The following is a 144,179-nucleotide window of genomic DNA, read 5'->3' on the forward strand; positions in this document are numbered from 1 at the left end:
AGGGTGTTATAGAAGGGGCAGAGTGTTCATTATAATTAGGTCTGTGGGCCTATTATTGGTATATGCGCTGTAAGTGGGTAATATTTCCACAATTCACAATAAGGCACAGTGTGTGGACTGGCAAATCCCTCTGTCTCTCTCTGATGGGTCTGTCCCCAATAGCTCCCCTGTGTGATAGGGATATGTGTGTGTGTGTGTGTGTGTGTGTGTGTGTGTACACACAAGTGTGTAACATGTCAGACATTGGGGAGGGTTCTTCCCAGGAAGAATCCATTTTAGATGCACAAGAGAGTAATGTGGTGGCCCTTCCTCCTCAGAAGGAGCCGGAGTGGGTGAGAATGTTGCAAAAGAATATGTCAAAGCTTGCAAAGAAATTCTCTGAGTCTGAACAACAGACTAAATACTGGAGGCAGTCTGTGGAGGATGTACGGTTTACTGACCCCTCCATATCATCCACTCGAGTCCCATCCAGTTCCCAGAAAAGGTCTCTGGCCCAGATAATGCACAGATTCAGACTCTGACGTCGACACTGGGGATTTGAGAGGGGTAGACCCCAAATTAGCCAAAAGCATACAATGTATGATAGTTGCTATAAAGCACAGGTTCTCAAACTCGGTCCTCAGGACCCCACACAGTGCATGTTTTGCAGGTCTCCTCACAAAATCACAAGTGAAATAATTAGCTCCACCTGTGGACCTTTTAAAAAGTGTCAGTGAGTAATTAATACACCTGTGCACCTACTGGGTTACCTGCAAAACATGCACTGTGTGGGGTCCTGAGGATCGAGTTTGAGAACCCCCTGCTATAAAGCATAGGTTCTCAAACTCAGTCCTCAGGACCCCACACAGTGCATGTTTTGCAGGTAACCCAGCAGGTGCACAGGTGTATTCATTGCTCACTGACGCATTTTAAAAGGTCCACAGGTGGAGCTAATTATTTCACTTGTGATTTTGTGAGGAGACCTGCAAAACATGCACTGTGTGGGGTCCTGAGGACCGAGTTTGAGAACCTGTGCTATAAAGGAAAAGTTGGCGTTTCCTGAAACAGTGGTCCCAGAGGAAAAGGATTATTTTAAATTAAATAAAAAATAATAAGAATTTACTTACCGATAATTCTATTTCTCGGAGTCCGTAGTGGATGCTGGGGTTCCTGAAAGGACCATGGGGAATAGCGGCTCCGCAGGAGACAGGGCACAAAAAGTAAAGCTTTTCCAGATCAGGTGGTGTGCACTGGCTCCTCCCCCTATGACCCTCCTCCAGACTCCAGTTAGGTACTGTGCCCGGACGAGCGTACACAATAAGGGAGGATTTTGAATCCCGGGTAAGACTCATACCAGCCACACCAATCACACCGTACAACTTGTGATCTAAAACCCAGTTAACAGTATGATAACTCGAATTAGTTAACAATAACTATGTACAAGTATTGCAGATAATCCGCACTTGGGATGGGCGCCCAGCATCCACTACGGACTCCGAGAAATAGAATTATCGGTAAGTAAATTCTTATTTTCTCTATCGTCCTAGTGGATGCTGGGGTTCCTGAAAGGACCATGGGGATTATACCAAAGCTCCCAAACGGGCGGGAGAGTGCGGATGACTCTGCAGCACCGAATGAGAGAACTCCAGGTCCTCTTTTGCCAGGGTATCAAATTTGTAGAATTTTACAAACGTGTTCTCCCCTGACCACGTAGCTGCTCGGCAGAGTTGTAATGCCGAGACCCCTCGGGCAGCCGCCCAAGATGAGCCCACCTTCCTTGTGGAATGGGCCTTAACAGATTTAGGCTGTGGCAGGCCTGCCACAGAATGTGCAAGTTGAATTGTGTTACAAATCCAACGAGCAATCGACTGCTTAGAAGCAGGCGCACCCAACTTGTTGGGTGCATACAGTATAAACAGCGAGTCAGATTTTCTGACTCCAGCCGTCCTTGAAATGTATATTTCTCTAACGTCCTAGTGGATGCTGGGGACTCCGTCAGGACCATGGGGAATAGCGGGCTCCGCAGGAGACAGGGCACATCTAAAAAAGCTTTTAGGTCACATGGTGTGTACTGGCTCCTCCCCCTATGACCCTCCTCCAAGCCTCAGTTAGGTTTTTGTGCCCGTCCGAGAAGGGTGCAATCTAGGTGGCTCTCTTAAAGAGCTGTTTAGAAAAGTTTTTTTTTTTAGGTTTCATTCAGTGATTCCTGCTGGCAACAGGATCACTGCAACGAGGGACTTAGGGGAGAGATCTCCAACTCACCTGCGTGCAGGATGGATTGGGATCTTAGGCTACTGGACACTGAGCTCCAGAGGGAGTCGGAACACAGGTCAGCCTGGGGTTCGTCCCGGAGCCGCGCCGCCGATCCCCCTTACAGACGCTGAAGAAGACGGCAGAACGGAGGTCCGGAAACAGGCGGCAGAAGACTTCACAGTCTTCATGAAGGTAGCGCACAGCACTGCAGCTGTGCGCCATTGTTGTCACACGGCTCACTGACCTAGTCACGGAGGGTGCAGGGCGCTGCTGGGGGCGCCCTGGGCAGCAATATAAGTACCTTATTGGCAAAATAAATACATCACATATAGCCATTAAGGCTATATGTATGTATTTTAACCCAGGCCAGTTCTTAAAAACCGGGAGAAAAAAACCGCCGAAAAGGGGGCGGAGCTTATTCTCCTCGGCACACAGCGCCATTTTCCCTCACAGAAAGGCTGAGGGGAAGGCTCCCATGCTCTCCCCTGCACTGCACTACAGAAACAGGGTTAAAACAGAGAGGGGGGGCACTGATTTGGCGATATAAATATATATTAAATGCTATAAGGGAGGAACACTTTTATAAAGGTTGTCCCTGTATAATTATAGCATTTTGGTGTGTGCTGGCAAACTCTCCCTCTGTCTCCCCAAAGGGCTAGTGGGTCCTGTCCTCTATCAGAGCATTCCCTGTGTGGGTGCTGTATGTCGGTACGTGTGTGTCGACATGTATGAGAAAAATGTTGGTGAGGAGGCGGAGCAAATTGCCTGTAATGGTGATGTCACTCTCTAGGGAGTCGACACCGGAATGGATGGCTTACTTGTGGAAGTACGTGATCATGTCAACACGCTGCGAGCCGGTTGACGACATGAGACGACCGGCAAACAAATTAGTACCTGTCCAGGCGTCTCAGACACCGTCAGGGGCTTGTAAAAACGCCCATTTACCTCACGGACACGGACTCCAGTGTCGACGGTGAAGAAACAAACGTATTTTCCTTTAGGGCCACACGTTACATGTTAAGGGCATGAAGGAGGTGTTACATATTTCTGATACTACAAGTACCACAAATAAGGGTATTTTGTAGGGTGTGAATAAACTACTTGTAGTTTTGCCTGAATCAGATAAATTAAATGAAGTGTGTGATGATACGTGGGGTTCCTCCGATAGAAAGTTATGGGCGGTATACCCTTTCACGCCAGAAGTAAGGGCGAGTTGGGAAACACACCTTAGGGTGGATAAGGCGCTCACACGCTTATAAAACAAGTGGCGTTACCGTCTCCAGATACGGCCGCCCTCAAGGAGCCAGCTGATAGGAAGCTGAAAAATAGCCTAAGAAGTATATACACACATACTGGTGTTATACTACGACCAGCAATCGCCTCAGACTGGATGTGCAGCGCTGAGGGGGCTTGGTCGGATTTCCTGACTGAAAATTTTGATACCCTTGACAGGGACAAGATTTTATTGTCTATAGAGCATTTTAAGGATGCATTTCTATATATGCGTGATGCGCAGAGGGATATTTGCATTCTGGCATCAAGAGTAAATGTGATGTCCATATCTGCCAGACGAAGACACGACAGTGGTCAGGTGAGGCAGATTCCAGACGGCACATGGAAGTATTGCCGTATAAAGGGGCGGTCCATCGGACCTGGTGGCCATGGCAACAGCTGAAAAATCCACCTTTTGTTCCCCGAGTCACATCTCAGCAGAAAAGGACACAGTCTTTTCAGTCTCAGTCCTTTCGTCCCCATACGGGCAGGCGGGCAAAGGCCAGTCATATCTGCCCAGGGGTAGAGGAACGGGAAGAAGACTGCAGCAAGCAGCCCATTCCCAGGAACAGAAGCCCTTCACAGCTTCTGCCAAGTCCGCAGCATGACGCTGGGGCAGTACAAGCGGACTCAGGTGCGGTAGGGGGTCATCTCAAGAGTTTCAGCACACAGTGGGCTCACTCGCAAGGGGACTCCTGGATCCTACATGTAGTATCCCAGGTGTACATTGGAAATTCGAGACGTCTCCTCCTCACAAGTTCCGGAAGTCTGTTTTACCAACGTCTACCTCCGACAGGGAGGCAGTATTGGAAACAATTCACAGGCTTTATTCCCAGCAGGTGATAATCAAAGTACCCATCCTACAACAAGGGAGGGGGTATTATTCCACACTATATTGTGGTACTGAAGCCAAACGGCTCGGTGAGATCTGAAATATTTGAACACTTACATACAAGCGTTCAAATCAAGATGGAGTCACTCAGAGCAGTGATAGCGAACCAGGAAGAAGGGGACGAGATGGTGTCACTGGATATCAGGGACATTTACCTACATGTCCAAATTTGCCCTTCTCACCAAGGGTACTTCAGGTTCGTGGTACAGAACTGTCACTATCAGTTCAGACGCTGCCGTTTGGATTGTCCACGGCGCCCCGGGTCTTTACCAAGGTAATGGCCGAAATGATGATTCTTCTTAAAAGGAACTTGGACGCTTTCCTGATAAGGGCAAGGTCCAGAGAACAGTTGGAGGTCGGAGTAGCACTATCTTTAATAGTTCTACGACAGCACGAGTGGATTCTAAATATTCCAAAATCGTAGCTTTTCCGAGGACACGTCTACTGTTCCTAGGGATGATTCTGGACACAGTCCAGAAAAAGGTTTTCTCCCAGAGGAGAAAGCCAGGGAGTTATCCGAGCTAATCGGGATCCTCCTAAAACCAGGAAAAGTGTCAGTGCATCATTGCACAAGAGTCCTGGTAAAAATGGTGGCTTATTACGAAGCAATTCCATTCGGCAGATTTCACGCAAGAACTCTTCAGTGGGATCTGCTGGACAAATGGTCCGGATCGCATCTTCAGATGCATCAGCGGATAACCCTATATCCAAGGACAAGGGTGTCTCTCCTGTGGTGATTACAGAGTGCTCATCTTCTAGAGGGCCACAGATTCAGCATTCAGGAGTGGATGCTGGTGACCACGGAGGCAAGCCTGAGAGGCTGGGGAGCAGTCACACAGGGAAAAAATTTCCAGGAAAGTGTGATCAAGTCTGGAGAATTCTCTCCACATAGATGGAGCTAAGAGCAAAATTATAAGGCTCTAAACTTAGCAAGACCTCTGCTTCAAGGTCAGCCGGTATTGATCCAGTGGGATAACATCACGGCAGTCGCCCACGTAAACAGAAAGGGCGACACAAGAAGCTGGAGGGCAGTGAAAAAACTGCAAGGATTTTTCGCTAGGCGGAAAATCATGTGATAGCACTGTCAGCAGTGTTCTCTCCGGGAGTGGACGACTGGGAAGCAGACTTCCTCAGCAGGCATGACCTCCACCTGGGAGAGTGGGAACTTCATAGGGAAGTTTTTCCGCATGATTGTGAGCCATTGGCAAAGACCAAAGGTGGAAATGATGGCGTCCCGCCCGAACAAAAAACGGGACAGGTATTGCGCCAGGTCATGAGACCTTCAGGCGATAGCTGTGGATGTCCTAGTAACACCGTGGGTGTAACAGTCGGTGTATGTGTTCCCTCCTCTGCTTCTCATAACCAAGGTATTGAGAATTATAAGACATAGAGGAGTATGAACTATACTCGTGACTCCGGATTGGCCAAGAGGGACTTGGTACCCGGAACTTCAAGAGATGCTCACAGAGGACTAAGGGCCTGGGGAGCTAAGAAGGGACTTGCTTCAGCAGGTACCATGTCTATTCCAAGACTTACCGCGGCTGCGTTTGACGGCATGGCGGTTGAATGCCGGATCCTGAAGGAAAAAGGCATTCCATAAGAGGTCATACCTACCCTGGTCAAAGCCAGGAAGGAGGTGACCGCACAACGTCATCACCACATGTGGTGAAAATATGTTGCGTGGGTGAGGCCAGGAAGGCCCCACGAAGAAAATTCAACTAGGTCGAATTCTACACTTCCTGAAAACAGGAGTGTTTTGAGCCTAAAATTGGGGTTCTTTAAGGTTTTAAGTTTCGGCCCTGTAGAATTTCTTCCGAAAAGAATTGACTTCAGTTCCTGAAGTCCAGATTGTCAAGGGAGTATTGCATATACACCCCTTTTTGTGCCTCTAGTGGCACCGTGGGATCTCAACATAGTGTTGGGATTCCTTAAAATCATATTGGTTTGAACCGCTCAAATCTGTGGATTTGAAATATATCACATGGAAAGTGAACAAGCTGTTGACCAATATCTCACATGGACAGTGACCATGCTGTTGGTCCTGGCCTCGGCCAGGCGATTGTCAGAATGGGCGGCTTTGTCTTACAAAAGCCCTTATTTAAATTTCCATTCGGACAGGGCAGAACTGGGACTCGTCTCCAGTTTTCTTCCTAAGGGGGTGTCAGGTTTTTCACCTAAAACAACCTATTATGGTGCCTGCGGCTTCTAGGGACTTGGAGGACTCCAGGTTAATAGACGTTGTCAGGACCCTAAAAATATATATATATATATATATATATATATATATATATATATATATATAGTTTAGGACGGCTGGAGTCAGAAAGTCTGACTTGCTGTTTATATTGTATGCACCCAACAAGATGGGTGCTCCTGCGTCTAAACAGACGATTGCACGTTGGATCTGTAGCACAATCCAACTTGCACATTCTGTGGCAGGCGTGCCACAGCCTAAATCTGTAAAGGCCCACTCCACTAGGAAAGTGGGCGCATCTTGGGCGGCTGCCCGAGGGGTCTCGGCATTACAACTTTGCCGAGCAGCTACGTGGTCAGGGGAGAACACGTTTGTAAAATTTTACAAATTTGATACTCTGGCTAAGGAGGACCTGGAGTTCTCTCATTCGGTGCTGCAGAGTCATCCGCACTCTCCCGCCCGTTTGGGAGCTTTGGTATAATCCCCATGGTCCTGACGGAGTCCCCAGCATCCACTAGGACGTTAGAGAAAATAAGAATTTACTTACCGATAATTCTATTTCTCGTAGTCCGTAGTGGATGCTGGGCGCCCATCCCAAGTGCGGATTGTCTGCAATGCTTGTACATAGTTATTGTTACAAAAATCGGGTTATTCTTGTTGTGAGCCATCTTTTCAGAGGCTACTTCGTTTTGTTATCATACTGTTAACTGGGTTCAGATCACAAGTGGTACGGTGTGATTGGTGTGGCTGGTATGAGTCTTACCCGGGATTCAAGATCCTTCCTTATTGTGTACGCTCGTCCGGGCACAGTACCTAACTGAGGCTTGGAGGAGGGTCATAGGGGGAGGAGCCAGTACACACCATGTGACCTAAAAGCTTTTTTAGATGTGCCCTGTCTCCTGCGGAGCCCGCTATTCCCCATGGTCCTGACGGAGTCCCCAGCATCCACTACGGACTACGAGAAATAGAATTATCGGTAAGTAAATTCTTATTTTTTAAAGCTCTGACAACGTCCAACAACTTGGAGTCCTCCAAGTCGCTTGTAGCCGCAGGCACTACAATAGGCTGGTTCAGGTGAAACGCTGATACCACCTTAGGGAGAAAATGCGGACGCGTCCGCAGCTCTGCCCTATCCGAATGGAAAATTAAATAAGGGCTTTTATAAGATAAAGCAGCCATTTCAGATACTCTCCTGGCGGAAGCCAGGGCCAGTAACATAGTCACTTTCCATGTGAGATATTTCAAATCCACATTTTTTAGTGGTTCAAACCAATGGGATTTGAGGAAATCTAAAACTACATTTAGATCCCACGGTGCCACCGGAGGCACCACAGGAGGCTGTATATGCAGTACTCCTTTGACAAAAGTCTGGACCTCAGGGACTGAGGCCAATTCTTTTTGGAAGAATATTGACAGGGCCGAAATTTGAACCTTAATAGATCCCAATTTGAGACCCATAGACAATCCTGATTGCAGGAAATGTAGGAAACGACCCAGTTGAAATTCCTCCGTCGGAGCACTCCGATCCTCGCACCACGCAACATATTTCCGCCAAATGCGGTGATAATGCTTCGCGGTGACTTCCTTTCTTGCCTTAATCAAGGTAGGAATGACTTCTTCTGGAATGCCTTTTCCTTTTAGGATCTGGCGTTCAACCGCCATGCCGTCAAACGCAGCCGCGGTAAGTCTTGAAAGAGGCAGGGACCCTGTTGAAGCAGGTCCCTTCTCAGAGGTAGAGGCCACGGATCGTCCGTGACCATCTCTTGAAGTTCCGGGTACCAAGACCTTCTTGGCCAATCCGGAGCCACTAGTATCGTTCTTACTCCGCTTTGCCGTATGATTCTCAATACCTTTGGTATGAGAGGCAGAGGAGGAAACACATACACCGACTGGTACACCCAAGGTGTTACCAGCGCGTCCACAGCTATTGCCTGCGGATCTCTTGACCTGGCGCAATGTCTGCTGAGGAAGTCTGCTTCCCAGTTGTCCACGCCCGGGATGAACACTGCTGACAGTGCTATCACGTGATTCTCCGCCCAGCGAAGGATCCTGGCAGCTTCTGCCATTGCACTCCTGCTTCTTGTGCCGCCCTGTCTGTTTACATGGGCGACTGCCGTGATGTTGTCCGACTGGATCAACACCGGTCTTCCTTGAAGCAGAGGTTCCGCCTGGCTTAGAGCATTGTAGATTGCTCTTAGTTCCAGAATGTTTATGTGAAGAGACTTTTCCAGGCTCGACCACACTCCCTGGAAGTTTCTTCCTTGTGTGACTGCTCCCCAGCCTCTCAGGCTGGCGTCCGTGGTCACCAGGATCCAATCCTGTATGCCGAATCTGCGGCCCTCCAATAGATGAGCCCTCTGCAACCACCACAGAAGAGATACCCTTGTCCTTGGAGACAGGGTTATCCGCAGGTGCATCTGAAGATGCGACCCTGACCATTTGTCCAACAGATCCCTTTGGAAAATTCTTGCATGGAATCTGCCGAATGGAATTGCTTCGTAAGAAGCCACCATATTTCCCAGGACTCTTGTGCATTGATGTACAGACACCTTTCCTGGTTTTAGGAGGTTCCTGACCAGGTCGGATAACTCCTTGGCTTTTTCCTCGGGAAGAAAAACCTTTTTCTGAACCGTGTCCAGAATCATCCCTAGGAACAGCAGACGAGTTGTCGGCATTAATTGGGATTTTGGAATATTCAGAATCCATCCGTGCTGCTTTAGCACCTCTTGAGATAGTGCTAATCCCATCTCTAGCTGTTCTCTGGACCTTGCCCTTATTAGGAGATCGTCCAAGTATGGGATAATTAATACGCCTTTTCTTCGAAGAAGAATCATCATCTCGGCCATTACCTTTGTAAAGACCCGAGGTGCCGTGGACAAACCAAACGGCAGCGTCTGAAACTGATAGTGACAGTTTTGTACAAGGAACCTGAGGTACCCCTGGTGTGAGGGGTAAATTGGAACGTGGAGATACGCATCCTTGATGTCCAAGGATACCATAAAGTCCCCTTCTTCCAGGTTCGCTATCACTGCTCTGAGTGACTCCATCTTGAACTTGAACTTCTTTATGTACAGGTTCAAGGACTTCAGATTTAGAATAGGCCTTACCGAGCCATCCGGCTTCGGTACCACAAATAGAGTGGAATAATACCCCTTCCCTTGTTGTAGAAGAGGTACCTTGACTATCACCTGCTGAGAGTACAGCTTGTGAATGGCTTCCAAAACCGTCTCCCTTTCGGAGGGGGACGTTGGTAAAGCAGACTTCAGGAAACGGCGAGGTGGATCGGTCTCTAATTCCAACCTGTACCCCTGAGATATTATCTGCAGGATCCAGGGATCTACCTGCGAGTGAGCCCACTGCGCGCTGTAATTTTTGAGACGACCGCCCACCGTCCCCGAGTCCGCTTGAGAAGCCCCAGCGTCATGCTGAGGCTTTTGTAGAAGCCGGGGAGGGCTTCTGTTCCTGGGAAGGAGCTGCCTGTTGCTGTCTCTTCCCTCGACCTCTGCCTCGTGGCAGATATGAATAGCCCTTTGCTCTCTTATTTTTAAAGGAACGAAAGGGCTGCGGTTGAAAAGTCGGTGCCTTTTTCTGTTGGGGAGTGACTTGAGTAAGAAAGGTGGATTTCCCGGCTGTAGCCGTGGCCACCAAATCTGATAGACCGACTCCAAATAACTCCTCCCCTTTATACGGCAAAACTTCCATATGCCGTTTTGAATCCGCATCGCCTGTCCACTGTCGCGTCCATAAAGCTCTTCTGGCCGAAATGGACATAGCACTTACCCGTGATGCCAGTGTGCAGATATCCCTCTGTGCATCACGCATATAAAGAAATGCATCCTTTATTTGTTCTAACGACAGTAAAATATTGTCCCTGTCCAGGGTATCAATATTTTCAATCAGGGACTCTGACCAAACTACCCCAGCACTGCACATCCAGGCAGTCGCTATAGCTGGTCGTAGTATAACACCTGCATGTGTGTATATACTTTTTGGGATATTTTCCATCCTCCTATCTGATGGATCTTTAAGTGCGGCCGTCTCAGGAGAGGGTAACGCCACTTGTTTAGATAAGCGTGTCAGCGCCTTGTCCACCCTAGGAGGTGTTTCCCAGCGCTCCCTAACCTCTGGCGGGAAAGGGTATAATGCCAATAATTTCTTTGAAATTATCAGCTTTTTATCAGGGGCAACCCACGCTTCATCACACACGTCATTTAATTCTTCTGATTCAGGAAAAACTATAGGTAGTTTTTTCACACCCCACATAATACCCTGTTTAGTGGTACCTGTAGTATCAGCTAAATGTAACGCCTCCTTCATTGCCAAAATCATATAACGTGTGGCCCTACTGGAAAATACGGTTGATTCGTCACCGTCACCACTGGAATCAGTGCCTGTGTCTGGGTCTGTGTCGACCGACTGAGGCAAAGGGCGTTTCACAGCCCCTGACGGTGTTTGAGGCGCCTGGACAGGCACTAATTGATTGTCCGGCCGCCTCATGTCGTCAAACGACTGCTTAAGCGAGTTGACGCTATCCCGTAATTCCACAAATAAAGGCATCCATTCTGGTGTCGACCCCCTAGGAGGTGACATCCCCATATTTGGCAATTGCTCCGCCTCCACACCAATATCGTCCTCATACATGTCGACACACACGTACCGACACACAGCAGACACACAGGGAATGCTCTACACGAAGACAGGACCCACTAGCCCTTTGGGGAGACAGAGGGAGAGTCTGCCAGCACACACCAAAAAAGCGCTATATATGACAGGGATAGCCTTATAATAAGTGCTCCCTTATAGCTGCTTTATATATATCAAAATATTGCCATTAAATTTGCCCCCCCTCTCTGTTTTACCCTGTTTCTGTAGTGCAGTGCAGGGGAGAGACCTGGGAGCCGTCCTGACCAGCGGAGCTGTGAGAGGAAATGGCGCCGTGTGCTGAGGAGATAGGCCCCGCCCCTTTTCCGGCGGGCTCGTCTCCCGCTATTTTGTGAATCCAGGCAGGGGTTAAATATCTCCATATAGCCTCTGGGGGCTATATGTGAGGTATTTTTAGCCTTTTAATAGGTTTTCATTTGCCTCCCAGGGCGCCCCCCCCCAGCGCCCTGCACCCTCAGTGACTGCGTGTGAAGTGTGCTGAGAGGAAAATGGCGCACAGCTGCAGTGCTGTGCGCTACCTTTAGAAGACTGCAGGAGTCTTCAGCCGCCGATTCTGGACCTCTTCTTACTTCAGCATCTGCAAGGGGGCCGGCGGCGCGGCTCCGGTGACCATCCAGGCTGTACCTGTGATCGTCCCTCTGGAGCTGATGTCCAGTAGCCAAGAAGCCAATCCATCCTGCACGCAGGTGAGTTCACTTCTTCTCCCCTCTGTCCCTCGTTGCAGTGATCCTGTTGCCAGCAGGAATCACTGTAAAATAAAAAACCTAAGCTAAACTTTCTCTAAGCAGCTCTTTATGAGAGCCACCTAGAATTGCACCCTTCTCGGCCGGGCACAAAAATCTAACTTGAGTCTGGAGGAGGGTCATAGGGGGAGGAGCCAGTGCACACCACCTGATCTGGAAAAGCTTTACTTTTTGTGCCCTGTCTCCTGCGGAGCCGCTATTCCCCATGGTCCTTTCAGGAACCCCAGCATCCACTAGGACGATAGAGAAAAGAATTTACTCACCGGTAATTCTATTTCTCGTAGTCCGTAGTGGATGCTGGGAACTCCGTAAGGACCATGGGGAATAGCGGGCTCCGAAGGAGACTGGGCACTCTAAGAAAGAATTAGGACTACCTGGTGTGCACTGGCTCCTCCCTCTATGCCCCTCATCCAGACCTCAGTTAGGGAAACTGTGCCCGGAAGAGCTGACACAATAAGGAAGGGATTTGGAATCCCGGGTAAGACTCATACCAGCCACACCAATCACACCGTACAACTCGTGATACTATATCCAGTTAACAGTATGAACAACAACTGAGCCTCACGAACAGATGGCTCATAACAATAACCCTTTAGTTAGGCAATAACTATATACAAGCATTGCAGACAATCCGCACTTGGGATGGGCGCCCAGCATCCACTACGGACTACGAGAAATAGAATTACCGGTGAGTAAATTCTTATTTTCTCTGACGTCTTAGTGGATGCTGGGAACTCCGTAAGGACCATGGGGATTATACCAAAGCTCCCAAACGGGCGGGAGAGTGCGGATGACTCTGCAGCACCGAATGAGCAAACTCAAGGTCCTCCTCAGCCAGGGTATCAAACTTGTAGAATTTTGCAAATGTGTTTGAACCCGACCAAGTAGCAGCTCGGCAAAGTTGTAAAGCCGAGACCCCTCGGGCAGCCGCCCAAGAAGAGCCCACTTTCCTCGTGGAATGGGCTTTTATAGATTTAGGATGCGGCAGTCCAGCCGCAGAATGTGCAAGTTGAATCGTGCTACAGATCCAGCGAGCAATAGTCTGCTTAGAAGCAGGAGCACCCAGCTTGTTGGGTGCATACAGGATAAATAGCGAGTCAGTTTTCCTGACTCCAGCCGTCCTGGAAACATATTTTCAGGGCCCTGACTACGTCCAGTAACTTGGAATCCTCCAAGTCCCGAGTAGCCGCAGGCACCACAATAGGTTGGTTCACATGAAAAGCTGAAACCACCTTAGGAAGGAATTGGGAACGAGTCCTCAATTCCGCCCTATCCATATGAAAAATCAGATAAGGGCTTTTACAAGACAAAGCCACCAATTCTGATACACGTCTGGCCGACGCCAAAGCCAACAGCATGACCACTTTCCACGTGAGGTATTTTAGCTCCACGGTTTTAAGTGGCTCAAACCAATGTGACTTTAGGAAATCCAACACCACGTTGAGATCCCACGGTGCCACTGGAGGCACAAAAGGGGGCTGAATATGCAGCACTCCTTTAACAAAAGTCTGAACTTCAGGCAGTGAAGCCAGTTCTTTTTGGAAGAAAATCGACAGAGCCGAGATCTGGACCTTAATGGAACCCAATTTTAGGCCCATAGTCACCACTGACTGTAGGAAGTGCAGAAATCGACCGAGCTGAAATTCCTCCGTTGGGGCCTTTCTGGCCTCACACCAAGCAACATATTTTCGCCATATGCGGTGATAATGTCTTACGGTCACATCTTTCCTAGCTTTAATCAGCGTAGGAATGACTTCCTCCGGAATGCCCTTTTCTTTTAGGATCCGGCGTTCAACCGCCATGCCGTCAAACGCAGCCGCGGTAAGTCTTGGAACAGACAGGGCCCCTGCTGCAGCAGGTCCTGTCTGAGCGGCAGAGGCCATGGGTCCTCTGAGATCATTTCTTGAAGTTCTGGGTACCAAGCTCTTCTTGGCCAATCCGGAACCACAAGTATAGTTCTTACTCCTCTCCTTCTTATTATTCTCAGTACCTTGGGTACGAGAGGCAGAGGAGGGAACACATAAACCGACTGGTACACCCACGGTGTCACCAGAGCGTCCACAGCTACCGCCTGAGGGTCCCTTGACCTGGCGCAATATCTTTTTAGCTTTTTGTTGAGGCGGGACGCCATCATGTCCACCTGTGGCCTTTCCCAACGGTGTACAATCATTTGGAAGACTTCTGGATGAAGTCCCCACTCTCCCGGGTGGAGGTCGTGACTGCTGAGGAAGTCTGCTTCCCAGTTGTCCACTCCCGGAATGAACACTGCTGACAGTGCTAACACATGATTTTCCGCCCATCGGAGAATCCTTGTGGCTTCTGCCATCGCCATCCTGCTTCTTGTGCCGCCCTGACTGTTTACATGGGCGACCGCCGTGATGTTGTCTGACTGGATCAGCACCGGCTGGTGTTGAAGCAGGGTTTTGCCTGACTTAGGGCATTGTAAATGGCCCTTAGTTCCAGAATATTTATGTGTAGGGAAGTCTCCTGACTCGTCCATAGTCCTTGGAAGTTTCTTCCCTGTGTGACTGCCCGCCAACCTCGAAGGCTGGCATCCGTGGTCACCAGGATCCAGTCTTGTATGCCGAATCTGCGGCCCTCTAGAAGATGAGCACTCTGCAGCCACCACAACAGCGACACCCTGGTCCTTGGAGACAGGGTTATCAGCCGATGCATCTGAAGATGCGATCCGGACCACTTGTCCAACAGATCCCACTGAAAGATCCTTGCATGGAACCTTCCGAATGGAATTGCTTTGTAAGAAGCTACCATCTTTCCCAGGACTCGCGTGCAGTGGTGCACCGACACCTGTTTTGGTTTTAGGAGGTCTCTGACTAGAGATGACAACTCCTTGGCCTTCTCCTCCAGGAGAAACACCTTTTTCTGTTCTGTGTCCAGAACCATCCCCAGGAACAGTAGACGCGTTGTAGGAACCATTTGCGACTTTGGAATATTCAGGATCCAGCCGTGCTGTTGTAGCACTTCCCGAGCTAGTGCTACTCCGATCAACAACTGTTCCCTGGACCTCGCCTTTATAAGGAGATCGTCCAAGTACGGGATAATTATAACTCCCTTTTTTCGAAGGAGTATCATCATTTCGGCCATTACCTTGGTAAACACCCTCGGTGCCGTGGACAGACCAAACGGCAACGTCTGGAATTGGTAATGACAGTCCTGTACCACAAATCTGAGGTACTCCTGGTGAGGTCGGTAAATGGGGACATGCAGGTAAGCATCCTTGATGTCCAGTGGTACCATGTAATCCCCTTCGTCCAGGCTTGCAATAACCGCCCTGAGCGATTCCATTTTGAACTTGAACCTTCTAATATGTGTTCAAGGATTTCAAATTTAAAATGGGTCTCACCGAACCGTCCGGTTTCGGTACCACAAACATTGTGGAATAGTAACCCCGTCCCTGTTGAAGGAGGGGTACTTTGGTTATCACCTGCTGGGAGTACAGCTTGTGAATCGCCTCCAGCACCGCCTCCCTGTCTGGGGGAGTAGTTGGCAAGGCTGATTTGAGGAAACGGCGAGGGGGAGACGTCTCGAATTCCAGCTTGAACCCCTGAGATACCACTTGTAGAATCCAGGGATCCACCCGTGAGCGAACCCACTGGTCGCTGAAGTTCCGGAGACGGGCCCCCACCGCACCTGGCTCCACCTGTGGAGCCCCAGCGTCATGCGGTGGACTTAGAGGAAGCGGGAGAGGACTTTTGTTCCTGGGAACTTGCTGTTTGGTGCAGCTTTTTCCCCCTACCTCTGCCTCTGGGCAGAAAGGACGCGCCTCTAACCCGCTTGCCTTTCTGGGGCCGAAAGGACTGTACCTGATAATACGGTGCTTTCTTTGGCTGTGAGAGAACATGGGGTAAAAATGTCAACTTCCCAGCCGTCGCTGTGGAAACGAGGTCCGAGAGACCATCCCCAAACAATTCCTCACCCTTGTAAGGCAAAACCTCCATGTGCCTTTTAGAATCCGCATCACCTGTCCACTGCCGAGTCCATAATACTCTCCTGGCAGAAATGGACATTGCATTGATTCTAGATGCCAGTTGGCAAATATCCCTCTGTGCCTCTCTCATGTATAAGACTACGTCTTTAATCTGCTCTACTGTTAGCAATATAGTGTCCCTGTCAAGAGTATCAATGTTATCAGACAGGGAATCTGACCACGCAGCTGCAGCACTGCACATCCATGCTGAAGCAATAGCCGGTCTCCGTATAATACCGGAGTGTGTATATACAGACTTCAGGATAGCCTCCTGCTTTCTATCCGCAGGCTCCTTTAGGGCGGCCGGAGACGGTAGTGCCACCTTCTTTGACAAGCGTGTGAGCGCTTTATCCACCCTAGGGGATGTCTCCCAACGTATCCTATCCTCTGGCGGGAAAGGGTACACCCTTAGTAACTTTTTGGAAATTACCAGTTTCTTATCGGGGGAAACCCACGCTTCATCACACACTTCATTTAACTCTTCAGAAGGGGGAAAAACCACAGGTTGCTTTTTCTCCCCAAACATAATACCCTTTTTTGTGGTACCAGGGTTAATGTCAGAAATGTGCAACACATTTTTCATTGCCGTAATCATGTAACGGATGGCCCTATTGGAATGTACACTAGTCTCATTGTCGTCGACACTGGAGTCAGTATCCGTGTCGACATCTGTGTCTGCCATCTGAGGTAGCGGGCGTTTTTGAGCCCCTGATGGCTTTTGAGACGCCTGGGCAGGCACGGACTGAGAAGCCGGCTGTCCCACATCTGCTATGTCATCAAACCTCTTATGTAAGGAGTCACGTAATTCCTTCCACATAACCATCCACTCAGGTGTCGACCCCGCAGGGGGTGACATCACATTTATCGGCACCTGCTCCGCCTCCACATAAGCCTCCTCATCAAACATGTCGACACAGCCGTACCGACACTCCGCGCACACACAGGGAATGCTCTGACTGAGGACAGGACCCCACAAAGTCCTTTGGGGAGACAAAGAGAGAGTATGCCAGCACACACCACAGTGCTATAAATCACAGGGATGTACACTATAATGAGTGATTTTACCCTATAGCAGCTATATATATATATATATATATATATATATATATATATATATATATAAAAATATATATATATATATATATACAGGTTGAGTCTCCCTTATCCAAAATGCTCGGGACCAGCCGTATTTTGGATATGGGATTTTTCCGTATTTTGGAATAATTGCATATCATAATGAGATATCATGGCAATAGGACCCAAGTCTAAGCACAGAATGCATTTATGTTACATATACACCTTATACACACAGCCTGAAGGTAATTTTAGCCAATATTTTTTATAACTTTGTGCATTAAACAAAGTGTGTGTACATTCACACAATTCATTTATGTTTCATATACACCTTATACACACAGCCTGAAGGTCATTTAATACAATATTTTTAATAACTTTGTGTATTAAACAAAGTTTGTGTACATTGAGCCATCAGAAAACAAAGGTTTCACGATCTCACTCTCACTCAAAAAAGTCCGTATTTCGGAATATTCCGTATTTCGGAATATTTGGATATGGGATACTCAACCTGTATATGTATTTGCGCCTAAATTTAGTGCCCCCCCTCTCTTTTTTACCCTATTGAGCCTGGAAACTGCAGGGGAGAGCCTGGGGAGCGTCCTCCTTCCAGCGGAGCTGTGAGAGGAAATGGCGCCAGTGTGCTGAGGGAGATAGCCCCGCCCCCTTCACGGCGGACTTCTCCCGCTTTTTTCATGGATATATGGCAGGGGATTTTACACATATATAGTCTTAATGATTATATTATGTGTATTTTTGCCAATGTAAGGTAATCTTATTGCAGCCCAGCGCGCCCCCCCCCCCCCCCCAGCGCCCTGCACCCATCAGTGACCGGAGTGTGAGGTGTGCATGGGGAGCAATGGCGCACAGCTGCAGTGCTGTGCGCTACCCTAATGAAGACCGGAGTCTTCAGCCGCCGATTTCCTGGACGTTCTTCTTGCTTCTGGCTCTGCAAGGGGGACGGCGGCGCGGCTCCGGGACCAGACGATCGAGGCTGGGCCTGTGTTCGATCCCTCTGGAGCTAATGGTGTCCAGTAGCCTAGAAGCCCAAGCTAGCTGCAAGCAGGTAGGTTCGCTTCTCTCCCTTAAGTCCCTATTAGCAGTGAGTCTGTTGCCAGCAGATCTCACTGAAAATAAAAAAACCTAAATATACTTTCTTTTCTAGAAGCTCAGGAGAGCCCCTAGTGTGCATCCAGCTCGAGCCGGGCACAGATTCTAACTGAGGTCTGGAGGAGGGGCATAGAGGGAGGAGCCAGTGCACACCAGGTAGTCCTAATTCTTTCTTAGAGTGCCCAGTCCCCTTCGGAGCCCGCTATTCCCCATGGTCCTTACGGAGTTCCCAGCATCCACTAGGACGTCAGAGAAAGCAGGTTGTGACTTTTCCTCCTTCAAAGGATTTGAATGCGTTCCTTGAAGAATCCTGGGCTAACCCTGAGAAAAAATGTACCCTTCCCAGAAAGATACGTGTAGCGTACCCTTTCCCTGAGGAAGACAAGCACAAATGGGAGACACCCCAATGATAGACACCTCAGTTTCTCGGCTGTCTAAGAAAATAGTTTTGCCTGCCCCTGGTTCAGCCTCTTCAAAAGATCCAGCTGACCGTAAATTAGAAACAACCCTAAAATCCATATATACGGCTAAGAGAACAGTGCTCAGGCCCACCATTGCTTGTGTGTGGGTAGATAACGCTGTTGAAAAATGGTCTGACAATTTGCTTGTTAACATAGACACAGTTGACAGGGATGAAATAGTCCTAACTCTCGGCCATATCAAAGATGCTGCAGGCTACTTAGTGGAAGCTACGAAGGATATTGGGTTGCCGAGTTTAAGATCCTCCGCTATGGCGATTTCAGCCCACAGGGCGCTGTGGATCCGCCAATGGCATGCTGATGCGGAATCAAAAAAGAATATTGAGGCGCTTCCTTACACTGGAGAAGCCCTCTTTGGAGACAAGCTGGATGCCATGATTTCAACAACTACATCAGGCAAGTCAGCATTTCTGCCTTCTGCAGCTGCTCCACCTAGGAAAGGATTTGATTCTCATACGATGCAATCCATTAGGCCCAACAAGTCCAAAAAGGCAAAGGGTACCCCCTTCTTCGCAGGAAGAGGGCGAGGAAGAGGTAAAAAAAAATCTACAACACCATCAGGCTCGCAGAAGTTAACAGCTACTTCTGCTAAAACCTCAGCATTACACTGGGGCTCCCCTGTGGGAGTACGATCGGGTGGGGGCACGTCTACCGTCTTTCAGCCAGGTCTGGGTTCACTCAGATCTGGATCCTTGGGTATTGCAGATAGTATCCCAAGGGTACAAATTGGAATTTCAGGACCTTCCCCCATGCCGATTTTTCAAATCAGCCTTACCAGCTTCTGTTCAGGACAGAGCAAGAAAGTGCTGAACGCAATACAGAAATTATGGCAAGACAACGTAATTTCCTTAGTTCCTGTGTCACAACAGGAAAACCGTTTTATTCAAGCCTGTTCGTAGTGCCGAAACCGGATGGCTCGGTCAGAACGATTTTAAACCTAAAGACTCTGAAACCTTTATTTGAAAAGGTTCAAATTCAAGATGGAATCCTTGAGAGCGGTGATCTCCAGTTTGGAGGAAAAGGCATTTCTGGTATCAATGGACATCAAAGATGCTTATTTTCATGTTCCCATCTACCAGCCGCATCAGGCATACCTGAGGTTTGCGGTGCAGGACTGCCACTACCAGTTCCAAACATTGCCTTTCGGGCTCTCCACGGCTCCGAGAATATTCACCAAGGTGATGGCGGAGATGATGGTTCTTCTTCGCAAGAAAGGAGTCAAAGTCATCCCATACTTGGGACGATCTCCTCATAAAAGCGAGATCCAGGGAGAAACTAGTGCAGAACATTGCACTTTCCCTGACGGTGCTTCAACAGCACGGTTGGATCATAAACCTTCCAAAATCACAATTGGAACCCACAATGAGGTTATCCTTTCTGGGAAAGATATTGGACGGAAGCACAAAGTATTCCTACCGGTGGAAAGGCTCTGGAGATCCAGAGGATGGTCAAACAAGTTTTAAAACCAGCACGCGTATCGATTCATCAGTGCCTCCGCCTGCTGGGGAAGATGGTAGCGGCCTACGAGGCCCTACAATTTGGACGATTCCACTCCAGGGTGTTCCAATGGGACCTACTGGACAAGTGGTCCGGAACGCACATACACATGCACAGGAGGATAATCCTGTCAACAAAAGCCAGTATTTCACTCTTGTGGTGGCTTCAAAGTCTCACCTCCTGGTAGGACGCAGGTTCAGGATTCAGACTTGGATCCTGGTGACCCCAGATGCAAGCCTCAGAGGTTGGGGAGCAATCACGCAAGGGGAAAGCTTCCAAGGACGATGGTCAAGTCAAAAAGTACTCCTTCACATAAACATTCTGGAATTGAGAGCTGTGTACAACAGCCTTCATCAAGCGGCACACCTGCTTCAAGGTCGTCCCATATAGATCCAGTCAGACAACGTAACGGCAGTAGCTTACATAAACCGCCAGGGCGGAACAAAAAGCAGAGCTGCAATGGCAGAGGTGACAGAGATACTCCTCTGGGCAGAAAGACATGCAAAAGCTCTGTCGCCAATTTTCATTCCGGAAGTGGACAACTGGGAAGCAGACTTCCTCAGCAGACACGATCTCCATCCAGGAAAATGGGGCCTCCACCCAGAAGTCTTTGCAGAGGTAGCAGATCGTTGGGGCGTTCCTCAAGTAGATATGATGGCATCACGTCTCAACAAGAAGCTTCAGAAATATTGTTCCAGGTCGAGAGACCCACAAGCAATAGCAGTGGATGCACTGGTGACCCAGTGGGTGTTTCAGTCGGTGTATCTGTTCCCTCCACTTCCACTAATACCAAAAGTTCTCAAGATCTTCAGAAGAACAAGGGTTTGAGCAATTCTTATTGCTCCAGACTGGCCAAGTAGGGCTTGGTATCCAGATCTTCAGGCGTTACTGGAAGATACTCAGCCTCTTTCTCTTCGCGAGGACCTACTTCAGCAGGGGCCATTTGTTTATCAAGACTTACAGCGGCTGCATTTGATGGCATGGCTGTTGAGCGCCAGATCCTAGCCCGTAAGGGTATTCCCAATGAAGTCATTCCCACACTTATTCTGGCCAGGAAAGGGGTAACGTCCAAACATTACCATCATATTTGGAGAAAATATGCATCTTGGTGTGAATCCAAGAAGTCTCCTGCAGTGGAGTTTAAATTAGGACGTCTTCTCCTATTTCTAAGGCGGGTGTGGATGCTGGCTTGAGATTAGGGTCTATCAAGGTCCAAATTTCGTCCCTGTCCATTTTCTTTCAGAAACAGTTGGCTTCCCTTCTTGAGGTCCAGACGTTCGTGAAGGGGGTTCTGCACATCCAACCTCCCTTTGTGCCTCCTGCAGCGCCATGGGATCTTAATGTGGTGTTGCAGTTCCTTAAATCGGACTGGTTTGAGCCTCTACAAGAGGTAGGGTTGAAGTTTCTCACTTGGAAAGTGGTCATGCTGTTGGCCTTGGCCTCAGGCAGACGAGTGTCTGAATTAGGGGCTCTGTCACACAAGAGTCCTTATTTGATTTTTCATGAAGATAGAGCTGAACTGCGGATGCGTCAGCATTATCTTCCAAATGTTGCGTCTTATTTCCAAACTGTGGTGGTGCCAGTGGCTTCTGACACCTCAGCCGTTTCAAAGTCCTTGGGTGTCGTCAGAGCGTTGAGGACTTATGTTGCAAGAACGGCTCGGATAAGGAAAACAGAATCTTTGTTTGTCCTCTATGACCCCAACAAGATTGGGGGTCCTGCTTCTAAGCAGACTATTGCGCGCTGGATCAGAGGTACCATTCAGCACGCTTATTCCACGGCAGGATTGCCGTTACAGAGTTTGGTAAAGGCCCACTCTACAAGGAAAGTGGGTTCTTCCTGGGCGGCTGCCCGGGGTGTCTCGGCGTTGCAAATTTGCCGAGCAGCTACTTGGTCAGGGGCAAACACGTTTGCTAAGTTTTACAGGTTTGACACCTTGGCTGCGGACGACCTTCAGTTTGGTCAGTCAGTTCTGCAGGAACATTAGCACTTTTCCGCCCGTACTGGGAGCTTTGGTACATCCCCATGGTACTAAAAGGGAACCCAGCATCCTCTAGAACGTAAGAGAAAATAGGATTTTAATTACATACCGGTAAATCCTTTTCTCGTAGCCCGTAGAGGATGCTGGGCGCCCGCCCAGTGCTCATTTTTCCTGCAAATTACGTTTTGTCTTTTTACACAGGTTCTCCTGTGTTAAGTTGTTCACAGCAGTTGCTGTGGCGTTATGCATGCACGTTAGCATGGGTTATGTTAAAGGCCATGTTAGGCGGCATGTTTTGTGTGGTGTGAGCTGGTATGAATCTCGCCACTAGTTTAATGTAAATTCTTCTCTCGAAGATGTCCGTCTCCTCGGGCACAGTTCCTATACTGAGGTCTGGAGGAGGGGCATAAAGGGAAGAGCCAGTTAACACTGTTGAAAAGTCTTAAAGTGACGAAGCCTCCTGCGGAACAGTCTATACCCATCCACCCCCCCCCCCCCCCATGGTACTAAAAGGGACCCCGAGAAAAGAAAATAATTTACCGGTAGGTAATTAAAATCCTATTTTTACGTGAATATAAAAATCAAATTTTTTCTTACATCCGATCTGGGGTCTTGACTATGGGACTTCACAAAGCAAGCCTTCTGGCAAAAGCTGCACGTAAACTTTATGCCCAAAACTAGCATCACTGGAACCAAAAGTATGAACTGGTAAAATTGTTATAAAAGGTATGAACTGAGGACCAGGTCACTACTTGCATAATTATTCAACAAAGGATCCGTGGCGAAGCGCACAACAAACCAATACTGCATGAGTAAAATGAGACCAGAGGGATGCTGGGACAAGCTACTGAAAAATAATCTGTATGACTAAACGAGTCAGTACAGTCAAAATAAATCGTAAAGCATGGACAACATCCAAAAAACATAAGGGGGCATATGTAATAGGGTCCAAGTATGCAGGCCGATCATGGACATTTTTTTAAAGTGGCAATCATTTACAAGGCATGGTTTTGCCTTGTAAATGATTGCTGCTTAAAAAAAAAACATCTGAGATCGGCCGGCATCCCACAACTCCGGCAAACTCAAACTTGATTACATTTGTCCCATGGTCATGGAAGTAGAAGATGATGCTGTGCCTGGAAAAGTTGGCGAACAATATCCTGGTTCAAATGAAACTTTGAAACCAAAGTACAATGTCAGAATGAAAATAACCAGCGGGGGATTAGAAGAGCCAGTTCTGAGGGTATCCAGTCTCTAGGTCGACACGTCTAGGTCGACCACTATTGGTCGACATGGTTTCTAGGTCGACATGAGTAACATTTTTTAATTTTTTTTTTACTTTTTCATACTTTACAATCCACGTGGACTACAATTGGGAACAGTAACCTGCGGTAGCGGAGCGAGGCACCTTGCCCGAAGCATGGAAAGCAAAGCGAGCCATGCGAGGGGACATGGTGCACTAATTGGGGATCCCGGTCACTGTACGGAGAAAACAACACCAAAAAAAGTGCAAAAACTCATGTCGACCTTCTTTCGTGTCGACCTAGAGTCCCTGTCGACCTACTTACTGTCAATCAGTAGTGGTCGACCTTTCATACCACACCCAATTCTGAGACGCGTCTATCAGAAAAAATGGGCAGAAGAATAAACACCTTTCATGTTAGAAACCGTTAATTGCACAGACTCCAGAGGTTCAAATGGAGGTCTTTGAAAAGCTTTCAATACCTAATTCAGGCCCCATGGAAGGTTAGGTGGTATCCCATGGAAGGAGTCTCTCTTAAAATACATTGACAGAGCAGAAACTGGGCCATTGAGATTGGTTAATGCCCTAAATCAGATCATCCTGCAGAAAGGACAAAAGAAGCTGTAATCTAAAGACTGCAGCCGAGTGATCCTGATACTCAAACAATGCTATGTAAAGCTTCTAGACACGATAATATGTTCTGCAGTTGACTGGCTTATGAGCTTGAATCACAAACCTTCCTCGAAAAACCAAGAGCCTGAAAGGAACCTCGACCGGCATGTTTTGAAGAAAAGCATACCCCTGCTGACAAGGCCAGTCTAGACCTGTAGAATTTACTAGCAGACCTCTCTGTACCCGCTGAAGTACTATGGCTAGCATGGACAGGGGTTGGAACAGGTACCTCGGTTGGAAGGACAAAGACGCTTTCATTGTATCTACAAAGACTGAGGATCCCTTGGTCAAGTTCTGTATATGGAAAGCTTTAATTGGGAGGCCATTCAATCTATATTGGGCATCCCCACCGATCCAGAATCCGTTGAAACACCTCACGGTGAAGTTCCCATTCCCCAGGTTGTACAGTGCAGTGACTGATGAAGTCTGCCTCCCAGTTATCAACTCCAGAAATGTGGATGGCTGAGAGCAGGAACCCAATTCACCTGCTCAAAGCAGTACATGGGACACTTCTGACTGTTTTGTCCTGCTTGTTGATGTATGCCACTGCCGTGGCATTCTTTGATTGTATCCTGACCGGTTTTCCTTGTAATAGATGTTGAACTTGTATCAGGGCATACATGACCGCCCTCACTTCCATTATGTTTATGGAGAGGGTGGATTCTGAGTCCCAGTGAGCCCTTGAAGATGTTGGCCCTAAAGAGCGACTCACCAACCTATCATGCTGGCATCCATTGTGATCAATATCCAATCATTATCTCCAGTTTCCAATACAACCTCCAGTATTTGTCCTGCTGTATCTAAGTTCTGCTCTCTACACTGTCATGCAATCAGATCCTGGTACATCCTGGTAAGACAACATCCAGCTTCTTCAGTGATAACTTGCAATCTTCTCTACCAGTGTTCAAGCTACTATCTGTTCAGTTATAAGAATCCTGGTTCAGATCTGCATTTTGGCTATTTGTTCTAAGACTTTGTTTTAACCAGCATTAACACCGTTGTTTGCCTGCATTAACCAGTGCACACCTGGACAATACCCCTATTTGCATTTCCTATTACCTGTATTCATCAGTATATTCCTGGACATTGTTACTACTAGTATTCCTGATTTACTGTGATTCGTTAACCTGTGTTTTTACCATGTTACCACTAGCTTACCTGTACTGTATCCTGTGTGTGACTATAAACCATATCAGATAACTTATGCTTTAGTGGTATTATACAGTTCTGGTAAATCCACACATACGGGAGAATACCTCATGAACTGGGACATATACATTTGTAATGCCTGCCAATGTCAATGCTGCTCATTTACACTTTACTTATTCGCTGCCTCTCTCAATTTTTTTTCTAGAACGCCTCAAAATTCTGATTTTGTTCCGATTAAGGTTTAGCCACAAAACAATTACAGGTTGAGTATCCCTTATCCAAAATGCTTGGGACCAGAGGTATTTTGGATATGGGATTTTTCCGTATTTTGGAATAATTGCATACCATAATGAGATATCATGGTGATGGGACCTAAATCTAAGCACAGAATGCATTTATGTTTCATATACACCTTATACACACAGCCTGAAGGTCATTTTAGTCAACATTTTTTGTAACTTTGTGCATTAAACAAAGTGTGTGTACATTCACACAATTAATTTACGTTTTATATACACCTAATACACACAGCCTGAAGGTCATTTAATACAATATTTTTAATAACTTTGTGTATTAAACAAAGTTTGTGTACATTGAGCCATCAAAAAACAAAGGTTTCACTATCTCACTATCACTCAAAAAAGTCCGTATTTCGGAATATTCCGTATTTCGGAATATTTGGATATGGGATACTCAACCTGTATCTTAAATCTAAATGACATGTTTTGAATGCGTTTCCCGTTACTGGTAGGGTTAATTTGATTAAAACGTCTATCCAACCTAAATTCTTATGTCTTATATGTATTGCAACAGACCCCTGTCTACACCTTTTCAGTCTTATTGATCATTATATTTCTTTCCCAATATGGGCAGAGAGGAGACCTTGCATTAAGTTTCTCTCTGCAGATCGTGATCTCTGGGTGGACATGCTCTTCCTAACCTTGTTATATCATTTGGCTTCTCAATTGGTGCATTTACAGGGCATGGGTCTTGGGAGGAGAGAGCTAGTATTTCCGTATGTTGTTGATGCTGTATGATGTTTGGTGGTACTCCTCTCTGCAGCTTATACTTTGAGAGTGGCAGCCCCAGGGAAAAGACCATTGCTTCTACAGGCACTTATAGTCTGGTGTCAGGCCTTCTCTTTAGTGGGGAGGGGGATGATTGGATCTAGAAACCACTTATGGAATTCAAGCCCCATCAAAACTCCTTTCCTTAGATAGTGGTTCCCTCTGGCCTGGGTGGGGTGTGATCTCCCTTGGGAAATTATACATGGATGGGATCTTCAAGTCTTTTGAGATAATCAGGGAGGAGTTTGGGGCCCAGCATTCCATGTTCCTTAAATACCCTCAAGTCTGTCACACCCTTCATATACAGTTCATACTTCAACCCCTCACCATTGCTCCTAACCACTTAAATTTTTGGAGGGCACCTTGGGAGAAGTGGACCTCCTTACTGAGGGCTCTAACATTGCTTTAGTGCCTCTTAAGTCTAAATGGGAGGAAGACCTTGGTCTGTTATATGGGGACTGGGCCTAGATATTGGGTGGTCAAGTCACTTCCACAGCACAGTTTCAGCAAATACAAATTTTCTATTGCATAGGGTCTAGCGCACCCCACTGCTGCAGAGTAAATTTAGGTCTGGAACCTTGACGAATTGCCTCAAAAACTTCTTCCCCAGGGTTCCTATTGGCATCTGTTGTGGGCTTGCCCGGATGTCAATTTTCTCTGGGGGCAGGTTGATAGCTTTAGTTCCAAAATCATGGGTGAGGAGGTGGACTCTACTTGCAGTCTTCTGAAATGTGTATTTTTGGATTAAGCCTTAAAGATGTGGTCCATTGACTGATTAGCCAATATATTCTAAATACTTTGCCATTGGCTAACGTATGTATTGCTTGAACATGTATGGCCTCTAGGAGACCAAACTTTAGTGAGTGCTGTCGGCTGATGGAATGGTTGGTTGTGAAAAGTTTACGTATACAAAACTTAATTATCTCCATAAGTGTTGGGACGCTTCCCCTTATAGCAGCGTTTCCCAAACTCCGCCATTAGAGGTTTTAAAGGTTATCCATGGTTTACTCCAGATGGTTAAATCAAATTGAATGAGGTACTAATTAAGTCATGTATGCTAAAGCATGGGTATCCTTAAACCTGGACTGTAATGGCAGAGTTTGGGAACCTCTGCCTTATAGAATGGGTACTGAGGAGGTGTCTTCTTCTGCAGAGGGTTTGGCAACAGATGAGGCAAATACTTGACAATTCATATCATATACATTTTTGTTTTCTTTAGCATTCTGGCACTAGTGCACAGATTGGTATATTGCTCTAGCGTACAGTTATGTTTCTTTTTGAATGTGTCACCACTTGTTTTGAATATATACATTATGGTAAGAACTTACCGTTGATAACGGTATTTCTCCTAAGTCCACAGGTTCCACAGGATAACAATGCGATATGATGGAGCGACAGCGGATTGGCACCAAACGATCAAAAGCTTTCAGGCCTCACAGGATGCAACAGGCCCGTTCATATATTCCCACCCACTGGCTCAGGCAAATCAGTTGTATTCCAAAGCAACAGGCAGGAGCGTCATGTAGAGCCCTAATCAGGCAAGAAGAACACACATGCACAACCTTCCGTACAAGGAATAAGTTAGTGAGTAGAAGAATCCTCAAATCAGGTGAGTCAGGGTGGGATCCCTGTGGACTTAGGAGAAATGCCGTTATCAACGGTAAGTTCTTACCATAACGTATATTTCTCCGGCAGGGTCCACAGGTTATCCACAGGATAACAATGGGATTTCCCAAAGCAAATTTAGTGGTGGAGATACTCCTGATTGGACAGGAGAACCTTGCGCCCGAATTCAGCGTCATGAGAGGCAAAAGTATCCAAGGCATAATGTCTAATGAATGTGTTAATGGAAGACCATGTGGCTGCCTTACATATCTGTTCTGCTGAAGCACCATGTTGTGCTGCCCATGAAGGACCCACCTTACGAGTAGAGTGAGCAGACATTAGCCGGAACAGGGAGATCAGCTTGAGAGTATGCTTCTGAAATAGTCATTCGAAGTCATCTTAGTAGCAGGCCATCCTCTTGTGAAATCTGTAGCGAATGAAAAGAGAATCCGTCTTTCTGATGGCACTGGTACGATCCACGTAGATCCTTAATGCCCGGACCACGTCCAGCAACGCATCTCCCGCAGAGAGTCCCGATACCTAAAAAGCCAGGACTACAAATTTCTTCATTAAGATAGAATTTAGACACCACCTTAGGAAGATGCCCAGACCTAGTTCTAAAAACTGCTTAACTGGATTAAAAAAATAATTAAAAAAAATAAAAAAAAAAATCAGAAAAGGGGAACGGCATGACAGCGCTCCTAAATCTGACACTCTTCTAGCTGATGCCATAGTCAGTAGAAAGAGAACTTTACCTGTCAACCATTTAAGATCCAATTTATTAAGTGGTTCAAACGGAGCAACTTACAGAGCTTTGAGGACTAGACTTAAGATGCTGTAGGAGGAACAAGAGGCGGTTGAATGCGCAGCATTCCCTGGAAAAAAGTACGCACATCCTGTAAATTGGCAATTTTCTTTTGGAACCATACAGTCAATGCCGATACTTGAACTCTCAAGGAAGCCACCTTCAAACCTTTATCCATTCCTGCCTGAAGGAAAGCTAAGGATTTCGGGTCCATACTTCTCTCACTGCACCAATGAATATAGGCCTGCCATATTCGGTGATAAATACAAGCTGAGGAGGGTTTCCTTGCTCTGAGCATTGTTTTAATTACCTGTTGTGAGAATCCTCTTGACTTCAGGATAGAGGTCTCAAGAGCCACGCTGTTTATTTTCCTCACCACCCTGGGTAATAGGGTGATCGGAAGGAAACAGATACGCCAGATGAAAGTCCCATTTCACTGACAAGGCGTCTACAAAGATCGCTTTGGGATCCTTTGTTCTTGACCCGTATGCGGGCACTTTGTTGTTCAGACGGGACGCCATGAGATCTCTCTCTGGCAATCCCCACTTGTCTGCTAGAGTCTGAAAGACCTCCGGGTGTAGAGCCCATTCGCTTGCCTGAATGGCGTGTCGACTGAGAAAATCCGCTTCCCAGTTAAGGACTCCTGGAACGAATACTGCGGACAAGGCTGGGAGATGGAGTTCTGCCCACTTTAGAATGTGACTTACCGCCTTCATTGCTGTTTGGCTACGGGTTCCTCCTTGATGGTTGAGGTACGCTACTGCCATTGCATTGTCCGAGCGGATCTGGACTGGTTTTCCTTGAAGAGTGTCCTTTGCCTGAATCAGTGCCATGTATATGGCCCGAAGTTCTAACAGGTTTATTGGCAGGCAACTTTCTTCTGTGGTCCATTGTCCCTGGAACCATAGTTTTCTGGACACTGCTCCCCAGCCGTGAAGACTGGCATCTGTTGTCAGGATCTCCCAATCTGATATCCAAAAGGGTCTCCCATTGTCTAGATGGGATGTCTGTAGCCACCAGGCTAACGACCTTCTTACCTTTACTGGGAGTACCATCGTCTGTCTTTATTGTCTGATGTACTCCATTCCATCTGGCCAGAATCAGATGCTGCAGAGGCCTCGAGTGGAAATGCGCATACTCCACCATGTCGAATGTTGACACCATCAAACCCATCACTCGCATTGCTGCGTGAATTGATACTGTTTGACTGTGTAACAACTCCTGAATCTTTGACTGTACCTTGGATATTTTGTTCCGAGGTAAAAATAAGAATTTACTTACCGATAATTCTATTTCTCGGAGTCCGTAGTGGATGCTGGGGTTCCTGAAAGGACCATGGGGAATAGCGGCTCCGCAGGAGACAGGGCACAAAAAGTAAAGCTTTACGATCAGGTGGTGTGTACTGGCTCCTCCCCCTATGACCCTCCTCCAAGCCTCAGTTAGGTACTGTGCCCAGACGAGCGTACACAATAAGGAAGGATTTTGAATCCCGGGTAAGACTCATACCAGCCACACCAATCACACTGTACAACCTGTGATCTGAACCCAGTTAACAGTATGATAACAGCGGAGCCTCTAAAAAGATGGCTCACAACAATAATAACCCGATTTTTGTAACTATGTACAAGTATTGCAGACAATCCGCACTTGGGATGGGCGCCCAGCATCCACTACGGACTCCGAGAAATAGAATTATCGGTAAGTAAATTCTTATTTTCTCTATCGTCCTAGTGGATGCTGGGGTTCCTGAAAGGACCATGGGGATAATACCAAAGCTCCCAAACGGGCGGGAGAGTGCGGATGACTCTGCAGCACCGAATGAGAGAACTCCAGGTCCTCCTTAGCCAGGGTATCAAATTTGTAGGATTTTACAAACGTGTTTGCCCCTGACTAAATAGCCGCTCGGCAAAGTTGTAAAGCCGAGACCCCTCGGGCAGCCGCCCAAGATGAGCCCACCTTCCTTGTGGAATGGGCATTTACATATTTTGGCTGTGGCAGGCCTGCCACAGAATGTGCAAGCTGAATTGTATTACACATCCAACTAGCAATAGTCTGCTTAGAAGCAAGAGCACCCAGTTTGTTGGGTGCATACAGGATAACAGCAAGTCAGTTTTCCTGACTCCAGCCGTCCTGGAAACATATTTTCAGGGCCCTGACAACATCTAGCAACTTGGAGTCCTCCAAGTCCCTAGTAGGTGCAAGGCACCACAATAAGCTGGTTCAGGTGAAACATTGACACCACCTTAGGGAGAGAACTGGGGACGAGTCCGCAGCTCTGCCCTGTCCGAATGGACAGACAGATATGGGCTTTTTTTTTTTTTTTTTTTTTTTTTTGAGAAAAAACCACCAATTTGACACTCGCCTGGTCCAGGCCAGGGCCAAGAGCATGGTCACTTTTCATGTGAGATGCTTCAAATCCACAGATTTGACTGGTTTTAAACCAATGTGATTTGAGGAATCCCAGAACTACGTTGAGATCCCACAGTGCCACTGGAGGCACAAAAAGGGGTTGTATATGCAATACTCCCTTGACAAACTTCTGGACTTCAGGAACTGAAGCCAATTCTTTCTGGAAGAAAATCGACAGGGCCGAAATTTGAACCTTAATGGACCCCAATTTGAGGCCCATAGACACTCCTGTTTGCAGGAAATGCAGGAATCGACCGAGTTGAAATTTCTTCGTGGGGCCTTTCTGGCCTCACACCACGCAACATATTTTTGCCACATGTGGTGATAATGTTTTTCGGTCACCTCCTTTCTGGCTTTGACCAGGGTAGGAATGACCTCTTCCGGAATGCCTTTTTCCCTTAGGATCCGGCGTTCCACCGCCATGCCGTCAAACGCAGCTGCGGTAAGTCTTGGAACAGACATGGTACTTGCTGAAACAAGTCCCTTCTTAGCGGCAGAGGCCATAAGTCCTCTGTGAGCATCTCTTGAAGTTCCGGGTACCAAGTCCTTCTTGGCTAATCCGGAGCCATGAGTATAGTTCTTACTCCTCTACGTCTTATAATTCTCAGTACCTTAGGTATGAGAAGCAGAGGATGGAACACATACACCGACTGGTACATCCATGGTGTTACCAGAACGTCCACAGCTATTGCCTGAGGGTCTCTTAACCTGGCGCAATACCTGTCCCGTTTTTTGTTCAGACGGGACGCCATCATGTCCACCTTTGGTATTTCCCAACGGTTTACAATCATGTGGAAAACTTCCCGATGAAGTTTCCACTCTGCCGGGTGGAGGTCGTGCCTGCTGAGGAAGTCTGCTTCCCAGTTTCCATTCCCGGAATGAAACACTGCTGACAGTGCTATCACATGATTTTCCGCCCAGCGAAAAGTCCTTGCAGTTTTTGCCATTGCCCTCCTGCTTCTTGTGCCGCCCTGTCTATTTACGTGGGCGACTGCCGTGATGTTTTTCCCACTGGATCAATACCGGCTGACCTTGAAGCAGAGGTCTTGCTAAGCTTAGAGTATTATAAATTTACCCTTAGCTCCAGTATATTTATGTGGAGAAAAATCTCCAGACTTGATCACACTCCCTGGAAATTTTTTCCTTGTGTGACTGCTCCCCAGCCTCTCGGGCTGGCCTCCGTGGTCACCAGCATCCAATCCTGAATGCCGAATCTGCGGCCCTCTAGAAGATGAGCACTCTGTAACCACCACAGGGGAGACACCCTTGTCCTTGGATATAGGGTTATCCGCTGATGCATCTGAAGATGCGATCCGGACCATTTTTCCAGCAGATCCCACTGAAAAATTCTTACGTGAAATCTGCCGAATGGAATTGCTTCGTAGGAAGTCACCATTTTTACCAGGACCCTTGTGCAATGATGCACTGATTTTAGGAGGTTCCTGACTAGCTCGGATAACTCCCTGGCTTTCTCTTCCGGGAGAAACACCTTTTTCTGGACTGTGTCCAGAATCATCCCTAGGCACAGCAGACTTGTCGTCGGGATCAGCTGCGATTTTGGAATATTTAGAATCCACCCGTGCTGTTGTAGCAGTATCCGAGATAATGCTACTCCGACCTCCAACTGCTCCTTGGACTTTGCCCTTATCAGGAGATCGTCCAAGTAAGGGATAATTTAGACGCCTTTTCTTCGAAGAAGAATCATCATTTCGGCCATTACCTTGGTAAAGACCCGGGGTGCCGTGGACAATCCAAACGGCAGCGTCTGAAACTGATAGTGACAGTTCTGTACCACGAACCTGAGGTACCCTTTGTGAGAAGGGCAAATTTGGGACATGGAGGTAAGCATCCCTCATGTCTCGGGACACTATATAGTCCTCTTCTTCCTGGTTCGTTATCACTGCTCTGAGTGACTCCATCATGATTTGAACCTTTGTAAGTGTTCAAATTTTTTTTTTTTTTTAGATTTAGAATAGGTCTCACCTAGCCTTCTGGCTTCAGTACCACAATATAGTGTGGAATAATACCCCTTTTCTTGTTGTAGGAGGGGTAATTTGATTATCACCTGCTGGGAATACAGCTTGTGAATTGTTTCCCATACTGCCTCCTTGTCGGAGGGAGACCTTGGTAAACCAGACTTCAGGAGCCTGCGAAGGGGAACCGTCTCGACATTCCAACCTGTACCCCTGGGATACTACTTGTAGGATCCAGGGGTCCTGTACGGTCCCAGCGTCATGCTGAGAGCTTGGCAGAAGCGGTAGAACGCTTCTTTTCCTGGGGAAGGGCTGCCTGCTGCAGTCTTCTTCCCTTTCCTCTATCCCTGGACAGATATGACTCTTATAGGGACGAAAGGACTGAGGCTGAAAAGACGGTGTCTTTTTCTGCAGAGATGTGACTTAGGGTAAAAACGGTGGATTTTCCAGCAGTTGCCGTGGCCACCAGGTCCCATGGACCGACCCCAAATAACTCCTCTTCCTTTATACGGCAATACACCTTTGTGCCGTTTGGAATCTGCATCACCTGACCACTGTCGTGTCCATAAACATCTTCTGGCAGATATGGACATCGCACTTACTCTTGATGCCAGAGTGCAAATATCCCTCTGTGCATCTCGCATATATAGAAAATGCATCCTTTAAATGCTCTATAGTCAATAAAATACTGTCCCTGTCAAGGGTATCAATATTTTAAGTCAGGGAATCCGACCAAGCCACCCCAGCTCTGCACATCCAGGCTGAGGCGATCGCTGGTCGCAGTATAACACCAGTATGTGTGTATATACTTTTTATGATATTTTCCAGCCTCCTGTCAGCTGGCTCCTTGAGGACGGCCCTATCTATAGACGGTACCGCCACTTGTTTTGATAAGCGTGTGAGCGCCTTATTCACCCTAAGGGGTGTTTCCCAACGCGCCCTAACTTCTGGCGGGAAAAGGTATACCGCCCATAATTTTCTATCGGGGGGAACCCACGCATCCTCACACACTTCATTTAATTTATCTGATTCAGGAAAAACTACGGTAGTTTTTTCACATCCCACATAATACCCTCTTTTGTGGTACTTGTAGTATCAGAAATATGTAACATCTCCTTCATTGCCCTTAACGTGTGGCCCTAATAAGGAATACGTTTGTTTATTCACCGTCGACACTGGATTCAGTGTCCGTGTCTGTGTCGACCGACTAAAGTAAACGGGTGTTTTAAAAACCCCTGACGGTGTTTCTGAGACGTCTGGACCGGTACTAATTGTTTGTCGGCCGTCTCATGTCGTCAACCGACCTTGGAGCGTGTTGACATTATCACGTAATTCCCTAAATAAGCCATCCATTCCGGTGTCGACTCCCTAGAGAGTGACATCACCATTACAGGCAATTGCTCCGCCTCCTCACCAACATCGTCCTCATACATGTCGACACACACGTACCGACACACAGCACACACACAGGGAATGCTCTGATAGAGGACAGGACCCACTAGCCCTTTGGAGAGACAGAGGGAGAGTTTGCCAGCACACACCAAAAACGCTATAATAATATAGGGACAACCTTATATAAGTGTTTTCCCTTATAGCATCTTTTTATATATTTCTAACGCCAAATTAGTGCCCCCCCTCTCTGTTTTAACCCTGTTTCTGTAGTGCAGTGCAGGGGAGAGCCTGGGAGCCTTCCCTCCAGCCTTTCTGTGAGGGAAAATGGCGCTGTGTGCTGAGGAGATAGGCCCCGCCCCTTTTTCGGCGGGCTCTTCTCCCGCTCTTTAGTGGATTCTGGCAGGGGTTAAATATCTCCATATAGCCCCTGGAGGCTATATGTGAGGTATTTTTAGCCAAAAAAGGTTTTCATTTGCCTCCCAGGGCGCCCCCCTCCCAGCGCCCTGCACCCTCAGTGACTGCCGTGTGAAGTGTGCTGAGAGGAAAATGGCGCACAGCTGCAGTGCTGTGCGCTACCTTAAGAAGACTGAGGAGTCTTCTGCCGCCGATTCTGGACCTCTTCTCGTTTCAGCATCTGCAAGGGGGCCGGCGGCGAGGCTCCGGTGACCATCCAGGCTGTACCTGTGATCGTCCCTCTGGAGCTAATGTCCAGTAGCCAAGAAGCCAATCCATCCTGCACGCAGGCGAGTTCACTTCTTCTCCCCTAAGTCCCTCGTTGCAGTGATCCTGTTGCCAGCAGGACTCACTGTAAAATAAAAAAACCTAAGCTAAACTTTTCTAAGCAGCTCTTTAGGAGAGCCACCTAGATTGCACCCTTCTCGGCCGGGCACAAAAATCTAACTGAGGCTTGGAGGAGGGTCATAGGGGGAGGAGCCAGTACACACCACCTGATCGTAAAGCTTTACTTTTTGTGCCCTGTCTCCTGCGGAGCCGCTATTCCCCATGGTCCTTTCAGGAACCCCAGCATCCACTAGGACGATAGAGAAAATACCTTCTGCAGACTTGAATCCAATACAGCCCCAAAGTGAGTCATACGTTGTGACGGAACCAGAGACGACTTTGCCCAATTTATGAGCCACCCGTGCCTCTGCAGACATGTTATTGTCTGTTGGAGTTGGCATAGGAGCAATTCCTGTGATTGTGCCAGGATTAAAAGGTCGTCGAGGTATGGAAAAATTCTTATCCCCTGCTTGCGGAGATAAGCTGCCATCACCACCATGATCTTGGTAAAAACTCTGGGAGCTGTGGCTAACCTAAAAGGTAGGGCCTGGAACTGAAAATGCTGCTGGAGGATGGCGAACCTGAGAACACTGATGGGACAGTGCTATAGGAACATGTAGGTAAGCATCCTGAATATCCAGGGATACCATATAATCCCCTGGCTCCATGGCCAATACAACACATCCAAATGAAACCATCATACATCTCCGGCAGGGTCCACAGGTTATCCACAGGATAACAATGGGATATGATGGAGCATTCTGAGATTGAGAATGGGTCGAAGAGACCCATTTGGCTTCTGAACCAAAAACAGGTTGGAGTAGAAACCCTGTCCCCGTTGTGCAGAGGGAACTGGAATGATTACTCCTGATTGAAGCAATTTCTGAACTGCTTCTTGCAAGGCCCTGGCCTTCGTCTCTACCAGAGACAGGCTGGTGCAGAAGAACCTTCGAGGAGGATGCTTCTTGAAGGGGAGAACATAACCTAGAGATACCGCTTTTTGCGCCTAAGCATCTGTTGTAGACTGCTGCCAAATCTGTGCAAACTGAAGAAGCCGGCCCCCTACCCTGGATAGGACGGGCCCGTTGCATCCTGGGGGGCCTGAAAGCTTTTGATCGTTTGGTGCCAATCCGCTGTCGCTCCATCATATCCCATTGTTATCCTGTGGATAACCTGTGGACCCTGACGGAGATGTATGATGGTTTCATTTGGATGTGTTGTATTGTATCAAATCTGTACTTCACATCTGCTTTTTTTCTCATAGCAATAGTTTTGATTATATTTATCTTTTTGATTTGGCTGGGTTTGTGAGTGGGATTGTGTTCTGGGTTTGCTTTAATAAAAATATACCTGATTTATAAATACACTCACATTCAGTCTGTGTATTGCCATCTACATAATAAAGGAGATTAATAAACACACAAAGCAAGCCAAGTAACTTGCATTGTATTGCTTTTGCAAACAGACTAACCTTGTACATATATATTTATACAGAAAAATATAAAAATCTAGAACCATACAATGTGAAGTGAATACATTTTAGTGCACATAAAAATTATTTCTATGTCCATCTTATAAAGAAATCCCAATATCAGACGCACAAAATATACTTCATAAACAAAAATAATTTTCCATTACAGTTCAGGCATCAACTAAGAGCATATAGAAAATTAAGCACAGCTTTGACTGAAATAGCATATATTAATATTACCAACCATATTAACTGAACAGAGAAATTACAGCAATAATCTGTCACCAACAAATGTTTCCCAACAACAGATGACAGAAGCATCCCCACATAAAGATATTAAAAATGTGTGTACATATTTTGACTGGCGACACAGACACATTACCACCCACTCTAGCAAGGGGGAATGTTTGGCAGTTTCTGGTTCTTAGAGGAAAAGTAAACCTCTCACCATGCGACAGCCTAGTCTGTGCGGGTATCGGAAATTCAATTGATATAATTAGGCGGCATATTTTTCTCACACCTTGCATCTATAGCACAAAGCTATGGAGACCCACAATGCTCACTAGCGCTAAAGCTAATCCTGGTAGCTGGGGGGGTCAGGGTCTTTGATAGCTATCTCTGAAGTCTATTTACTAAGCATTGGAGATAAAGTGGATGGAGATACAGTACCAGCCAATCAGCTCCTAACTGTCATGTCACAGGCTGTGTTTGAAAAATGACAGTTAGTAGCTGGTTGGTTGGGATTTTATTACTAATGGGAAGAGGCACTGCTGAACAGGTTCTCTGAAAAAGACCAACCTTTCTAACAATAGAAACGTAAGGGTTGCTGGAAAATTGTACTAGTACTGTACAAACTACAGAATGAGTGCATCTGTGCCCAATTTGGCATGGCGTGTGGACCAGGCTCAGATGACAGGAGGCCCCATTCAGTGTAACCATATATTCCAACATATCAAAATAGAACTATTCACATTTTGATTGTAACATGTTCTCATCATACATAGTTAGGTCAAGTTTGCCGAAAAACTATCAACCTGTGCAACAACTATAAGCGTGTCGTCCGTAAAGTGCCAAATGACAACCGTTTATGTAGGTCGCAAATATTGTCAAGAAAGGCAAGTTATAATATTCATTGAATGAACGTTTGTATCCAATAAATCTCTAATACATATTGTAAAAGCCAATACATGTAAATTATATGATGCATTATATGGAGAATAACTAGCGTTTTGTGGAAGAAGATTCTAGTTTCTTTTTAATATATTTGCTACAATCTGAAAAGATGAAAGAACGTTTATAAGAATCATGAGAAAAATACACATACATCGGGGTAATCACACCTCATTGTCCCTGGTACAGTCTTTATTTGGAGTACTGATGCAGCTCAACAAACATCCAAAAGAAATGGCCTGCACCAGCTTCACATACAAGAAGTAGATGTTTACTTGCCGAGTATATTGGTCTGCAAGTAAGAAAAAGTCCATAGTCGCACTCACAGATGCCAGGATGTATCCGGTCAGGCCCACAGGGATTCAACACACCTGCAATACGCTACAGGTAGGCAGCAAGCTGCTGCAGGAGGTGACAGTCCCCTGAAATGCCACAACTGCACTGCTGTGTGGGCACTATAGCCAATTAATACATGCCTTTTATACTTATTCAGCTTCAGGGTGTCAATAATTTTGCTACTGTGGTGAACATAGCAGCAGCAGTCATGAAAAGCGGGTTCTTTAATCATCCTACAAAGAAATATATATATATAAATCAGACGAGACACAACAATAAACATGTATACAATGCAGTCTCAGCATCAATACACAACAGTACCAGTGTGGGTTCTACAGTGCGTGGCAAAAAAAAAAAAAAGTCCCAGATTTTAAAGATTAAGAAAAAAGGCAAGGTAAATGCTATTCAAAATGTTAGCACATAATCTAAATGTGCATGGAAAATAGTTTATTATAAATTGGTTTTGAATAGGATATCATTCAGATGGTGGCTTTCATTCGTGATACACATTTGTAGTCAATTTCTGAAGTGTTGCGCATCACTCTGCGGGTCATTTACGGCGTTATCACGGCATTTTCTTGCCGAAGCTCACTTTCATTTGTCTGACTGCTAAACAAGCAGAATTTCATTACTGGCCGGAAAACCATTCTCATGAGCTTAATGCGAGGGATCTACATCAGCCAACGGGGTTCATCAGAAAGTGGAGGTCTACATACATTGACTATAAGAACCATAAATGACCTGAAGGCTGCTATATGCCAATAAATGACGATATCATATTCAAAACGCACAGAAAATAAACTGCGTTCCATTCAGTTTTAGATTATGTACTAAAATTCTGAATAGCAATTACTATGGCTTTTTTGTTAACCTTTGAAATCTAGGAGGCTTTTTGCCATACTCTGTATTATCAGGAATGCTGCAGGGTTTTCATGAGATGCTGTTTTTTTTGTAATCTAAAGCAACATAATAAATAATGTTTCAAAACTACCCATGTTTTTGAGTGCACAGCCCTGGTATTCCCACACATCCATAAACTTAGCAGTGCTTCCTACAATGACTGTAGGAGATAGCACTGAGGCTCATGTCTGTTTGTAGGACATTATTACTGAAAAGCAGTTATTACATTTTCTTTATGACTTTTGGAAATTTCTAAACAACCACCTTGACATTTTATAGTGTGTTAAAGCTATAACATATAGTATATATATATTAACATATACATACAGTACTATATGCAACCTAGTTATTGAAAGGCTTAGTATCAGATTTGATACACCTATTTTTAATCGAAGCTCCCCTCTAGGGAAGGGGGCAGACCGCTCCTCCTGTTGAAGAAATGTTAAGAAACTGTAACTTTTAGGGGTAATAGTGGGAAGAATGTGGCGGCTGTATTATTTGAGAGGGTAGTCAGTCAATGCATTACAGGGCTGCCTGGAAGCAAGACTAATTTGTCTACAATATTGCAGAGTGCTGGTCTTAGAAAGTAGGGGCAGTTGATTGCTTCTGTCCAGATGAAGGGGTCTTATTCATGAAGTAGTGAATAGCCCTGTTTAACTCTGAGAACAGGGCTTTTCACGGCTTCGTTCTATTCATGAAGCGGGTTACCGTGGAGAAGTTCAGGATTTCTCCAGCTTGGTCTACCATCAGGACGGGGGGCCCATGTGGTAGTACTGTATATTGGTGCCGCCAGTTACAGACAGCCATGCAGATACAGTGCCCGTGGATAGTGATTGGCTGCCGGTCTGCGAGCTCTGAATGTCATGCAGCTAGCTCCAAATTCAAAATACAGTTGGTAATGTGCCACTGTCACTGCATGGCTGCCTTTCAGTCATTGCAGCAGGCAACTGGCTGCCTGTCAGTGATTGCAGCAGGCAACACCAATCTACACTACCAACCGGGCCCCCTCCCTGACAGGTCGGGAGATGAGAAAGAAGAGCGGGGGAGGAGGAGTATGGGGAGCGGACAGCATTTTGCTGCAACTACCTTCCCCTAGGACAGTAGCAGTAGCGACTTGGACAGCAGAGGAGATCAGAGACACACTGAACCCACGAACCTGCAAGAGCTGCTTCCAGGGCTCCGAGCAGGTGAACAGCTATGTGTAATGTGTGAACCTCTATGTGAGAATGCGGTATCTGAAATATGATGCGATATATAGTTACTGTATAATGAGCAATGCAAATAGTGACTTGCACATGAATAGACCCAGAAGTACAATACTACTCTTCTACTTCCCCTGCTATTGCCTCTTCCCTCGTGGTCTCTCCTCTTTAGGTCACACAGGTGTTATTACCAGTGACTGGTCTCAAGTAGGACTAGTAATTCATAAGGTGATATAGTGCTGATGACGACCCAGTGACAACAGCACACACAATGAAGATGGAAACAGCACGGGTGAGATAATCAGATCAGTAACAGGTGACACTTAGAGGAGGCAGTGGGTGGCTGATTATGGGGGGAGGGCCATAGTTAAGGGTGTAAGTTATGAGTGGGCTTTATTATGAGGTATGCTCTACCTACTGTATGGCGAGTTCTGGCTGTGCTGATTTATACTGTTTCTGTAGTGTCTGTGCGTGGGGGTAGTAATGAAATGTCAGAGCTAATTATTGTTATTTGGATAGAAATAATGTATTCAGATGTTGATCTCTAAATTTTGAAAACACCTGGGCCTGGGGTGTCTATTTTGCTAATTCACACTCTATTATGTCAAAACGCATTTATGCCACTGCCCCTCATGTGCAGCAAGAGGCAAAAAGAAACCCTAGGGTGCACACTAACATATCAAAAACTTTCTGTACTTAAGCTGTGACCAGCACAGGGTTATGTATATGTGTAAGACACAGGTGTGGGTTACACCACGGTGCAGGCCAGTGATGGGGAACCTTTGGCACTCCAGCTGTTGTTGAACTACAAATCGCGGCATGCACTGCAGCCAAACCAGGTACCAGCACAGAAACTAGGTAAAGTGACATAAAAAAAAGGATATTTTTATACATTCACTTACTAAAATAAATAAATGGGATAGAGTACTTTAAAAAAAATAAAAAAAATGATAGATAGATAATTTATTTTGGCATAAATAACCCTGTAGATAGAATAGTCAACACAAAATTAGAAAGACCTTTCCAATAATAGCGGTACCAGAAATATTTTTTTTAACGTTGGTAATTGGAAGAAAACTCAATGGTCATACCCATTCATCGTCCTCGGCTCCATCCCCTTGGCCCCTGGGCTCGCTAGCAGATACACTGCTACGAGATTTATTGGCCATTATGTTGCCTGTCCAGGAAGCTCCAGTCTGAGCATCGCCAGCAAAATTACATTTGGTCACTGTTCCACTTTCAAGTTTTGCTATTGAAACTAGAGGAGAGAAAATACATCACTAGGACAGGAGTGATGGCCAAACACTTTAACTAATACTTTGTGCCGGTGGGGAAAACAAGTTTACAGGTTATAGTTTGCCCATTCACTAGGAGTCTTTTTTTTTTTATTTTTTTTATAGTCCATATTGGAGCATCAATAACATGTCAATAAAATGCTAGCGCTAGAATTAATTTGATATTAATGTACTTTCCCAATAGTAATACAATGAGGGGAGCTTATAGCCCCCCCTACACTACAACTGCAGCCCCCCCTTGGAATCAACAAATGCACAAGCTCTTTATTACCAGGAGCAAGTATGCAGCTGGCAATACAGTAAACTATGAATTTACCATTGAATGGGAAGATTTTCTATGAAAATATTATAATGTCTAGAGTTTTCCCATTAGGAGATTTCTTTTTGATTCAAGTGAATAACATTTACAAATTCATTGTTTTCGTGTAGCGTGGCTATTGTCAGTCAACTACATCCTACATTATAGAAAATAAGCAGCTTACATAAAAAAGGTCCATCTCCCAAGGTCTTAACTCTTAGCAGTTCACCCAACTCCAGTTCAGGTTTTTCCATGTCCGTTTCTGGTAACCAAAATGCTAGAGTATCTTTGGGAATGAACCTATCGCTGATTTTCATTAAATCCTTCTTGTTGATCAGATTCTTCAGTTCCTCTGTAGACAGTCTGTCCGTCTCACCTTTGGCTTCTACCTCTGGTAAAGACAATACAGTTCTCGTTAGAAAACAAAAATTCAGTTTTTATACTGAGAGCTGTAAGACAATGGTTCCTTAAAGAAGGCAAGTGGTTGGTCCATGTTCTATCGAATGCAGTGCTTCAAATGTCATGGCGAAGCAGACTTTCTTGCTCTTAAAAAACTAGACATTGAATTACATAATGCGCTCCCACTACGCTTAGTATTGCTATATATTAATAAACAGGTAATGAATCAAGTATCAAAAAGTAATGTGTGCTATGAGAATTAGAAGACTCCATTATTGTGGTATACAAAAGTATATGGCTCCAAGGTAGATAGTCCCACAACAAGCAGCACTGAAACTATAGGAGTTTTTAATCCAGAATGTAATTTTATTGCTTTACTACATAGGCCCTAGAACACTATGGTGCTCATGCGGCGTTTGATAAAAATCAACATCTAAATAGCAAGTGCAAAATGCGCACCCACACAACCTGCAGAGCTGGTCCTACACACAAAATGTGCACAGCACCGCTAGGGCAGCATATGCAATGCCTCTACTGCTGGAGAGAACAGTACTATATACACATGGTTTACACCAGAGATGTGACTGCACAGTGCTAAAGTTACATTACACAATCAAGTACATGACTCAGCAGTGATATTATATAGTCGCATTTAGCATAGAAAAAGAAAGTAGAACAAGACACAAAGATCAAATGAAAGTGTAAGTTGAAAACAATACATAGATACACTGCCTTCCACTTTCAAAGGTCAAATGGAAATATGCTATATGGCTGTGGTCTGAGACGATCACTCAAAACCTGATGCCCTAGTATAAAGGGCCGCAAGCGCAAAATGCGACTCAGTCACAGGAGAGCTGATTCATAATGATCATTGTTGCACATGCACCACTGGAAAACAGACAGTTTGCAGGAAATAAAAGGGGAAAACTACATCTCTGTTCAAGTCTGTACTATGCCTTAGAGAGTGATAAAGTACTAGCCAACTAATTGCCATGTTACAGGCTGTGTCTGAAAAGAACTGGGGCTGATTGGCTGGTACTATATCTTTCTCTCTCTCTCTACAGCTTAGTACATCTGCCCCTTGGTTTGGTGGAGAGCAATTCAATTCGAGCGATTGCTGCAATGTGGCACATCATGACCATTAACATAGCTAGTTTTTCCTTGCATAGCACAGGTGTGCAGGTAAACTAGTGATGTTGCAGGTATTGTACATGGCAGGAAGGGCACAGCTGTGTATTAATGTGATGCTCAGCATCACATTTAACAGAGTTGATTTTTTTTTCCCCTATAAATGCTGTGATCTCTCTCTGGGGGATATATTCAATTGAAGTCGAAAACTGCAGTCTGTCGAAAAGACGGCAGTTTTCGACTAAGGTCGAAACGTGATTCAACCTATTCAAAAGCTTTTCGACAAGTCGAGGCATTCGACTTGTCGAACAACACGTGGATCGGCGGAATAGCTGCAGATCCACATGTTGATGTCGAAAACGGGGGCAAATCCGAAAGGTTTTGGCCCCCTTTTCGACCATCTCAATCCGACATCAAAATGATGTCGGAATGAGATTGACCCAGAGGAGGCGGGGGGACGGCCGGCGGCAGCCAGAGGAGATCAGCGCTACAGCAGCGCTGAAGCTGGATGTCACTCACCCGCCCGGCCTCATGGCAGCTTCCACCCGGCTCCAGAACGCTGCTGGAGCTGGGTGGAAGCTGCCGTGAGGTTGGGCGGCTGAGTGACATCCTGCTGCAGTGCTACTCCGTGGCACTGATCTCCCTGTATGCCCGCCGGCTGTCCCCCCCTCGCCTCCTCTGGGTCCCATCTAAATTCGACTTGAAAAAGTTGCATTTTAGATGGGATTGAATAGGGGTTGTCTGATCCATTCCGACAAATACATGTCGGAATGGATCCGACTTTAATTGAATATACCCCATGATCTCTTTTCCAAACCACACAACAGAAGCATGCCTGGTCTGATAGGCATGCCTGTCAGCAAACAAATATGCTTTTGGAATAGATGGCTAACTCCTCGCCAGCTTCTTCTATACCTCACTGCTCTTCTGATTTGTTAGTGGAAGAAATGTTAGGAGAGAGTATGGTGCTAAACGGTGTGCTAGATTTAATGGTCACTACCAAGCAAACCAAGTCACAGAGGAACCTTGTGTTTGTTTGCGAGTGCTTTCTGTAAATGACAAAAATGACATCAGATGAACTTCTGGGATACATACGATATCCCGGCAGATGGGATGCCGGCTGTCACTATACAGAAACAGTGGCATCCCGGGAGCGAGTCCCCTCACGGGATCGACTCCCATCAGGTTCTATTCCCACTCGGTGGGAATACCAGGTGGGTGTCGGCATTCAGTTTGTCGGTAAAATGCTGGCTGTCGGGATTCCGATGTCTGTCTCCTTAACGCTGGGATCCCAACAGCCGGAATATTGACTGCACCCTGAACTTCTCACCGGTTCACTTTAAAAAGACATTTAGAATTATTTGCAAGAATTTCTCAAAAGTCCACATCTACATTCAAATCTATAGCAGTAAGACAGATATTTGCTTCCATTGTCACACCAAAACTACACAGATAAAAGTCTCACACAGGAATCCCTTTAAAACAAAGGGTTTGTCGTCTATGTGGGCCACCTAGGGGATAACATGGAAACTCTTTTAGGGTCTCATCCATCTTGACACTACCATTAAGAAGTCATATGGTGCAGTCACTGGTCTAATGCTTACCTGTACTAATCCCTTACCAACCACTTATTATCCCATTTATGCTTAAGAATACCAGGCAAAAAGTTCCATATACCCTTCCCAGCCCACCGATAACAGCAGTTTCATTACATGGTGAGACTTGTTAAAGGGTTTATATGATCAACTTTGTTTTCATATGTATGTTTACGGCCCTCATCATCAGGCATGTACGTAAACGCATTTGCAAACGCAGCCCATATCAGCTGGTGTGTAATTACCTGCCAACCAATGACACTGATGTGATCCATCCAATTAAGGTGTGGGTGGGTGTGTGTGTTTGTGTCTAAAGTGTAGATGTATCTCGTTGTCCGAAGCTCACACCCTGATGAGCAGTCAGCATAAGGACTAATGATAGAAACATAATAACTAAAAACTATAATAGGAAGGCATAACAAAGTGATTAAACTCCTGATGAGAATGGAGAAAGCATTAATGAGGCGACTATAACTCAAAAAGAACACTATAATCCAATGCAATACCTACTGTAAGAAGACATGAGGAAGCCGGTGTTCACTTTCTTAGTGTCACTGAAATTGGGCTCAATTTCATTTCCTTTACTGTCAAACTTCCTACGATGTATCTTGCTAGGTCTCAGATATAGAATGTACCATCGTTCCTAGCGTATCCCAAAGACACACATGCATAAAAAGTCAGTTATATAAAAAAATTAATATACGTGAAATAGTGCCAATAAGAGAGAGGGGAAGGGGCGTGAGAAATGTGGAGGATGAAAGAGCGGAATAGGCAGACGTATAATAGATGCATATCGATATACAAAAGCAAACTAAAAACCAATTATAAGTGGGATAATATTTACTGTTCTCTATTACATCAGTTATTTTAGACAAGCTTACAGGTGAGAGGTGCCAAGGTTAGTTAACTTATTTGCCAACCACTTTTCATGCCATAGGCACAATCTCCCAGCATATGTAATGAATCTGATGTAATGGAGGTGCTCGCCAGAGTTTGGTAGTGAACATGTGAGAAAAAGTTTGAAAGAAATTTGCTTCGAGGCCAAGTTTTTCACAGAGAGATAAATGTGGGTTACACATATTTACTGACTGGATACATTAGAGAGGAACATAAGGTCAACCTGGAAACATCCTATCATAGCCACTAACTGGACAGGTCTATAGCATATGACCATGGGAATCTGGATAGCATAGATCAGGGGGAGGGAACCTGTGGCCCGCCAGCTGCTGTGGAACTACACATCTCAGCATGCTCTGCCATCGTTTTCTTAGGACATGCTAAAATTGTGTCATGGCATGCTTGGATGTGTAGTTCCAAAGCAGCTGGAGTGCCACAGGTTGCCTACCCCTGGCCTAGATGTTTAGTAAAAACTGATTTCCACTTTAAGATAGGCCCATCATGTGGTTCTGCACAGGCAGGGATTACAGAACACTATATTACGATTAGAGATTTGATGTTGTTGTCTTTTATAGCTATACCACACTATTCAAGTCACATGATAAGGTGTGTTAATAGTAAGCAGTTTTAAATATATATTTTTCGCTTAAATTAGAAAAACATGTCAATCTTACGGTCCTCACCCATAAGAGGGAGTGAAAGTATTCAGCCCCTTATCACAAGAAACATTAGTGACAGTATGCTAATTACTGCATTAATGAGTTACACATCTTATTCTAAAAATACATCAGAAAAGCTTTGGCGGAATTCTGACATTCACAAATCCATGTGACAAGATCTCAAGGACAGAATATACCTGCATAAAGCAATGGTTGGGGCATTTTTCCAACACTCAACAGGTTGTCTTAAAGCAGTGATTCCCAACCTGGGTCCTCTAGGCAAATAACAGTCCAAGTTTTACAAATATCTATGCTTGAGCACAGATGGTTAAATCAAAATAACTGACGTACTAATTGGTGGAGAGCACCTGTGCCCATGTACGGCTATGTGTGTGGCTTGAGGACACAGGTTGAAAAACACTGTCTTAAAGCTTAAGGAAAGACTCTGCAGAGCGGCTTTTGGATTAAAAAAAAATGAATGAGAGAATAATGGTATAGTAAGGATCTCACCTTATAATTTGAATTTGTAACCCCAGCACAAGCAGCCATGTAACCCCCCATATGTACCTTGCACCCAAACCAGAACTTGTTAAAACTATATAGAAAATAAACTGGGGGGCGATTGTCGTAGCAATGGGGAAGGGGGGGCAGGGCTGGGTAGTGTTTGCATCCTGACCGCAGGCAAAACTACAGCAGTCCTCCTGGCCTGACAATCAACAGGTATTCTCTTTGAGTCACAATGTCAGGCCAGCTGTGCCCTGCCTAGCATTATAAATGATATAGATGGGACTCCCATCTGTTAGACCACTTGTCCCTTCTCCTTCGCCGGTCTGCATGGCAATAACAAGTTATCACTTGGAAAAAGTCAGGACTGAAGCTGCTGCAGCATTTATACAAACGGAGATCAGCAAGTTAGTAAAAAATACTATATCGGAGGCTGTGTGACATAACCAGAACTAGGGACACATTGTAAATGAATGTGAGTTGTCACCACACACGGTGTGGCATATAATGTGAATTGGCAGAATGCACAGTGTGGTATATAATGTGAACTAGGCCATGGTATAATCATTTCAGCTCGCTACCCTTGGGGTAGTGAAGGTGCCAAACCCTTTACGCAACTAAACCCGATTACTATGGGCATTGCGCCCATAGTAATCAGGTTTAGTTGCGTAAAGGGTTGGGCACCTTCACTACCCCAAGGGTAGCGAGCTGAAATGATTATACCATGCACGATAACGGGGATCACTTTAGAAAGGAGATTGGGGCGTGATATATTATTTGAATACTGCACATAATGTGAATTGGCAGCATACACATTGTGGCATATAATGTTAACTTTTTTAGTGCCCATATATTCATCTCAGCTGGAGTGTTAAAAAAGCATCTAAAATGTATTTCACAATATCAAAGTCACAAAAGGGCCCATTTATCATTGAATAATTGTGGCTTATTACTCGAAAATACAAATTTTCCTAGGGTAACCGCAAATAGTTAGTAGCCCCCGAATTTATGATAGGACGTAGCAGATATGTCCATTCCAGCATATACAGAGTGAAAACAGGTAACCCAATTGGAAAGACCAAGTCGCTGTAATGGTGACTGCAAAAATCACATAGTATTCATTGAGTGTGCGCCATACAAGGGAAGCTTTTGTTCAGCCAGGAGGCCACGAGAACTAGGTGGGCAATAAGCCAACGATCTGCAAGCATCTGATGGACGGTGTGGTGACTTTGAAAGTCTACCTCCCAGTTGTCCACCCCAGGAACGTGAACTGCCAAAATGGCAGGAAACCACAGAGCTCTGCCTAAACTAAGATGTGAGACACTTCATCATCAACGGATGACTCCTTGTTCCACCCTGCCCGTTTATGTAAGCCACAGCAGTGACACCGACTGTACACGAACAGGTTTTCCATCTGTGCTGAGCTTGGACCAGAGCATTCCTGACCGCCCACAACTCCATTATTGTGAAGGTGGACACTCTGTTGGACTAAAGACAATGAAGATGTTGGTCCAGAGTGACAGTGCTCCATACCATTAGGCTGGCATCTGTGATTAGAACCCAATCCTTAATTAAGGTTCCAGGGAATGAAGTCACCACAGAAGGGACTGGCGTGTCCGATGTGACAATCCAAAAAATGTCTGTCCGAGTGGGGTCCTGTCGTGGACCAACGTCAAAGGATCTGACCCTGCAAACTCTTGGAACGAAATCAGGAATGTGGTTCCGCCTCGATGGAAGCCACCATTTTCTCCAAAGCTGCATACATCTGAAGACGTTAAACTAAAAAGTAGAAGACGCAACCTCACCAATGATTGGAGATCATGAATCTTCTGTGGAAGGAGAAAAACTATCTGACAGAGTGTCTAATAATAGGCCCAAGAAAAGCATTATCTAGTAAGATACGAGCTTGGACGTGGGATGATTTAGGATCCAGCCGTGATCCACCAAGGTGTCCTCCAGCACCTGCAAAAGCAGCAAGGCTTCCTAAGAAGATCGTCTAAATAAGGAAGGATGGTGATTCCTCATCAAGGAAATCATGTGGTCCATGACCTTAGTGAAAGACCCTGAGGGCTGTGGACAGACAAAATGGTAGGGACTGAAACTAAAAATGTAAACTACCCACCGCAAAGTGGAGTAGATGATGATGGCCCTTCCAGATGGGGATGTGAAGATAGGCGTCATTTATAACTATGGACGCTAGAAATTCACCTCCTTCCATTCCGCTGATGAACGAGCGCAGGGACTCCATCTTGAATCTTGCTAGCGAGAGATGAGGATTAAGCTGTTTTAAGTTTAAGATCGGCCACAAGGATCTGTCTGGATTGCTTACCAGAAAGAGGTTGAGTAAAACCCAAGCCCTTGCTAGCGTGAAAGAAACCAAAAAGAGAACAAACGGCACCCAAAAGGGACAACCGCATGATCGGATCTTGGGGAAGAGGATAAGATGAAAAATCTCCTGGTCACGGGATCTGCTAAGTCTGTATCTTTTTTTCGAAACAAAATGCCACTCACCAAGAGGTCTGCTTTCTGCCTGCTTTGGGCTGGGTTGACGGGAGCTTGTTAAACCACAGCCCAGAAGAGCTCCCCTGTGGGAGTAACCGGACATACCTCTGAAGAACTGGGAACTGCCCTGCTAGCAAAATGGGGAGTTTCCATCTTGCCTCCATTAGACTGTGTTATAATCTTGGTAAGTTGAGAATTGTGGAGTAATTCCTCTATAAAAGGAAACAGCCTCTCAAGTACGCTTTGGCTCTGGGTCAGCATCCCAAGATCTTAGCTAAACACATCTTGTGACTGAAACCGCCAAGGCAGAAATATGCGACTGCAGAGAGGTCGCGTCCTGTGAAGCATCCCCAATATAAACAGAAGCTTTATAAATGAACCAAGGTAAGGAGTTCCAAAATACTGTATCTCTTCTGTTTGTAGACAGGACACCAGTTGTTCTGTCCAAGATTCTATGGCTAAAATTGGACGAAAAGACGCACCAGCAAAGGCAAACATAGGGCCTAACTCAAACCTGATCGCAGCAGCGAAATCTTTCTCTAATGGGCAAAACATATGCACTGCAGGTGGGGCAGATATAGCATGTGCAGAGAGAGTTAGGTGGGTTATTTTGTTTCTGTGCAGGGTAAATACTGGCTGCTTTATTTTTACACTGCAATTTAGATTTCATTTTGAACACACCCAACTCTCTCTGCACGTTATATCTGCCCCACCTGCAGTGCACATGGTTTTGCCCATTAGAGAAAAATGTTGCTGCTGCGATCAGGTCTGAATTAGGACCATAGATTTAAGCAAGGCCTTACTCTATCCATCCAATCCTTTAAGGCGAGTGCCTGTACTATAGGAATTGCCTTGGGTAGTCTGGCAATGGGAGCATCTTCACGGGGTGGAACTGTGGTGTCATTATCTGCAAAGGGATAGGAGCACCTGAACAGTCTGGCAACCTGAAACTTTTTACCAGGTTTAAGCCAAGCTTCCTTCAAGACATCAGAAAAATGCAAAAAGGTTAGGAAAACTGGCTTTTTCTACACTTGAATACGGATGAAGAACTAGCCTCGATAACCTCCGCTTTCTGGATATTCAGGGACTAACAGACTGCACAAATTAAATCCTGTACACCAATGCTGCCAGGTGTATCCTCTTACCAGCCTGATGCATCTTTCCAATCAAGATCCACAATTTCACCCTCTTCTTGTGAAGAACCTGCCTAAACTCCAAGTAACGTTAGTGAAAGCAAGAATCTTATCCATAGATGCAGAAATTGTGGAAAGACATTTTCCAATATTACAGGCCCATACAAGTTCACCAAAAGGATCACGTGTAAGCTGAGCTTCCAGCTGGGTGGTGGGGAGAGAAGTCTGACAGACAATCTACCCGTCTTGTAAGTTCCACAATGATGAAGAAAAAAAAGTGGGTGGCTAAAAGCCTGTGGGCGTTGATTTTTTATTCTGATCAAAAGCTTTATATACACCAGACTATTATAGCTGCACCCACAATGTAGGACTGGGAATTTACAACAAACAAACTCAAAAAACAGCTATCTTTGATCCCGACACAGAACTTACATTCTATATTGGGAAAACTAATTCTTTGGCACTGTGACTATACTACAGCTATTCTACCTGTTTGATCCTACTTCTGCTTATAATATTACTGAACACTGGCCTTTAACACATTTGCTATAATATAGTGACTTGCTGGCAACTTGTTACTTGATTGTGCAATACCATCTAAAGGGCCCTACACACTTGCTGATGTGTGAGGCCGATATGAACAATCTCATTCAGTAATGAACGAGAAATTGTTCATATATTTCACTGTGTAGGCACCAACGATCAACAATGCGCGGTCCAGCGGTCGTTCATCATTGGTGTCGGCTCGTTTATGCCTGCAAGCCAATATGGACAATATCTTTTATATTCGCATGCAGGGCTATGGGTTTGGGTGATGTCAGGGAGTGAAGAAACTTCACTCCCCCCGACCCCATTCCCCACCTCCCCTTCGCCGCCAGGTCGTCCGTCGGCCATATCGGCTGTCGGGCACCTTGACGGCAAATCGGCAAATGTGTAGGGGACATAAGGCTAAACATCATTAGCCCGATTTTTATTGAGCTTCACTTGTGTATATTTTATGTCTTGTGATGAGATAAATCTGTTTTAAAATTTACTTAACGTACGATTTTTCTCCCAAAAAAACGCTCAGAAAAAAGTCAGGTTTTTTTAGGAGTGAAATGGGTGAAGAACAAGAATTTAACCCTATGCAAAAACAGGATTTTGATACCTACCGGTAAATCCTTTTCTCCTAGTCCTTATAGCACCATGCTGAAACTAATATAACACAACTTGTGTAACTGTAATAACAAAATTGCAGGTAAAGTACGCACTGGGATGGGCGCCCAGCATCCTCTACGGACTAGGAGAAAAGGATTTACCGGTAGGTATCGAAATCCGGTTTCCTCATACGTCCTAGAGGATGCTGGGTTCCACATCATGACCATGTGGTTTATATCAAAGCTCCAGTACGGGCGGGAGAGTGCGGATGACCCTGCAGCACCGATTAACCGAACTTAAGGTCTTCATCGGCCAAGGTGTCAAACTTGTAGAACTTTGCAAATGTGTTTGACCCCGACCAAGTAGCTGCTCGGCAAAGTTGTAATGCCGAGACCCCCCGGGCAGCCACCCAGGATGACCCCACCTTCCTAGTGGAATGGGCTTTCACCGACGTCGGTAACGGCAATCCAGCCGTAGTATGAGCGTGCTGAATCGTACCTCTGATCCAAAGCGCAATAGTCTGCTTGGAAGCAGTACACCCAATCTTGTTGGGAGCATACAGGACAAACAAAGACTCTGTTTTCCGTATCAGAGCTGTTCTAGCGACCTAAATCTTCAAAGCTCTAACCACATCTAGAGACTTTGACTCCGTGAACGTGTCAGTAGCCACTGGCACCACAATAGGTTGGTTTATGTGGAAAGATGAAACCACCTTTGGAAGAAAATGTTGACGAATTCTCAACTCTGCCCTATCTTCATGGAAGATCAGGTAAGGGCTCTTGTGAGACAAGGCCCCTAATTCAGACACCCGCCGTGCGGATGCCAACGCCAAAAGCATCACCACTTTCCAAGTGAGAAACTTCAACTCTATCTCTTGTAGAGGCTCAAACCAATCCGACTGAAGGAACTGCAACACCACGTTAAGGTCCCATAGTGCCACAGGAGGCACAAATGGAGGCTGGATGTGCAGAACCCCTTTCACAGAGGTCTGAACTTCTGGAGGATTTTGGAAGAACACGGACAAGGCCGAAATCTGGACCTTGATTGACACCAATCGGAGGCCAGCCTCCACACCAGCCTGCAGAAAATGGAGAAAACGTCCCAACTGAAACTCTTCCGTAGGAGCCTTCTTGGATTCACACCAAGACACATATTTTCTCCAAATACGGTGGCAATGTTTCGACCTTACTCCTTTCCTAGCCTGAATAATGGTGGGGATGACTTCCTTGGGAATACCCTTTCGGGCTAGGAACCGGCGCTCAACAGCCATGCCGTCAAACGTAGCCGCGGTAAGTCGTGATACACTCACGGCCCCTGCTGCAGAAGGTCCTCGCGAAGAAGAAGAGGCCGAGGATCTTCTATGAGCAACTCCTGAAGATCTGGGTACCAAGCCCTCCTTGGCCAGTCTGGGGCAATGAAGATTGCTCGAACCCTTGTTCTTCTTATGATCCTGAGAACTTTGGGGATCAGCGGAAGTGGAGGGAAGACATACACTGACCGGACTAGCGCATCCACTGCTATTGCTTGAGGGTCTCTCGACCTGGAACAATATTTCTGAAGCTTCTTGTTGAGACAAGATGCCATCATGTCTACTTGAGGAACTCCCCAAAGACTTGTCACCTCTGCGAAGACTTCTTGGTGGAGGCCCCATTCTCCTGGATGGAGATCGTGTCTGCTGAGGAAGTCCGCTTCCCAGTTGTCAACTCCCGGAATGAAAATTGCCGACAGAGCCTTTACATGTTTTTCTGCCCAGAGGAGGATCTTCGTCACCTCTGCCATTGCCGCTCTGCTTTTCGTTCCGCCCTGCCTGTTTATGTACGCGACTGCTGTTACATTGTCCGACTGGATCTGCACGGGATGATCTAGAAGAAGACGTACCGCTTGTTGACGGCCGTTGTAAATGGCTCTCAATTCCAGCACGTTTATGTGAACGTCTTGAAACTCCAGCTTGTACCCCTGGGATACTATCTGCAAAACCCAGGGGTCCAGGCCAGACAGAATCCAACCTTGGCTGAACAGTTTGAGACGTGCCCCCACCCGAGCGGCCTCCCGCAAAAGGAGCCCCAGCGTCATGCTGAAGATTTGGCAGAAGTAGGGGTAGACTTCTGCTCCTGGGAACCTGAAGCCACTGTGGACTTCTTTCCCTTTCCCCTACCTGCAAAGAAGGGGGAACCTCTCGCTTTTTTGTATTTATTGGGCCGAAAGGACTGCATGTGCGGTGATATGTCTTTTTTGCTGGTGCAGGCGCAGAGGGCAAAAATGTCGACTTACCTGCGGTAGCCGCCGAGACTAACGCATCCAGTCCATCGCCAAATAAGGCCTCACCTTTATATGGTAGAGCCTCCATATTTCTTTTGGAATCTGCATCCACATCCACTGGCGAATCCACAATGCCCGCCGAGCCGATACTGCCATGGTAGCGGCTTGTGAACTCAAGAGTCCAATATCTTTCATCGCTTCTAGCATGTATGCGGCAGCGTCTTTGATATTCCCTAACTTAAGGAGTATCTCATCTTTATCAATCGTGTCAATTTCTGATGGCACGCTTTCGGACCATTTTTCAATAGCGCGACTCACCCACGCGCAAGCAATTGTGGGTCTGAGCAGCGTACCATTGGCAACATAAATGGATTTTAATGTAGTCTCCATTTTGCGGCCTGCTGGCTCCTTTAGTGAAGCCGTCCCAGGTGCAGGGAGAATTACCTTCTTTGTCAACCTGGACAGAGCACTGTCTAACACAGGGGGTGACTCCCATTTTTTCCTGTCCTCCACCGGGAAAGGAAAAGCTATCCGAATTCTCTTGGGAAAACAAAATGTATTTTCGGGATTAACCCACATCCCTTCAAAGAGAGTATTAAGCTCACGGGAAGGAGGGAAAGTGACCTTGGTTTGAACCACTTAAGTCAGTGGTGTTGAAATATTTCACCTGGAAGGTGGTCATGTTGTTAGCCTTGGCTTCGGCTAGGCGAGTTTCGGAATTGGAGGCTTTTCTCACTAAAAGCCCTATCTGATTGTCCATATGGATAGAGCGAAATTGCGGACCCGTCCTCAATTCCTGCCAAAGGTGGTCTCATCCTTTCATATGAACCAACCTATTGTCGTACCTGTGGCTACGCGTGACTTGGAGGATTCCGAGTCCCTTGATGTGGTCAGGGCTTTGATAATTTACGTGGCCAGAACGGCTAGGATCTGCAAAACAGAAGCACTGTTTGTCCTGTATACAGCCAACAAGGTTGGCGGCCCTGTTTCAAAGCAGACTATTGCTCGCTGGATCTGTAACACGATTCAGCTGGCGCATTCTACGGCAGGATTGCCGTTACCTAAATCGGTTTAGGCCCATTCCACTAGGAAGGTGGGCTCTTCTTGGGCGGCTGCCGAGGGGTCTCGGCACTACAGCTGTGCCGAGCTGCTACTTGGTCGGGGTCAAATACCTTTGCAAAGTTCTGTTAGTTTGATACCCTGGCTGAGGAAGACCTCCTGTTTGATCAATTCGGTGCTGCAGAGTCATCCGCACTCTCCCATCCGTTTGGGAGCTTTGGTATAATCCCCATGGTCCTTACGGAGTCCCAGCATCCTCAAGGACGTTAGAGAAAATAAGATTTTACTTACCGTTAAATCTATTTCTCGTAGTCCGTAGAGGATGCTGGGCGCCCGTCCCAAGTGCGGACTTCTTCTGCAAGACTTGTATATAGTTATTGCTTACATAAGGGTTATGTTATAGTTTATTGGTTGAACCGAGGCTATGTTGTTCATACTGTTAACTGGGTAGTTTATCACAAGTTATACGGTGTGATTGGTGTGGCTGGTATGGAGCTCGCCCTTAGATTTACAAAAATCCTTCCTCGTACTGTCCATCTTCTCTGGGCACAGTTTCCCTAACTGAGGTCTGGAGGAGGGGCATAGAGGGAGGAGCCAGTGCACACCCCGAATCCAAAGCTTTCTTAAAGTTCCCTATCTCCTGCGGAGTCCGTCTATTCCCCATGGTCCTTACGGAGTCCCAGCATCCTCTACGGACTACGAGAAATAGATTTACCGGTAAGAAAAATCTTATTATCAAGGGCGTAGCTACCATAGATGCAGGGAGTGCAGCTGCTATGGGGCCCAGAGCTGAGAAGGGCCCACCTTCCCTATCAAAGTTACATGTGTTGTATACATTTTCAACCATTGGGTGGTACATAGGGGCCCTTACAAACTTTTGCCTTTCGTCCTACAATATACTGTATCTAGTTACACCCCTGGACCTGCTCCTTCTACTGTGGTATAAAATAAACTGGAGAGCATTATAATGTTACAGGTAGTGATATGAACTGGGGCACTGTAATGTGGCACAATATGAAGAGGAGGCACCATAGTGTGGCATAATATGAACTGTGGACACTGTACTGTATTGCATAATGTGTACTGGCAGCCCTACGACGTGACATACTATGGTCTATAAAATAAACAAGGGCAGTTCTATGGGGGATAACATTAAGGCACTTCTATATTTCAGTAAGTAAACTAGGACACTATTAAGGGACATACAATGAACAACTACTGCAGAGAGGTGTCCCTCTAGAACAGCGGTGGCCAACCTGTGGCTCTTGAGCCACATGCGGCTCTTTCTTTCTTCAAATGTGGCTCCTAACACACAAAGTCACATGACCACAACAGATCCGGAAACCACTGCTCTCCAGAAAAACACGCAGCAGCATTACGGGGACTTAGAACTGAGGGAGTCAGATACTACAGATGAGACACCCACCAGCAAACAGAGGACACATAAGGGGCTGCTGAAGTCGCATAAATTGGGGGAAGCTGAAGTGACACAGGCGGGTGCTGGCTGAAGTGACACAGGAGGGTGCTGGCTGAAGTGACACAGGAGGGTGCTGGCTGGAGTGACACATAGGGGAGCTGAAGTGTATTATGTGGATCTGGCTTTTACAATTATTTTCTGTGGAAGTGGCTTTTTCAATGTATTTTATTTTGGATCTGGCTTTTTCAATATATTTTTTACCAGGGGCGTGGCCTAGAAGGCACATGGCCACACCCCATTTTTGCATGTGCGCCTACGGCTCGATGTCGGCTCTATGACGTACCTAACAATTTTTTTTTGTCTCTGTCTCTGACTGGTTGGCCACCCCTGCTCTAGAAGCATTGGGACAGGGGCTCCTTCAAAATGTTGCTATGGGGCCCACACATTTCTGGCTACGCCCATGTGTACTATCTAGTACAAAGTATTGTCAAAATTGGCACTTAGTCAAATTCGTACATAGACATTTTAATTCTGTTTCTTCCTGCACTATTCCATAAGAGAATTAGGTAGGCTTAGTACTTATTGACTATAAGGAGTCTGTCCTCTTCGTCTGTCATTCTTATAATGCATGACAGGAAAGGCACAGAAACTTAGCAAAGCAGGGTGGTTCTTCTGCATTATTTTATGCATGCTCAAAGTGTGGAACAAAATTATCAAAATGTTGCACATAGCCAGGAGCCCTTTGTGCAGAATGTGATAGAGGAACCCCAGACTAGCCATTGGGCAGTACGACGGACGAGTCAATGTTTCCAGAATGAGCTAAGTACATTGCTCAGGTCATTGTGGAACCTTAAAAAACAATAATGGGAGCGCTCAAAAAAACAGCTGCTAGTTTGAAAACAGCAATTTATTTCATTAAATACATTTGCAGTAACCACTTGCCTGGCATGGTCGCATCTGGCAGTGTTTCATCTGCTGCACAGGATGCGACCAATCAGATAAACAGTGCTAGCAGCGACAGGGAAGGGAAACTTCACTCCGCTGCTGCTGCCTCCCTGCACCCTCCCCACAGTGTTGCTGTGCTGCCAATCATTGCTGATCGGTCATCACGGCAGGATCCCCCCCAGCGGCTGCAGACAATAGCAGCCACTGGGAAAGTGTAAAACATCGATGTTTCCGATGGTCGCAATGTTCCCGACCGATGTTTAAAAAAATATATTAAAATAAAACTTATTTTTTATTTTTTTGAAACTAAAATCATTTCTCATACGTCCTAGGATGCTGGGGTCCACATCATGAACATGGGGTATAGACGGTTCCGCAGGAGCCATGGGCACTCTTAAGACTTTTCAATAGGTGTGAACTGGCTCCTCCCTCTATGCCCCTCCTCCAGATCTCAGTTTTAGAAATGTGCCCAGGCAGACTGGATGCACTCTGAGGAGCTCTACTGAGTTTCTCTGAAAAGACTTATGTTAGGTTTTTTATTTTCAGGGAGAACTGCTGGCAACAGTCTCCCTGCTTCGTGGGACTGAGGGGGCAGAAGTAGGAACCAACTTCCTGAAGAGTTTCATGGCTCTGCTTCTGGCTGACAGGACACCATTAGCTCCTGAAGGGAACTGAACGCTAGCCGTGTCTAGATGCTCACTCCCACAGCACGCAGTCACCCCCCTCACAGAGCCAGAAGTCAGAAGACAGGTGAGTGTATGAAGACAGATCTTCAATCAAGCAAAGTGACGGCTGAGGTACCGTGCGGCTGGCGGGAGCGCAGTGCGCCATTGCTGCCCTCACATACACAGGCACTGTATGGTGCAGGGCGCTGGGGGGCGGGCGCCCTGGGCAGCAAATAACCTTGTAAACTGGATAAAAGGGGGCATAAGATGCCAAGGCACAGCCCTACCCCCGCCAGTATAAATATTATGTGAAAAATCTGAGGAGAAACGCGCCATTGCGGGGGCGGAGCTTTCTCCTCAGGCAGCCAGCACACTGTTCAGCGCCATTTTCTCTCATTCACAGACTGCAGAGAAGAAGCTGGTCCTCCTCCACTTCTGAACAAGTATCATGGTGAAAAAAGGGGGGGGCCTGGGTGCTAATACATATTGTGCTCAATATAATAGCGATTAAAGGTTTCTGTGTATGGAGTATGCGAGACGGGGATTTTGTCTGTGTACAAAGTACGCGGCACGCAGATTTTTTCTTTGGCGCTGGGTTGTGAACTGGCTGCTCCTAAACTGTGTCCCTCTGACAGATTTTACTGTGGGTCTGTCCCCTATAAGTCCCAGTGTGTCTGTGAGTGTGTGTTGTACACGTGTGTAAGACATGTCTGAGGCAGGGAGTTCCTCCGTAATGTGGTGGCGCTGCCGGCACACCAAGAGCCTGCATGGGTGAAAGAAATACGTGATAGTATGCATCATATCAATAGGAGATTAGATAAGTCTGAACCTCATGCTGAGTGCTGGAGAAAATCTGTGGAGGATGTGATTTTTCAGGGCTCTGTTCTTTCATCCGCAGGCGACCCCTCTGGGTCACATAAGAGACCATTTGCGAATATTGTGAATACTGATACCGACACGGACATTGATTCTTGTGTCGACGATAGTGACTCCAGAGAAATAGATCATAAATTGGCAAAAAATATACAATATATGATTGTAGCTATAAGGGAAGTTCTGGAAGTCACGGAAGCCACTCCTGTACCTCAAGAGAAGGCTTATTTCTATAAAGAAAAGAAATCCAATGTGACTTAAGGAACCGTAACACCACGTTAAGGTCCCAAGGCGCCACCGGCGGTACAAAAGGAGGCTAAAAATGCAGTACTCCCTACACAAACGTTTGTACTTCAGGAAGAGAAGCCAATTCTTTTTAGAAGAAAATGGATAAGGCCGAAATTTGACCCTTTATCGATCCTAATTTCAGGCCCAAGTTCGCTCCAGTTTGAAGGAAGCGAAACAGACGGCCCAAAAGGAATTCCTCCATAGAAGCATTCCTGGCCTCACATCAAGAAACATATTTTCGCCATATTCAGTGATAATGTTTCAATGTCACTTCCTTCCTAGCCTTAATTAGGGTAGGAATGACCTCCTCCGGAATACCCATTATCGCTAGGATCCTGCGTTGAACCGCCATGCCGTCAAACGCAGCCGCGGTAAGTCTTGGAACAGACAGGGCCCCTGCTGCAGCAGGTCCTGTCTTAGAGCAAGAGGCCACGGATTCTCTGTGAGCATTTCCTGCAGATCTGGATACCAGGTCCTCAGTGTCCAATCTGGAACAATGAGAATTGGTCTCACTCCTCTTTCTTATTATCCTCAACACCATGGGTATGAGAGAAAGAGGAGTAAACACAGAGACCGACCGGAACACCCATGGTGTCACTAGGGCGTCCACAGCTTACTGCCTGAGGGTCTCCTGACCTGGCGCAATAACTCTGCGGCTTTGTGTTGAGGCGGGACGCCATCATGTCTATCAGTGGCAGTCTCCACCGAATTGCAATCTGTGCTAAGACTTCCTGATGAAGTCCCCACTCTCCAGGACGTAGGTCGTGTCCGCTGAGGAAGTCTGCTTCCCAGTCGTCCACTCCCGGAATGAACACTGCTGACAGTGCGCTTACATGATTCTCCGCCCAGCGAAGAATTCTGGTGGCTTCCGCCATCGCCACTCTGCTCCTTGTGCCGCCTTGGCGGTTTACATGAGCTACTGCAGTGACGTTGTCTGACTGGATCAGAACCGGTTGGTCGCGAAGTAGGGTCTCCGCCTGACGTAGGGCGTTGTATATGGCCCTTAGTTCCAAGAAGTGAAGACAAGTCTCTAGACTTGACCAAAGACCTTGGACATTTTATTTTTCCCTGTGTGGCTGCTCCCCAACCTCGGAGGCTCGCGTCCGTGGTCACCAGGATCCAGTCCTGAATGCCGAACCTGCGGCCCTATAGAAGGCGAGCACCCTGCAGCCACCACAGGAGAGATACCCTGGCCCTGGGGGAGAGGGTGATCAACTGATGAATCTGTAGATGTGACCCGGACCACTTGTCCAGTAGGTCCCATTTGAAAGACCTCGCATGGAACCTGCCGAAGGGAATGATTTTCCCCGGACTTGGGTGCAGCGATGCCGACACCTGTCTTGGTTTCAATAAGTTCCTGACCAGAGTCATGAGTTCCTGGGCCTTCTCTATCTGAAGGTAAACCCCTTTCTGGTCCGTATCCAGAATCATACCCAAGAAGGGCAGACTAGTCATAGGAACCAACTGTGACTTCGGGATATTGAGAAACTAGCCGTGTTGCTGTGACACCTTCAGCGAAAGTGACAAGCTGTTCAACAACTGCTCTTTTGATCTCGCCTTATAGGAGATCGTCCAAGTATGGGACAACAACTGTGACTCCTAGCTTGCGTAGGAGCACCATCATTTCCGCCCATTACCCTGAAATTGGTAATGACAATACTGTACCGCAATTCTCAGGTACGCCTGATGGGGTGGATAAATGGGAACATGAAGGTATACAGCCTTTATGTCTAGATACACCATCAAATCCCCCCTTTCCAGGCTGGCCATGATCACTCTGAGCGATTCCACCTTAAATTTGAACCTTTTCCAGTATAGGTTCAGAGGTTTTAATTTTAAATAGGTCTGACCAAACCGTACGTATTCGGGACTACAGCCAAGGTTGAGTAATAGCCCCTTCCTTGTTGCAGGAGGAGAACCTTGAGCACCACCTGTTGGAGATACAATGTGTGAATTGTATTTAATATAACTCCCCTGCTGGGGGAGAAGCCGGTAGGTCAGATAAGGAAAACCGGCGAGGAGGCACCTTTCGAATTCCTTTGTAACCCTGAGAACAATTTTTATTGCCCCGGGATCCACCTGTGAGTGAACTCAGATGTGGCTGAAGAGTCGAAGACGTGCTCCCCCTGGGACGGACTCCCTTACGGAGCTCCCGCATCCTGCGGTGGATGTAGCAGAGGCCGGGGAGGACTTCTGTTCCTGGGAACTAGTTGTGCCCCGTGCCCTTACCTCTGGTAAGAAAGGACGCTCCTCATACTTTGTTATTCTGCGACCGAAAGGACTGCATTTGATAATGTCGTGCCTTCTTAGTCTGTGAGGGAATATAAGGCAAAAGATCAGAATAACCAGCTATAGCTGTGGAGACCAGGTCTGAGAGCCCTTCTCCACACAATTCCTCAGCCTTGTGAGGTAAACCCTCCATATGCCTCTTTTAGTCGGCATCACCTGTCCATTGCATGTTCCACAGGACAAGTCTAGCAGAAATCGACATAGCGTTGACTCTAGAACCCAGTAGACTAACGTCTCTTTGGGCATGTCTTATATATATATATAAGACAACATCTTTTACACATATATATATATATATATATATATATATATATATATATATATATATATATATATATATATACACATATACTAGGGACAATAACATGGCATCCTTATCTAGGGTTTCAATCTCCGCTGATAAGGTATCTGTCTACACTGCTACAGCGCTATAAACCCATGCCGACACAATCGCCGGTCTGAGTAGTGTACCAGAAAGTGTGTAAATGGACTTCAAAGTACTTTTACTGCATGCTATCTGCAGGATCCCTGAGGATAGCTGATAAGTCAGCGCTACCTTTTTGGGTAAACGTGTCAATGCCTTGTACACCCTAGGGGAAGTTCCCATCTTATCCTGGCCCCATTAGGTAAAGGATATTCCCTGAGAATTCTTTTTGGGAAGCTGCAGCTTCTTGTCTGGAGATTCCCGCTCTTTTTCTTCATGAGAGGAGGGAAATTTACCTCAGCTTTCTTCCCCTTAAACATGTGTACCCTCGTGTCAGGGACAGATGAGTCATCAGTGATATGCAAAACATCTTTTATTACAATAATCATATATTGAATACTTTTCTGCCAGTCTTGGCTGTACTTTGCATTATCGTAGTCGACACTGGAGTCAGACTCCGTGTCGATAACAGTGTCTATTATTTTGGATAGTGAGTGTTGTGAGACTCTGAAGGTCTCTGTGACATAGGGGCAGACATGGGTAGATTCCCTGTCTGTTCTCTAATCTTTTGTAATAAGTTCATCTTAGCACTTAATTTCACATATCCAATCAGGTGTCGGCGTTGTCGACGGAGACACCCCACACACAGATTTGCTCCATCTCTTCCTTAGGAGAGCCTTTTACCGCAGACATGTCGACACACACCACACACACAGGGAATCTCTTATCTAAAAGACAGGTTCCCCCTAGGCCCTTTGGAGAGACAGAGAGAGAGTATGCCAGCACACACCCCAGCACTATATGACCCAGGAAAAAACACAGAATGTTTACCCAGTAGCGCTGCTGTAATGTATAATCGCCAAATATGTGCCCCCCCTCTACTTTAAAACCCTCTTCACCGTGTGTCAAGCAAAGGAGAGTCCGGGGAGCTACCTCTCAGCGGTGCTGTGGAGAGAAAATGGCGCTGGTGAGTGCTGAGGGAGAAGCCCCGCCCCTTCGGCGGCAGGCTTCTGTCCCGCTCAAACTTACTAAAATATGGCGGGGGCTCTTTTATATACATATACAGTTGCAGTGCTGTGCGTTACCTCAGTGAAGCTCTGAAGGCTTCTGCCGCCTGAGACGTCTTCTGACTTCGTTTCTTCTGGCTCTGTGAGGAGAACGGCGGCGTGGCTCTGGGGGTGGACGCCCAGTAAGAACCTGCGTACACCCCCTCTGGAGCTAATGGTGTCCAGTAGCCGAGGAAGCAGAGCCTATCTTAGACAAGATAGGGGAGGTTGGGGAGGTTGCCCAGTCCCTCGATGCAGGGAGCCTGTTGCCAGCAGTGCTCCCTGTAAAAATGTAGAAAAAATCCTAACAAAAATGCTTTCTAGGCAGAGAACTCAGGGAGCTCCCTGCAGTGCACCCATCTCGCTCTGGGCACAGTGTAAAACTGAGGTCTGGAGGAGGGGCATAGAGGGAGGAGCCAGTGCACACCCAGAATCCAAAGCTTTCTTAAAGTGCCCTATCTCCTGCGGAGCCCGTCTATTCCCCATGGTCCTTACGGAGTCCCAGCATCCTCAAGGACGTTAGAGAAAGTACACTAGATAGTCAAGACTGACTTGCCTGCACAGTCTATCTAGCCTTGCGATGCTGACCCCATGGGAGTATGCATCAGGATCGAATCGGTATCGCAAGCAGCCTAACACCTTGAGATGTGCACTAACTTTCCTTAAGATTTTGACTCTATAGTCAAAATCTTACAGATTTATCTCACCGTGTGTACATGCCTTACACTATAACCTAAAGTAACAGCAGCAACAATGTAACATATAGGAATGGACAATGTTCCTATCTATGCTCTGTGAGAAAAGTGCGGGAAAACGTCAAGAGAAATGCTGTAAAAGTACAAAATATCCAATAGTTTGTTTTAAGTAAAATGTGAAAACACAGTAGCCTATAAAAGAGCAAGATACTATCTTTAGCTAATCCTGAAGCTACATATTATCAGCAGGTAGAGTTATAAAGCCAAGGTAACACCAGTTTACAATCCCAAATATCCTTAAGGTATAAAGATAAGGGGCCGGATGTAATGACGCCCAAGTTCAGCGGCTGTGCGAAATGCTGGCCAAATTCAGACGTTTTTTTCAAAGGGGCAATCAAGTACAAGGCATGGTTTAACCTTGTACATGATTACAGCCGACCCATGCTATCAGCAGTTTATAATCCGAAACTATAAATCTAAGGAAGATATCCTATTAGCCCCGGTAATTTACTGCGGCTAATTGTCCCGCCGGGGACTATCTAATTAGCCCCGATAAGCCGGCATGAGATGCGGCTTATGGGGGATTTTGTTTTACCTACCTCGGGCAGGCGAAACCAAATTCCCGGAAACGGCCCCATTTTCGTGCAAAAACGGGGCTGTTTCTACGGAAAACACACAGGTTTCACTGAACCTGTGTGTTTTCGGGAGAAAGGATTTTTTTTTATTCTCTTTTTACAGGCGATCAGAATAGCCTGTAAAATAAATAAATAAAAAATAAAATACATTTTTATTTTTTTAAAGGTGACATTTTGGGGAAAACAGTAAAAAACATGTTTATTGCACCCAATGTTTTACCAGGGCTAATAGGATATCCCCCTTAGTAGTGAAAGTGCTACATTAACTGTAGGAAGTAACTGCCATTTGAAGCCAAGCACCAGAAATTGTCCAATTGTAAATTTTAGCTCTAACAGGTAACACACTGGGCAACCTCCCCTAGTTAGCAATCAGCACTATATCGCTGATTGGTAAATAGGGGAGATCATCAGTGCATACACACTGAACGATATCGATGTACGATATCGTTCAGTGACGTCACCCACCGCATATGCAGCTCAACAATACAGTTAACATTGAGCTGCATGTTCGGTAGATTATGGATGAATGAGAACAACCTGCGGGTGCACGCATCGTTCATCCATACACTCTGGACGATAAGAACGACAGATCTTGCAAAAAAAATAGTTATCGTTCATATCGTCTAGTGCAGCGGTCGCCAACCCGTCGCTCGCGGGCTGATTTTTGCAGCCATCACCACACCTATTTAGAGTCTAAATAGGTGTGGCAATGGCTGCAATAATTAGCACAATGCAGGTGTATACTGATGGAGCATAATTTGACTGTACAGTTTGTTTTGGCACTGCTGGGGGGCATTATTTGTGTGTATCTGGCACTGCTGGGGGGCTTTATTTGTGTGTATCTGGCACTGCTGGGGGGCATTATTTGTGTGTATCTGGTACTGCTGGGGGGCATTTGTAGTTGGGAGGCCACACCCACTTTCACAGGAACACATGCGCATTTGGGGGAGAGGGGAGCTCTTTCAGGGGTTTTATTTCCTGAAAGTAGCTCACACCCCAATGAAGGTTGGAGACCACTGATCTAGTGTGTCAACCAGTGTGTACGGAGTTTTAGTTAGACATATAATTTACATCAAGCCCACATATTAATATGGGGAACAATCACTCACAACATAGAGGATATATATCTAAAGCAAACCACACAACGACACTGAAATGCGACTGTTATACAGTATATGTACCAACAAAAACACTGACATCGACATGAATATATGGTACACAGCAAAAAGGAATGCCCCATGTTATATTAGGAACTTTAACATGAATCAAAATAATATGTATTTATTCACAATAACTATTGCATTGATAATGTGTGTAGATATCAGATCAGTTGTGGACAAGAAGAAGTGCGCTACATATGGACATTACTGGTGTTAAATTATACAACAAAAGCCATTGAAGTACAACAATGAAACAATTGACCAACCAAAACTCAAGCTGGAGACAGATATCAGCAACAGTCAGAGATCAGATAAAGGCATCCAAACAAAAACAAAAAAAAACACCTGCCTACAAAATGGCATATTAACCCCAATCAAGTTAGACATCAGTTTGAACACAATCTCCCATAATCCACAAGCACATGACAGGCGCAAAGAGGAAATCGGACGCAGGGGAACCACAGCGCTGACGACTGGCGAGGAGGTGGGAGTTAAGCGGCGGAAAGAAACAAGGCGAGTCCCTGCAGTGGAGGGGGTCCCAACAAAAGGTTCACACGAGCCCTAGCCAGTGAATCCCCTCCCCAGGCAATGACAGGCGCAGCGTACAGCTCCAGTCACCGGACCTGCCATAAAAAAAGGACACACCGCGGGCTCTGATCCCGTGGCTGAGCCAGTCAGCCAAGAGCCCTTTGGTAGTACCTTTAGCCCATCTTCTGCCCTCCATCCAGGAGGAGGACATCCCGGTACTCCACATTCAACACCTAGTAACAGCCGCAATGTGTTAACCGCTGAAATATAAATATCGTAGGGAAATGGGGCACCATTCCTACCACCGGACAGTCCTGCACTATTGATAAGGACAACCTTGTTAGAGGCCCCGTACACTTATCAGACCGTATGTCAGAGGCGATTGCAGGCGATCACACCGGCAGCCTCCCGGGGGGCAGGATACATCGGATGCTGTCTTTTTGCATCCGATGTATCTTGGGCAATCCCAGCCATGCCCCCAGGTCGGACCTGATTGAATGTGCTCACGGGAACGCGCATCGGATCGGAAACACCTAATAAATGCCCGATTTCATCCGATATATCAGGCCGAATGTCCGAAATCGGATTAAATCGGGCATTATCGCTCTAGTGTATGGGGCCCTTTAGAGTTAGAACGAGTAAAATACTCGAGCCAAAGTTATTTAGACCCATCAGACAGCATATGCTCCATAAGAAGGATTATGTAACATATTGTTCTTAGTACTGATGTATCAGCTTTGTCACTGTTCACTGATGAAACCTTGCAATCAGCTGTAACACTGTATCATCATAACAGTACATGTTTATACCAGAACACCATATTGTCGTGTTGCATTTATAAGATACATGTTTGCACATTTTGATATTATTGATACATCAGCAAATAAGAATTTACTTACCGATAATTCTATTTCTCATAGTCCGTAGTGGATGCTGGGGACTCCGAAAGGACCATGGGGAATAGCGGCTCCGCAGGAGACTGGGCACAAAGTAAAAGCTTTAGGACTAGCTGGTGTGCACTGGCTCCTCCCCCTATGACCCTCCTCCAAGCCTCAGTTAGGATACTGTGCCCGGACGAGCGTACACAATAAGGAAGGATTTTGAATCCCGGGTAAGACTCATACCAGCCACACCAATCACACTGTACAACCTGTGATCTGAACCCAGTTAACAGCATGATAACAGAAGGAGCCTCTGAAAAGATGGCTCACAACAACAATAACCCGATTTTTGTAACAATAACTATGTACAAGTATTGCAGACAATCCGCACTTGGGATGGGCGCCCAGCATCCACTACGGACTATGAGAAATAGAATTATCGGTAAGTAAATTCTTATTTTCTCTAACGTCCTAGTGGATGCTGGGGACTCCGAAAGGACCATGGGGATTATACCAAAGCTCCCAAACGGGCGGGAGAGTGCGGATGACTCTGCAGCACCGAATGAGAGAACTCCAGGTCCTCCTCAGCCAGGGTATCAAATTTGTAGAATTTAGCAAACGTGTTTGCCCCTGACCAAGTAGCAGCTCGGCAAAGTTGTAAAGCCGAGACCCCTCGGGCAGCCGCCCAAGATGAGCCCACTTTCCGTGTGGAATGGGCTTTACAGATTTTGGCTGTGGCAGGCCTGCCACAGAATGTGCAAGCTGAATTGTACTACAAATCCAACGAGCAATCGTCTGCTTAGAAGCAGGAGCACCCAGCTTGTTGGGTGCATACAGGATAAACAGCGAGTCAGATTTTCTGACTCCAGCCGTCCTGGAAACATATATTTTCAGGGCCCTGACTACGTCCAGCAACTTGGAATCCTCCAAGTCCCTAGTAGCCGCAGGCACCCCAATAGGTTGGTTTAAGTGAAATGCTGAAACCACCTTAGGGAGAAATTGAGGACGAGTCCTCAATTCTGCCCTGTCCGTATGAAAAATTAGGTAAGGGCTTTTATAGGATAAAGCCGCCAATTCTGATACACGCCTGGCTGAAGCCAGGGCTAACAGCATTACCACTTTCCATGTGAGATATTTCAAGTCCACAGTGGTGAGTGGTTCAAACCAATGTGATTTTAGGAATCCCAACACTACATTGAGATCCCAAGGTGCCACTGGAGGCACAAAAGGAGGCTGTATATGCAGTACTCCCTTGACAAACGTCTGAACTTCAGGAACAGAAGCTAGTTCTTTTTGGAAGAACATCGACAGGGCCGAAATTTGAACCTTAATGGACCCTAATTTGAGGCCCATAGACAGTCCTGTTTGCAGGAAATGCAGGAATCGACCCAGTTGAAATTCCTCCGTAGGGGCCTTCCTGGCCTCGCACCACGCAACATATTTACGCCAAATACGGTGATAATGTTGTACGGTTACATCCTTCCTGGCTTTGATCAGGGTAGGGATGACTTCATCCGGAATGCCTTTTTCCTTCAGGATCCGGCGTTCAACCGACATGCCGTCAAACGCAGCCGCGGTAAGTCTTGGAACAGACATGGTCCCTGCTGGAGCAGGTCCTGTCTTAGAGGTAGAGGCCACGGGTCTTCCGTGAGCATCTCTTGAATTTCCGGGTACCAAGTCCTTCTTGGCCAATCCGGAGCCACGAGTATAGTCTTTACTCCTCTCCTTCTTATGATTCTCAGTACTTTTGGTATGAGAGGAAGAGGAGGGAACACATACACTGACCGGTACACCCACGGTGTTACCAGAGCGTCCACAGCTATTGCCTGAGGGTCCCTTGACCTGGAGCAATATCTGTCCAGTTTTTTGTTGAGGCGAGACGCCATCATGTCCACCTTTGGTTTTTCCCAACGGTTTACAATCATGTGGAAGACTTCTGGGTGAAGTCCCCACTCCCCCGGGTGAAGATCGTGCCTGCTGAGGAAGTCTGCTTCCCAGTTGTCCACTCCCGGAATGAACACTGCTGACAGTGCTATCACATGATTTTCCGCCCAGCGAAGAATCCTGGTCACTTCCGTCATTGCCCTCCTGCTTCTTGTGCCGCCCTGTCTGTTTACGTGGGCGACTGCCGTGATGTTGTCCGACTGGATCAATACTGGCTGACCCTGAAGCAGAGGCCTTGCCTGACTTAGGGCATTGTAAATGGCCCTTAGTTCCAGGATATTTATGTGAAGTGACGTTTCCATGCTTGACCACAAGCCCTGGAAATTTTTTCCCTGTGTGACTGCTCCCCAGCCTCTCAGGCTGGCATCCGTGGTCACCAGGACCCAATCCTGAATGCCGAATCTGCGGCCCTCTAGGAGATGAGCACTCTGTAACCACCACAGGAGAGACACCCTTGTCCTTGGAGACAGGGTTATCCGCTGATGCATTTGAAGATGCGATCCGGACCATTTGTCTAGCAGATCCAACTGAAAAGTTCTTGCGTGGAATCTGCCGAATGGAATCGCTTCGTAAGAAGCCACCATCTTTCCCAGGACCCTTGTGCACTGATGCACTGACACCTGGCCTGGTCTTAGGAGTTTCCTGACTAGGTCGGATAACTCCCTGGCTTTCTCTTCCGGGAGAAACACCTTTTTCTGTACTGTGTCCAGAATCATCCCTAGGAACAGCAGATGTGTCGTCGGAATCAGCTGCGATTTTGGAATATTTAGAATCCATCCGTGCTGTCGTACTACTATTTGAGATAGTGCTACTCCGACCTCTAACTGTTCTCTGGACCGTGCCCTTATCAGGAGATCGTCCAAGTAAGGGATAATTAAGACGCCTTTTCTTCGAAGAAGAATCATCATTTCGGCCATTACCTTGGTAAAGACCCGGGGTGTCGTGGACAATCCAAACGGCAGCGTCTGAAACGGATAGTGACAGTTCTGTACCACAAACCTGAGGTACCCTTGGTGAGAAGGGCAAATTGGGACATGGAGGTAAGCATCCTTGATGTCCAGAGACACCATGTAGTCCCCTTCTTCCAGGTTCGCCATCACTGCTCTGAGTGACTCCATCTTGAACTTGAACCTTTTTATGTAAGTGTTCAAGGCTTTCAGATTTAAAATAGGTCTCACCGAGCCATCCGGCTTCGGTACCACAAACAGCGTGGAGTAATACCCCTTTCCCTGTTGTAGGAGGGGTACCTTGATTATCACTTGCTGGGAATACAGCTTGTGAATGGCTTCCAATACCGCCTCCCTGTCGGGGGTAGACGTTGGTAAAGCAGACTTCAGGAACCGGCGAGGGGGAGACGTCTCGAATTCCAATTTGTACCCCTGAGATACTACCTGCAGGATCCAGGGGTCCACTTGCGAGTGAGCCCACTGCGCGCTGAAATTCTTGAGACGGGCCCCCACCGTGCCTGAGTCCGCTTGTAAGGCCCCAGCGTCATGCTGAGGACTTGGCAGAAGCGGGGGAGGGCTTCTGGTCGTGGGAAGAAGCTGTCTGTTGCAGTCTTTTTCCCCTTCCTCTGCCCCGGGGCAGATATGAGTGGCCTTTTGCCCGCTTGCCCTTATGGGGACGAAAGGACTGAGCCTGAAAAGGCGGTATCTTTTTCTGCTGCGAGGTGACTTGGGGTAAAAAGGTGGATTTCCCAGCCGTTGCCGTGGCCACCAGGTCCGATAGACCGCCCCCAAATAACTCCTCCCCTTTATACGGCAATACTTCCATATGCCGTTTGGAATCCGCATCCCCTGACCACTGTCGCGTCCTTTAAATGCTCTATAGTCAATAATATATTGTCCCTGTCCAGGGTATCAATATTTTCAGTCAGGGAATCCGACCAAGCCACCCCAGCACTGCACATCCAGGCTGAGGCGATTGCTGGTCGCAGTATAACACCAGTATGTGTGTATATACTTTTAAGGATATTTTCCAGCCTCCTATCTGCTGGCTCCTTAAGGGCGGCCGTTTCTGGAGACGGTAACGCCACTTGTTTTGATAAGCGTGTGAGCGCCTTATCCACCCTAGGGGGTGTTTCCCAACGAGCCCTAACCTCTGGTGGGAAGGGATATAGTGCCAATAATTTTTTAGAAATTAGCAGTTTTTTGTCGGGGGTAACCCACGCTTCATCACACACTTCATTCAATTCATCTGATTCAGGAAAAACTACGGGTAGTTTTTTCACACCCCACATAATACCCCTTTTTGTGGTACTTGCAGTATCAGAGATGTGCAAAACCTCCTTCATTGCCGTGATCATGTAACGTGTGGCCCTACTGGAAAATACGTTTGTTTCTTCACCGTCGACACTGGAGTCAGTGTCTGTGTCTGGGTCCGTGTCGACCCACTGAGGTAACGGGCGTTTAATAGCCCCTGACGGTGTTTGAGACGCCTGGACAGGCACTAACTGAGCTGCCGGCTGTCTCATGTCGTCAACAGTTTTCTGTAACGTGCCGACACTGTCACGTAATTCCTTAATTACGGCCATCCATTCAGGTGTCGACTCCCTAGGGGGTGACATCACCATTATAGGCAATTGCTCCGCCTCCACATCATTTTCCTCCTCATACATGTCGACACACACGTACCGACACCCAGCACACACACAGGGAATGCTCTGATAGAGGACAGGACCCACTTAGCCCCTTGGGGAGACAGAGGGAGAGTTTGCCAGCACACACCAGAGCGCTATATATGTATAGGGACAACCTTACAATAAGTGTCTATCCCTTATAGCTGCTTATATCTGTTATTTTGCCAAATAAGTGCCCCCCTCTCTTTTTTACCCTGTTTCTGTAGTTGCAGGATGCAGGGGAGATTCTGGGAGCCTTCCTACCAGCGGAGCTGTGTGGGAAAAATGGCGCTGTGTGCTGAGATAGGCCCCGCCCCCTTCACGGCGGGCTCTTCTCCCGCTTTTTTCTGGAAAACTGGCAGGGGTTAAATACATCCATATAGCCCAGGAGCTATATGTGATGTATTTTTTGCCAAATAAGGTAAATTCATTGCTTCCCAGGGCGCCCCCCCCCCAGCGTCCTGCACCCTCAGTGACCGAAGTGTGAAGTGTGCTGAGAGCAATGGCGCACAGCTGCAGTGCTGTGCGCTACCTTATGAAGACAGGAAAGTCTTCTGCCGCCGATTTATGGACCTCTTCTTGCTTCAGCATCTGTAAGGGGGCCGGCGGCGCGGCTCCGGGACCCATCCATGGCTGGGCCTGTGATCGTCCCTCTGGAGCCAATGTCCAGTAGCCTAAGAAGCCCAATCCACTCTGCACGCAGGTGAGTTCGCTTCTTCTCCCCTTAGTCCCTCGATGCAGTGAGCCTGTTGCCAGCAGGTCTCACTGAAAATAAAAAACCTATTTAAACTTTTACTCTAAGCAGCTCAGGAGAGCCACCTAGATTGCACCCTTCTCGTTCGGGCACAAAATCTTAACTGAGGCTTGGAGGAGGGTCATAGGGGGAGGAGCCAGTGCACACCAGCTAGTCCTAAAGCTTTTACTTTGTGCCCAGTCTCCTGCGGAGCCGCTATTCCCCATGGTCTTTTCGGAGTCCCCAGCATCCACTAGGACGTTAGAGAAAAAAGGTTTGCCATAGATCAGTAGTACCTATATTAGGGGGAAATTATATCACCATTTCAACCCTAGAACCCAGTCGGGGAAAACCAGAATATTCACACAGAGGGGCTGAGCGCAGCAGAGACCTTTGTTCATTATCTCCATACCCACTGGACATAAGATGCGGAGAAGAGCACTGGTGCTATCGGTGCCAGGGCTGATTATACCCAGGAAAGAGGGTCCTGCATTCTTTTTTCTTTTTAGGGGCCCACTGACCTACTGGTTAGATAGTGAGGGAGACCACCACACATTTGTTTTTGTTTTTTTAACTATTTATTTTCCCCTACGTTTAACAAGTAGACGACTGTGTTGGACAGTTGGATGAAAGTTGGCCTAGTGTATGGGCAGCTTTATACTGATACATACCTTTTTTTACAAACACCTGCATCATAATATGCTCAGAGGCCACACCAACTAATTTGCAGTTTGAAACACCTACATATTACATATGAGGTACATATAAAGTACAGTACTCAGGCATTACTTATTTCCCACGTAGAAGAGATGGTAGACATCATTGCTTGGCAAAAGCAATGAAGTACGCTTCCTGATAATTTATCTACGGCCAGGCACTTCTTTATTGGGGTATAAATTAGTTTACCTGATATGGCCATAGAACTGCTGCTGTCCGTTTCCAAAATCCTTAGTTTACAATAAGCAGAAATTGTATAATATCTTATCACACAGGAATGATTACAAGCAGCTATTTAACTGACAAGTGCTGTATACCATCTGTATTATAAATCATTTTAAAACTTTGGGAAATAACATCATAGTTGCGTGCAGAATGACTGATGTCATATTAGGGAATAGATGGATATATAACCACGGTTCCTCACCTTCTTTCCATTCGTGTCTGTTATAATGTGACGGGAGTAATCCACTAATGTACCTTCCAAAAGAATGCCTTGTCCACTGCAGAGACAACAGACAGCCTATGATAGTACGTACAACGAGCATTTCCCTGGTATGATACAGCAGTGATATTGCATATCTAAGAACATTTATACCATCTAGTGAGGTCACACAACAATATTTAGTAAAAGTATTAAACCACTTAATTTAAATTGACAGTTTTTAAGATTGAATTAGGTTAAAAACATCTATGTCAAACATATCCAACAGAATTTTATAGAAAAATATACGTTATGATAAGAATTTACCGTTGATAACGGTATTTCTCCTAAGTCCATAGGATCCACAGGATAACAATGGGATATCATGAAGCGACAGCAGATTTGCACCAATCGGTCAAAGCTTTCTGGCCTCCCAGCATGCAACGGGCCCATCCATATATCCCCGCCTCCTGGCTCAGGCAAATCAGTTGTATTCCAAAACTCAAGGCAGGAGCATCATGTAGAGCCCTAATCAGGCGATAAGAACACACATGCACAACCTTCCGTACAAGAAGGAAGAGGTTAGTGAGTAAAAGGATCCTCAAATCAGGTGCATCAGGGTAGGATCCCTGTGGACTTAGGAGAAATACCGTTATCAACGGTAAGTTCTTACCATAACGTATATTTCTCCAGCAGGGTCCACAGGTTATCCACAAGACAACAATGGGATTTCCAAGCAATTCAGTAGTGGGGACGCTCCTGATTGGACAGGAGAATCCTTCGCCCGAATTCAGCGGCATGAGAGGCAAAGGTATCCATGGCATATTGTCTAATGAATGTGTTAATGGAAGACCATGTGGCTGCCTTACATATCTGCTCTGCAGAAGCACCACGTTGTGCTGACCATGATAGACCTACCTTATGAGTAGAGTGAGCAGAGACATTAGCCAGAACAGGGAGATATTGAGAATATGCTTCTGAAATAGTCATCCGAAGCCATCTTACCAGTGTCTGCTTATCAGCAGGCCATCCTCTCTTGTGAAATCCCTAGAGAATGAAGCGAGAATCTGTCTTTCTGATGGCACTGGTACGATCCACGTAGATCCTTCATGCACAGACCACATCCAGCGATGTATCTCCCGCAGAAAGGCCCGACACCTGGAAAGCCGGGACTACAATTTCTTCATTAAGATGGAATTTAGACACCACCTTCGGAAGATACCCAGATCTAGTTCTTAGAACTGCTTTATCTGGATTAAAAAAATAAAAAATAAAAATCAGAAATAGGGAACGACATGATAAAGCCCCTAAATCAGATACTCTTCTAGCTTACGCCATAGCCAGTAGAAAGAGAACTTTAGCTGTCAACCATTTAAGATCCACTTTATTAAGTGGTTCAAATGGGGCAACTTGAAGGGCTTTCAGGACTAGACTTGAGTCCCAAGGCACTATAAGAGGATCAAAAGGAGGTTGAATGCGCAGCATTCCATGGAAAAAAGTGCGCACATCCTGTAAGTTGGCAATTTTCTTTTGGAACCATACAGTCAATGCCGGACACTTGCACTCTCAAGGAAGCCACCTTCAAACCTTTATCCATTCCTGCCTGGAGTAATGCTAAGACCCAGGAAACTCTGAAAGACTTAAGGTCCATTTTCCGTTCATGGCACCAATGGATATAGGGTTGCCATATTCGGTGATAAATGCATTGCCGAGCAGATCTGCACCGCTTTTTCCCGAAGAATGTCCTTTGCCTGAATCAGTGCCATGTATATGACCCGAAGTTCCAATATATTTATTGGCAGGCAACCTTCTTCCTTGGTCCATTGCCCCTGGAAATACTACCTTCCCGACACTGCTCCCCAGCCCTGGAGACTGGCATCCATTGTCAGAATTTCCCAATCTGATATCCACAAGGGTCTCCCCTTGTCCAGATGGGATGTCTGTAGCCACCAGGCTAATGACCTTCTTACTTCTATCGTAAGAACCACAGTCTGTGTTTTTACTGTCTGATGCAACCCATTCCATTTGGCAAGAATCAAACGCTGCAGAGGCCTCAAGTGGCATTGCGCATACTCCACCATGTCGAATGTAGACACCATCAAACCCATCACACGTATTGCTGCACGAATGGATACCTTTTGACTGTGTAGCAAGCCCTGAATCCTTGACTGAACCTTGGATATCTTGTTCAGAAGTAACATTACTCTCTGAAGACTTGAATCCAGTACAGCCCCCAAGTGAGTCATCCGCTGTGACAGAACTAGAGACGATTTTACCCAATTTATGAGCCACCCGTGTTTCTGCAGACACATTATTGTGTGTTGCAGATGACATAGTAGCAATTCCTGCATCTGTGCCAGGATTAAAAGATCGTCGAGGTATGGTAAATTTTTATTTTCCCCCGCTGTCGGAGATAAGCTGCCATTACCACCATAATCTTGGTAAATACTCTGAGGGCTGTGGCTAACCCAAAAGGTAGGGCCTGGAACTGAAAATGCTGTTGGGAGGATAGCAAACCTGAGATAGCGCTGATGGGACAGTGCTATAGGAACATGTAGGTAAGCATCCTGTATATCCAGGGATACCATATAATCCCCTGGCTCCATGGCCAAAATGATGGAACATAAGGGGCCAAATGTAATAGAGTGAGAGTTTCAAAAAGTGAGAGATTTGGTAAGGTTTTGCAGTTTTGTTTTTTTAAAGTGGCAATCATTTACACAGCAAGATCAACCTGGTTTTGCAGTGTAAATGATTGCCACTTACAAAAAAAATAAAAATGAAAAACCTTACCAAATCTCTAACTTTCTGAAACTCTCACTCTATTACATTTGGCCCAAGGTCTCCATGTGAAACAGAGGTACCCAAATGTACTTGTTCAGCAGTTTGAGATTGAGAATGGGCCGAAATGACCCATTTGGCTTCTGAACTAAAAACAGGTTGGAGTAAAAACCCTATCCTCGTTGTGCAGGAGGAACTGGAATGACTACTCCTGACTGAAGCAATTTCTGAACTGCCTCTTACAAAGCCCTGGCCTTCGTCTCTACCAGAGATGGGCTGGTACAAAAAAAAAAAACTTTGAGGAGGGTACTTCTTGAAGACAAAAGCATAACAGAGATACAGTTTCCTGCACCCAGGCATCTGTTGTAGACTGCTGCCATATCTGTACAAACTGAAGAAGTCGGTCCCCCAGGTGGAGGCCCGCACCATCAGGCTGATGGCTTATCTGTTTTACCAAGCGGTCCTCTGGTAGCCCAATGCTTTTTAGTCTTACCAGACTTCTTGTATTGGGACTGCCTGCTACCACCTTTCCTTTTAGTTTTTCCTTGAGACCGAAAGGCCGGAACTTTAGGTTTGAAATTGTATGTGGAAGGAAACTTGACCTTCTTGGAGTCTGCTTCTGACTGCAAAATATTTGTCAGTTCTTTACCAAAAAGAATATCTCCAGAAAAGGGCAAAGATTCCAAAACCTTCTTAGATTCTGAATCAGCTTTCCACGTATGTAGCCAAACTGCTGAGAGCAGCTATTGCTGAAGCTGATGCCAATAGTACCCATATCCAATGCTGCTTCTTCCAAGAACATTGCAGCCTGTTTTATATGTGCTATATGGGATTTTTGCTCTCTAGATGCTATTGAAAAATCCCCCTCCAATGCATCAGCCCAGGCAGCCACTGCCTTTGCCATCCAAGCTGAAGCCATAGCTAGCCTTATGACTGCCCCAGACAGCAAAAAAATGGTTTTTAGAAAACCATCCACTCTCCTATCCGTGACATCATTTAATGATGTTGAAGGAAAAGGTAATGTAAATTTTCGCACTAATCAAATCACATGCGTATCTACTTTAGGAGCCACCTCCCTTTCTAAACAATACCCAGCTGGAAGAGGATAATTGGAATTCCATTTCTTAGGAATTCTAAACTTCTTATTTGGTGTAGCCCAAGCCTCTTCCATGATTTCCGTCAGCTGATCTGACCATGGAAACTCAGTCTTAACTGTTTTGGGACGTTTAAACATGGGTGCCTTTGTTTTTAACACAGGCTCTGCTGAATCCTCTAAGGATAGAATGGCTTTCATTGCTTTAATTAACTCAGCTATATCCACTGAGCTGAGACCTTCCTCCTCCTCCTCCTCCTCTTTGTATGCCGAAGCAGAATTAATTGAGCTTTCATCCTCCGATGAATCCTCATCTGAACCATGTGTAGCCTGTGAAGATAAAGATTTACTTATCAGCCTGTTTCTATTGAGAGGCTGCTGCTGGAAGTGATACACCACAACTGGGAAGCTGCATGTAAGGGTTAGTCATGTAACCTATCCCTGGTACAGGAGCTGGAGGAATTATCTGTTCAGCTAGTCTGTGCAAACATAACCCAAGGTGGATCAAACTGCCTTGTATTTTTCAAGAACCCCTGGTGAAAGCTAAAACAATTTGAAAACACACCATCCTGAACCAGATCCTGAGAGGATAACACAGCGCTAATGGAGCCACAAATCAAATGGCAGATAGTGACAAACATGGAATAAGTTGCAATATTTTAGGGGAGTAGGGAAGAACAGGGAAGTCTAGAGTAGAGAAGCAGTTAAAATACGGCTGTCGGGAACTCAGCTTTCAGGAGACCGACGCCGGAACCCTGACAGCCAGTGAAATACCACCTGTTGGAACCCCAACCTCACGGAGAGTATTTCCATTCAGTTGCTGGGTCCATGCCACACACCAAGTGGGAATATAACCTGTGGTGAGCGCAGCGAGCCCTCGAGGGGACTCGCTGACGGAATTCCGCCAGACGGGATACGGTCTAGTTTCAAGTCTTATTTAAGCCTGTGCTGGCTGAGTCACACGGGAGTTGCTGACTCTCATGAACCCTGTGTAATAACGTTCGGAGAACAGATGAGGAAGGCTAAATCTGTATGTGTACACATATAGCAGTTTGTACAGTTTCTTGGTGCATACAGTATGGGCCTATTAATCCATTTTTACAAGTGTTCCTGATACACTAATACCCTTTTCACATCGCACAAATAACCCAGTATTGACACGGCATATTGCCGTTTCTAAACGGGTCAGTGTGCGATGTGAAAGCACATTGGCCGAATTAGCGGGTCGCCTGACCCGGTAAAAATAGGATTTTAATACCTACCGGTAAATCCTTTTCTCCTAGTCTGTAGAGAATGCTGGGGTCCACTTCAGTACCATGGGGTATAGACGGTTCCGAAGGAGCCATGGGCACTTTAAGACTTTTCAAGGTTGTGAACTGGCTCCTCCCTCTATGCCCCTCCTCCAGACCTCAGTATAGGAACTGTGCCCAGGGAGACTAACATTTCGAGGAAAGGATTTACTTTTAATTTAATGGAGATTCATACCAGCTCACACCTCAACCACGCCGCACAACATGGCATTCAACATAACACATGCCAACGGGCATGAACAAATGCAGCAACATGCTAAAATAACCGTAACACAACATTAGTGTAACTACAAAATTAACAACTGCAGGTAAAGTACGCACTGGGTCGGGTGCCCAGCATCTTCTACGGACTAGGAGAAAAGGATTTACCGGTAGGTATTAAAATCCTATTTTCTCATACGTCCTAGAGCATGCTAGGGTCCACTTCAGTACCATGGGGTTACACCAAAGCTCCAGTACGGGCGGGAGAGTGCGGATGACCCTGCAGCACCTACTGACCAAACTTGAGGTCCTCATCGGCCAAGGTTTCAAACTTGTAAAACTTAGCAAACGTGTTTGACCCTGACCAAGTAACTGCTAGGCAAAGTTGTAAAGCCGAGACGCCACGGGCAGCCGCCCAGGATGAGCCCACCTTTCTAGTAGAATGGGCATTTACCGACTTCGGTACCGGCAATCCTGCCATGGAATAAGCTTGCTGAATCGTACCTCTGATCCAGCGCGCAATAGTCTGCTTAGAAGCAGGACACCCAATCTTGTTGGGAGCATACAGGACAAACAGAGCCTCCGTTTTCCTTATCCGAGCTGTTCTTGCGACATAAATCTTCAAAGCTCTAACCACAGCAAGAGACTTTGACTCAATGAAAGTGTCAGTAGCTACTGGCACCACAATAGGTTGGTTTATGTGGAAAGACGAAACCACCTTTAGAATAAACGTTTTTAACTCTGCCCTATCTTCATGGAAGATCAGGTAAGGGCTCTTGTGAGACAAGGCCCCCAACTCAGACACCCGCCTTGTGGATGCCAAGGCCAAAAGCAGCACCACTTTCCAAGTGAGAAACTTCAACTCTATCTCCTGTAGAGGTTCAAACCAACTCGATTAAAGGAGCTGCAACACCACGTTAAGGTCCCATGGTGCCACAGGAGGCACAAACGGAGGCTGGATGTGCAGAACCCCTTTCACGAACGTCTGAGCTTCTGGAAGGGAGGCCAATTGTTTTTGAAAGAAAATTGATAAGGCCGAAATCTGGACCTTGATTGAACCCAGTCTAAGGCCCGCATCCACACCAGCCTGCAGAAAATGGAGAAAACGTCCCAACTCAAACTCTTCCATAGGAGCCTTCTTGGATTCACACCAAGACGCATATTTTCTCCAAATACGGTGGTAATGTTTAGACGTTACTCCTTTCCTGGCCTAAATAAGAGTGGGGATGACTTCCTTGGGAATACCCTTTCGGGCTAGGATCCGGCGCTCAACAGCCATGCCGTCAAACGTAGCCGCGGTAAGTCTTGATACACGCATGGCCCCTGCTGAAGCAGGTCCTCGCGAGGAGGAAGAGGTTGAGGATCTTCTATGAGCAACTCCTGAAGATCTGGATACTAAGCCCTCCTTGGCCAGTCTGGGGCAATGAAGATTGCTCGAACTCTTGTTCTTCTTATGATTTTTAGAACTTTTGGAATCAGTGGAAGTGGAGAGAAGACATATACCGACCGAAACAGCCACTGGGTCACCAGTGCATACACTGCTATTGCTTGAGGGTCTCTCGACCTGGAACAATATCTCTGAAGCTTCTTGTTGAGACGAGATACCATCATGTCTACTTGAGGAACTCCCCAAAGACTTGTCACCTCTGCGAAGACTTTTTGGTGGAGGCCCCACTCTCCTGGATGGAGATCGTGTCTGCTGAGGAAGTCTGCTTTCCAGTTGTCCACTCCCGGAATGAAAATTGCTGACAGAGCTCTTGCATGTTTTTCTACCCAGAGGAGGATCTTCGTCACCTCTGCCACCGCCGCTCTGCTTTTCGTTCCGCCTTGCCGGTTTATGTACGCGACTGCTGTTACATTGTCTGACTGGATCTGCACGGGTTCTCAATTCCAGAATGTTTATGTGAAGGCAGGCTTCCTGACTTGACCATTTTCCTTGGAAGCTTTCCCCCTGTGTGACTGCTCCGCAACCTCGGAGACTTGCATCCGTGGTTACCAGGACCCAGTCCTGAATCCCAAACCGGCGTCCCTCTAGTACAGGGATGGGGAACCTTCGGCCCTCCTGCTGTTGTTGAACTACACATACCAGCATGCCCTGCAAGTTTTTGCATGGCCAAATAGCAAAACTGTAGCGAGGCATGCTGGTATGTGTAGTTCAACAACAGCTGGAGGGCCGAAGGTTCCCCATCCCTGCTCTAGTAGGTGAGAACTGTATAGCCACCACAGGAGCGAAATCCTGGCTTTGGAGGACAGGATTATCTTCCGGTGCATGTGTAGGTGGGATCCGGACCACTTGTCCAACAGGTCCCACTGGAATACTCTGGCACGGAATCGGCCAAACTGTATGGCCTCGTAGGCCGCTACCATCTTCCCCAACAACCGAATGCATTGATGGGTCGACACTCTTGTTGGTTTCAGGACTTGTTTGACCATTCTCTGGATTTCCAGAGCCTTTTCTACTGGAATAAATACTTTCTGTACTTCTGTGTCCAGTATCATCCCTAAAAAGTCGGTTCCAACTGCGACTTCGGAAATTCATGATCCAACCGTGTTGTTGGAGTACTGAGAGGGAGAGTGCAGTGTTCCGCACCAACCGTTCCCTGGATCTCGCTTTTATCAGGAGATCGTCCAGGTAAAGAATTATATTGGCTCCTTGTTGTTGGAGGACCATCATCTCTGCCATCACCTTGGTGAATACCCTCGGTGCCGTGGAGAGTCCGAAAGGCAACATCTGGAACTGGTAATGGCAATCCTGCACTGCGAATCTCAGATAAGCTTGGTGAGGAGGATAAATAGGAACATGCAAGTAAGCATCTTTTATGTCTACTGACACCATGAAGTCCCCCTCCTCCAGACTGGAAATCACTGCCCTCAGAGATTCCATCTTGAACTTGAACCTTTTCAGATTTTTCAGGTTTAAAATTGGTCTGACCGAGCCGTCCTGCTTCGGAACTACGAAGAGGCTTGAATAAAAAAACTTCTCCTTGCTGTGACAAGGGTACCAGGACAATGACTTGATCCTGAAATAATTTTTTGAATTGCCGTTGTTACTGCCTCTCTTTCTGGAAGAGAAGCTGGCAAGGTCGATTTGAAAAATCTGCATGGGACACTATTTGTAAGACCCATGGGTCCAGGCCAGATTGAATCCAGATCTGACTGAAAAGCTTCAGACGTGCTCCCACCCGAGCGGACTCCCGCAAGGGAGCTCCAGCGTCATGCTGCAGATTTGCCAGAAGCAGGGGTTAACTTCTGCTCCTGGGATCCTGGAGACGTTGCGGATTTCTTAACTCTTCCCCTCCCTCTACCTGCAAAGAAGGGGGAACCTTTGGCCTTTATGTATTTGTTGGGCCGAAAGGACTGCATCTGAGAGTGATGTATCTTTTTCGCCGGTGCAGGAGCATAAGGCAAGAATGTCGACCTACCTGCGGTAGGCGCCGAGACTAACGCATCCAGCCCATCTCCAAACAAGGCCTCACCTTTATGCAGGAGAGCCTCCATATTTCTTTTGGAATCTGTCAGCATTCCACTGGCGAATCCACAACGCCCTCCGAGTAGATACTGCCATGGTAGCGGCTTTTGAACCCAAGAGTCCAATATCCTTCATAGCTTCTAGCATGTCTGCGGCAGCGTCTTTGATATGACCTAACGTTAGGAGTATCTCGTCTCTATCGTGTCAATTTCCGATGACAAGTTATCTGACCATTTTTCAATAGCACTACTCTCCCACGCGCAAGCAATGGTGGGCCACTGGCCACATAAAATAAGAATTTACTTACCGATAATTCTATTTCTCGGAGTCCGTAGTGGATGCTGGGGTTCCTGAAAGGACCATGGGGAATAGCGGCTCCGCAGGAGACAGGGCACAAAAAAGTAAAGCTTTACTAGGTCAGGTGGTGTGCACTGGCTCCTCCCCCTATGACCCTCCTCCAGACTCCAGTTAGGTACTGTGCCCGGACGAGCATACACAATAAGGGAGGCATTTTGAATCCCGGGTAAGACTCATACCAGCCACACCAATCACACCGTACAACTTGTGATCTAAACCCAGTTAACAGTATGACAACAGAAAGGGCCTCTTAAAGATGGCTCCTTAACAATAACCCGAATTAGTTAACAATAACTATGTACAAGTATTGCAGATAATCCGCACTTGGGATGGGCGCCCAGCATCCACTACGGACTCCGAGAAATAGAATTATCGGTAAGTAAATTCTTATTTTCTCTATCGTCCTAAGTGGATGCTGGGGTTCCTGAAAGGACCATGGGGATTATACCAAAGCTCCCAAACGGGCGGGAGAGTGCGGATGACTCTGCAGCACCGAATGAGAGAACTCCAGGTCCTCCTTTGCCAGGGTATCAAATTTGTAAAATTTTACAAACGTGTTCTCCCCCGACCACGTAGCTGCTCGGCAGAGTTGTAATGCCGAGACCCCTCGGGCAGCCGCCCAAGATGAGCCCACCTTCCTTGTGGAGTGGGCTTTTACAGTTTTAGGCTGTGGCAGGCCTGCCACAGAATGTGCAAGTTGAATTGTGTTACAAATCCAACGAGCAATCGACTGCTTAGAAGCAGGTGCGCCCAACTTGTTGGGTGCATACAATATAAACAGCGAGTCAGATTTTCTGACTCCAGCCGTCCTTGCAATGTATATTTTTAAGGCTCTGACAACGTCCAACAACTTGGAGTCCTCCAAGTCGCTAGTGGCCGCAGGCACCACAATAGGTTGGTTCAGATGAAATGCTGATACCACTTTAGGGAGAAAATGCGGACGAGTCCGCAGTTCTGCCCTATCCGAAAGGAAGATTAGATAAGGACTTTTATAAGATAAAGCCGCCAATTCAGATACTCTCCTGGCAGAGGCCAGGGCTAGTAACATAGTCACTTTCAATGTGAGATATTTCAAATCCACCTTTTTCAATGGTTCAAACCAATGGGATTTGAGGAAATCTAAAACTACATTTAGATCCCACGGTGCCACCGGAGGCACCACAGGAGGCTGTATATGCAGTACTCCCTTGACAAAAGTCTGGACCTCAGGGACAGAGGCCAATTCTTTTTGGAAGAATATTGACAGGGCCGAAATTTGAACCTTAATGGATCCCAATTTGAGACCCATAGATAATCCTGATTGCAGGAAATGTAGGAAACGACCCAGTTGGAATTCCTCCGTCGGAACCCTCCGATCCTCGCACCACGCTACATATTTTCGCCAAATGCGGTGATAATGTTTCACGGTGACTTCCTTCCGTGCCTTAATCAAGGTAGGAATGACTTCTTCTGGAATGCCTTTCCCTTTTAGGATCTGGCGTTCAACCGCCATGCCGTCAAACGCAGCCGCGGTAAGTCTTGAAAAAGACAGGGACCCTGCTGTAGCAGGTCCCTTCTCAGAGGTAGAGGCCACGGTTCGTCCGTGAGCATCTCTTGAAGTTCCGGATACCAAGTCCTTCTCGGCCAATCCGGAACCACTAGTATTGTTCTTACTCTTCTTTGCCGTATGATCTTCAATACCTTTGGTATGAGCGGCAGAGGAGGAAACACATACACTGACTGGTACACCCAAGGAGTTACCAGTGCGTCCACAGCTATTGCCTGTGGATCTCTTGACCTGGCGCAATATTTGTCCAGTTTCTTGTTGAGGCGAGACGCCATCATGTCTACAATTGGTCTTTCCCAACGGTCTATTAACATGTTGAAGACTTCTGGATGTAGACCCCACTCTCCCGGATGAAGATCGTGTCTGCTGAGGAAGTCTGCTTCCCAGTTGTCCACGCCCGGGATGAACACTGCTGACAGTGCTATCACGTGATTCTCCGCCCAGCGAAGAATCTTGGCAGCTTCTGCCATTGCACTCCTGCTTCTTGTGCCGCCCTGCCTGTTTACATGGGCGACCGCCGTGATGTTGTCCGACTGAATCAACACCGGCTTTCCTTGCAGGAGAAGTTCCGCCTGGCCTAGAGCATTGTAGATTGCTCTTAGTTCCAGAATGTTTATGTGAAGAGACTTTTCCAGACTCGTCCATACTCCCTGGAAGTTTCTTCCTTGTGTGACTGCTCCCCAGCCTCTCAGGCTGGCGTCCGTGGTCACCAGGATCCAATCCTGAATGCCGAATCTGCGGCCTTCTAATAGGTGAGCCTTCTGCAACCACCACAGAAGTGACACCCTTGTCTTTGGTGACAGGGTTATTCGCAGGTGCATCTGCAGATGCGACCCTGACCATTTGTCCAACAGATCCCTTTGGAATATTCTTGCATGGAATCTGCCGAATGGAATTGCTTCGTAAGAAGCCACCATTTTTCCCAGGACTCTTGTGCATTGATGTACTGACACTTTTCCTGGTTTTAGGAGGTTCCTGACCAGATCGGATAACTCCTTGGCTTTTTCCTCTGGAAGGAAAACCTTTTTCTGAACCGTGTCCAGAATCATTCCTAGGAACAGCAGACGAGTTGTCGGGATTAAATGGGATTTTGGAATATTCAGAATCCACCCGTGTTGTCTTAGCACCTCTTGAGATAGTGCTAAAGCTGTCTCCAGCTGTTCTCTGGACCTTGCCCTTATTAGGAGATCGTCCAAGTATGGGATAACTAATACGCCTTTTCTTCGAAGAAGAATCATCATCTCGGCCATTACCTTGGTAAAGACCCGAGGCGCCGTGGACAATCCGAACGGCAGCGTCTGAAACTGATAGTGACAGTTTTGAACAATGAACCTGAGGTACCCCTGGTGTGCGGGGTAAATCGGAACGTGTAGATACGCATCCTTGATGTCCAAGGATACCATAAAGTCCCCTTCTTCCAGGTTCGCTATCACTGCTCTGAGTGACTCCATCTTGAACTTGAACTTTTTTATGTAGAGGTTCAAGGACTTCAGATTTAGAATAGGCCTTACCGAGCCATCCGGCTTCGGTACCACAAATAGAGTGGAATAATACCCCTTTCCTTGTTGTAATAGGGGTACTTTGACTATCACCTGCTGAGCGTACAGCTTGTGAATGGCTTCCAACACCCTCTCCCTTTCGGAAGAGACGGTTGGTAAGGCAGACTTCAGGAAACGATGAGGAGGATCCGTCTCTAATTCCAACCTGTACCCCTGAGATATTATCTGCAGGATCCAGGGGTCTACCTGCGAGTGAGCCCACTGCGCGCTGTAATTTTTGAGACGGCCCCCCACTGTCCCCGAGTCCGCTTGAGAGGCCCCAGCGTCATGCTGAGGTTTTTGCAGGAGCCGGGGAGGGCTTCTGTTCCTGGGAAGGAGCTGCCTGTTGGTGTCTCTTCCCTCTTCCTCTGCCTCGTGGCAGGTACGACAAGCCCTTTGCTCTCTTATTTTTGTAGGAGCGAAAAGGCTGCGGTTGAAAGGTCGGTGCCTTTCTCTGTTGGGGAGTGACTTGAGGTAAAAAGGTGGATTTCCCGGCAGTAGCCGTGGCCACCAAGTCTGATAGACCAACTCCAAATAACTCCTCCCCTTTATACGGCAAAACCTCCATGTGACGTTTTGAATCCGCATCGCCTGTCCACTGTCGTGTCCATAAGGCTCTTCTGGCTGAAATGGACATAGCACTCACCCGAGATGCCAGTGTGCAAATATCCCTCTGTGCATCACGCATATAGATAAATGCATCCTTTATTTGTTCTAACGACAGTAAAACATTGTCCCTATCTAGGGTATCAATATTTTCAATCAGGGATTCTGACCAAACTACTCCAGCACTGCACATCCAGGCAGTTGCTATAGCTGGTCGTAGTATAACACCTGCATGTGTGTATATATTCTTTTGAATAACTTCCATCTTTCTATCTGATGGATCCTTAAGTGCGGCCGTCTCAGGAGAGGGTAACGCCACTTGTTTGGATAAGCGTGTGAGCGCCTTGTCCACCTTAGGGGGTGTTTCCCAGCGCGCCCTAACCTCTGGCGGGAAAGGGTATAATGCCAATAACTTTTTTGAAATTATCAACTTTTTATCAGGAGCAACCCACGCTTCATCACACACGTCATTTAATTCTTCTGATTCAGGAAAAACTGTTTGTAGTTTTTTCACACCATACATAATACCCTGTTTTACGGTATCTGTAGTATCAGCTAAATGTAACGTCTCCTTCATTGCCAAAATCATATAACGTGTGGCCCTACTGGAAAATACGTTTGAATTTCTACCGTCGTCACTGGAATCAGTGCCCGTGTCTGGGTCTGTGTCGACCGACTGAGGCAAAGGGCGTTTTACAGCCCCTGACGGTGTTTGAGGCGCCTGGACAGGCATTAATTGATTGTCCGGCCGCCTCATGTCCTCAACTGACTGTTTAAGGGAAGATAAACCATCACGTAATTCCACAAATAAAGGCATCCATTCTGGTGTCGACCCCCTGGGGGGTGACATCTGCATATTTGGCAATTGCTCCGCCTCCACACCAATATCGTCCTCATACATGTCGACACCACGTACCGACACACACCGCAAACTCACAGGGAATGCTCTAATGAAGACAGGACCCACTAGCCCTTTTGGGGAGACAGAGGGAGAGTCTGCCAGCACACACCACAAAGCGCTATATATACAAGGGATATCCTTATATTAAGTGCTCCCTTATAGCTGCTTTAATATATATATATATATAGCCATTAATGTGCCCCCCCTCTCTGTTTTACCCTGTTTCTGTAGTGCAGTGCAGGGGAGAGACCTGGGAGCCGTTCTGACCAGCGGAGCTGTGACAGAAAATGGCGCCGTGTGCTGAGGAGATAGGCCCCGCCCCTTTTTCGGCGGGTTCTTCTCCCGCTATTTTTCCAGTCAGGCAGGGGTTAAATATCTCCATATAGCCCCTATGGGCTATATGTGAGGTATTTTTAGCCTTGTATAAGGTTTATATTTGCCTCTCAGAGCGCCCCCCCCCAGCGCTCTGCACCCTCAGTGACTGCCCAGTGAAGTGTGCTGAGAGGAAAATGGCGCACAGCTGCAGTGCTGTGCGCTACCTTATGAAGACTGAGGAGTCTTCAGCCGCCGGTTTCCGGACCTCTTCACGCTTCAGCATCTGCAAGGGGGTCGGCGGCGCGGCTCCGGGACCGGACTCCACGGCTGGGCCTGTGTTCGATCCCTCTGGAGCTAATGGTGTCCAGTAGCCAAGCAGCAAATCCACTCTGCATGCAGGTGAGTTTACTACTTTCCCCCTAAGTCCCACGTTGCAGTGATCCTGTTGCCAGCAGGACTCACTGTAAAGAAAAAAACCTAAACTAAACTTTCTCTAAGCAGCTCTTTAGGAGAGCCACCTAGATTGCACCCTTCTCGTTCGGGCACAAAATCTAACTGGAGTCTGGAGGAGGGTCATAGGGGGAGGAGCCAGTGCACACCACCTGACCTAGTAAAGCTTTACTTTTTTGTGCCCTGTCTCCTGCGGAGCCGCTATTCCCCATGGTCCTTTCAGGAACCCCAGCATCCACTTAGGACGATAGAGAAAATAAGATTTTAAACCTACCGGTAAATATTTTTCTCGTAGTCCGTAGAGGATGCTGGGGACTCCGTAAGGACCATGGGGATAGACGGGCTCCGCAGGAGACATGGGCACTTTAAGAAAGAACTTTAGGTATGGGTGTGCACTGGCTCCTCCCTCTATGCCCCGCCTCCAGACCTAAGTTAGAGAAACTGTGCCCAGAGGAGACGGACAGTACGAGGAAAGGATTTTTGTTAATCCAAGGGCAAGATTCATACCAGCCCACACCATTCACACTGTATAACTTGTGATATACTACCCAGTTACCAGTATGAAAACAATATAGCATCAGTCCGAAACTGATGAAAACTATAACATAACCCTTATGTAAGCAAAACTATATACAAGTCTTGCAGAAGTAGTCCGCACTTGGGACGGGCGCCCAGCATCCTCTACGGACTAAGAGAAAAAGATTTACCGGTAGATTTAAAATCTTATTTTCTCTGACGTCCTAGAGGATGCTGGGAACTCCGTAAGGACCATGGGGATTATACCAAAGCTCCCAAACAGGCGGGAGAGTGCGGATGACTCTGCAGCACCGATTGAGCAAACAGGAGGTCCTCCTCAGCCAGGGTATCAAACTTATAGAACTTTGCAAAGGTGTTTGAACCCGACCAAGTAGCAGCTCGGCACAGCTGTAGTGCCGAGGCCCCTCGGGCAGCCGCCCAAAAAGAGCCCACCTTCCTAGTGGAATGGGCCTTTACCGATTTTGGTAACGGCAATCCAGCCGTAGAATGAGCCTGCTGAATCGTGTTACAGATCCAGCGAGCAATAGTCTGCTTTTAAGCAAGAGCGCCAACCTTGTTGGCTGCATACAGGACAAACAGTGCTTCTGTTTTTCTGACTCTAGCCGATCTGGCCACGTAAATTTTCAAAACCCTGACTACATCAAGTGACTCGGATCCTCCAAGTCTCGCGTAGCCACAGGCACCACAATAGGTTGGTTCATATGAAAAGATGACACTACCTTAGGCAAGAATTGAGGACGGGTCCGCAATTCCGCTCTATCCATATGGAAAACCAGATAGAGGCTTTTATGAGACAAAGGGGTATATGCAATTACCGGCGAATCGCGGCAATTTTTCGCCCGTTTTTTAATTCGACACAATTTGACCATCGAATTCCGGCAAGGGGGTGCCTGAATTCAACATATTCAATAAAAAACGGATTCGACAGTCCCGCTGTCGAAAAACGGCCGATTTGACGGATTTTGATCCGATTTTTTAAAAAACCCGAAAAAAATTGCGTGGGGTCCCCCCTCCAAAGCATAACCAGCCTCGGGCTATTTGAGCCGGTCCTGGTTCTAAAAATCAGGGGGGAAAACTGACAGGGGATCCTCTGTATTTTTAAAACCAGCACCGGGCTCTGCGCCTGGTGCAAAAAATACGGGGGGGAAAAAAGCGTAGGGGTCCCCTGTATTTTTTACACCAGCATTGGGCTCCACTAGCTGGACAGATAATGCCACAGCCGGGGGTCACTTTTATACAGCGCCCTGCGGCCGTGGCATTAAATATCCAACTAGTCACCCCTGGCCGGGGTACCCTGGGGGAGTGGGGACCCCTTCAATCAAGGGGTCCCCCCCCAGCCACCCAAGGGCCAGGGGTGAAGCCCGAGGCTGTCCCCCCCCCCCCTCCAAGGGCTGCGGATGGGGGGGCTGATAACCTTGAGAAAATTGAAAGAATATTGGTTTTTCCAGTAGTACTACAAGTCCCAGCAAGCCTCCCCCGCAAGCTGGTACTTGGAGAACCACAAGTACCAGCATGCTGGAGAAAACCGAGCCCGCTGGTACCTGTAGTTCTACTGAAAAAAAATACCCAAATAAAAACAGGACACGCACACCGTGAGTGTAAAACTTTATTTCACACATGTCAACACACACATACTTACCTATGTTCACACGCCGACCTCTGTCCACTTGTCCAAGTAGAATCCACGTGTACCTGTGAATAAAATTATACTCACCTCAATCCAGTGTCCGGATCTTTTAAAATAATCCTCGTACTTGGCAAAACAACAAAACGAACACCCGGACCAAACGGACTGAAAGGGGTCCCATGTTTACACATGGGACCCCTTTCCCCGAAAGCAGAGACCCCCCCGTGACTGCTGTCACAGAAAGGTCCCTTCAGCCAATCAGCGAGCGCAACGTCCTGGCACTCTGCTGATTGGCTATGCGCGTCTGAGCTGTCAGACAGCGCATCGCAAAGCCTCTCCATTATATTCAATGGTGGGAACTTTGCGGTCAGGTCACCCGCGGTCAGCGGCTGACCGCGGGTAACCCCACCGCTGACCGCAAAGTTCCCACCATTGAAACTAATGGAGGGAGCTGTGCGATGCGCTGTCTGCCAGCAGACGCGCATACAGCCAATCAGGAGAGTGCCACGAAGTAGCGCTTCCTGATTGGCTTAAGAGACCTTTCTGTGACAGCAGTCACGGGGGGGAGGGGGGTCTCTGCATTCGGGGAAAGGGGTCCCATGTGTAAACATGGGACCCCTTTCAGTCCGTTTGGTCCGGGTGTTCGTTTTGTTGTTTTGCCAAGTACGAGGATTATTTTAAAAGATCCGGATACTGGATTGAGGCGAGTATAATTTTATTCACAGGTACACGTGGATTCTACTTGGACAAGTGGACAGAGGTCGGCGTGTGAACATAGGTAAGTATGTGTGTGTGTGTCGACATGTGTGAAATAAAGTTTTACTCTCACGGTGTGCGTGTCCTGTTTTTATTTGGGTATTTTTTTTTTCCAGTAGAACTACAGGTACCAGCGGGCCCGGTTTTCTCCCGCATGCTGGTACTTGTGGTTCTCCAAGTACCAGCTTGCGGGGGAGGCTTGCTGGTACTTCACCCCTGGCCCTTGGGTGGCTGGGGGAGGGGGGACCCCTTGATTGAAGGGGTCCCCACTCCCCCAGGGTACCCCGGCCAGGGGTGACTAGTTGGATATTTAATGCCACGGCCGCTGGGCGCTGTATAAAAGTGACCCCCGGCTGTGGCATTATCTGTCCAGCTAGTGGAGCCCAATGCTGGTGTAAAAAATACGGGGGACCCCCTACGCTTTTTGTCCCCCGTATTTTTTGCACGAGCACCAGGCGCAGAGCCCGGTGCTGGTTTTAAAAATACGGGGGATCCCCTGTCAGTTTTTCCCCCGGATTTTTAGAACCAGGACCGGCTCGAAGAGCCAGAGGCTGGTTATGCTTAGGAGGGGGGACCCCACGCAATTTTTTTTCTGATTTTTACCGTTCCATTTAAAAAAAAAAAAAAAAAAAAATTAATAATAATAATAATAATAATAATAATAATAATAATAATATTTTAAAAAATATATAAATAATACTTGTGCCTCCAAAATAGACAAACCAAGTACCTAATCCCTTCTAATATAAATAGATATGCTATTACCAATTAAAAAAAACACCAAAAACACATGTTTTTAAAAACAGATTGAAACGGTTGTCGAATTTCCAAACTTCAACATCCACGGACTCCGGATAAGGCCGCAAGTACAAGCATCGGCCGGGAGGACGAGCCATCTTTGCCGTGGTAAAGTTAAAGATCCATGTTCCGCTTCTAACAGGTGATCTGCGGGTTAATTAACCGGGAGGAATATCACACGCATTGTGATTATATAGAGACGTTTGCATGATACAAAAACGACTAATTCACATCGTTCATTACATGTTACTGACGTTTTGATTCTAAATTCAAGTTGGCATGAATGGGCATAACAACATATCAAGCTAATATTAAAGGGTTACCATTCAAAACAATTGGCAGCAACCCACTACAGCTCATCATAATGCCAACTTACAAGTGATCTGCTGTTTCCAATTTCTCTGACGTCCTAGTGGATGCTGGGACTCCGTAAGGACCATGGGGGGGATAGCGGCTCCGCAGGAGACAGGGCACAAGAATAAAAGCTTTAGGATCAGGTGGTGTGCACTGGCTCCTCCCCCTATGACCCTCCTCCAAGCCTCAGTTAGATTTTTGTGCCCGAACGAGAAGGGTGCAGGCTAGGTGGCTCTCCTGAGCTGCTTAGAATAAAAGTTTAATTTAGGTTTTTTTATTTTCAGTGAGTCCTGCTGGCAACAGGCTCACTGCATCGTGGGACTAAGGGGAGAAGAAGCGAACTCACCTGCGTGCAGAGTGGATTGGGCTTCTTAGGCTACTGGACATTGGCTCCAGAGGGACGATCACAGGTACAGCCTGGATGGGTCACCGGAGCAGCGCCGCCGTCCCCCTTACAGAGCCAGAAGAGACGAAGAGGTCCGGTGAAAATCGGCGGCAGAAGACAATCCTGTCTTCAGACTAAGGTAGCGCACAGCACCGCAGCTGTGCGCCATTGCTCTCAGCACACTTCACACTCCGGTCACTGAGGGTGCAGGGCGCTTGGGGGGGAGCGCCCTGAGACGCAATATAAATGATAATACCTTAGGTGGCAAAAGAATACATCACATATAGCTCCTGGGCTATATGGATGTATTTTAACCCCTGCCATTTTTACACAAAAAAGCGGGAGATAAGGACGTCGTGAAGGGGCGGAGCCTATCTCCTCAGCACACAAGCGCCATTTTCCCTCACAGTTCCGCTGGAAGGACGGCTCCCTGACTCTCCCCTGCAGTCCTGCTTCAGAATCAGGGTAAAAAAGAGAAGGGGGGGCACTATTGGCAGCAAATGACAATATAAACAGCAGCTATAAGGGAATAACACTTATATAAGGTTATCCCTGTATATATATATATATATATATATATATATATATATATATATATATATATATATATATATATATATATATATATATATATATATATATATATATGTATATATATATGTATATATATATATATATAGCGCTGGGTGTGTGCTGGCAGACTCTCCCTCTGTCTCTCCAAAGGGCTCGTGGGGTCCTGTCCTCTATCAGAGCATTCCCGGTGTGTGTGCTGTGTGTCGGTACGTGTGTGTCGACATGTATGAGGAGGAAAATGATGTGGAGGCGGAGCAATTGCCTGCGTTAGTGATGTCACCCCCTAGGGAGTCGACACCTGACTGGATGATCGTGTTCAAACAATTAAGTGATAATGTCAACACTTTGCAAAAAACTGTTGACGACATGAGACAGCCGGCAAATCAATTAGTGCCTGTCCAGGCGTCTCAGACACCGTCAGGGGCCCTAAAACGCCCGTTACCTCAGTGGGTCGACACAGACCCAAACACAGATACGGAGTCTAGTGTCGACGGTGATGAGTCGAACGTAATGTCCAGTAGGGCCACACGTTACATGATCACGGCAATGAAGGAAGCATTGCACATTTCTGACACTACAAATACCACTAAGAAGGGTATTATGTGGGGGGTGAAAAAACTACCAATAGTTTTTCCTGAGTCAGATGAATTGAATGAGGTATGTGATAAAGCGTGGGTTTCTCCCGACAAAAAACTGCTAATTTCTAATAAATTATTGGCACTATATCCTTTCCCATCAGAGGTTAGGACACGTTGGGAAACACCCCCTAGGGTAGATAAGGCGCTCACACGTTTATCTAAACAAGTAGCGTTACCGTCTCCTGATACGGCCACCCTCAAAGAACCAGCTGATAGAAGGCTGGAAAATATCCTAAAAAGTATATACACACATACTGGTGTTATACTGCGACCAGCAATCGCTTCAGCCTGGATGTGCAGTGCTGGAGTCGCGTGGTCGGATTCCCTGACTGAAAATATTGATACCCTGGATAGGGACAATATATTGTTAACTATAGAGCATTTGAAGGATGCATTACTATATATGCGTGATGCACAGAGGGATATTTGCAGCCTGGCATCAAGAGTAAGTGCTATGTCCATCTCTGCCAGAAGAACGTTATGGACGCGTCAGTGGTCAGGGGATGCGGATTCAAAACGACATATGGAAGTATTGCCGTATAAAGGGGAGGAGTTATTTGGGGCTGGTCTTTCGGACCTGGTGGCCACGGCAACGGCTGGAAAGTCCACCTTCTTACCCCAGGTCACTTCACATCAACAGAAAAAGACACCGTCTTTTCAAACTCAGTCCTTTCGTTCCCATAAATACAAGCGAGCAAAAGGCCATTCCTTTCTGCCCCGGGGCAGAGGAAGGGGAAAAAGACTGCACCATGCAGCCGCTTCCCAGGATCAGAAGCCTTCCCCTGCTTCTGCCAAGTCTTCAGCATGACGCTGGGGCTTTACAAGCAGACTCAGGCTTGGTGGGGGCCCGTCTCAAGAATTTCAACGCGCAGTGGGCTCACTCGCAAGTGGATCCCTGGATTCTACAGGTAGTATCGCAGGGGTACAAACTGGAATTCGAGGCGTTTCCCCCTCGCCGGTTCCTGAAGTCTGCTCTGCCAAAGTCTCCCTCCGACAGGGAGGCAGTTCTGGAAGCCATTCACAAGCTGTATTCCCAGCAGGTGATAATCAAGGTACCCCTCCTACAACAAGGAAAGGGGTATTATTCCACGCTGTTTGTGGTACCGAAGCCGGACGGCTCGGTGAGACCAATTTTAAATCTGAAATCCTTGAACACTTACATAAAAAGGTTCAAATTCAAGATGGAATCACTCAGAGCGGTGATAGCGAACCTGGAAGAAGGGGACTATATGGTGTCTCTGGACATCAAAGATGCTTATCTCCACGTCCCAATCTACCCTTCTCACCAAGGGTATCTCAGGTTTGTAGTACAAGACTGTCATTATCAGTTTCAGACGCTGCCGTTTGGGTTGTCCACGGCACCTCGGGTCTTTACCAAGGTAATGGCCGAAATGATGATTCTTCTTCGAAGAAAAGGCGTATTAATTATCCCTTACTTGGACGATCTCCTGATAAGGGCAAGGTCCAGGGAACAGTTAGAAGTCGGAGTAGCACTATCTCAGATAGTGTTACGTCAGCACGGGTGGATCCTAAATATTCCAAAATCGCAGCTGATTCCAACGACACGTCTTCTGTTCCTAGGAATGATTCTGGACACAGTCCAGAAGAAGGTTTTTCTCCCGGAGGAGAAGGCCAAGGAGTTATCCGAGCTAGTCAGGAACCTCCTAAAACCAGCCCAGGTGTCAGTGCATCAGTGCACGAGGGTCCTGGGAAAAATGGTGGCTTCTTACGAAGCAATTCCATTCGGAAGATTCCATGCAAGAACGTTTCAGTGGGATCTACTGGACAAATGGTCCGGTTCGCATCTTCAGATGCAGCAGCGGATAACCCTGTCACCAAAGACAAGGGTGTCTCTCCTGTGGTGGTTGCAGAGTGCTCATCTTCTAGAGGGCCACAGATTCGGCATTCAGGATTGGATCCTGGTGACCACGGATGCAAGCCTGAGAGGCTGGGGAGCAGTCACACAGGGAAAAAACTTCCAGGGCTTGTGGTCAAGCATGGAAACATCTCTTCATATAAACATTCTGGAACTACGGGCCATTTACAATGCCCTAAGTCAAGCGAAACCCCTGCTTCGGGGTCAGGCGGTATTGATCCAATCGGACAACATCACGTCAGTCGCCCACGTAAACAGACAGGGCGGCACGAGAAGCAGGAGGGCAATGGCAGAGGCTGCAAGGATTCTTCGCTGGGCGGAAAATCATGTGATAGCTCTGTCAGCAGTGTTCATTCCGGGAGTGGACAACTGGGAAGCAGACTTCCTCAGCAGACACGACCTTCACCCGGGAGAGTGGGGACTTCACCCAGAAGTCTTCCACCTGATTGTAAACCGTTGGGAAAAACCAAAGGTGGACATGATGGCGTCACGTCTAAACAAAAAATTAGACAGATATTGCGCCAGGTCAAGGGACCCTCAGGCAATAGCGGTGGACGCTCTGGTGACACCGTGGGTGTACCAGTCAGTGTATGTGTTCCCTCCTCTGCCTCTCATACCAAAAGTACTGAGAATCATAAGAAGGAGAGGAGTAAGAACGATACTCGTGGTTCCGGATTGGCCAAGAAGGACTTGGTACCCGGAACTTCAGGAGATGCTCACGGAAGACCCGTGGCCTCTACCTCTAAGAAAGGACCTGCTCCAGCAGGGGCCTTGTCTGTTCCAAGACTTACCGCGGCTGCGTTTGACGGCATGGCGGTTGAACGCCGGATCCTGAAGGAAAAAGGCATTCCAGATGAAGTCATCCCTACCCTGGTCAAAGCCAGGAAGGATGTAACCGCAAAACATTATCACCGCATTTGGCGAAAATATGTTGCGTGGTGTGAGGCCAAGAAGGCCCCTACAGAGGAATTTCAACTGGGTCGTTTCCTCCATTTCCTGCAAACAGGACTGTCTATGGGCCTAAAATTAGGGTCCATTAAGGTTCAAATTTCGGCCCTGTCGATTTTCTTCCAGAAAGAACTGGCTTCAGTACCTGAAGTTCAGACATTTGTAAAAGGGGTACTGCATATACAACCTCCTTTTGTGCCTCCAGTGGCACCTTGGGATCTCAATGTTGTTTTGAGGTTCCTTAAGTCACATTGGTTTGAACCACTCACCACTGTGGACTTAAAATATCTCACATGGAAGGTGACGATGCTGTTAGCCCTGGCTTCAGCCAGGTGTGTGTCAGAATTGGCGGCTTTATCATATAAAAGCCCTTACTTAATTTTTCATTCTGACAGGGCAGAATTGAGGACTCGTCCTCAATTTCTCCCTAAGGTGTTTTCTGCTTTTCACATGAACCAACCTATTGTGGTGCCTGCGGCTACTAGGGACTTGGAGGACTCCAAGTTACTTGACGTTGTCAGGGCCCTGAAAATATATGTTTCCAGGACGGCTGGAGTCAGAAAGTCTGACTCGCTGTTTATCCTGTATGCACCCAACAAGCTGGGTGCTCCTGCTTCTAAGCAGACTATTGCTCGTTGGATTTGTAGTACAATTCAACTTGCACATTCTGTGGCAGGCCTGCCACAGCCTAAATCGGTAAAAGCCCATTCCACAAGGAAAGTGGGCTCATCTTGGGCGGCTGCCCGAGGGGTCTCGGCTTTACAACTTTGCCGAGCAGCTACTTGGTCAGGGGCAAACACGTTTGCTAAATTCTACAAATTTGATACCCTGGCTGAGGAGGACCTGGAGTTCTCTCATTCGGTGCTGCAGAGTCATCCGCACTCTCCCGCCCGTTTGGGAGCTTTGGTATAATCCCCATGGTCCTTACGGAGTCCCAGCATCCACTAGGACGTCAGAGAAAATAAGATTTTACTTACCGATAAATCTATTTCTCATAGTCCGTAGTGGATGCTGGGCGCCCATCCCAAGTGCGGATTGTCTGCAATACTTGTACATAGTTATTGTTAACAAAATCGGGTTATTGTTGTTGTGAGCCATCTTTTCAGAGGCTCCTTCGTTGTTATCATACTGTTAACTGGGTTCAGATCACGAGTTGTACGGTGTGATTGGTGTGGCTGGTATGAGTCTTACCCGGGATTCAATATCCTTCCTTATTATGTACGCTCGTCCGGGCACAGTATCCTAACTGAGGCTTGGAGGAGGGTCATAGGGGGAGGAGCCAGTGCACACCACCTGATCCTAAAGCTTTTATTCTTGTGCCCTGTCTCCTGCGGAGCCGCTATCCCCCCCATGGTCCTTACGGAGTCCCAGCATCCACTACGGACTATGAGAAATAGATTTATCGGTAAGTAAAATCTTATTATTACATCTAGAACATAGCTACAATTTTCTATATTGGTAATCGACACGTGGACATTTACATTGTAGCAAGAGTCCAAAAGGATATCTAATACAGCTGCTACTGTTCTGGATAGACTTTGCATAAACTTTGTGGGGAATACTGGATCCATGTGTAATTAAGCACACCCACAGTTTATGAATAAATTGGGAAGCATTTATATATTATAACAGAAGTAGCTATATTTATATATTCATGCAAATTTCTGTCTAAAGGAATTATCCTGTTTTAGTGATATTGTATTTTATGGTGTGAAATCGCTATTGCCGGCCGGCGTTTAGTATAAATGTTTTAGATTATTGCTATTTATATAACTATTCATATAACAAAAATAAAAATCCACATCAAATGTGAATTAGCGCTCTCTTGGTTGTTTTTTACTGTGTTCAATTGAATATACTTTTGTCGAATGGCCGCATTTGTACCATTACAGAAATGTAGAATTTGACAAATATCGAATTTCAAAAAGTCGAATTTGGAAAGTCCGTTTTTTTGACAAAAAGTACTAACTTGCATTGTCGTGGGTTTTTTTTTGGCGAAAATGTCCCGTTTTTCGACATTTTCGGGAATTCGACCGCAATTGCATATACCCCAAAGCCGTCAATTTTTTTTTTTATTTTTTTTTTAACACTTGCCTAGCTGAAACCAAGGCTAACCACATGACCACCTTTCATGTTAAGTGATTCAAACCAGTGCGACTTAAGGAACCTCAACACCACGTTAAGGTCCCACGGCGCCACCGGAGGTACAACAGGAGGCTGAATATGCAGCACTCCCTTCACAAAAGTCTGTACCTCTGGGAGAGAAGTTAATTTCTTCTGAAAGAAAATGGATAGGGTCGAAATCTGAACCTTAATGGAGCCAAATTTTTAGGCCCAAATTTACTCCAGTTTGTAGGAAGTGAAGGAAAACTGCCCAGAAGGAATTCTTCCGTAGGAGGATTCCTGGCCTCATACCAAGAAACATACATCCGCCATATACGGTGATAATGTTTAGCTGTCACGTCGTTCCTAGCCTTTATCAGAGTAGGAATTACCTCATCCGGAATGCCCTTTTCCGCTAGGATCCGGCGTTCAACCGCCATGCCGTCAACGCAGCCGCGGTAAGTCTTGGAACCAACAGGGCCCCTGTTGCAACAGGTCCTGTCTTAGAGGAAGAGGCCACGGATCTTCTGTGAGCATTTCCTGTAGATCCGGATACCAGGCCCTTCGCGGCCAATCTGGAACAATGAGAATTGTCTATACACCTCTCATTCTTATTATTCTCAACACCTTGGGGATGCGAGGAAGAGGAGGAAACACATAGACCGACTGGAACACCCACGGTGTCACTAGGGCTTCCACTGCCACCGCCTGAGGGTCTCTTGACCTGGCGCAATACCTCTTTCTTTTTCTTTTTTTATATATTTAGGCGGGACGCCCTCATATCTATCTGGGGCAGGCCCCACTGACTTGCAATTTGTGCGAAGACTTCCTGATGAAGTCCCCACTCTCCTGGATGTAGATCTTGTCTGCTGAGGAAGTCTGCTTCCCAGTTGTCCACTCCCGGAATGAACACTGCTGACAGTGCGCTTACATGATTTTCCGCCCAGCGAAGAATCCTGGTGGCTTTCATTGTCACTCTGCTCTTTGTGCCGCCTTGGCGGTTTACATGAGCCACTGCGGTGATGCTGTCTGCCTGGATCAGAACCGGTAGGTCGCGAAGCAAAGTCTCCGCTTGACGAAGGGCGTTGTATATTGCCCTCAGTTCCAGGACGTCGACTGGGAGACAAGTCTCTTAACTTGACCAAATACCTTGGAAGTTTCTTCCCTGTGTGACTGCTTCCCAACCTCGAAGGCTCGCGTCCGTGCTCACCAGAACTCAGTCCTGGATGCCGAATCTGCGACCCTCCAGAAGGTGAGCACTCTGCAGCCACCACAGGAGAGATACCCTGGCCCTGGGGGACAGGGTGATGTAGATGTGACCCGGACCACTTGTCTAGTAGGTCCCATTGGAAAGACTTCACATGGAACCTGCCGAAAGGGATGGCCTCGTAAGATGCCACCATCTTTTCCAGGACTCGAGTGCAGTGATGCACCGACACCTGTTTTGGCGTCAATAAGTCCCTGACCAGAGTCATGAGTTCCTGGGCCTTTTCTATCGGAAGATAAACCTTATACTGGTCCGTATCAAGAATTATGCCTAAGAAGGTCAAACGAGTCGCAGGAACCAACTGTGACTTCGGGATACTGAGAATCCAGCCTTGTTGCTGTAACACCTTCAGTGAAAGTGACACGCTGTTCAACAACTGCTATCGTGATCTCGCTTTTATGAGGAGATCGTCCAAGTACGGGATCTGAAATTAGGAATGACAATCCTGTACCGCAACCCTTAGGCACGCCTGATGAGGTGAATATATGGGAACATGAAGGTATGCATGTTTTATGTCCAGGGATACCATAAAATCCCACCCTTCTAGGCTGGCGATGACCGCTCTGAGCGATTGCATCTTGAATTTGAACCTTGTAAAGTATAGGTTCAAGGAATTTAAATGTAAAATGTGTCTGAACGAACCGTCCGGTTTCGGAACTACAACAGGGTTCATTAATACCCCTCCCTTGTTGAAGTAGGGGAATTCTGACCACCACCTGTTGAAGACACAATTTGTGAATTGCATTTAACACTATCTCCCCTTCTGGGGGAGAATCTGTTAGGGCCGATTTGAAAAACCGGCGAGGAGACACCTCTTCGAATTCCAGCTTGTAACCCTGGGAAATTATTTCTATTGCTCAGGGATCCACCTGTGAGTGAACCCAGATGTTGTTGACAAGTCGAAGACGTGCCCCCCCTGGGGCGGACTCCCTTAGCGGAGCCCCAGCGTCATGCGGTGGATTTTGTAGAGGCCGGGGAGGACTTCTGTTCCTGGGAACTAGCTGTGTTGTGCAGCTTTTTCCCTCTGCCCTTACCTCTGGCAAGAAAGAACGCACCTCGTACTCTCTTGTTTCTGGTGACCGAAAGGACTGCATTTGATAATGTGGTGCTTTCTTAGGCTGTGAGGGAATATAAGGCAAAAATTTTGATTTACCAGCTGTAGCTGTGGAGACCAGGTCCGAGAGACCTTCCCCAAACAATTCCTCACCCTTGTAAGGTAAAACCCCATATGCCTCTTTGAGTCGGCATCACCTGTCCATTGCCGGGTCCATAGGACTCGTCTAGCAGAAATCGACATAGCGTTGATTCTAGAACCCAGTAGGCCAATGTCTCTTTGAGCATCTCTCATATATAAGACAGCATCGTTAATATGACCCCGGGTCAATAAAATGGTATCCTTATCCAGGGTATCAATTTCCGTCGATAAGGTACATATCCACGCTGCTACAGTGCTACAAACTCCAGCCGACACTATTGCCGGTCTGAGTAAGGTACTAGAATGTGTGTAAATGGACTTTAAGGTAGCCTGCTGTTTGCGATCAGCAGGATCCCTGAGGGTAGCCATATCTTGGGATGGCAGCTTTACTCTTTTGGATAAGCGTGTCCACGCTTTTTCCCCACCTTGGGGAAGATTCTCACCGTATCCTGTCCTTAGTCGGGAAAGGATACACCCTAAGAATCCTTTTGGGAATCTGCAGTTTCTTGTCTGGAGATTCCCAAGCCTTTTCAATAACTCGTTCATGAGATGGGGGAAAGGTTACCTCAGGTTTCTTTACCCTATACAGGTGTACCCTCGTGTCAGGGACAGGGGGTTTCTCTGTGATATGCAAAACATCTTTTATTACAATAATCATATATTGAATACTATTTGCCAATTCTGGCTGTAACTTTGCATCATCGTAGTCGACACTGGAGTCAGAATTCGTGTCGGTGTGTCAGTGTCTACTATTTTGGATAGTGGGCGCTTTTGAGACCCCGGAGGTCCCTGTGACATAGGGGAAAGGCAGGGTTTGACGCCTGTACATTCCCTAGACTAAGTGCAATAAATTCACATTAGCACTAAAACATTCCACATATCCAACCCGTCAGGTGTCGGTGTTGCCGACGGAGACACCACAGTCATTTACTCCACCTCCTCCCTATGAGAGCCTTCTACCTCAGACATGCCGACACACGCGTACCGACACCACACACTCAGGGAATCCTCTTATCTGGAGACAGTTCCCCCACAAGGCCCTTTGGAGAGACAGAGAGAGTATGCCAGCACACACCCAGCGCTAATGACCCAGGAAAAAAACACAATATGTTTACCCAGATAGCGCTGTAATCTTTATTTTTGCGTCAAATTATGTGCCCCCCCACTTCTTTAAAACCCTCTTTCACTGTGGATAAGCAGGGGAGAGTCCGGGGAGCTTCCTCTCAGCGCTGTGCTGTGGTGAAAATGGCGCTGGTGAGTGCTGAGGAAAAAGCCCCGCCCCCTCAGCGGCGGGCTTCTGTCCCGCTATAATATATAAAAAACTGTCGGGGGCTCTTTATATATACAGTGCCTAGCTGTATATATCTAGTTTTGCCAGAAAATAAGAATTTACTTACCGATAATTCTATTTCTCGGAGTCCGTAGTGGATGCTGGGGTTCCTGAAAGGACCATGGGGAATAGCGGCTCCGCAGGAGACAGGGCACAAAAAGTAAAGCTTTAGGATCAGGTGGTGTGCACTGGCTCCTCCCCCTATGACCCTCCTCCAAGCCTCAGTTAGGATACTGTGCCCGGACGAGCGTACACAATAAGGAAGGATTTTGAATCCCGGGTAAGACTCATACCAGCCACACCAATCACACTGTACAACCTGTGATCTGAACCCAGTTAACAGTATGATAACAGCGGAGCCTCTGAAAAGATGGCTCACAACAATAATAACCCGATTTTTGTAACTATGTACAAGTATTGCAGATAATCCGCACTTGGGATGGGCGCCCAGCATCCACTACGGACTCCGAGAAATAGAATTATCGGTAAGTAAATTCTTATTTTCTCTATCGTCCTAGTGGATGCTGGGGTTCCTGAAAGGACCATGGGGATAATACCAAAGCTCCCAAACGGGCGGGAGAGTGCGGATGACTCTGCAGCACCGAATGAGAGAACTCCAGGTCCTCCTTAGCCAGGGTATCAAATTTGTAGGATTTTACCAACGTGTTTGCCCCTGACTAAATAGCCGCTCGGCAAAGTTGTAAAGCCGAGACCCCTCGGGCAGCCGCCCAAGATAAGCCCACCTTCCTTGTGGAATGGGCATTTACATATTTTGGCTGTGGCAGGCCTGCCACAGAATGTGCAAGCTGAATTGCATTACACATCCAACTAGCAATAGTCTGCTTAGAAGCAAGAGCACCCAGTTTGTTGGGTGCATACAGGATAACAGCAAGTCAGTTTTCCTGACTCCAGCCGTCCTGGAACCTATATTTACAGGGCCCTGACAACATCTAGCAACCTGGAGTCCTCCAAGTCCCTAGTAGGCGCAAGGCACCAAAATAAGCTGGTTCAGGTGAAACACTGACACCACCTTAGGGAGAGAACTGGGGACGAGTCCGCAGCTCTGCCCTGTCCAAATGGACAACCAGATATGGGCTTTTTTGAGAAAAAAAACCACCAATTTGACACTCGCCTGGTCCAGGCCAGGGCCAAGAGCATGGTCACTTTTCATGTGAGATGCTTCAAATCCACAGATTTGACTGGTTTTAAACCAATGTGATTTGAGGAATCCCAGAACTACGTTGAGATCCCACAGTGCCACTGGAGGCACAAAAGGGGGTTGTATATGCAATACTCCCTTGACAAACTTCTGGACTTCAGGAACTGAAGCCACTTCTTTCTGGAAGAAAATCGACAGGGCCGAAATTTGAACCTTAATGGACCCCAATTTGAGGCCCATAGACACTCCTGTTTGCAGGAAATGCAGGAATCGACCGAGTTGAAATTTCTTCGTGGGGCCTTTCTGGCCTCACACCACGCAACATATTTTTGCCACATGTGGTGATAATGTTGTGCGGTCACCTCCTTTCTGGCTTTGACCAGGGTAGGAATGACCTCTTCCGGAATGCCTTTTTCCCTTAGGATCCGGCGTTCCACCGCCATGCCGTCAAACGCAGCTGCGGTAAGTCTTGGAACAGACATGGTACTTGCTGAAACAAGTCCCTTCTTAGCGGCAGAGGCCATAAGTCCTCTGTGAGCATCTCTTGAAGTTCCGGGTACCAAGTCCTTCTTGGCCAATCCGGAGCCATGAGTATAGTTCTTACTCCTCTACGTCTTATAATTCTCAGTACCTTAGGTATGAGAAGCAGAGGATGGAACACATACACCGACTGGTACATCCATGGTGTTACCAGAACGTCCACAGCTATTGCCTGAGGGTCTCTTAACCTGGCGCAATACCTGTCCCGTTTTTTGTTCAGACGGGACGCCATCATGTCCACCTTTGGTATTTCCCAACGGTTTACAATCATGTGGAAAACTTCCCGATGAAGTTTCCACTCTGCCGGGTGGAGGTCGTGCCTGCTGAGGAAGTCTGCTTCCCAGTTTCCATTCCCGGAATGAAAAACTGCTGACAGTGCTATCACATGATTTTCCGCCCAGCGAAAAGTCCTTGCAGTTTTTGCCATTGCCCTCCTGCTTCTTGTGCCGCCCTGTCTATTTACGTGGGCGACTGCCGTGATGTTTTTCCCACTGGATCAATACCGGCTGACCTTGAAGCAGAGGTCTTGCTAAGCTTAGAGTATTATAAATTTACCCTTAGCTCCAGTATATTTATGTGGAGAAAAGTCTCCAGACTTGATCACACTCCCTGGAAATTTTTTCCTTGTGTGACTGCTCCCCAGCCTCTCGGGCTGGCCTCCGTGGTCACCAGCATCCAATCCTGAATGCCGAATCTGTGGCCCTCTAGAAGATGAGCACTCTGTAACCACCACAGGAGAGACACCCTTGTCCTTGGATATAGGGTTATCCGCTGATGCATCTGAAGATGCGATCCGGACCATTTGTCCAGCAGATCCCACTGAAAAATTCTTGCGTGAAATCTGCCGAATGGAATTGCTTCGTAGGAAGTCACCATCTTTACCAGGACCCTTGTGCAATGATGCACTGATTTTAGGAGGTTCCTGACTAGCTCGGATAACTCCCTGGCTTTCTCTTCCGGGAGAGACACCTTTTTCTGGACTGTGTCCAGAATCATCCCTAGGCACAGCAGACTTGTCGTCGGGATCAGCTGCGATTTTGGAATATTTAGAATCCACCCGTGCTGTTGTAGCAGTATCCGAGATAGTGCTACTCCGACCTCCAACTGTTCCCTGGACTTTGCCCTTATCAGGAGATCGTCCAAGTAAGGGATAATTAAGACGCCTTTTCTTCGAAGAAGAATCATCATTTCGGCCATTACCTTGGTAAAGACCCGGGGTGCCGTGGACAATCCAAACGGCAGCGTCTGAAACTGATAGTGACAGTTCTGTACCACGAACCTGAGGTACCCTTAGTGAGAAGGGCAAATTTTGGACATGGAGGTAAGCGTCCCTGATGTCTCGGGACACTATATAGTCCCCTTCTTCCTGGTTCGTTATCACTGCTCTGAGTGACTCCATCTTGATTTGAACCTTTGTAAGTGTTCAAATTTTTTTAGATTTAGAATAGGTCTCACCTAGCCTTCTGGCTTCAGTACCACAATATAATGTGGAATAATACCCCTTTTCTTGTTGTAGGAGGGGTAATTTGATTATCACCTGCTGGGAATACAGCTTGTGAATTGTTTCCCATACTGCCTCCTTGTCGGAGGGAGACCTTGGTAAACCAGACTTCAGGAGCCTGCGAAGGGGAAACGTCTCGACATTCCAATCTGTACCCCTGGGATACTACATGTAGGATCCAGGGGTCCTGTACGGTCCCAGCGTCATGCTGAGAGCTTGGCAGAAGCGGTGGAACGCTTCTGTTCCTGGGAATGGGCTGCCTGCTGCAGTCTTCTTCCCTTTCCTCTATCCCTGGGCAGATATGACTCTTATAGGGACGAAAGGACTGAGGCTGAAAAGACGGTGTCTTTTTCTGCAGAGATGTGACTTAGGGTAAAAACGGTGGATTTTCCAGCAGTTGCCGTGGCCACCAGGTCCGATGGACCGACCCCAAATAACTCCTCTTCCTTTATACGGCAATACACCTTTGTGCCGTTTGGAATCTGCATCACCTGACCACTGTCGTGTCCATAAACATCTTCTGGCAGATATGGACATCGCACTTACTCTTGATGCCAGAGTGCAAATATCCCTCTGTGCATCTCGCATATATAGAAAATGCATCCTTTAAATGCTCTATAGTCAATAAAATACTGTCCCTGTCAAGGGTATCAATATTTTTAGTCAGGGAATCCGACCAAGCCACCCCAGCTCTGCACATCCAGGCTGAGGCGATCGCTGGTCGCAGTATAACACCAGTATGTGTGTATATACTTTTTATGATATTTTCCAGCCTCCTGTCAGCTGGCTCCTTGAGGACGGCCCTATCTATAGACGGTACCGCCACTTGTTTTGATAAGCGTGTGAGCGCCTTATCCACCCTAAGGGGTGTTTCCCAACGCGCCCTAACTTCTGGCGGGAAAGGGTATACCGCCCATAATTTTCTATCGGGGGGAACCCACGCATCATCACACACTTCATTTAATTTATCTGATTCAGGAAAAACTACGGTAGTTTTTTCACATCCCACATAATACCCTCTTTTGTGGTACTTGTAGTATCAGAAATATGTAACACCTCCTTCATTGCCCTTAACGTGTGGCCCTAATAAGGAATACGTTTGTTTATTCACCGTCGACACTGGATTCAGTGTCCGTGTCTGTGTCTGTGTCGACCGACTAAAGTAAACGGGCGTTTTAAAACCCCTGACGGTGTTTCTGAGACGTCTGGACCGGTACTAATTGTTTGTCGGCCGTCTCATGTCGTCAACCGACCTTGCAGCGTGTTGACATTATCACGTAATTCCCTAAATAAGCCATCCATTCCGGTGTCGACTCCCTAGAGAGTGACATCACCATTACAGGCAATTGCTCCGCCTCCTCACCAACATCGTCCTCATACATGTCGACACACACGTACCGACACACAGCACACACACAGGGAATGCTCTGATAGAGGACAGGACCCACTAGCCCTTTGGAGAGACAGAGGGAGAGTTTGCCAGCACACACCAAAAACGCTATAATTATATAGGGACAACCTTATATAAGTGTTTTCCCTTATAGCATCTTTTATATATTTCTAACGCCAAAATAGTGCCCCCCCTCTCTGTTTTAACCCTGTTTCTGTAGTGCAGTGCAGGGGAGAGCCTGGGAGCCTTCCCTCCAGCCTTTCTGTGAGGGAAAATGGCGCTGTGTGCTGAGGAGATAGGCCCCGCCCCTTTTTCGGCGGGCTCGTCTCCCGCTCTTTAATGGATTCTGGCAGGGGTTAAATATCTCCATATAGCCCCCGGAGGCTATATGTGAGGTATTTTTAGCCAAAAAAGGTTTTCATTTGCCTCCCAGGGCGCCCCCCTCCCAGCGCCCTGCACCCTCAGTGACTGCCGTGTGAAGTGTGCTGAGAGGAAATGGCGCACAGCTGCAGTGCTGTGCGCTACCTTAAGAAGACTGAGGAGTCTTCTGCCGCCGATTCTGGACCTCTTCTCGTTTCAGCATCTGCAAGGGGGCCGGCGGCGAGGCTCCGGTGACCATCCAGGCTGTACCTGTGATCGTCCCTCTGGAGCTAATGTCCAGTAGCCAAAGAAGCCAATCCATCCTGCACGCAGGTGAGTTCACTTCTTCTCCCCTAAGTCCCTCGTTGCAGTGATCCTGTTGCCAGCAGGACTCACTGTAAAATAAAAAACCTAAGCTAAACTTTTCTAAGCAGCTCTTTAGGAGAGCCACCTAGATTGCACCCTTCTCGGCCGGGCACAAAAATCTAACTGAGGCTTGGAGGAGGGTCATAGGGGGAGGAGCCAGTGCACACCACCTGATCCTAAAGCTTTACTTTTTGTGCCCTGTCTCCTGCGGAGCCGCTATTCCCCATGGTCCTTTCAGGAACCCCAGCATCCACTAGGACGATAGAGAAAATGAGGTTATATTGCTGCCCAGGGCGCCCCCCCTGCGCACTGCACCCTTACAGTGACTGCCGTTTGTGTGTGCTGTGTAGGAGCAATGGCGCACAGCTTTACTGCTGTGCGTTACCTCAGTGAAGATCTGAAGTCTTCTGCCGCCTCTGAAGTCTTCTTTCTTCTCATACTCACCGGCTTCTATCTTCCGGCTCTGTGAGGAGGACGGCGGCGCGGCTTCGGGACGAACTCCAGGGTGAGACCTGTGTTCCGACTCCCTCTGGAGCTAATGGTGTCCAGGAGCCTAAGAAACAGAGCCTAACATTAAAGCAGGTCTGTTTCTCTCCCCTCAGTCCCTCGTTGCAGGGAGTCTGTTGCCAGCAGGCTCCCTGAAAATAAAAAACCTTACAAAATACTTTCTTTTCAGGAACTCAGGAGAGCTCCCTGTAATGCACCCAGTCTCCTCTGGGCACAGTAATAAACTGAGGTCTGGAGGAGGGGCATAGAGGGAGGAGCCAGTGCACACCCATACCTAAAGTTCTTTCTTAAAGTGCCCATGTCTCCTGCAGAGCCCGTCTATCCCCATGGTCCTTACGGAGTCCCCAGCATCCTCTAGGACATAAGAGAAATAGATTTTAACGTAGTCTCCATTTTGCAGTCTGCTGGCTCCTTTAGTGAAGCCGTCCCAGGTGCAGGGAGATTCACCTTTTTTGTTAATCTTGACACAGCACTGTCTAATACAGGGGGTGACTCCCAGTGATCGCAAAAACGCGCTATAACGCGTATTTTACGCGTTATAGGCAGTGGGGGACTCAGTTTTGAAAAATGAGGGGGTCCTGCGGGACGCGCTGTGACTCCCCTACCAATCACTGCAGGCAGCTGCACGTCGCGTCTCTTCAACCAGTCATAGCCAGCAGAGTCCCCAACCAATCACTGCTGGCAGCGTTTCCTCTCATCCAATCACTGCGGCAGCCTCCGTCCTGACTTCTCTTCCCGCTCTGCAGCTTGAATCCTCCTCCTTGGGCTCCGGGTGACAGCAGTCGAATGCTGGGGCTGAAACGGGATTTAGCAGCGCTCTCTGTGCCGGCTGCAGGGCGGACTCCAGGTTTGAATTTAAAGGTGAGGACGCGCTGCACGGCAATGCGCTGTCAGTGTGTGATCCGTCCTCCTCCCTGTCCTCAACCGTCTGTGCGCTGCCGCGGGATACGGGGCCGACGCTGCGAGTGGGAGGCAATGTCCACACAGCCTGGCAGACGGGACAGTGAGCGGGGCAGCGGCTACTCTGCTGCTCTGTCCGCTCCTCGCATGGCTCATTACATAGGGAAGGAGGGAGGGTGATGCGGCGCTGGTAAGATGCGGCTGCTGGGGGCCATTGCTACAGGCTGGATAAGCTAATATCGATATGGTGTTGTGAGTCACAGGCAGGACACCCCCTCCAGTGACACCTGCAATGACTGAGCACCCCCTTCCTGCACAATTCCCCCCCCCCCCACACCCTTTTCCGCACAATCACTGTGGATACCACCTTCCCTCGCTGACACCCATGATCGCTGTGTCTGGGGGGGTCTGAGGTGGTGGCTGCAAAGTGTATAACGTGCTGTACCGGCGCAAAGTGTATAAAGTGCTGTACCCGGCACAAAGTGTATAATGTGCTGTACCCGGCACAAAGTGTATAACGTGCTGTACCCGGCACAAAGTGTATAACGTGCTGTACCCGGCACAAAGTGTGTAACGTGCTGTACCTGATGCAAAGTGTATAAAGTGCTGTACCCGGCGCAAAGTGTATAAAGTGCTCTACCCGGCGCAAAGTGTATAAAGTGCTGTACCCGGCGCAAAGTGTATAACGTGCTGTACCCGGCGCAAAGTGTATAACGTGCTGTACCCGGCGCAAAGTGTATAACGTGCTGTACCCGGCGCAAAGTGTATAACGTGCTGTACCCGGCGCAAAGTGTATAACGTGCTGTACCCGGCGCAAAGTGTATAACGTGCTGTACCCGGCGCAAAGTGTATAACGTGCTGTACCCGGCGCAAAGTGTATAACGTGCTGTACCCGGCGCAAAGTGTATAACGTGCTGTACCCGGCGCAAAGTGTATAACGTGCTGTACCCGGCGCAAAGTGTATAACGTGCTGTACCCGGCGCAAAGTGTATAACGTGCTGTACCCGGCGCAAAGTGTATAACGTGCTGTACCCGGCGCAAAGTGTATAACGTGCTGTACCCGGCGCAAAGTGTATAACGTGCTGTACCCGGCGCAAAGTGTATAACGTGCTGTACCCGGTGCAAAGTGTGTAACGTGCTGTACCCGATGCAAAGTGTATAATGTGCTCTACCCGGTGCAATGTGCATAAGCGGCACTACTGTGTGGTGTAATGTGAATTGGCACTATTATGTGGCCACGCCTCTAAATTTTTGCGGCGCGCATTATCTGTTCTTTGCTGTGTAGGACCGGGAGCACCAATTCACTTTCTGCCACAAGGGCGACAAAATGTCTAGTTACAGCTCTGGTGCAGTGTCTGTATGCTACACAGCCCAGCGGCTTTGTCACTTCCCCCCTCCTGCTACACTTTTGTAGTGTCCAAATCAAGTCTGTGTTTTCATGTTTGAATCGGTAATGAGATTAATATGAACCTTCACTTCAATGGGACCCAGAAAAGGACCGGTAGGACCCCAATTTTTAAAAGTGAGGGGTCCCTGGGACCCACTTTTTTTCCGGCTCAGCGCGATCACTGACTCCCATCTTTTCCCGTCCTCTGTTGGGAAAGGATAAGCAACCTGAATCCTTTTGGGAATCTGAAATTTCTTTTCAGGGTTTACCCAAAATCCTTCAAAAAGTGTATTTAGCTCATGAGAAGGAGGGAAAGTTACATTCATTTTCTTTTCTTTATAGAAATAAGCCTTTTCCTGAGGTACAGGAGGGGCTTCTGTAACTTCCAAGACCTCCTTTATAGCAACAATCATATATTGAATGAATGCTTTTTGCCAATTTAGGATCTATCCCCCTGGAATCACTATCGTCGACACAGGGATCAGAGTCCGTGTCGGTATCAGTATGTACAATTTTTGAAAAAGGTCTCTTATGTGACCCAGAGGGGTCCCCTGTGGATGAAAAGGCAGAACCATGAAAAATCACATCTTCCACTGATTTTCTCCAGCTTTCTGCATGAGACTCCGACTTATCCAATCTCTTACTGATATGATTCACACTATCACGTAATTCTTTCACCCATTCAGGCTCGTGGTGTGTCGACAGCGCCACCACATTACAACTCTGTGTCCCTAAAATGGCTCCCTCAGGGGAAGAGCTCCCTGCCTCAGACATGTCACACTTGTGCACAACCACTCCACAGACACTCCAGGACTTATAGGGAACAGACCCACAGTAAAATCTGTCAAAAGGACACAGATAGGATTTGCCAGTTCACAACCCAGCGCCAGTAACCAAATGTCTGTAAAACACAAAATGCTCACAGACCTGCAGCACTTTTATAATTATATTACCACACTATATATAGCACCAAATTTCACTGTGTACCCCCCGTTTGTCATCCTGATACTTGTACTCAGCAGTGAAGGAGGACCAGCGTTGTCTCTGCAGTCTGAGAAGAGAGAAAATGGCGCTGAGCAGTGTGCTGGCTGACTGAGGAGAAAGCCCCGCCCCCGTAATGGCGCGTTTCTCCTCAGCTTCTTTGATACAGATATTTATACTGGCGGGGGTAGGACTGTGCCTCAGCAACTTATGCCCCTTATTCTAGCCAGTTTGGTAGGTTACATGCTGCCCAGGGCGGCGGCGCCCCCCCCCCATGCACCCTGCAGTGCCTGTGTATGTGTGGGCAGCATGGCGCGCTGCGCTCCCGCCAGCCGCGCGGTACCTTTAGCCGTCACTTTGATTGAAGATTCTTTCTTCTAACACTCACCTGACTTCTGGCTCTGCAAGGGGGGTGACGGCGGGCTGTGGGAGTGAACACATAGCCGCAGCTAGCGTTCAGTTCCCCTCAGGAGCTAATGGTGTCCTGTCAGCCAGAAGCAGAGCCATGAAACTATTCAGGAAGTTGGTTCCTACTTCTGCCCTCCAAGTCCCACGAAGCAGGGAGACTGTTGCCAGCAGTTCTCCCTGAAAATAAAAAACCTAACATAAGTCTTTTCAGAGAAACTCCGTAGAGCTCCCCTGGAGTGCATCCAGTCTGCCTGGGCACATTTTCTAAACCGAGGTCTGGAGGAGGGGCATAGAGGGAGGAGCCAGTTCACACCCTTGAAAAGTCTTAAAGTGCCCATGGCTCCTGCGGAACCGTCTATACCCCATAGTACTGAAGTGGACCCCAGCATCCTCTAGGACGTATGAGAAAAAGAAGGGTTATTACCGGGTTGAATACCGGGTCAGGCGCAGTGTGAATGGGAGACGTTTCGATGCGACACGGCTCCCATTTACATCATAGGGAGAGGCGGAGCTGGAGATGATCTTATCTCCCAGTGCCGCCTCCACCCCCGCTGCTATGGCAACCGACCCGTATATTGCCGGGTCGGAAAGCCAGCAAATCAGAGCAACTGCCGGATCCCACCTGGTAAGGACACGTTTCTCTTACCGGGTGGGATCCGGCATTTGCGATCTGAAAGCGGTATAAGTGATAAATATACCCCATAGAGACAGAGAGAAACCTGACCATCCAGGTTACATTTAGGAGCCTGTTCAGGACAAAAACGAGTTTTATGGTAAGAACTTACCTTTGTTAAAACTCTTTCTGCGAGGTACACTAGGCTCCACAAGTCTGGACAATGGGGTGTAGAGTAGGATCTTGATCCGAGGCACCAACAGACTCAAAGCTTTGACTGTTCCCAGAATGCACAGCACCGCCTCCTATATCACCCCGCCTCCCAGCACAGGAGCTCAGTTTTAGTTAACCAGCCCAATGCAGTAGCAGGAATAGAGACGACAACGGTTAGTAGCCACATACACCACACTCTCACGACAAGAGAAGTGTCAGCGGCTAATGCCATATCAACCCAAAGAAGCTAAGTGCGCCAGGGTGGGCGCCTTGTGGAGCCCAATGTACCTCGCAGAAAGAGTTTTAACAAAGGTAAGTTCTTTACCATAAAACTCGTTTTCTGCTGCGGGGTACACTGGGCTCCACAAGTCTGGACAATGGGGATGTCCTAAAGCAGTTCCTTATGGGAGGGGACGCACTGCAGCGGGCACAAGAACCCGGCGTCCAAAGGAAGCATCCTGGAAGTGGCAGTATCGAAGGCATAGAACCTTATGAACGTGTTCCCTGAGGACCACGTAGCCGCCTTGCACAATTTATCAAGGGTCGCACCACGGTGGGCCGCCCAAGTAGGTCCAACAGACCGAGTAGAATGGGCCGTAATGTGAGCAGGAGCGGACAGACCAGCCGTCACATAAGCATGTGCAATCACCATTCTAATCCATCTGGCCAGGGTCTGCTTGTGAGCAGGCCAGCCACGTTTGTTAAATCCAAAACAAAGCGAGAATCAGATTTTCGAATAGAAGCAGTTCTCTTCACATAGATACGGAGAGCCCGTACCACATCCAAAGACCGCTCTTTGGGAGACAAATCAGGAGAGACAAAGGCTGGAACCACAATCTCCTGATTAAGGTGGAACGAAGAAACCACCTTAGGTAAATATCCGGGACGAGTCCTAAGAACCGCCCGGTCACGGTGAAAAATCAGATATGGGGAACTACAAGACAAGGCACCCAGATCCGACACTCTTCTAGCAGAGGCAATAGCCAGCAAGAACACCACCTTAAGGGAAAGCCACTTAAGGTCAGCTGAACCAAGAGGTTCGAATGGAGGCTCCTGCAATGCCTCCAAAACCACCGACATAGGGAGGTTGGATACGCAACACACCCCGAGTAAAGGTATGCACATCAGGTAAGGTCGCAATTTTTCTCTGAAACCACACCGACAAGGAAGAAATATGAACCTTGAGGGAGGCCAGACGCAGGCCTAAATCTAGGCCCTGCTGCAGAAAAGCCAAAAGTTTGGCTGTACTAAACTTGGAAGCTTCATAATTGTTAGATGCGCACCAAACAAAGTATGAATGCCAGACCCTATGGTAAATCCGAGCAGAAGCCGGTTTCCGGGCCCGCAACATAGGTTTAATGACCTTCAGAAAAACCCTTAGCCCTCAAGACGGAAGCTTCAAGAGCCACGCCGTCAAAGATAGCCGGGCTAGGTCCTGGTAGACACAAGGGCCCTGAACGAGGAGGTCTGGGCGTTGTGGAAGTAGAAGTGGACGCTCTGACGACAGGCCTTGCAGGTCTGAGAACCAGTGCCGCCTGGGCCACGCCGGAGCTATGAGAAGCAGATTTCCTTTTTCTTGCTTGAACTTCCGAAATACCCTGGGCACGAGCGACACCGGAGGGAACACGTACGGCAGCCGAATCCACCGCACCGCCAGCGCATCCACGAATGCTGCTTGAGGAACCCTTGTCCTTGCTCCGAAGACCGGAACCTTGTGATTGTGTCGAGACGCCATCAGATCCACATCTGGAAGACCCCACCTTTCCACGAGGAGTTGAAACACATCTGGATGGAGGCCCCACTCGCCGGCATGCACGTCCTGACGACTGAGAAAGTCCGCTTCCCAATTCAGGACTCCCGGAATGAATATTGCCGGTAGATGGCGTTCTGCCCACTGTAGAATCCGTGAGGCTTCCTTCATTGCCAAACGGCCTCGAGTGCCGCCTTGATGATTTACATAAGCCACTGTGGTGGCGTTGTCCGACTGTACTTGAACAGGACGGTTCTGAATTAAATGCTGGGCCAGGTTCAACGCATTGAAGACCGCCCGCAACTCCAGAATGTTGATCGAGAGGAGAGATTCCTCCTTGGTCCATCGACCCTGTAAGGAGTGCTGCTCCATCACCGCGCCCCAACCTCTTAAACTGGCTTCTGTCGTCAACAGCACCCAGTTGGATATCCAGAAGGGACGGCCCCTGCGCTATTGTTGGTCCTGGAGCCACCAGAGCAGCGACAGACGGACCTCCGGAGTCAATGAGATAATTTGAGACCTGATCCGGTGAGGCAGGCCGTCCCACTTGGCTAGAATCAACTTCTGGAGGGGGCGAGAATGTAAATTGAACATACTCCACCATGTCGAATGCTGACACCATGAGGCCCAGCACCTGCATTGCCGAATGTCTCGACACTTGCGGACGAGAAAGGAAGCAACGAATCCTGTCCTGAAGCTTCAGGACTTTCTCCTGATACAAGAACAACCTCTGGTTGTGAGTGTCCAACAGCGCTCCCAGGTGCACCATGCTCTGAGCAGGGACCAGGGAGGATTTCTTCCAGTTGATGAGCCACCCTTGGGCTTGTAGAAACTGGACCGTCATATCCAGATGACACAGGAGAAGATCTGGGGAATTTACCAGGATTAACAAGTCGTCCATATACGGCAGTATCCTGACCCCTTGACGGCGGAGTACCACCGTCATCACCGCCATAACTTTGGTAAAGACTCGCGGAGCAGTTGTTAAACCAAAAGGTAACGCCCGAAACTGGTAATGGATGTTGCCAATAGCAAACCTCAGGTATTGTTGATGTGACACTGCTATAGGAATATGAAAGGTAAGCATCCTGTATGTCCAGGGAGACCATGTAGTCCCCAGGTTCCAAGGCCAGAACTATAGAGCGAAGGGTTTCCATACGGAACTTGGAAATCTTCACAAACCTGTTCAATGCCTTGAGGTTGAGAATGGACCGGGAGGAGGGTCTGAGGTTTCGGGACTAGAAACAGCGGAGAATAGTACCCCCGGCCCCTCTGAGCAAGAGGCACCTGTACTACGACTCCTGCATCCAGGAGGGTCTGTACCACCGAGTGCAGAGTTTTTGCCTTTGTCCGGTCCAAAGGGACGCCTGTCTGACAAAATCGATGAGGGGGTCGGTTTTTGAAGGCAATGGCGTAACCTCGAGTGACGACTTCCCGTACCCAAGCATCTGAAGTGGTCTTCAACCATTCCTGGGTATACCCTAGAAGCCGGTCCCCTACCCTGGGATCCCCCAGGGGGAGACCCGCCCCGTCATGCGGCAGTCTTATCGGTCTTGGCAGCTGGCCGACGGGCAGCCCAGGCTCTTTTGGGCTTCGGCTTACCAGGTTTGGAAGTACGGGCCTGCTTAAGGTACGCCTGACCTTTTGCTTTACCTGAAGGACAAAAGGGGCAAAAGGACGTACATTTAGCCTTCGACACAGAAGGAGCGGTATTAGGTAGACAGGCAGTTTCGGCAGCAGCCAAGTCAGCCACTATCTTATTTAAGTCCTCCCCAAACAGAATATCTCCCTTGAAAGGGAGTACCTCCAGGGATTTTAGTCCAGATCCACAGACCAGGATCTCAGCCACAATATCCGGCGAGCCAGGACTGACGTAGTAGAGGCCTTGGCTGCCAGGATACTGGCATCAGAAGCCGCCTCTTTAATATATCGAGAAGCTGTGACAATATATGACAAGCATTGTCTAGCATGGTCAGAGGAGATTTCAGCTTCTAACTCCAAGGCCCATGCTATAATAGCCTCAGCAGCCCATGAAGCTGCAATAGTGGGCCTTTGTGCAGCACCCGTGAGGGTGTAAATCGCTTTTAGACAACTCTCCACACATTTATCCGTAGGCTCTATCAGAGACGTGACGGTAGTGACAGGTAGAGCTGAGGAGACCACCATCCTAGCCACATGTGAGTCCACTGGAGGAGGTGTTTCCCAATTCTTAGACAGCTCTGACGCGAGGGGATAGCGAGCCAGCATCTTCTTTTGAGGCACAAACTTCGTACCCGGATTTTTCCAGGGTTCCTGACGTATATCCACTAGGTGATCAGAGTGAGGTAAAACCTGTATAACCACCTTCTGATGCTTGAACCTATCTGGTTTCTAAGGAGGCACGGATGGCTCGGGATCATCCGTAATCTGCAGAATTAACTTAGTAGCCTCCACAAGGTCAGGAACATCCACATGTGAACTAACCTCCCCATCAGCTGTATCTGAGTCAGAACCTGTGGGGTCAGTGTAAGTGCCGTCCTCATCAGACGAGGTGTCAGTGACAGCAGTGGATTGTGAGGAGACGAGCGCTCGCTTAGAGGACCTCTTGGACTTAGGCGAGCGTTGGTCAGACTTTTTAGTAGACAAGGACTGGTTAAACTTCTTCAATTGAGCACATAAATCATTCGCCCACGGCGGGTTAGCTGCAGGGACCACATACGGTTGTACCGGCATTGGGGGTCCCAAAGGGGGTGTTCGTTTATGTACTAGCGTATGCAAAAGCGTGGAAAAAGCGGCCCACGGTGGGTCAGTATGTGCCCCCGTTGCCACAGTCCCACTGGGGGTCAAGGAGCCCCCAGAACCAGAGCCCACAGCTGCTATAATCTCCTTATGTGTGCCTGTGGCTTCAGCAACACCAGCAGTATGTTCCGCCCCAGAACCGTTACCCTCAGAAGCAGACATGATATAACTTGCAGTATGAGGTAACACAGTACAATTATTAGCAGCACTATATCCCTAAACCCAAACCCCTGCGCAGTGTAGTCAGCACTAGCAGAGATAAAGGAGAGATATGGTGACCAAATCACAGAGAAAAATACGTAATACAGTATATCTTTGTGAAAATCCTATATTAGATAACACCTGACGCACCAAGCCCCCTCAGGTTATAGAATATAGGGATAGCAAGTTGAGTGAAAGACACGAGATGGACAACACTCATACCGCTTTCAGATCGCAAATGCCGGATCCCACCCGGTAAGAGAAACGTGTCCTTACCGGGTGGGATCCGGCATTTGCTCTCCTTTGCTGGCTTTCCGACCCGGCAATATACCAGGTCGGTTGCCATAGCAGCGGGGGGGTGCGCAGCAGCAAGGGCGGGGGTGGAGGCGGCGCTGGGAGATAAGCTCATCTCCTGCGCCGCCTCTCCCTATGCTGTGAATGGGAACCGTGTCGCATCGACGCGGCTCCCATTCACACTGCACCTGACCCGGTATTCAACCCGGGTATAATCTTTCTTTTATACCGGGTTGAATTACCAGGTCAGACGACCCGCTAATTCTCGGAAAGTGCTTTCACATCGTACACTGACCCTTGTCGACACGGCAATATGCCGTGTCGATACCGGGTTATTTGTGCAATGTGAAAGGGGTATCAGCTATCAAATGCACACACAGAAGGTCACAGTTTGTACAATGCAGAGGTTATTACTGACAATAATACTGCACTGGACTAGCTTACACAGCTATATAACAGTAGATATAACAGTACACAGTAAGGACTGGATGTATATCACAGGGTAATTGTACTATAAAACCCTGACTAAATGCACTCTCTCAACTATCACTGATTTAAAAGGCAGGCAGAATACTTAAGTGTCATGTAAAGGCACAGCGCTGACAACCAGGCAGCTTTACATAGGAGGATTTGCACAAGCAGTCCCAGAAACAGTGAGCTGAGGAATAATGGCGCCGCAGACCCTGACTGGGAGTGAGGAAAAGACAGATATGCAACTTCAGAGCGGGAACATTTGCGGGAAATGGCGCCCTGGGGCTGGGGGAGGGGCTTCAGGTCTAAGCCTTATCCCCCTTGCTGGCAAAACCACCGGGTACTGTGGGCGATATAAGAAGTGGTTTAGAGAGAAAACCCGACCTGCGCCCATGACCTGGTGATCTAGTGGGATCGCCTGTATCCACAGTGTCCACCGCCAGCGCGCGCGGCCCGCATCCCACTGACCGCGCCGGATCGCGATAAATACCGGGCCCCACGAGCGGGACCCACTTACCACCTCCCAAAGCGCGGCCACGCGATCCTGGAGAGCCCCAGCCGTGTGTGTCTAACGTGAAGACAACCGGAGCCTCCTGCTGTAAGTACCCGGCAACCAGGACTCGGGAGTGTACAGCGCCGCTGGGGAGAGCTGGAGCAGTGAATGTCACAAGACATTTACCACCGCTGCTGCCCATGAAGTCTTCACTTTTTACCTCATAAAAAGCTTTTCTCAGGGCTGCTTGGAGCAGCCCCTCTGTTAAGTGCCTGCTTACTGCAGCACCAACTTACAAACTGAGCTCCTGTGTTGGGAGGCGGGGTGATATAGGAGGCGGCGCTGTGCATTCTGGGAACAGTCAAAGCTTTGAGTCTGTTAGTGCCTCGGATCAAGATCCTACTCTACACCCCATTGTCCAGACTTGTGGAGCCCAGTGTACCCCGCAGCAGAAAACTGAATGGTTACTTATCACTATACAACACATCAGTTTGATGGGATATACAGCTTTGGTAAGTAGCAATTCATGTATACTCACCTTTCTAGCAGCACTGTCTTCTCCTGCGACCCTCCTCTGCACATGCACGTGTTGTGAGTCAGACGGCCTCTGTGCACATGCACAGACGCCTCAGGTCACGGGAGACTGCAGTGACTGCTGGAAGGTCAGGGGGCGGAGCCATTGCATGTGACAGCAGAGACCACATCACTGCAGTTACAGCACCAATGTTCAAATTGCGCCATCCACAGATGGCGAACCTGAACTCCATGGAGAAGTGGAATGGTTCCTTCATGAATTGCACTATGGGGATGCAATTTAGGCATGGAGATGGGGTGCCGCTGGAGAAGTTCACCCACCCCAAAGCAGAGAAAAGCTCAAAACAGGGTTTTCATCTGCTTTATGAGTTTCGTCGAATTTAACACTGACTTTACCTGACTGAACCTGGGCTCGGTTAAATACCTAAAGGCTTGTTTGAGAGGACTGGGAGAGAGGGGAGGGGAAGACTCTGGAGCGGACATATTATATCCCTGGTGAGGCAAGGGCCGGTCTCCCACAGTCCTGCTCTCTGCATACAATGGCAGCCCCCACCCCTGCAGTCAACACATGCCTCTGCCCGGTCACACAGGGAACACACAGCGCGGCGCTATTACACACCTCTGATAGGCGGCCGGCTCCCAGGCCCCTGGCACCGCTTCATCATGCACGGCCTTATTCTGCAGCGCACTATCGTGATAAATCCGACTCATTGTAGAAGCAGCAGCACTGAATGCACAGCACAGTCAGTGAGTCACAGCAACAGCGGTCAGGCCGGGCGGAACCAGCAGATGGAAGCGGCGGGGTCGGTGATGTGACCCCAGGATAACGCTCCCTGCATATAGCGAGTCCCGGCCAGCGTTACCCCGCACCCGCTTTCCTCTTACTCCCCGTCCGTGCCTTTTCCACCTCGCCGCGATGATACAACGGCTTACACTAAGGCCGGCGTATAATTACCATCCCCCGTTGCTAACAGCACATGATGGTACAGTCTGGGACTGGGCGTGCTACTTACAGGCCGCCCCTCACTGCACTTTTACATCAGTAAGAAAGAATCACATTGTGTAACAGGCAGCAGCCCATTTATAAATGATTCTGTATTCAGGCTCTTATTCAGTAAGGCACTCTAATGCGATGCGACCACATTATGCAGTTTAGGGGGGGTCATTCTGACCTGATCGCACACTGCCGTTCATGATCGCAGCGCAACGATCAGGTCAGAAATTAGCCGGCGCCGCAGTGAGCCGGTACATGGCTGACAGCCGATGGCTGTCGTTGCCTAGCGATCGCCTCTGCCTGATTAACAGGCAGAGGCTGTCGCTGGGCGGGAGAGGGTGGCATGGTGCCGTTTGCCCGCCGTTTTGAGGGCATGGCCGGACTGTATGTGGGGCAGTCTGCAGCGGCTGCGTGACGTCACACGCAGCCGCTGCGACCCGGGCAGTGACGAGTAGCTCCCGGCCAGCACGGAAAAGCTGCGCTGGCCGGGAGCTACTCCTGAAGTGCAAAAGCATCGCCGCTGTGCGATGCTTTTGTACTTCTGCGGGGTGGGGGGGCGGGCCTGACATGCAGGGCTGACTAGCCCTGTGCTGGGTGTCCCCCCGCATGTCTGTGTGCCAGATTGTAGCCCTGCAAAATTTTGCAGGGCTACAATCAGGTCTGAATTAGGTCCAGTGTGCACACGCAGGTCAGACAATGCGATCACAATTGACATGCAGAGGCGTTCACAGGGTGGCAACGTTGCATGGGCGTGGTGTCAGGAACGGGGTAGGTCTGGGCCGCTGCAAAGGAGAAAAGGAAGGCAGCTAGGCTACACAGGCAGGGGTCTTCCCTTATTCAGCTATGCAATTGACTTGCGTTTGCATCGCTGGCGGCCATTAGCATGCTGGGCTGCCTTGCCCTGTGCTTGGAGGCCCCCAGTATGTGAACGCAAGCATTTGCGATATCATGCAACCCACTTAGAACCTTTGTAATCCAGTGGACAAATATGCAATAGATGGTGCCTTTCCTTATGTATCAATGCCTATTTCCCTATAGATTGTAAGCTTGCGAGCAGGGCCTTCCTACCTCTATGTCTGTCTGTTTTTACCCAGTTTTGTTTTATCATTGTGTCCAATTGTAAAGTGCAACGGAATTTGCTGCGCTGTAAAAGAAACGGTTTATAAATAAATAATGTGCAGTTTTGCTAATTTAGCAAAACTGGAACTAAAGCTGGGGTGGTTTTCAGGTTGCCGGCGGCCGGGCTCCTGGCGATCACCATACCGGCGCCGGCATGCTGACATCTTTTCTTCCTCTTGGGGGTCCACGACCCCCCTGGAGGTAGACCACCGTGTCCGCAGCGTGGCGAGCGCAGCGAACCCACAAGGGGCTCATTTGCGCTCGCCCAGCTGTCGGTATGCCGGTGGTTGGGATTCCGGCGCCGGTATGCTTGTCGCCAGGAGCCCGACCGCCGGCATACCATACTACACCCCTAAAGCTGAATAGGATCCTCAAAGCCAAGGGCGTAGCTATCATAGGTGCAGGGAGTGCAGCTGCTATGGGGCCTAGAGCGGAGAGGGGCCCATCTTCCCTGCCAAAGAGATGTGTTATATACATTATTCCCCATTAGGTGGTGCATAGAGGCACTTACAAACTTTTGCATTGGGTTTCTACAATATAGCTAGTTATGCCCCTGGACCTGCTACTTGCAATGTGGTATAAAATAAACAGGAGGGCCCCATATATACCATACCTCCCAACATGACCCTCTCCAGGAGGCACAGACTTTTCTCTTAATTATGATTGCCATCACCTGTGCTGAAACACCTTTCTTACCCATTAACCTGTTCAACACAGGTGCCGGCAATCATAAATTAAGAGAAAAGTCCAGGAGCACAGCATTTTGTCCCTCCTGGAGAGGCTCATGTTGGGAGATATGCCCTATACCAGGGCTGGCCAAACCGGTCCTCGAGATCTACCAACAGTTCATGTTTTCCAGGCCTCCTGGAGATCTGTAGAATTATCAGTTAGGAATGAATGCATCACATCTTAATTAGTAATGACTACACCTGTGCACCAGCTAGGTGGTCTGGAAAATGTGAACCGTTGGTAGATCTCGAGGACCGGTTTGGCCAGCCCTGCCCTATACCAAATACATAATATGAATTGGAGCCACTGTAATGTGGCATAATATGAACTGAAGACACTGTATATCATATTATGAATTGGGGGCACTGTGTTGCATAATATGTACTGGTAGCCATAAAATGTGACATAATGTATACTAGGGCACTACTATGGTTCATAAAATAAACTAGGACACTACTATGGGGTATAAAAAAAACGATACTACTATGCGGCATAAAATTAGCAACTGCTGGGTAGAGGTGTCTCTGTAGAAGTATTGGGACTGGGCACCTCCAAAATGTTGCTTTAGGGCCCAGAAAGTACTGGCTACGCCCCTGCTCAATGCGATCCTATCACCTGAATGTATTAATGAGCACAAGCAGGGAGTGGACAGGGGGCAGGATGTACTAACCCTAGTGCCAGTTACTATCCCTTTTCCAGGGAGTGGACAGGGGACGGGATGTAACATATATTCACCCAGGGGCAGGCTATCAACTTTCAGCCTGGGGGTCAAACGCAAGCATGTGACCCCAGTTTTTATACTGTACCTGCAAACTGCTATGGAAAAATGAATGTAAAAGAGCTATAAACAAATACAAAACCTACTAGACTAAACTGACAAAGCAGAGACTGTTCTAAAGGGGATATGGTCATTAGGTCGAAAAGACTTAGGTCGACAGTCATTAGGTCGACATGGTCATTAGGTTGACATATACTAGGTTGACATGGAAAAAGGTCGACATGATTTTTCACTTTTTTTTTTTAACTTTTTCATTCTTTACAATTAACATGGACTACAATTGGGAACAGTAACCTGTGCCGAGCACAGCACTAGCAGAGCGAGGCACCGTGCCCGAATCGTTCGCCATCTGAGGGGACACGGTGCACTAATTGGGGTTCCCCATCACTTTTCGAAGAAAACAACACCAAAAAAGTAAAAAAAACTCATGTCAACCTTCTTCCTAAGTCTTGTCGACCTAATGACACATACTCATTCTAGTGTACTATCTAGTACAAAGTATAGTCAAAATTGGCACTTAGTCAAAATCGTACATAAACAAAATCTCAAGCACAGATAGTCAAACTCTGTACTATCTGTGCTATCTGGGCTCTGGGGAGTTCAAGCGAAATCGCATAGTCAAAATTGAACATAGCAAGGATCTCACCGTGTGTACACACCTTAAGGTCCTCTATTCAGGTCAGAGTTCATTACAGTGGGGCTGGATTAAGCCTTGGGGGTGCCCGGGGCACTTAAGACAGGGGGGCTCCGATGGAAGGTGGGGGATGTATATTAGATAGTGCATACCTCCCAACATGTCCCATTCCAGGAGGGACAAAATGCTCTCTGCCTGGACTTCCCTCTTAATATATGACTGGTGTCACCTGTGTTGAATCTTTAATTGATAAGAAAGTGTTTCAACACAGGTGATTGCAATCATAAATTAAGAAGGAAGTCCAGGTAGAGAGCATTTTGTCCCTCCTGGAATGGGTCATGTTGAGATGTATTGATTGTGTATATTAAATTTAAACCAATGGTGTATATTAGTTTTAAATAATAGTTTAATAATGGCTGGGTACTGTTTATAGCTCCACCTAATTGAAAGACAACTGTCAGGCTTCGGAGCCTTACCTCCGGTGGGTGCTCCCGCGGGTTACCGTCCCGCTGGTTCTGCGGCTGTGGCGTCAGGGAGCTGCTGGCGGCGGGTCCTCCTGGACGGATGTGCGGCTGCCAAGGGCCGGGGGTCGATAGTCTGGAGAGCCAGGCGCTGCGGCAGGTATCGCTGCGGTAAGGTCCTCTAGTGGTGACACAGTATAGTGTGTCAGAGACAAAAGCTGGCTAAAGCTGTGTGCTAACAGCTGAGTATGTCGCCTGTGCTGGGGGCAGCCATGTTGGAGACCAGAGTATTACCAATTAAGTTCCCAATCTGTATACAGCCAATCCTGCGTGTTCTCCCCTTACAAAAGGGGGCTGGATCAGAGGGAGAGTGCCAGTGCTTCAAGTTACCTTCTTGTGAAAGGTTCTCCAGCTCTGTGCTCCCAGGTTAATTCTGGTTCTCTGGTCCTGGTTCTCTCACCCATCGGTTACCTAAACGCTGCTGCAGTCCTGCTGTCTAAGTCCGTTGCCACTCGTGGAAGAGCTCACAGGGTCCCAGGTCGTAGAGGAGCTCCAGGTGCTAACGGTGGTTCCCGCAGACGTCTTCATTTTTTCAGAGTCCAAGTTCTTCAACCTTGTCTTTCAATCACAAACCACAGTCTTCTTTTCTTCAAAGTCCAACTTCTTCAGCCTCGTCTTTCAATCACAAACCACAGTATTCATTTCTTCAAAGTCCAAGTTCTTCAGCCTCATCTTTCAATCACAAACCACGGGGTAAATTTACTAAAATGGGAGTTCTGTTTAAGATGAGATGTTGCCCATAGCAACCAATGAGATTCTACTTCTCATTTATCTAGCACCTTCTAGAAGATAATACCTGGAATCTGATTGGTTGCTATGGGCAACATCTCATCTTAAATAGAACTCCCATCTTAGTAAATTTACCCCCACGTCTTCATTTCTTCAAAGTCCAAGTACTTACTTTTAATCATAAAACACAGTCTTCAGTTCTTCTGTACCGGAGTTCTTCAGCTTCCCTCTTCAAGTCATTTAACCATAGACTCTAATTCTTCCAGTTTCTTCTATTTCTTCAATATTCATGTACAGCCTGATTAGTCATTAAAACTACAGTTATCTTTCTACGAAGTCCTCCTTTTCTATACGCCCTCCGGCCAACGTTAACACCTAGTTTGGCTTCCACCCCATTCAGCCACCTCGTTTACTCTCCTCACGGGTAGCTGTCCCTTCAGCCAAAACTCGGTTGTCGGAACCCCAAATTACGCAGAGCGTGACAACAACTATTTTATAAATGTTTCTTGTAGTGTAACAAAGACAATTTAACCTTAAAATACACATAGAAAACCAAAATAAGTTATCTTGTCACATGCAAGAATAGCAGCAGCCTCTGTACTACTTACACACTGGGACAGGACTCAGGAGGACTCTGTGTGTGTCTCTATCTCTAGACCCAAATGGTTTAGTTGCATAACAGTTTACTCAGGACTCAAACACCCAGGCGGGTGGGAGGAGAAGCTGGGATCCCTGTGTCACTTACAGGTCTCTACACCCTCCTATCTCTCCTCTGGTCAAAAAGCTCTATCGGTAGCTCATGAAAAATGATATTCCTGTGTCTCTGCCTGCACTGCATACTGTCCTGCTCGCATTCTGGCTGCTGGTTCTGCTGCTGCATAAGATGGAAAGCTAGTGATGTCAGTGTGCTCTGGCTGGGGGGCCCATTGACAAGGGGGGGGGGGGGTACAGTATGCCTTGCATTCCCCCCTTAATCTGGCTATGCATTACAGTGACCTCTACATAATAAATGCACTCATTAAAAATCATATGCCAGACCTGACCCCCCCACTTGTTTAAAATCAGACCGCAGATTTCACCGACCCAACCCTACATTAAAAATCATATCCCAGATATATATATATATATATATATACCCCCCCCCACCACCACATTCAACTAATTAAAAACAATTCCTCAGATCTGATCTCCCTCATGAAAAACAAACCCAACGAACCCAACAATTCCCTTATTAAAAATAATATCCTAGATTTCTGTCCCATTCTCCTCCTCACGCACACCTAAACAGACAAATACCTCCTTAATTAAAATTTAGGACGGCAGACTAGATGGGCCATTTATTTTATCTGCTGTCAAATTCCATGTTTCTATGTAACACACTCACTCCTTTGTCGTCTCATTCTGCAGCCTTTTGAACTCCGAGTAGGGATGGCCATTGGTGGGCTGCCATCGATGGTTGCCATAGAGGGCACCATCAGTGATAACCATCGATGGCACTTGAACCATCTATGGCGAACCATCGATGGTTTACACAACTCAATGGCCATCACTGAAAGGTGCTGGGCGGGCCAATAAAATTTAGGCGGGGCTTAGCGGGTGTCACGGGTGGAGCTATGCTCCATATCCCGGCACCTTGCAAAAAAAATAAAATATTAATTTAGGCTGTGCCATTGATGGAGAGAAACCATCTGGTTCTCTCCCATAGATGGCAAAAACATTCGACATTGGCCATAAACCATCAATGATTTGGAATCATCGATGGTCGATGGCCATCCCTAACTCCGATTGGTGGATAGCTCCAGTCATCCACCAACCAGTGTGGGGAGACAACCTACCACATTCAATGCTGGAGAGAAACAGTCATCATTCTAGTTATGAAGGAGACCCCAGATTTTTGGATCCCTGCGGGTCACCTGTGGTTGGGCAGCCAGTGTATACCTGCAGGGGGTGCCACTGGGCAGGAGTGCCTGTCTATGAACTGGGACACTTGTTAGTCCTTGCATAGCTAAGCTCCCTACCTGCTGGATGCTATCTCTTTCAGAAGGAGGAACAGACCGTCACCACACCAGAATGGTGTCAGTGGCGGAGAAAAAGGCTGATCCATGGTGCATGGTGTTTAAGCTAATACAGTGGCAACACTCAGTAAAACTATATCATTCATAAATAGAACAAAGAATCAAAATGTTATGGGACATAACAATAGCCTAATCTATAAAGGTGTATAGAGTCACATCTGACTTTATATAATTAGAATGACCCTTATAGTTCCCATCAGACACCCACACTCAAACTTCCCATCATTCACATTATAATGTCTATAGGACACCTACCAGACTTCCTCACATGAACCTTATAATCTCTATAGGACACCCCCAGACTTCCCCACATTCACCTTATAATGTCTATAGGACACCCTCAGACTTCCCCACATTCACCTTATAATGTCTATAGGACTTTACCGACTTAGCCACATTTACAGTACCTTGTAATGTCTGTAGGGCAATTCCCCTCCTTTCCCCACTTATATCTCATATGGCATCAAACATCCTCCGTAACTGCTGCTGCTGCTGCTTTCCACTAGAGATGAGCGCCGGAAATTTTTCGGGTTTTGTGTTTTGGTTTTGGGTTCGGTTCCGCGGCCGTGTTTTGGGTTCGACCGCGTTTTGGCAAAACCTCACCGAATTTTTTTTGTCGGATTCGGGTGTGTTTTGGATTCGGGTGTTTTTTTCCAAAAAACCTAAAAAACAGCTTAAATCATAGAATTTGGGGGTCATTTTGATCCCAAAGTATTATTAACCTCAAAAACCATAATTTCCACTCATTTTCAGTCTATTCTGAATACCTCACACCTCACAATATTATTTTTAGTCCTAAAATTTGCACCGAGGTCGCTAGATGACTAAGCTAAGCGACCCTAGTGGCCGACACAAACACCTGGCCCATCTAGGAGTGGCACTGCAGTGTCACGCAGGATGTCCCTTCCAAAAAACACTCCCCAAACAGCACATGACGCAAAGAAAAAAAGAGGTGCAATGAGGTAGCTGTGTGACTAAGCTCAGCGACCCAAGTGCCCGACACAAACACCTGGCCCATCTAGGAGTGGCACTGCAGTGTCACGCAGGATGGCCCTTCCAAAAAACACTCCCCAAACAGCACATGACGCAAAGAAAAAAAGAGGTGCAATGAGGTAGCTGTGTGACTAAGCTCAGCGACCCAAGTGCCCGACACAAACACCTGGCCTATCTAGGAGTGGCACTGCAGTGTCACGCAGGATGGCCCTTCCAAAAAACACTCCCCAAACAGCACGTGACGCAAAGAAAAAAAGAGGCGCAATGAGGTAGCTGTGTGAGTAAGATAAGCGACCCTAGTGGCCGACACAAACACCGGGCCCATCTAGGAGTGGCACTGCAGTGTCACGCAGGATGGCCCTTCCAAAAAACACTCCACAAACAGCACATGACGCAAAGAAAAATTAAAGAAAAAAGAGGTGCAAGATGGAATTGTCCTTGGGCCCTCCCACCCACCCTTATGTTGTATAAACAGGACATGCACACTTTAACCAACCCATCATTTCAGTGACAGGGTCTGCCACACGACTGTGACTGAAATGACGGGATGGTTTGGACCCCCACCAAAAAAGAAGCAATTAATCTCTCCTTGCACAAACTGGCTCTACAGAGGCAAGATGTCCACCTCATCATCATCCTCCGATATATCACCGTGTACATCCCCCTCCTCACAGATTATCAATTCGTCCCCACTGGAATCCACCATCTCAGCTCCCTGTGTACTTTGTGGAGGCAATTGCTGCTGGTCAATGTCTCCACGGAGGAATTGATTATAATTCATTTTAATGAACATCATCTTCTCCACATTTTCTGGATGTAACCTCGTACGCCGATTGCTGACAAGGTGAGCGGCGGCACTAAACACTCTTTCGGAGTACACACTTGTGGGAGGGCAACTTAGGTAGAATAAAGCCAGTTTGTGCAAGGGCCTCCAAATTGCCTCTTTTTCCTGCCAGTATAAGTACGGACTGTGTGACGTGCCTACTTGGATGCGGTCACTCATATAATCCTCCACCATTCTTTCAATGGGGAGAGAATCATATGCAGTGACAGTAGACGACATGTCCGTAATCGTTGTCAGGTCCTTCAGTCCGGACCAGATGTCAGCATCAGCAGTCGCTCCAGACTGCCCTGCATCACCGCCAGCGGGTGGGCTCGGAATTCTGAGCCTTTTCCTCGCACCCCCAGTTGCGGGAGAATGTGAAGGAGGAGATGTTGACAGGTCGCGTTCCGCTTGACTTGACAATTTTCTCACCAGCAGGTCTTTCAACCCCAGCAGACTTGTGTCTGCCGGAAAGAGAGATCCAAGGTAGGCTTTAAATCTAGGATCGAGCACGGTGGCCAAAATGTAGTGCTCTGATTTCAACAGATTGACCACCCGTGAATCCTTGTTAAGCGAATTAAGGGCTCCATCCACAAGTCCCACATGCCTAGCGGAATCGCTCCGTGTTAGCTCCTCCTTCAATGTCTCCAGCTTCTTCTGCAAAAGCCTGATGAGGGGAATGACCTGACTCAGGCTGGCAGTGTCTGAACTGACTTCACGTGTGGCAAGTTCAAAGGGCAGCAGAACCTTGCACAACGTTGAAATCATTCTCCACTGCGCTTGAGACAGGTGCATTCCACCTCCTATATCGTGCTGAATTGTATAGGCTTGAATGGCCTTTTGCTGCTCCTCCAACCTCTGAAGCATATAGAGGGTTGAATTCCACCTCGTTACCACTTCTTGCTTCAGATGATGGCAGGGCAGGTTCAGTTGTTTTTGGTGGTGCTCCAGTCTTCTGTACGTGGTGCCTGTACGCCGAAAGTGTCCCGCAATTCTTCTGGCCACCGACAGCATCTCTTGCACGCCCCTGTCGTTTTAAAAAAAATTCTGCACCACCAAATTCAAGGTATGTGCAAAACATGGGACGTGCTGGAATTTGCCCATATTTAATGCACACACAATATTGCTGGCGTTGTCCGATGCCACAAATCCACAGGAGAGTCCAATTGGGGTAAGCCATTCCGCGATGATCTTCCTCAGTTGCCGTAAGAGGTTTTCAGCTGTGTGCGTATTCTGGAAACCGGTGATACAAAGCGTAGCCTGCCTAGGAAAGAGTTGGCTTTTGCGAGATGCTGCTACTGGTGCCGCCGCTGCTGTTCTTGCGGCGGGAGTGCATACATCTACCCAGTGGGCTGTCACAGTCATATAGTCCTGACCCTGCCCTGCTCCACTTGTCCACATGTCCGTGGTTAAGTGGACATTGGGTACAGCTGCATTTTTTAGGACACTGGTGACTCTTTTTCTGAGGTCTGTGTACATTTTCGGTATCGCCTGCCTAGAGAAATGGAACCTAGATGGTATTTGGTACCGGGGACACAGTACCTCCAACAAGTCTCTAGTTGGCTCTGCAGTAATGATGGATACCGGAACCACGTTTCTCACCACCCAGGATGCCAAGGCCTCAGTTATCCGCTTTGCAGTAGGATGACTGCTGTGATATTTCATCTTCCTCGCAAAGGACTGTTGGACAGTCAATTGCTTGGTGGAAGTAGTAAAAGTGGTCTTACGACTTCCCCTCTGGGATGACCATCGACTCCCAGCAGCAACAACAGCAGCGCCAGCAGCAGTAGGCGTTACACGCAAGGATGCATCGGAGGAATCCCAGGCAGGAGAGGAATCGTCAGAATTGCCAGTGACATGGCCTGCAGGACTATTGGCATTCCTGGGGAAGGAGGAAATTGACACTGAGGGAGTTGGTGGGGTGGTTTGCGTGAGCTTGGTTACAAGAGGAAGGTATTTACTGGTCAGTGGACTGCTTCCGCTGTCACCCAAAGTTTTTGAACTTGTCACTGACTTATTATGAATGCGCTGCAGGTGACGTATAAGGGAGGATGTTCCGAGGTGGTTAACGTCCTTACCCCTACTTATTACAGCTTGACAAAGGCAACACACGGCTTGACACCTGTTGTCTGCATTTCTGTTGAAATACTTCCACACCGAAGAGCTGATTTTTTTGGTATTTTCACGAGGCATGTCAGTGGCCATATTCCTCCCACGGACAACAGGTGTCTCCCCGGGTGCCTGACTTAAACAAACCACCTCACCATCAGAATCCTCCTGGTCAATTTTCTCCCCAGCGCCAGCAACACCCATATCCTCCTCATCCTGGTGTACTTCAACACTGACATCTTCAATCTGACTATCAGGAACTGGACTGCGGGTGCTCCTTCCAGCACTTGCAGGGGGCGTGCAAATGGTGGAAGGAGCATGCTCTTCACGTCCAGTGTTGGGAAGGTCAGGCATCGCAACCGACACAATTGGAGTCGGACTCTCCTTATGGATTTGGGATTTCGAAGAACGCACAGTTCTTTGCGGTGCTACTGCTTTTGCCAGCTTGAGTCTTTTCATTTTTCTAGCGAGAGGCTGAGTGCTTCCATCCTCATGTGAAGCTGAACCACTAGCCATGAACATAGGCCAGGGCCTCAGCCGTTCCTTGCCACTCCGTGTGGTAAATGGCATATTGGCAAGTTTACGCTTCTCCTCCGACAATTTTATTTTAGGTTTTGGAGTCCTTTTTTTTACTGATATTTGGTGTTTTGGATTTGACATGCTCTGTACTATGACAGATGGAGAGAAACCATCTGGTTCTCTCCCATAGATGGCAAAAACATTCGACATTGGCCATAAACCATCAATGATTTGGAATCATCGATGGTCGATGGCCATCCCTAACTCCGATTGGTGGATAGCTCCAGTCATCCACCAACCAGTGTGGGGAGACAACCTACCACATTCAATGCTGGAGAGAAACAGTCATCATTCTAGTTATGAAGGAGACCCCAGATTTTTGGATCCCTGCGGGTCACCTGTGGTTGGGCAGCCAGTGTATACCTGCAGGGGTGTCACAACTGAGGGCCTGAGCTGACGGGAGGCAGCCTCAGTTGTAGGGGCTGAGATGTACCGGAACCTGGGAGGTTGTATCAGACCCCTGGACATGTAAGTAACATGAATAATAACTGCCCGAAGGCGTGACCACGACAACTTGGATAAAAGTCAATGATGTTTATTATGACAACTCCGCAACACAGCAGCAGTAAAAGAAAACGTAAAAGTCAGCAAAGAATAAATACAGTTCCTGGGTACTACAGGATGGCAGAAGCCACAGGGCACTGGTAGTGTGAGATAGTTCTTATAATCTTCTAGATGGAAAGTCCTTACCAGGCCCGACTGTAGCAATGGAGATAACCCAGGATTGTGCCAGCTGGTGTTCCAGGAAAAGCTGGGTTGCTGAAGATAAAACGGCTGCTGTGGATACTGGCTGGAACCAGACTGTTGTTAGCACGGAGTGGATACTGGCTGGAACCAGTTAAATAATAAATGAACTTGGGAGCGATGAAATATGAAATGAAATGTAGAACTTGAGAGCGGAGAAATAATAATACGGGTGGAGAGTGGTAAAGTGTAGAAAGGACACCGGCCCTTTAAGAGAAGCTGTACTCTGCTGGAAGCTGAGCTGGAAGCAGGTAATGTTGTAGCTGGAAACAGATGAATCCACAATGGATTGGAGAGTCAGGCTACACCGCAGGTGGAATGCTGGTGCGGGTCTCTATGGTGGAAGTCTTGAGACAGGAGCTGGAACCTGAAAGACAATCACAGGAGAGAGACAAACAGGAACTAGGTTTGACAACCAAAGCACTGACGCCTTCCTTGCTCAGGCACAGTGTATTTATACCTGCAGCAAGGAAGGAATTGGCTAGGCAATTATGCAGATTAACAATACTGACAACAGATTGGAGTAAATGATCAGCTGACAGAATCCAAGATGGCTGCGCCCATGCAGACACTTGGAGGGAAGTTTGGTTTGTAATCCATGTGGTAATGAAAACAGTAATGGCGGCGCCGGCCACCGGAGACAGGAGGCGCCAGGCTGACAGATGCACATCCAACTACGCGGACACAGCGGAGGCCGCGGCTGACGTAATCGCCACTCAGACACTCTGCATGCAGAAGTTCTGGGACGGCGGCGGAGGCCGCGGGAGACGCCATGCCAGGTGTAATATGGCGTTTACTGTGACAGCGTCCCAGAGTGACAGGAGAGGATACAGGAATGTACACATCAGGATAACAGATGGGATCCGGTCCTGGAGCGCTGAGCCAGCCTTAGGAGGCATCTGATGGGTAAGAAATGGCGTCCAGATACCCGGATCGTGACAGCACCCCCCCCCCCCCCTTTAGGAGTGGCCCCAGGACACTTCTTTGGCTTTTGAGGAAACTTGGAATGGAATCTCCGGACCAAGGCAGGAGCATGGACATCAGAAGCATTGGTCCATGAACGTTCCTCAGGACCATAACCCTTCCAGTCAATAAGATATTGTAGTTGACCGTAACGGTGACGTGAGTCCAGGATCTTGGCCACTTCATACTCAACGCCTCGTTGAGTTTGGACTTTCGGAGTTGGAGGAAGTGAGGAATGAAACCGATTCAAGATCAGCGGTTTCAACAGGGAAACATGGAATGTCCTGGGTATTTTTAAGAAGGGAGGCAACTGGAGTCTGTAAGCAACAGGATTGATGACTTGTTCAATCTTGAAAGGACCGATATAGCGAGGTGCAAACTTCATACTGGGAACTCTTAACCTCAAATTCTTCGTGGATAACCATACCCGATCACCCACCTTGAGAGCAGGAACTGCTCGACGCTTCTTATCCGCAAACTTCTTGTACCTGAACGATGCCTTGAGCAGAGCTGATCGTACGCTCTTCCAGATATTGGCAAACTGATGCAAGGTGATATCCACTGCGGGAACAGAAGTTGCTGGAAGCGGTTGGAACTCAGGGACTTTAGGGTGGAATCCAAAGTTAGTGAAGAATGGTGTTGAAGCAGATGAAGAATGATACTGGTTGTTATGACAGAACTCGGCCCAGGGAAGTAATTGAACCCAGTCATCTTGAGAGGAGGACACATAGATGCGGAGGAAGGCCTCCAAGTCCTGATTCACCCTCTCGGTTTGACCATTGGTCTGAGGATGGTAAGCCGTGGAAAACTTTAGCTTGACTTGGAGGACTTGACATAAACTTCGCCAGAATTTGGCTGTGAATTGAACTCCTCGATCTGAGATAATTTCTTCAGGAAGACCGTGGAGTCGGAAGATCTCTTGTATGAATACTTGAGCCAACTTGGAAGCTGACGGAAGACCGGTGAGAGGAATGAAGTGTGCCATCTTGGTGAACCGGTCAACTACCACCCAGATGGTATTGAACTTGTTGCACATGGGTAAATCTGTAATAAAATCCATCGACAAATGGGTCCAAGGTCGACGGGGAACAGATAGTGGAACCAGTTGCCCCGCAGGCGACTGGCGGGATACCTTATGTTGAGCACACTTTGGGCAAGATGCAATAAACTTCAAGACGTCCTTTTTCAGAGTTGGCCACCAATAGGACCTAGAGATAAACTCCAGGGTTTTTTGGATACCTGTATGTCCGGCAAAACGGGAAGCATGGGCCCAATGCATGAGCTTCTTCCTTAGCATCGGTTTCACAAAACTTTTCCCTGATGGGGGCGTAGAGTCCATCCCTACCGTGGAGAATGCCAACGGATTTATAATAGGATGCTTGTCTGAAGACTCTGACTCATTTTCTTGCTCCCATGAGCGGGAAAGGGCATCGGCCTTGCGATTCTGAGAGCCCGGACAGAACTGGAGTTTAAAGTCGAACCTGGAAAAGAAAAGTGCCCATCTGGCCTGACGAGGGTTGAGACATTGTGCGCCCTTCAGATATAAAAGGTTCTTGTGGTCTGTAAGTATGGTGATTGAATGAGAAGCTCCCTCCAACAGATACCTCCACTCTTCTAGAGCGAGCTTGATGGCTAGCAACTCCTGGTCGCCAATGGCATAGTTGCGCTCAGCTGGGGAGAACTTCCGGGAGAAGAAACTGCAAGGGTGTAAATGGCCATCTTTAGCCCTCTGAGATAACACCGCTCCTACTCCAACGGAGGAGGCATCCACCTATAAGATGAAAGGAGAGTCGATGTCAGGCTGTTTCAGAACAGGCGCAGAGATGAACCTTTGTTTTAAAAGATGAAATGCTTGCATGGCTTCTTCAGACCACTTGGACGGGTTAGCACCCTTCTTAGTGAAAGCAGTAATAGGCGCCACAATGGTGGAAAAGTCTCGTATAAACTTTCGGTAATAGTTGGCGAACCCTAAGAACCTCTGGACCCCTTTGAGGGTTAAGGGTACCGGCCAATTTTGGATTGCTTGTAGTTTCTCAGGATCCATCTCTAGTCCGGAACCGGACACAATGTACCCTAGAAACGGAATGGACTTGACTTCAAAGACGCATTTTTCTAATTTGCAATAGAGATGATTGACACGGAGACGGGACAGAACCTCTTTAACCCAAAAACGATGTTCCTCTAAATCGTTGGCAAAAATGAGGATATCGTCTAGATAGACCACGACATGACGGTATAGAATGTCTCTGAAGATCTCATTGACAAAATGCTGGAAGACAGCTGGAGCATTGCTCAATCCGAAGGGCATGACGAGGTACTCATAATGTCCGTCACGGGTGTTAAAGGCGGTCTTCCACTCGTCACCCTCACGGATCCGGATGAGATTGTATGCACCTCTCAAGTCCAGCTTTGTAAAGATGGTAGCTCCGCTAACTCTGTCAAAGAGCTCAGTAATCAGGGGTAAAGGATAACGGTTCTTGATGGTAATGTCGTTCAAACCTCTGTAGTCGATGCACGGCCGCAGACCACCATCTTTCTTTTTTACAAAAAAGTAGCCTGCGCCGGCTGGAGAAGAAGAAGGTCGAATGAACCCCTTTGCTAGGTTCTCTTTAATATATTCCTCCATAGAATGCGTCTCAGGCAGAGACAACGGATAAGTTCGGCCTCGAGGTGGAACCTTCCCTGGAACGAGATCAATCGGGCAGTCCCATTCTCTATGAGGAGGAAGGATATCAGCAGAAGGTTTACTGAACACATCCGTGAAATCTTGATATGGAGGAGGTGGAACATCAGACGACCTGGGGGAGGAAGAACAGACAGGCAATACTTTAAACAAACATGTCTCAGCACAGGAGGAACCCCATGCCAGGATTTGCGTAGTCGTCCAATCAATTGTTGGATTGTGAAGATGGAGCCATGGAAGGCCCAGGACCACAGGATGTGTGGCTCTTGGAATCACTAAAAAAGAAATAAGTTCGGAATGAAGAACTCCCACTCTCAGACGAACTGGTAGAGTCCTTAAAGAAATAACTGCATCAAAAATTTTGCTGCCATCCACGGCAGTTAAAGAAATGGACGAAGGAAGTCTCTCGGTGGGTAGGGACCACCGTTTAACATAGGCTTCGGTAATAAAGTTCCCAGCTGCTCCGGAATCAAGGAGGGCAATGACGTTCCGATAACGTTGAGCAACTTGAAGCGAGACTGGGAGATTACAATCTTGAGGAGATGGAGAGGAGATCATTACTCCTAGCCGGCCCTCTCCTTGGCGAGCTAGGATTTGGAGTTTCCCGGACGTTTGGGACAGGCATTAATGGTGTGAGACGGAGCTGCACAATAGAGACAGAGAGACTCGGAGAGACGTCTTCGGCGCTCAGCAGGAGTTATACGGGAACGGCCAAGTTGCATGGGCTCATCTTTAAATGGTGACAGTTGACGAGGAGGAGGAGCAGAAGATTTTGGAGCAGATGATCTTCCACGCTCAGTTGCTCTCTCTCTGAAACGTAAATCAACTTTCGTGCAGAGTGAGATTAGCTCATCTAACTTAGAAGGTAAGTCTCTGGTAGCTAACTCATCTTTAATACGCTCAGATAAGCCATGCCAGAATGCAGCATACAGGGCCTCGTCGTTCCATGCCAGTTCGGATGCCAGGATCTGGAACTGTATCAGATATTGTCCTACAGTATGTGACCCCTGGCGTAAACGGAGAATCTCGGATGAAGCTGAGGTTACCCGGCCTGGCTCGTCGAAGATGCGCCTGAATGTTGACACGAAGGCAGTGTAGGAAGATAGCAGGGTGTCGGACCTCTCCCATAACGGTGATGCCCAATCAAGGGCTGAGCCACTGAGAAGAGAAATAATGTAGGCAATTTTTGTACGGTCACTGGGAAAATTGCCAGGTTGTAGCTCAAACTGAATCTCACACTGGTTGAGAAATCCCCTGCAGAATCTTGGAGATCCGTCAAATTTTGCTGGCGTTGGAAGATGAAGACGTGGAGCAGAAATGGGTAAGGTGGGTGGGGTTATAGCTGGAGTCACTGTGGTTGACGCACCAGACGCGCCTGATCCACGGAGAGTTGTCTGAATCCCATCCAGCCGAGTAGAGAGATCCTGGAGACAGCGGATGATGTGGCCCTGTGCAGCCTCCTGATGTTCTAGTCGGGCTGCCAGTTCTTGCATCGGCCTGGCCGCTTGATCCTGGTCTCCGGCTGGATTCATTAGGTCAGTGCTTACTGTCACAACTGAGGGCCTGAGCTGACGGGAGGCAGCCTCAGTTGTAGGGGCTGAGATGTACCGGAACCTGGGAGGTTGTATCAGACCCCTGGACATGTAAGTAACATGAATAATAACTGCCCGAAGGCGTGACCACGACAACTTGGATAAAAGTCAATGATGTTTATTATGACAACTCCGCAACACAGCAGCAGTAAAAGAAAACGTAAAAGTCAGCAAAGAATAAATACAGTTCCTGGGTACTACAGGATGGCAGAAGCCACAGGGCACTGGTAGTGTGAGATAGTTCTTATAATCTTCTAGATGGAAAGTCCTTACCAGGCCCGACTGTAGCAATGGAGATAACCCAGGATTGTGCCAGCTGGTGTTCCAGGAAAAGCTGGGTTGCTGAAGATAAAACGGCTGCTGTGGATACTGGCTGGAACCAGACTGTTGTTAGCACGGAGTGGATACTGGCTGGAACCAGTTAAATAATAAATGAACTTGGGAGCGATGAAATATGAACTGAAATGTAGAACTTGAGAGCGGAGAAATAATAATACGGGTGGAGAGTGGTAAAGTGTAGAAAGGACACCGGCCCTTTAAGAGAAGCTGTACTCTGCTGGAAGCTGAGCTGGAAGCAGGTAATGTTGTAGCTGGAAACAGATGAATCCACAATGGATTGGAGAGTCAGGCTACACCGCAGGTGGAATGCTGGTGCGGGTCTCTATGGTGGAAGTCTTGAGACAGGAGCTGGAACCTGGAAGACAATCACAGGAGAGAGACAAACAGGAACTAGGTTTGACAACCAAAGCACTGACGCCTTCCTTGCTCAGGCACAGTGTATTTATACCTGCAGCAAGGAAGGAATTGGCTAGGCAATTATGCAGATTAACAATACTGACAACAGATTGGAGTAAATGATCAGCTGACAGAATCCAAGATGGCTGCGCCCATGCAGACACTTGGAGGGAAGTTTGGTTTGTAATCCATGTGGTAATGAAAACAGTAATGGCGGCGCCGGCCACCGGAGACAGGAGGCGCCAGGCTGACAGATGCACATCCAACCACGCGGACACAGCGGAGGCCGCGGCTGACGTAATCGCCACTCAGACACTCTGCATGCAGAAGTTCAGGGACGGCGGCGGAGGCCGCGGGAGACGCCATGCCAGGTGTAATATGGCGTTTACTGTGACAGCGTCCCAGAGTGACAGGAGAGGATACAGGAATGTACACATCAGGATAACAGATGGGATCCGGTCCTGGAGCGCTGAGCCAGCCTTAGGAGGCATCTGATGGGTAAGAAATGGCGTCCAGATACCCGGATCGTGACAAGGGGGTGCCACTGGGCAGGAGTGCCTGTCTATGAACTGGGACACTTGTTAGTCCTTGCATAGCTAAGCTCCCTACCTGCTGGATGCTATCTCTTTCAGAAGGAGGAACAGACCGTCACCACACCAGAATGGTGTCAGTGGCGGAGAAAAAGGCTGATCCATGGTGCATGGTGTTTAAGCTAATACAGTGGCAACACTCAGTAAAACTATATCATTCATAAATAGAACAAAGAATCAAAATGTTATGGGACATAACAATAGCCTAATCTATAAAGGTGTATAGAGTCACATCTGACTTTATATAATTAGAATGACCCTTATAGTTCCCATCAGACACCCACACTCAAACTTCCCATCATTCACATTATAATGTCTATAGGACACCTACCAGACTTCCTCACATGAACCTTATAATCTCTATAGGACACCCCCAGACTTCCCCACATTCACCTTATAATGTCTATAGGACACCCTCAGACTTCCCCACATTCACCTTATAATGTCTATAGGACTTTACCGACTTAGCCACATTTACAGTACCTTGTAATGTCTGTAGGGCAATTCCCCTCCTTTCCCCACTTATATCTCATATGGCATCAAACATCCTCCGTAACTGCTGCTGCTGCTGCTTTCCACTAGAGATGAGCGCCGGAAATTTTTCGGGTTTTGTGTTTTGGTTTTGGGTTCGGTTCCGCGGCCGTGTTTTGGGTTCGACCGCGTTTTGGCAAAACCTCACCGAATTTTTTTTGTCGGATTCGGGTGTGTTTTGGATTCGGGTGTTTTTTTCCAAAAAACCTAAAAAACAGCTTAAATCATAGAATTTGGGGGTCATTTTGATCCCAAAGTATTATTAACCTCAAAAACCATAATTTCCACTCATTTTCAGTCTATTCTGAATACCTCACACCTCACAATATTATTTTTAGTCCTAAAATTTGCACCGAGGTCGCTAGATGACTAAGCTAAGCGACCCTAGTGGCCGACACAAACACCTGGCCCATCTAGGAGTGGCACTGCAGTGTCACGCAGGATGGCCCTTCCAAAAAACACTCCCCAAACAGCACATGACGCAAAGAAAAAAAGAGGCGCAATGAGGTAGCTGTGTGAGTAAGATAAGCGACCCTAGTGGCCGACACAAACACCGGGCCCATCTAGGAGTGGCACTGCAGTGTCACGCAGGATGGCCCTTCCAAAAAACACTCCACAAACGGCACATGACGCAAAGAAAAATTAAAGAAAAAAGAGGTGCAAGATGGAATTGTCCTTGGGCCCTCCCACCCACCCTTATGTTGTATAAACAGGACATGCACACTTTAACCAACCCATCATTTCAGTGACAGGGTCTGCCACACGACTGTGACTGAAATGACGGGATGGTTTGGACCCCCACCAAAAAAGAAGCAATTAATCTCTCCTTGCACAAACTGGCTCTACAGAGGCAAGATGTCCACCTCATCATCATCCTCCGATATATCACCGTGTACATCCCCCTCCTCACAGATTATCAATTCGTCCCCACTGGAATCCACCATCTCAGCTCCCTGTGTACTTTGTGGAGGCAATTGCTGCTGGTCAATGTCTCCACGGAGGAATTGATTATAATTCATTTTAATGAACATCATCTTCTCCACATTTTCTGGATGTAACCTCGTACGCCGATTGCTGACAAGGTGAGCGGCGGCACTAAACACTCTTTCGGAGTACACACTTGTGGGAGGGCAACTTAGGTAGAATAAAGCCAGTTTGTGCAAGGGCCTCCAAATTGCCTCTTTTTCCTGCCAGTATAAGTACGGACTGTGTGACGTGCCTACTTGGATGCGGTCACTCATATAATCCTCCACCATTCTTTCAATGGGGAGAGAATCATATGCAGTGACAGTAGACGACATGTCCGTAATCGTTGTCAGGTCCTTCAGTCCGGACCAGATGTCAGCATCAGCAGTCGCTCCAGACTGCCCTGCATCACCGCCAGCGGGTGGGCTCGGAATTCTGAGCCTTTTCCTCGCACCCCCAGTTGCGGGAGAATGTGAAGGAGGAGATGTTGACAGGTCGCGTTCCGCTTGACTTGACAATTTTCTCACCAGCAGGTCTTTCAACCCCAGCAGACTTGTGTCTGCCGGAAAGAGAGATCCAAGGTAGGCTTTAAATCTAGGATCGAGCACGGTGGCAAAAATGTAGTGCTCTGATTTCAACAGATTGACCACCCGTGAATCCTTGTTAAGCGAATTAAGGGCTCCATCCACAAGTCCCACATGCCTAGCGGAATCGCTCCGTGTTAGCTCCTCCTTCAATGTCTCCAGCTTCTTCTGCAAAAGCCTGATGAGGGGAATGACCTGACTCAGGCTGGCAGTGTCTGAACTGACTTCACGTGTGGCAAGTTCAAAGGGCAGCAGAACCTTGCACAACGTTGAAATCATTCTCCACTGCGCTTGAGACAGGTGCATTCCACCTCCTATATCGTGCTGAATTGTATAGGCTTGAATGGCCTTTTGCTGCTCCTCCAACCTCTGAAGCATATAGAGGGTTGAATTCCACCTCGTTACCACTTCTTGCTTCAGATGATGGCAGGGCAGGTTCAGTTGTTTTTGGTGGTGCTCCAGTCTTCTGTACGTGGTGCCTGTACGCCGAAAGTGTCCCGCAATTCTTCTGGCCACCGACAGCATCTCTTGCACGCCCCTGTCGTTTTTTTAAAAATTCTGCACCACCAAATTCAAGGTATGTGCAAAACATGGGACGTGCTGGAATTTGCCCATATTTAATGCACACACAATATTGCTGGCGTTGTCCGATGCCACAAATCCACAGGAGAGTCCAATTGGGGTAAGCCATTCCGCGATGATCTTCCTCAGTTGCCGTAAGAGGTTTTCAGCTGTGTGCGTATTCTGGAAACCGGTGATACAAAGCGTAGCCTGCCTAGGAAAGAGTTGGCTTTTGCGAGATGCTGCTACTGGTGCCGCCGCTGCTGTTCTTGCGGCGGGAGTCCATACATCTACCCAGTGGGCTGTCACAGTCATATAGTCCTGACCCTGCCCTGCTCCACTTGTCCACATGTCCGTGGTTAAGTGGACATTGGGTACAGCTGCATTTTTTAGGACACTGGTGACTCTTTTTCTGAGGTCTGTGTACATTTTCGGTATCGCCTGCCTAGAGAAATGGAACCTAGATGGTATTTGGTACCGGGGACACAGTACCTCCAACAAGTCTCTAGTTGGCTCTGCAGTAATGATGGATACCGGAACCACGTCTCTCACCACCCAGGATGCCAAGGCCTCAGTTATCCGCTTTGCAGTAGGATGACTGCTGTGATATTTCATCTTCCTCGCAAAGGACTGTTGGACAGTCAATTGCTTGGTGGAAGTAGTAAAAGTGGTCTTACGACTTCCCCTCTGGGATGACCATCGACTCCCAGCAGCAACAACAGCAGCGCCAGCAGCAGTAGGCGTTACACGCAAGGATGCATCGGAGGAATCCCAGGCAGGAGAGGAATCGTCAGAATTGCCAGTGACATGGCCTGCAGGACTATTGGCATTCCTGGGGAAGGAGGAAATTGACACTGAGGGAGTTGGTGGGGTGGTTTGCGTGAGCTTGGTTACAAGAGGAAGGTATTTACTGGTCAGTGGACTGCTTCCGCTGTCACCCAAAGTTTTTGAACTTGTCACTGACTTATTATGAATGCGCTGCAGGTGACGTATAAGGGAGGATGTTCCGAGGTGGTTAACGTCCTTACCCCTACTTATTACAGCTTGACAAAGGCAACACACGGCTTGACACCTGTTGTCTGTATTTCTGTTGAAATACTTCCACACCGAAGAGCTGATTTTTTTGGTATTTTCACCAGGCATGTCAGTGGCCATATTCCTCCCACGGACAACAGGTGTCTCCCCGGGTGCCTGACTTAAACAAACCACCTCACCATCAGAATCCTCCTGGTCAATTTTCTCCCCAGCGCCAGCAACACCCATATCCTCCTCATCCTGGTGTACTTCAACACTGACATCTTCAATCTGACTATCAGGAACTGGACTGCGGGTGCTCCTTCCAGCACTTGCAGGGGGCGTGCAAATGGTGGAAGGCGCATGCTCTTCACGTCCAGTGTTGGGAAGGTCAGGCATCGCAACCGACACAATTGGAGTCGGACTCTCCTTGTGGATTTGGGATTTCGAAGAACGCACAGTTCTTTGCGGTGCTACTGCTTTTGCCAGCTTGAGTCTTTTCATTTTTCTAGCGAGAGGCTGAGTGCTTCCATCCTCATGTGAAGCTGAACCACTAGCCATGAACATAGGCCAGGGCCTCAGCCGTTCCTTGCCACTCCGTGTGGTAAATGGCATATTGGCAAGTTTACGCTTCTCCTCCGACAATTTTATTTTAGGTTTTGGAGTCCTTTTTTTACTGATATTTGGTGTTTTGGATTTGACATGCTCTGTACTATGACATTGGGCATCGGCCTTGGCAGACGACGTTGCTGGCATTTCATCGTCTCGGCCATGACTAGTGGCAGCAGCTTCAGCACGAGGTGGAAGTGGATCTTGATCTTTCCCTAATTTTGGAACCTCAACATTTTTGTTCTCCATATTTTAATAGGCACAACTAAAAGGCACCTCAGGTAAACAATGGAGATGGATGGATACTAGTATACTTATGGATGGACTGCCGAGTGCCGACACAGAGGTAGCTACAGCCGTGGACTACCGTACTGTGTCTGCTGCTAATATAGACTGGATGATAATGATATGAAATCAATATATATATGTATATATAATATCACTAGTACTGCAGCCGGACAGGTAGATATATATTTATTAGGTAATGATGACTGATGACGGACCTGCTGGACACTGTCAGCTCAGCAGCACCGCAGACTGCTACAGTAAGCTACTATAGTAGTATGTATCAAGAAGAAAGAAAAAAAAAAACCACGGGTAGGTGGTATACAATTATGGATGGACTGCCGAGTGCCGACACAGAGGTAGCTACAGCCGTGGACTAACGTACTGTGTCTGCTGCTAATATAGACTGGATGATAATGATATGAAATCAATATATATATGTATATATAATATCACTAGTACTGCAGCGGGACAGGTAGATATATATTTATTAGGTAATGATGACTGATGACGGACCTGCTGGACACTGTCAGCTCAGCAGCACCGCAGACTGCTACAGTAAGCTACTATAGTAGTATGTATCAAGAAGAAAGAAAAAGAAAAAACCACGGGTAGGTGGTATACAATTATGGATGGACTGCCGAGTGCCGACACAGAGGTAGCTACAGCCGTGGACTAACGTACTGTGTCTGCTGCTAATATAGACTGGATGATAATGATATGAAATCAATATATATATGTATATATAATATCACTAGTACTGCAGCCGGACAGGTATATATATTTATTATGTAATGACTGATGACGGACCTGCTGGACACTGTCAGCTCAGCAGCACCGCAGACTGCTACAGTAAGCTACTATAGTAGTATGTATAAAGAAGAAAGGAAAAAAAAAAACACGGGTAGGTGGTATACAATTATAATATTATATATATATTAATTATATACAATTATATATATATATATATATATTAATTAAACTGGTGGTGATTATTA

The 144,179-nt window shown here is 47.5% G+C and overlaps 1 protein-coding gene across 2 annotated transcripts; it reads right to left on the minus strand.

The window, feature by feature from the left end:
• Positions 1–36,649: 36,649 nt before the first annotated feature.
• On the minus strand, positions 36,650–120,203 carry ARPIN (actin related protein 2/3 complex inhibitor). Of its 2 annotated transcripts, none has more exons than XM_063925824.1 (6): positions 119,861–120,203; positions 73,448–73,523; positions 45,524–45,656; positions 42,076–42,282; positions 41,390–41,556; positions 36,650–38,429 (listed from the first exon to the last, which is right to left on the minus strand). In XM_063925824.1, exons 1-6 carry the CDS (start codon positions 119,950–119,952, stop codon positions 38,421–38,423), a joined length of 684 nt encoding a protein of 227 aa, XP_063781894.1. In that variant the 5' UTR covers positions 119,953–120,203; the 3' UTR covers positions 36,650–38,420. The 2 variants fall into 2 exon arrangements, with proteins under 2 accessions (XP_063781894.1, XP_063781895.1); XM_063925825.1 differs by lacking the exon at positions 119,861–120,203 and adding an exon at positions 119,246–119,331.
• Between the last annotated feature and the right edge of the window lie 23,976 nt (positions 120,204–144,179).

This window comes from Pseudophryne corroboree, chromosome 6 (assembly GCF_028390025.1).
Source record: "Pseudophryne corroboree isolate aPseCor3 chromosome 6, aPseCor3.hap2, whole genome shotgun sequence".
Taxonomy (NCBI): domain Eukaryota; kingdom Metazoa; phylum Chordata; class Amphibia; order Anura; family Myobatrachidae; genus Pseudophryne; species Pseudophryne corroboree.

Coding starts and splice junctions, on each gene's coding strand:
- ARPIN (XM_063925824.1), bottom strand. CDS start 119,952: ATGAGTCGGATTTATCACGATAGTGCGCTGCAGAATAAGGCCGTGCAT. Junction 73,524..119,860: donor GAGCCGGCCGCCTATCAGAG/GTGTGTAATAGC, acceptor TTGTCTCTGCAG/TGGACAAGGCATTCTTTTGG. Junction 45,657..73,447: donor CAGACACGAATGGAAAGAAG/GTGAGGAACCGT, acceptor GGGATACGCTAG/GAACGATGGTACATTCTATA.